Source organism: Ranitomeya variabilis, chromosome 5 (assembly GCF_051348905.1).
Source record: "Ranitomeya variabilis isolate aRanVar5 chromosome 5, aRanVar5.hap1, whole genome shotgun sequence".
NCBI lineage: Eukaryota > Metazoa > Chordata > Amphibia > Anura > Dendrobatidae > Ranitomeya > Ranitomeya variabilis.
Genome location: NC_135236.1, coordinates 520,346,618 through 520,490,796, shown reverse-complemented (window position 1 = coordinate 520,490,796; position 144,179 = coordinate 520,346,618). Strand labels below are relative to the sequence as shown.

At 45.1% G+C, this 144,179-nt stretch overlaps 1 protein-coding gene across 7 annotated transcripts; it reads left to right on the top strand.

The window, feature by feature from the left end:
* The first annotated feature begins 42,287 nt into the window (after window positions 1-42,287).
* LOC143776418 (protein kinase C delta type-like) lies at window positions 42,288-131,959 on the top strand. 7 transcript variants are annotated; one of them, XM_077265800.1, is made up of 43 exons: window positions 42,288-42,453; window positions 63,061-63,268; window positions 63,828-63,976; window positions 64,088-64,153; window positions 64,277-64,342; window positions 64,479-64,666; window positions 76,484-76,579; window positions 100,745-100,791; window positions 101,022-101,128; window positions 101,210-101,358; window positions 101,470-101,535; window positions 101,659-101,724; window positions 101,861-102,048; window positions 103,591-103,798; window positions 104,358-104,506; window positions 104,618-104,683; window positions 104,807-104,872; window positions 105,009-105,196; window positions 106,739-106,946; window positions 107,506-107,654; window positions 107,766-107,831; window positions 107,955-108,020; window positions 108,157-108,344; window positions 109,887-110,094; window positions 110,674-110,822; window positions 110,934-110,999; window positions 111,123-111,188; window positions 111,325-111,512; window positions 113,056-113,263; window positions 113,823-113,971; window positions 114,083-114,148; window positions 114,272-114,337; window positions 114,474-114,661; window positions 123,536-123,743; window positions 124,305-124,453; window positions 124,565-124,630; window positions 124,754-124,819; window positions 124,956-125,143; window positions 128,634-128,725; window positions 129,971-130,033; window positions 130,149-130,431; window positions 130,744-130,872; window positions 131,228-131,959. In XM_077265800.1, exons 41-43 carry the CDS (start codon window positions 130,288-130,290, stop codon window positions 131,387-131,389), a joined length of 435 nt encoding a protein of 144 aa, XP_077121915.1. In that variant the 5' UTR covers window positions 42,288-42,453; window positions 63,061-63,268; window positions 63,828-63,976; window positions 64,088-64,153; window positions 64,277-64,342; window positions 64,479-64,666; window positions 76,484-76,579; window positions 100,745-100,791; window positions 101,022-101,128; window positions 101,210-101,358; window positions 101,470-101,535; window positions 101,659-101,724; window positions 101,861-102,048; window positions 103,591-103,798; window positions 104,358-104,506; window positions 104,618-104,683; window positions 104,807-104,872; window positions 105,009-105,196; window positions 106,739-106,946; window positions 107,506-107,654; window positions 107,766-107,831; window positions 107,955-108,020; window positions 108,157-108,344; window positions 109,887-110,094; window positions 110,674-110,822; window positions 110,934-110,999; window positions 111,123-111,188; window positions 111,325-111,512; window positions 113,056-113,263; window positions 113,823-113,971; window positions 114,083-114,148; window positions 114,272-114,337; window positions 114,474-114,661; window positions 123,536-123,743; window positions 124,305-124,453; window positions 124,565-124,630; window positions 124,754-124,819; window positions 124,956-125,143; window positions 128,634-128,725; window positions 129,971-130,033; window positions 130,149-130,287; the 3' UTR covers window positions 131,390-131,959. The 7 variants fall into 7 exon arrangements, with proteins under 7 accessions (XP_077121915.1, XP_077121914.1, XP_077121916.1 ...); XM_077265799.1 differs by lacking the exon at window positions 101,022-101,128 and having other exon boundaries at window positions 100,745-100,951; XM_077265801.1 differs by lacking the exons at window positions 76,484-76,579; window positions 101,022-101,128 and having other exon boundaries at window positions 100,745-100,951.
* Window positions 131,960-144,179: the final 12,220 nt, after the last annotated feature.

The following is a 144,179-nucleotide window of genomic DNA, read 5'->3' as shown; positions in this document are numbered from 1 at the left end:
AAGGGCTAAATGTTATACGTGTTCCATTCAGCGTGTGCAAGGAGAAAAATTACAAGAGCAACCTTTGACTTGCGCAGCACTGCTGCTGCATAAGCTGTGGCTCTTCTACTTTGTAACCCCTGAGGGGGGGTTAAAGGTGACTTTTGAAATCGGTTCAATTAGGCTTCGGCCTACACTCTGCTCCACCTGCAGAGCCCGGGCTCCAACAACGCTAGTTGCTGTCCGGAAGTGCTGGCTGCACAGAGCCAAACACCTCGCCAATGTGTCAGTGGGGTCCAGCACCGCCAGCTGTTCCCCTGCTGTGTAGCCGGCAACGTGTCCTGCAAAAGCCACGCAGACACAACACACCCAAAGCTGCCGCCTGTGCAGGCTTCGGCCTACACTCCCCTCCCCCTGCTCCTCCTCCTCCTGCTCCTCCTCCTGCTGTCCCTGGGCTCTAACACACCGCCAGTTTTTGCCCAGATGTGCTAGCTGCACAGAGAAAAACACCAGCCAATGTGTCAGTGGGGTCCAGCACCGCCAGCTGTTCCCCTGCTGTGCAGCCGGCAACGTGTCCTGCAAAAGCCACGCAGACACAAGAACTGAAATTGAAGGGAACCTGTCCCCCCTCCCCCAGGCGTTTTTACGTTATCCAGCCACCTTGTACAGCGGTAATGCTGCATGTGTGCAAGGTGGCTCAGAAACGTATTCTCCTCGCACATGTGGAACTGAAAACACGTCTGCAATGTGTCCTCTGTGTGACCATTTAACCGTCCCGGTGGTGTGACTTTCCTTTGTAATGACACGCTGCAACCCCCTTGGTAGCGCTGCCCGTCTTCTGGCATCATTGTTTGGCTGGCTGCGCCTCTGCGGCCGCCCTGACCCACACAACGCCCCTCGGTGTCTTATTTATTGGGACTGCGAGGGTGTGATTGATGGGCAGGATCAGTGCATCAGTTCGCCTGTCCCTCCTCTCCTTCCGCCTTCTTCGGACTGTGCGGCTTCATGGCCGTGGCATGCGATAAGGGATCAGATGACGCCGCACAGTCTGAAGCGGGTGTAAGGACCCGAGTGTGAGAGGCCAACATATGTGCTGCGCCAGGCCCTGAATCCCAGCCCCGCAGTGTTTTAACAATGTTAAGACACTGCGGGGCTGGGATTCATGGTCATCGCGAACCGCACCGGCCGACATTACATGATGCCAGAAGATGGGCAGCGCTAACGGCGCTAGGCCAGGGGATAACACGACAGCGCAGACTCCTGTACAGCAAATAACAACGCTCGGGAGGCTGCACCCAGCACCAAGGTGGGATTCTTGACACCTGTGCTGCGTCTCATTACAAAGGGAACTCTCGCCTCCATTACACAGTTTGACTGTATAAAGGGCTAAATGTTATACGTGTTCCATTCAGCGTGTGCAAGGAGAAAAATTACAAGAGCAACCTTTGACTTGCGCAGCACTGCTGCTGCATAAGCTGTGGCTCTTCTACTTTGTAACCCCTGAGGGGGGGTTAAAGGTGACTTTTGAAATCGGTTCAATTAGGCTTCGGCCTACACTCTGCTCCACCTGCAGAGCCCGGGCTCCAACAACGCTAGTTGCTGTCCGGAAGTGCTGGCTGCACAGAGCCAAACACCTCGCCAATGTGTCAGTGGGGTCCAGCACCGCCAGCTGTTCCCCTGCTGTGTAGCCGGCAACGTGTCCTGCAAAAGCCACGCAGACACAACACACCCAAAGCTGCCGCCTGTGCAGGCTTCGGCCTACACTCCCCTCCCCCTGCTCCTCCTCCTCCTGCTCCTCCTCCTGCTGTCCCTGGGCTCTAACACACCGCCAGTTTTTGCCCAGATGTGCTAGCTGCACAGAGAAAAACACCAGCCAATGTGTCAGTGGGGTCCAGCACCGCCAGCTGTTCCCCTGCTGTGCAGCCGGCAACGTGTCCTGCAAAAGCCACGCAGACACAAGAACTGAAATTGAAGGGAACCTGTCCCCCCTCCCCCAGGCGTTTTTACGTTATCCAGCCACCTTGTACAGCGGTAATGCTGCATGTGTGCAAGGTGGCTCAGAAACGTATTCTCCTCGCACATGTGGAACTGAAAACACGTCTGCAATGTGTCCTCTGTGTGACCATTTAACCGTCCCGGTGGTGTGACTTTCCTTTGTAATGACACGCTGCAACCCCCTTGGTAGCGCTGCCCGTCTTCTGGCATCATTGTTTGGCTGGCTGCGCCTCTGCGGCCGCCCTGACCCACACAACGCCCCTCGGTGTCTTATTTATTGGGACTGCGAGGGTGTGATTGATGGGCAGGATCAGTGCATCAGTTCGCCTGTCCCTCCTCTCCTTCCGCCTTCTTCGGACTGTGCGGCTTCATGGCCGTGGCATGCGATAAGGGATCAGATGACGCCGCACAGTCTGAAGCGGGTGTAAGGACCCGAGTGTGAGAGGCCAACATATGTGCTGCGCCAGGCCCTGAATCCCAGCCCCGCAGTGTTTTAACAATGTTAAGACACTGCGGGGCTGGGATTCATGGTCATCGCGAACCGCACCGGCCGACATTACATGATGCCAGAAGATGGGCAGCGCTAACGGCGCTAGGCCAGGGGATAACACGACAGCGCAGACTCCTGTACAGCAAATAACAACGCTCGGGAGGCTGCACCCAGCACCAAGGTGGGATTCTTGACACCTGTGCTGCGTCTCATTACAAAGGGAACTCTCGCCTCCATTACACAGTTTGACTGTATAAAGGGCTAAATGTTATACGTGTTCCATTCAGCGTGTGCAAGGAGAAAAATTACAAGAGCAACCTTTGACTTGCGCAGCACTGCTGCTGCATAAGCTGTGGCTCTTCTACTTTGTAACCCCTGAGGGGGGGTTAAAGGTGACTTTTGAAATCGGTTCAATTAGGCTTCGGCCTACACTCTGCTCCACCTGCAGAGCCCGGGCTCCAACAACGCTAGTTGCTGTCCGGAAGTGCTGGCTGCACAGAGCCAAACACCTCGCCAATGTGTCAGTGGGGTCCAGCACCGCCAGCTGTTCCCCTGCTGTGTAGCCGGCAACGTGTCCTGCAAAAGCCACGCAGACACAACACACCCAAAGCTGCCGCCTGTGCAGGCTTCGGCCTACACTCCCCTCCCCCTGCTCCTCCTCCTCCTGCTCCTCCTCCTGCTGTCCCTGGGCTCTAACACACCGCCAGTTTTTGCCCAGATGTGCTAGCTGCACAGAGAAAAACACCAGCCAATGTGTCAGTGGGGTCCAGCACCGCCAGCTGTTCCCCTGCTGTGCAGCCGGCAACGTGTCCTGCAAAAGCCACGCAGACACAAGAACTGAAATTGAAGGGAACCTGTCCCCCCTCCCCCAGGCGTTTTTACGTTATCCAGCCACCTTGTACAGCGGTAATGCTGCATGTGTGCAAGGTGGCTCAGAAACGTATTCTCCTCGCACATGTGGAACTGAAAACACGTCTGCAATGTGTCCTCTGTGTGACCATTTAACCGTCCCGGTGGTGTGACTTTCCTTTGTAATGACACGCTGCAACCCCCTTGGTAGCGCTGCCCGTCTTCTGGCATCATTGTTTGGCTGGCTGCGCCTCTGCGGCCGCCCTGTCCCACACAACGCCCCTCGGTGTCTTATTTATTGGGACTGCGAGGGTGTGATTGATGGGCAGGATCAGTGCATCAGTTCGCCTGTCCCTCCTCTCCTTCCGCCTTCTTCGGACTGTGCGGCTTCATGGCCGTGGCATGCGATAAGGGATCAGATGACGCCGCACATTCTGAAGCGGGTGTAAGGACCCGAGTGTGAGAGGCCAACATATGTGCTGCGCCAGGCCCTGAATCCCAGCCCCGCAGTGTTTTAACAATGTTAAGACACTGCGGGGCTGGGATTCATGGTCATCGCGAACCGCACCGGCCGACATTACATGATGCCAGAAGATGGGCAGCGCTAACGGCGCTAGGCCAGGGGATAACACGACAGCGCAGACTCCTGTACAGCAAATAACAACGCTCGGGAGGCTGCACCCAGCACCAAGGTGGGATTCTTGACACCTGTGCTGCGTCTCATTACAAAGGGAACTCTCGCCTCCATTACACAGTTTGACTGTATAAAGGGCTAAATGTTATACGTGTTCCATTCAGCGTGTGCAAGGAGAAAAATTACAAGAGCAACCTTTGACTTGCGCAGCACTGCTGCTGCATAAGCTGTGGCTCTTCTACTTTGTAACCCCTGAGGGGGGGTTAAAGGTGACTTTTGAAATCGGTTCAATTAGGCTTCGGCCTACACTCTGCTCCACCTGCAGAGCCCGGGCTCCAACAACGCTAGTTGCTGTCCGGAAGTGCTGGCTGCACAGAGCCAAACACCTCGCCAATGTGTCAGTGGGGTCCAGCACCGCCAGCTGTTCCCCTGCTGTGTAGCCGGCAACGTGTCCTGCAAAAGCCACGCAGACACAACACACCCAAAGCTGCCGCCTGTGCAGGCTTCGGCCTACACTCCCCTCCCCCTGCTCCTCCTCCTCCTGCTCCTCCTCCTGCTGTCCCTGGGCTCTAACACACCGCCAGTTTTTGCCCAGATGTGCTAGCTGCACAGAGAAAAACACCAGCCAATGTGTCAGTGGGGTCCAGCACCGCCAGCTGTTCCCCTGCTGTGCAGCCGGCAACGTGTCCTGCAAAAGCCACGCAGACACAAGAACTGAAATTGAAGGGAACCTGTCCCCCCTCCCCCAGGCGTTTTTACGTTATCCAGCCACCTTGTACAGCGGTAATGCTGCATGTGTGCAAGGTGGCTCAGAAACGTATTCTCCTCGCACATGTGGAACTGAAAACACGTCTGCAATGTGTCCTCTGTGTGACCATTTAACCGTCCCGGTGGTGTGACTTTCCTTTGTAATGACACGCTGCAACCCCCTTGGTAGCGCTGCCCGTCTTCTGGCATCATTGTTTGGCTGCCTGCGCCTCTGCGGCCGCCCTGACCCACACAACGCCCCTCGGTGTCTTATTTATTGGGACTGCGAGGGTGTGATTGATGGGCAGGATCAGTGCATCAGTTCGCCTGTCCCTCCTCTCCTTCCGCCTTCTTCGGACTGTGCGGCTTCATGGCCGTGGCATGCGATAAGGGATCAGATGACGCCGCATAGTCTGAAGCAGGTGTAAGAACCCAAGCGAGAGGCGAACATATGTACTGCGCCAGGCCATGAATCCCAGCCCCACAGTGTTTAAACTATGTCAATACACTGCGGGGCTGTGATTCATGGGCATCGCGAACCGCACCGGCCAACATTAAATGAGGTCAGAAGATGGGCAGCGCTAACAGCGCTAGGCCAGGGGATAACACGACAGCGCAGACTCCTGTACAGCAAATAACAACGCTCAGGAGGCTGCACCCAGCACCAAGGTGGGATTCTTGACATCTGTGCTGCGTCTCATTACAAAGGGAACTCGCGCCTCCAACACAGTTTGACTGTATAAAGGGCTAAATGTTATACGTGTTTCATTCAGCGTGTGCAAGGAGCGAAATTAAAAGAGCAACCTTTGACTTGTGCAGCACTACTGCTGCATAAGCTGTGGCTCTTCTACTTTCTAACCCCTGAGGGGGGGTTAAAGGTTACCTTTGAAATTGGTTCAAGTAGGCTTCGGCCTACACTCTGCTCCCCCTGCAGAGCCCGGGCTACAACACCGCTCGTTGCTGTCCGGAAGTGCTGGCTGCACAGAGCCAAACACCTCGCCAATGTGTCAGTGGGGTCCAGCACCGCCAGCTGTTCCCCTGCTGTGCAGCCGGCAACGTGTCCTGCAAAAGCCACGCAGACACTTGCTCTTGTACCTTCTGCTCCACATCCTGGTTCCAGTACCGTCAGCTGGTTCCGGGCAGAGCCTTTGGCTTAGGTGCCTCCCTCTGGGTATCCGAGTTCCACCAACGTCAGGTGGTCCTTGGTAGTGCTTTCAGGCACGGGTACCTCCTGCTTAGTAACCGGGTTCCAGTAACGTCAGCTGGTCCTCGGTAGTTCCATTGGCTCTTGGACCTTCGGCTACCCATCCGGGTTCCAGCACCGTCAGCTGGTTCTCGGCAGTGTCTTTTGCTCTTGTACCTTCTGCTCCCCATCCTGGTTCCAGTACCGTCAGCTGGTTCCGGGCAGAGCCTTTGGCTTAGGTGCCTCCCTCTGGGTATCCGAGTTCCACCAACGTCAGGTGGTCCTTGGTAGTGCTTTCAGGCACGGGTACCTCCTGCTTAGTAACCGGGTTCCAGTAACGTCAGCTGGTCCTCGGTAGTTCCATTGGCTCTTGGACCTTCGGGTAGCCATCCGAGTTCCAGTTCCATCAGCTGGTTCTCGGCATTTTCTCAGCCTTCTTGTACCTTCTGCTACATTTCCAAGTTCAAGAGACTAAACACGATGACCCGGAAGAACACCCCTAAGATGACGACGACACCAGAGACGACAACCACCGTGATGACGACGACCCTGGAGACGATGACCCTGAAGACCACCCCGATGACGACGACCCCGGAGACCACCCCGATGACGACGACCCCGGAGACGACGACCCTGGAGACGACGACGACCTGGAAGACCGAGAAGCAGAAGAACAAGAGGCTGCAGAACAAAGAGCAGAAGGACATTAAGCATAACACAAAATATCAGAGCAAAAAAATATTATGTAAATTATAAGCAGAAGAAGACTAAGCAGTGTATGGGGGTGAGTCCGTTCCTCCTCGTGGTGCCCCTGGATAAAGCCTGATGCTGCAGGCCAAACTGAACGCGGACAAATGTAACTGGTTTGTGACAGGCAGAACGGAAGGTGTAATCTTCAAACTTTTATAGATAACAACTACGGGAATGCCTGTCACAAATAAGAATATGATGAAGAAGTTGAATATGATGAAGATAATAGTAAAATAAAAAGAATATGAACAATGTAACCCAAAAAATAATAGGTAGAAGATGAAGAAGAAGATGAATAAGGTGAAGAAGTTGATGTCAAAGAAGCTGATGATGAGGATAATTAAGAAGAAAGCGTGGGAGAAGTAAAAAAGAAGGTGAAGGGCGTGGAAGTAGTGAAACATCAATATCTGACATAAAAAAAAAAAAAAATAACATAGTCAAATTCTTTCTAACGCCGAACTTCATAAAAAAAAATTAAAAATCCTGCTATTCTATTACATTGGGCTAAACCTCTGTCCCTTTAATATCTCCGCCACGTCCCCCAATACATCCTACATTATTCTTAGTTGTTTTCCTTCATGTAGAATGAACCTACAAGTTTATAAAGGGTTTATTTTAATTCCGATATTTTCGTCCCATTGACTTGCATTGGGATCGGGTATCGGTATCGGATTGGATCCGATATTTTGACGGTATCGGCCGATACTTTCCGATACCGATACTTTCCGATATCGGAAAGTATCGCTCAACACTACCCTTGACCCATTTCTATTTATCACAGGACACTGAAACTGCATATGTGTAATGATATAAGTCTCTATAGGTTACATGCCAATTTACAACTCAGAACTGATAATGGTTTTGATTTTACAGGTGCTGAAGTGGTGTGAGGTTTGATAATGGACCCAGACCAGTCATCAAGTTCCTTTACTTGAAAGGCCACACACCAAAGGAGACTTTCCATGAGATGAAAGAGGTTTATGGTGATTATTTCCCATCATACAATATAGTCAAGAACTGGCACTGTCTATTGAATTGTGATCGGACATAAAGTTACAAAGAGGCATATTTACCAGAGCTCCAACCTGCAACAGTGGACCCTCTTTACACGCGTTTCAGCTGTTCTTCCTCAGAATGGGTGCAGTGATTTCCAATTTAACCTCTGCACAGTGTGTTTTTCGTTCTCTGTTCAGTATGTGCTGCCATCTCATTATTTAATCATGTTTTTTTAATCAATAATTTAATAAAAATTAATACTTTTTAGACTTTATTTTGTGTTTGGAGGATCTTTTTCCGTTTTTGGCCTTCAGTCTTTCAAGGTCCTCCATGTTACTGTGTAGGGCACAATAGGCTCTATTGACAATGTGCCATGGAAACCAGGAGGACTTTTTCAACAGACTGATCACACAGGATGAAAAATGGGTCCATCACTATGATCCTGAGACTAAAGTCCAGTCGATGCAATGGAAGAATCATGACTCACCGCCTCCAAAGAAGGCACGTGCTCAAACCTTGGTAGGCAAGGTCATGCTCACAGTATTTTGGGATGAGCACGGAGTAATATTGATGGATTTCCTAGCAAAGGGTACTATGATCACTGGGGCATACTATGCTTCACTGCTGCGGAAATTGCAGGAGGCCATGAAAACCAAGAGACGTGGCATGTTCATCAAAGATGTCTGCCTTCTGCAAGACAATGCATCAATTCAATCAGATGGGTAACCAATTGTATGTAAAACAAATTTGTCAAGCACAATTTATAAAACAAATCATCCCAAGAATTTTGTGCAAAAAGACAATATTGTATAAAATAAATATTTTATTGAAGGAATAGTAATATTATATATTAAAATAATTAATATGACAGCTGATAGAAGCACATATAATAATCAATATGTAGGTATCAGAACATACAAAAATTACATTAGTACAAAAAACCAGGCGATGCAATAATAAAATATAAATAGCAGACACAGAGAGCCCCTAAAAAAATGTATATATCTAATAACAATACCAAATTAATATGTATACATATATCTGTGCATAAACACCTAATCACAGAAATATTAGAACCACACAATGTGTAAAAACCAAAGTGCACTAGTGCTGAACAAAGGAAATATATATGTCCTATTAGGAATCAAATACAACCAAGAAAAATCTAATAAAGTGCCAATTAGCTAAAGTGCAATTAAATGTGCAATATTACAAAACTATATTTACACAAAATGTGGAAGAAACCACAAAAGTGCTATAGTGCAATGATAAAATTGTGTAAAAAAGTTTTTTTAGAGGCAACCTATATCAGACACTCTAGGAACCTGTGTATGTATCCTATAAAGGAATCTCCATATCAGACACTGCTAAAAAACCTGTGAAATGTGCTGCAATCCCTGTGGATATATCCTATAAACAACCTTCTATATAAGGCACTGCTGAAGACCCATAAAGTGTCGTAGTGCTAAATAAAACAAGACTGCAATCACCTGGCAGAAAATGTATGCAAAATTATAAAGAGTACATCATACCTAAATGCTCCTGGATCCCTACGTACGTTTCGGCGTTTAGCCTTCTTCCGGGGGGCGTATACAATCTGTCCCAGGGCGTGCATATTTATGTGGATGGTAACCAATCAGATACCAGACTCTGAGTGCCGGGTGATGTAATGCGGCGCATGCGCGGATGCCCAGCCACCAAACACATCCGCCCAGCGTCACCAAGACAACGCGCACCAGGCCAATCCCCACGCCCACATCACGTGACCGGGGGATCACCAGGAGCGCGCTGCCAAGGAAACAGACGCCGGAACAAATGCGGCCAGCGACAGGGAAAACCGCGCAAGCGCACAATCTCCCGCACGCAAGTCTGGAAAAGGAGGGTGTAGAAAAAACTATCCCGGGTTTGTGCATACCACCATCACTATGGATATTACCAATAGGTGGCGCATACTAATAAAGCCTATGATAACTAAGTATATATATATAAATGTACATGAGAAAATATATAAATATTAAATAATACATCAATGTGGGAAGTGTCACAATAAATAATTATAAAACAAAAAATTATTAATAACCAAAATTAAAAAAATGAAATAAAAAAATATAAAAAATGCATATTTGCATATGTTATGCACACATGTATACATAACCAAAATGTGACATAATATTACGAAATAATTAATAGTCAATAAACATAATTATATAGTAATAAATACAAAAATAATAAATAAATAAGTTGATCAATACCATTACTCATATAGTACAAAAATTATGTATAAATTTTTTTTATATATAATAATAAATATAGATATTTAAATACATATATAACCCCTATGTGTGAATATACAAAAAAAATTTTTTCCTCCATATAAAAAACGTGTACATATATATATCTCCTGATTTATTTGATAGAAGCAGCAGGTTCATACAATCTTCTCACTGCTCATAGGCTGGAAACCAATCCCAGAATAAAAATAGTAGATAAGCAATGCTAAAAGAATATATAAAAAAACATCAGTTAAAATAATATACCATGCATACAGATAAAATATACAATATACAATATACCATAAACATAATTACAAAAGATGATCAGAGAAATGGTGAATAGCTTATATTCTCATTAAGACCCAGAGGTTGAAGAGTACGGAGAGTCCAGATCCACCTGGTTTCTTTCTGAGCGAGTCTACGACTAATGTTACCGCCACGTAAGTCTGAAATGATTCTGTCAATACCAATTACTCGAAGGCCAGTTGGATCACAATTGTGATAAATCTTAAAATGCCTTGGTAAGGTTTTCAAATATTCTAATGTTGTTTCTTTTTCCGCAGCGATAATTTCTCTCACATGTTCCCGTACCCTTAATTTTAGAGATCTGGTTGTAAGCCCAACATAAATTTTTAAACAAGGACACGTGGCATGATATATAACAGCTTTCGTATTGCACGTGATAGCCTGTGTTATCTTGTAAGATTTATTATCAGATCCAACGAACGTAAAGGCATGATCAATATTGGGACAGGCAATACAATTGCCACATGGGGCACACCCCCATTTCTCAATAGGTTTAGGAAATAAAGAGGGAAACAATGTAGATTGGGTATTGACTGGATAAAAACTCTTAGTCAAATGATCTTTTAAATTCCGGGCCCGACGTGCTGTTATACAGGGTCGCTCTGGTAAGTATGCCTTCAAAATAGGGTCACTGGTAAGTATAGTCCAATGCTTAGATAGAATATTATGCATCACATCCCATTGTGAATGATACTCTGTAATTAACCTAACTTTAGTATCCTTCTGTGGTTTATGTTTTGGAAAAATTAAACTCCCACGTTCAGTCTTCATAGCGCGATAGTAAGCCTTCTTTATACTTCTGTGGCTATATCCCCGATCAATAAATCTCTTCTTCATGTCATCAGCTCGCAACTTAAAATCATCAAATGACGAGCATAAGCGCCGAAGTCTCAAAAACTGCCCAGTTGGAATGGCATTGATGACATGTTTGGGATGTGCTGAAGAAGCATGTAACACTGAATTGACTGCTGTTTTTTTACGAAAAATATCGGTTTGTAAGATACCAAAATTATCACGTCGAATTGTGACATCTAGGAAGTCAACATGATTCAAATCAAAATTGCATGTCAATTTAATATTGAGTTGATTACAATTTAAAACATTAATAAAATTTAAAAGATCCTCAGGAGTACCACGCCAAATAAAAAAAAATCATCAATAAAACGAGTCCAAAAAACAACTCGTTCCATGGTATCCGTAGAAAAAAGCTCCCTCTCCCACAGCCCCAGGAACAGATTAGCGTATGAGGGTGCACAAGCTGCACCCATAGCTGTTCCCTGGAGCTGCAGGAAGAAGGAGCCATTAAAAGTAAAAAAAATTGTGAGTTAAAATGAATTTTAAAAGTAGAATAAGAAAATCAATTTCCTCAACATTAAAATTTAACATACTTAAAAAATATCTTGAGGCTTTAAGACCATCCTCATGTTTAATACTTGTGTACAATGCTTCTACGTCACAAGTCACCAATATCATGTCATCATCAATAACCATTGACTCTATTTTACGGAGTAAATCGGCAGTATCACATAGATATGACGGTAACGTCTCAACAAGGGGTTTTCAAATGGGAATCAATATACCGGCAAACATTTTCTGTTAGGCCTTCAACACCAGAAATAATGGGCCTACCTGGTGGACATGTTGGATCTTTGTGAATCTTCGGTAACAAATATATCGTAGGTATTGATGGTTCTTTAACATTAAGCAACTCCTGTATCTCTTTAGTAATAATATTAGAATCACGTGCAGTCTGTAATAGTCCCCCCAGTTGAGCCCTTTATGAAATAAGGGGATTAAATGTTAGTTTCTTGTAGCATTGACGGTCTTTTAACAATCTGTTCATCTCTTGTTCATACATTGAACAAGGCCAGACCACAATATTGCCCCCTTTATCAGCGGCTTTAAATACCACATCTTTCCTTTTCTTAAGAGAATTAAGGGCAGCACGTTCTTCCGTTGTTAAATTATCAGAATATATATTTGATGGAATTTTCCCAAATTCCTCAGAAACAATACAGGTCCTTCTCAAAAAATTAGCATATAGTGTTAAATTTCATTATTTACCATAATGTAATGATTACAATTAAACTTTCATATATTATAGATTCATTATCCACCAACTGAAATTTGTCAGGTCTTTTATTGTTTTAATACTGATGATTTTGGCCTACAACTCCTGATAACCCAAAAAACCTGTCTCAATAAATTAGCATATTTCACCCGTCCAATCAAATAAAAGTGTTTTTTAATAACAAACAAAAAAACCATCAAATAATAATGTTCAGTTATGCACGCAATACTTGGTCGGGAATCCTTTGGCAGAAATGACTGCTTCAATGCGGCGTGGCATGGAGGCAATCAGCCTGTGACACTGCTGAGATGTTATGGAGGCCCAGGATGCTTCAATAGCGGCCTTAAGCTCATCCAGAGTGTTGGGTCTTGCGTCTCTCAACTTTCTCTTCACAATATCCCACAGATTCTCTATGGGGTTCAGGTCAGGAGAGTTGGCAGGCCAATTGAGCACAGTAATACCATGGTCAGTAAACCATTTACCAGTGGTTTTGGCACTGTGAGCAGGTGCCAGGTCGTGCTGAAAAATGAAATCTTCATCTCCATAAAGCATTTCAGCCGATGGAAGCATGAAGTGCTCCAAAATCTCCTGATAGCTAGCTGCATTGACCCTGCCCTTGATGAAACACAGTGGACCAACACCAGCAGCTGACATGGCACCCCACACCATCACTGACTGTGGGTACTTGACACTGGACTTCAGGCATTTTGGCATTTCCTTCTCCCCAGTCTTCCTCCAGACTCTGTCACCTTGATTTCCGAATGACATGCAAAATTTGCTTTCATCAGAAAAAAGTACTTGGGACCACTTAGCAACAGTCCAGTGCTGCTTCTCTGTAGCCCAGGTCAGGCGCTTCTGCCGCTGTTTCTGGTTCAAAAGTGGCTTTACCTGGGGAATGCGGCACCTGTAGCCCATTTCCTGCACACGCCTGTGCACGGTGGCTCTGGATGTTTCCACACCAGACTCAGTCCACTGCTTCCTCAGGTTCCCCAAGGTCTGGAATCGGTCCTTCTCCACAATCTTCCTCAGGGTCCGGTCACCTCTTCTCGTTGTACAGCGTTTTCTGCCACATTGTTTCCTTCCAACAGACTTACCATTGAGGTGCCTTGATACAGCACTCTGGGAACAGCCTATTTGTTGAGAAATTTCTTTCTGGGTCTTACCCTCTTGCTTGAGGGTGTCAATGATGGCCTTCTTGACATCTGTCAGGTCGCTAGTCTTACCCATGATGGGGGTTTTGAGTAATGAACCAGGCAGGGAGTTTTTAAAAGCCTCAGGTATCTTTTGCATGTGTTTAGAGTTAATTAGTTGATTCAGAAGATTAGGGTAATAGGTTGTTTAGAGAACCTTTTCTTGATATGCTAATTTATTGAGACAGGTTTTTTGGGTTATCAGGAGTTGTAGGCCAAAATCATCAGTATTAAAACAATAAAAGATCTGACAAATTTCAGTTGGTGGATAATGAATCTATAATATATGAAAGTTTAATTGTAATCATTACATTATGGTAAATAATGAAATTTAACACTATATGCTAATTTTTTGAGAAGGACCTGTACGTACAAAAATGTCTACACTAGGACAGACTGATAGTGACGGAAATTTCTGGGATTTCTGCTTTAAAGATTGAGGAACCTTACCTAATGGTATAGCTTCATGTTCTTCCTGTAGTTGTTCAAGAATTTCAAGCATTTCCTGTTCATCCAATGTAGAAAGATTTTGTTGCTTTTCTTTATTATGAAACCACTTTTTAAAGATTAATGATCTTGCAAAAATATTGAGATCTTTTATAGCTGTAAAATGATCAAATCGAGAGGCAGGTGAAAATGACAGCCCTTTTTCTAATAAAGATATCTCAGTTTCAGACAAAGGTTCACTTGATAAATTAATCACCTTAGATGTATTCGTATCATCATCCACTGTGGCCTTCCGCTTATTAAAACCAGTTTTCCTATCCCACTTCCTTTTTTGTTTACCAAACCGAGTGGACACCATATTGGTAGAGGAATCAGATAATTCACCAGAAGAAGAAATAGATGAGACCGAAGTTGTTCTTTCACTATGAGTAGGCATATTCGACCGTTTCCATCTATAAACTTTCTTCTGCTTGTAATCATTCATATCTCTTGATAATTTTTTTGAATGAGTATCTCGAATCTGTGCTTCCCATTCATCAAAATGTTTGTTCATTTTCAATGAAAATGCACTAAGATCTTCACCGGAACATATTGATTTCAAATTAGTCTGGGCCATATCAATTTGAGAATCTAGTGTTGCCAATGATTTAGCATTAAGTCCAATCAACAATTCCATAAATTTAGTAGAGCTTTGGGAACAAACATCCTCCCAGTCAGTTATAAATGCCGTATCTTCGACCGGAAAAGATGGAAAGACATTAATCCGTAACCCTCTGGGTATCAATTTGAGTCTAATATAATTTTCTAGAAAAGCCTTATTCCAATAAATTTTCATTCTTTTATATAATAACTGTTTAATATTATTTTGTAATTCAATAGATTTTCTCTGATCATCAAAATCACCATTACCCTGTTTAAAATTGAAAACACCAGTCAGCTGGTTCTGCCAGGATATTTCTCTGGCCTTATAATCCATCATACAAATAGGGTTAGCAAAATCTGTGAAAACACAGAAAACAACAATTCAATCAGATGGGTAACCAATTGTATGTAAAACAAATTTGTCAAGCACAATTTATAAAACAAATCATCCCAAGAATTTTGTGCAAAAAGACAATATTGTATGTTATGGTTACCCCAATGACCATGGGAAAAAAATACGAAACGGACTAGCTCTCGGGTGATGGAAACTAAGGTCGACCGTGACCTGAACCTGACCCAACACTTACAGTAGCCGGGGGATGTACCTACGATGCCCTAGACACCACGCGCCAGCCGGAGATCTAACTACCCCTATAAGAGGAATATACAGGCCTACCTTACCTCCAGTGAGGAACCCCAAAAGATGATAGTAGGCCCCCACAGATATTGACGGTGAGTTCAGAGGAAATGACATACGTAGGATGAACAGCAGATTTAGCACAGTGAGGTCCGCTTACTAGATAGCAGAAGGACAGGAAAGAGTTACTTCACGGTCGACCTAAAAATCACTATTCAAAAACACCATCCAGAAATTACTTTAAACTCCAGTGACAACTCATGCCACTGGAGTAGTAATTTTCTGTCCACAAGAGCTTCCAGCACTGAAGAGTCACATTGCAGATAGCTGGACAAAAATAGCAAAACAAGAAACAAAATTCAACTTAGCTGAACTGGAACTTGAGGCAGGTGACTGCAACAGAATGCTACTAGCACATTGTTGGCCGGCATGTGACTAACAGCCAAGCAGCCTTAAATAGGAAACTCCCCAAGAGGGTGGCGACAGGTAATCAGAGATGGAGGAAGGCACATAAGAGACACTACCATAACAGACCACCGGGGGAGCCCACAAACCGAATTCACAACAGTACCCCCCCCTTAAGGAGGGGGCACCGAACCCTCACCAGAACCACCAGGGCGACCTGGATGAGCACTATGAAATGCACGAACCAAATCGGGAGCATGAACATCGGATGCTGTCACCCAAGAATTATCCTCCTGGCCATAACCTTTCCACTTAACCAGATACTGAAGTTTCCGTCTGGAAACACGGGAGTCCAAGATCTTTTCCACCACATACTCCAATTCACCCTCAACCAACACAGGAGCAGGTGGATCAGCAGAAGGAACAACCGGTACCTCATACCTCCGCAATAATGACCGATGGAAAACATTATGGATATTAAAAGATGCTGGGAGGTCCAAACGAAAGGACACAGGATTAAGAACCTCCAGAATCCTATAAGGGCCGATAAACCGAGGCTTAAACTTAGGAGACGAGACCTTCATAGGAACAAATCGAGAAGACAGCCACACCAGGTCCCCAACACAAAGACGAGGACCAATACGCCGATGACGATTAGTGAACTGTTGAGTCTTCTCCTGGGACAACTTCAGATTGTCCACAACCTGTCCCCAAATCTGATGCATCCTATCAACCACAGCATCCACTCCAGGACAATCCGAAGACTCCAATTGACCGGACGAAAACCGAGGGTGAAACCCTGAATTACAAAAAAATGGAGAAACCAAAGTGGCAGAACTAGCCCGATTGTTAAGGGCAAACTCTGCCAATGGCAAAAAGTCAAGCCAATCATCCTGATCAGCGGACACAAAACACCTCAAGTAAGTCTCCAAGGTCTGATTAGTACGCTCAGTCTGGCCATTAGTCTGAGGATGGAATGCAGACGAAAAAGACAAATCGATACCCATCCTGGCACAGAACGTCCGCCAAAATCTAGACACAAACTGAGTACCCCTGTCAGACACTATATTCTCAGGAATACCATGCAAACGCACCACATTCTGAAAAAATAGAGGAACCAACTCAGAGGAGGAGGGCAATTTGGGTAAAGGTACCAAATGAACCATCTTGGAAAAACGGTCACAAATCACCCAGATGACAGACATCCTACGAGAAACCGGAAGGTCAGAAATAAAGTCCATAGAGATGTGCGTCCAAGGCCTCTTAGGAATAGGCAAGGGCAACAACAACCCACTGGCCCTAGAACAGCAGGGCTTGGCCCGAGCACAAACATCACAAGACTGCACAAACATGCGCACATCTCGAGACAAAGAAGGCCACCAGAAGGACCTAGACACCAAATCCCTGGTGCCAAAAATTCCAGGATGACCTGTCAACGCGGAAGAATGAACCTCCGAGATAACTCTACTGGTCCAATCATCAGGGACAAACAGTCTACCAGGCGGACAGCGATCAGGCCTATCCACCTGAAACTCCTGCAAAGAACGCCGCAGGTCTGGGGAGACAGCTGACAATATCACCCCATCCTTCAGGATGCCGGTAGGTTCGGAATCACCAGGCGAGTCAGGCTCAAAACTCCTAGAGAGGGCATCCGCCTTCACATTCTTGGACCCAGGCAGATATGACACCACAAAGTTAAATCGGGAGAAAAACAACGACCAGCGCGCCTGTCTAGGATTCAGACGCCTGGCCGACTCAAGATAAATTAGATTCTTGTGGTCAGTGAGGACCACCACCTGGTGTCTAGCACCCTCAAGCCAATGACGCCACTCCTCAAACGCCCACTTCATGGCCAGAAGTTCCCGATTTCCCACATCATAATTTCGCTCAGCGGGCGAAAACTTTCGGGAGAAAAACGCACATGGTCTCATTACTGAGCAGTCAGGATCTTTCTGCGACAAAACTGCACCTGCTCCGATCTCCGAAGCATCCACCTCAACCTGGAACGGAAGTAACACATCAGGTTGGCGCAACACAGGAGCGGAAGAAAAGCGGCGCTTAAGCTCTTGAAAGGCCTCCACAGCCGCAGAGGACCAATTAGCAACATCAGCACCCTTTTTGGTCAAATCAGTCAAAGGTTTAGCAATGGCAGAAAAACCCGCTATAAATCGGCGATAGAAATTAGCAAAACCCAAGAACTTTTGCAGACTCTTCAAAGAAGTAGGTTGCATCCAATCACAAATAGCCTGGACCTTGACAGGGTCCATCTCCATAGATGAAGGGGAAAAAATATATCCCAAAAAGGAAATTCTCTGAACTCCAAAACTACACTTTGAGCCCTTTACAAAAAGAGAATTAGCTCGCAAAACCTGAAAAACTCTCCTGACCTGTTGAACGTGAGATTCCCAGTCCTCCGAAAAAACAAGAATATCATCCAAATACACAATCATAAACTTATCCAGATATTCACGGAAAATATCGTGCATAAAGGACTGAAAAACGGAAGGAGCATTTGCGAGACCGAAAGGCATTACCAAATACTCAAAATGGCCTTCAGGCGTATTAAATGCGGTCTTCCACTCATCCCCCTGCTTAATCCGCACCAAATTATACGCACCACGTAGATCGATCTTAGTGAACCACTTAGCCCCCTTTATACGAGCAAACAGATCAGTCAGTAAAGGTAACGGGTACTGGTATTTAACTGTAATCTTATTCAAAAGTCGATAGTCGATACAAGGTCTCAATGAACCATCCTTTTTACCTACAAAGAAAAATCCTGCCCCTAGTGGAGACAACGAGGGGCGAATATGACCCTTTTCCAAGGATTCTCTGATATACTCCCGCATAGCAGTATGTTCAGGTACAGACAAATTAAACAAGCGACCCTTAGGAAACTTACTACCGGGGATCAATTCAATAGCGCAGTCACACTCTCTGTGGGGAGGGAGAGAATCAACTTTAGGCTCTTGAAAGACATCATAAAAATCTGACAGAAATGCTGGGATCTCAGAGGGAGTAGATGAAGAAATAGGAACCAAAGGTGCATCCCCATGAATACCCCGACATCCCCAGCTCAACACAGACATAGATTTCCAGTCCAAGACGGGATTATGAATCTGTAACCATGGTAATCCAAGTACTAAGACATCATGTAGGTTATATAATACAAGGAAACGAATAATCTCCTGATGGTCTGGGGTAAGACGCATAGTCACTTGTGTCCAATATTGTGGTTTATTGCTAGCCAAAGGTGTAGAATCAATACCCTTCAGGGGAATAGAAACTTCCAACGGCTCCAAATCAAACCCACAACGCTTGGCAAAGGACCAATCCATGAGACTCAGAGCGGCGCCAGAATCCACATAAGCATTCACAGTCACAGATGATAAGGTACAAATCAATGTCACGGACAAAAGAAATTTTGACTGCAAGGTACCTGTAGAAAAAGATTTATCAACCTTTTTATCAACCTTATTTATACGTTTAGAGCATGCTGATATAACATGAGCTGGATCTCCACAGTAGAAGCACAATCCATTTTTGCGCCTGTAATTTTGACGTTCGCCTCTAGACAAAACACGATCGCATTGCATATGCTCCAATGCCTTTTCAGAGGTCACCGCCAAATGGTGCACAGGTCTTTGCTCAGAAGACACCGCCATATGGTGCACAGGTTTTTGCTCAGAAGATACCACCATATGGTGCACAGATTCTTCCTCAGAAGACCCCGCCATATGGTGCACAGATTTGCGCTCCCGCAAACGCCGATCAATCTGGATAGCCAATTTCATGGCATCATTCAGACCTGTAGGCACAGGGAACCCCACCATGACATCCTTCACGGCATCAGAGAGACCTTCTCTGAAATTAGCTGCTAAAGCGCACTCATTCCATTTAGTAAGCACCGACCATTTACGGAATTTCTGGCAGTATATCTCAGCTTCATCTTGCCCTTGGGAAAGAGCTATCAAGGCTTTCTCAGCCAAAATCTCCAAATTAGGTTCTTCATAAAGCAACCCCAAAGCCTGAAAAAACGCATCTACATTTAACAACGCAGGATCCCCTGGCGATAATGCAAATGCCCAACTTTGTGGGTCGCCGCGCAGTAGAGAGATAACAATTTTAACTTGTTGAGTCTGATCACCAGCAGAGTGAGATCTCAGAGACAAAAACAATTTGCAATTTTCTCTGAAACTCAAAAACCGGGATCTGTCTCCGGTAAAGTATTCAGGCAGAGGAATCTTAGGTTCAGACATTGGAGCACGTATAACAAAATCTTGTAGGTTCTGTACTTTTGTCGCAAGGTTATTCAAACCCGCAACTAAACTCTGTGGATCCATGTTTCAAATGGGTGTAACCCAAGCATTCAGAGGTTAAGAGGAGAGGAGAAAAAAAAAAAGGCTGAAGACTGCAGTTTAAGCAAGGAATACAAATGATCAAACTAAGGTGCACTTTCAAACACAGAAAAAAAAAAAACCTTTTCTTCTCCTTCCTACTTTAGTGCATATTTTAACACATAGATTTTTTACAGGCCGGCCAAACTGTTATGGTTACCCCAATGACCATGGGAAAAAAATACGAAACGGACTAGCTCTCGGGTGATGGAAACTAAGGTCGACCGTGACCTGAACCTGACCCAACACTTACAGTAGCCGGGGGATGTACCTACGATGCCCTAGACACCACGCGCCAGCCGGAGATCTAACTACCCCTATAAGAGGAATATACAGGCCTACCTTACCTCCAGTGAGGAACCCCAAAAGATGATAGTAGGCCCCCACAGATATTGACGGTGAGTTCAGAGGAAATGACATACGTAGGATGAACAGCAGATTTAGCACAGTGAGGTCCGCTTACTAGATAGCAGAAGGACAGGAAAGAGTTACTTCACGGTCGACCTAAAAATCACTATTCAAAAACACCATCCAGAAATTACTTTAAACTCCAGTGACAACTCATGCCACTGGAGTAGTAATTTTCTGTCCACAAGAGCTTCCAGCACTGAAGAGTCACATTGCAGATAGCTGGACAAAAATAGCAAAACAAGAAACAAAATTCAACTTAGCTGAACTGGAACTTGAGGCAGGTGAATGCAACAGAATGCTACTAGCACATTGTTGGCCGGCATATGACTAACAGCCAAGCAGCCTTAAATAGGAAACTCCCCAAGAGGGTGGCGACAGGTAATCAGAGATGGAGGAAGGCACATAAGAGACACTACCATAACAGACCACCGGGGGAGCCCACAAACCGAATTCACAACAATTGTATAAAATAAATATTTTATTGAAGGAATAGTAATATTATATATTAAAATAATTAATATGACAGCTGATAGAAGCACATATAATAATCAATATGTAGGTATCAGAACATACAAAAATTACATTAGTACAAAAAACCAGGCGATGCAATAATAAAATATAAACAGCAGACACAGAGAGCCCCTAAAAAAATGTATATATATCTAATAACAATAACAAATTAATATGTATACATATATCTGTGCATAAACACCAAATCACAGAAATATTATAACCACACAATGTGTAAAAACCAAAGTGCACTAGTGCTGAACAAAGGAAATATAGGAAATATATATGTCCTATTAGGAATCAAATACAACCAAGAAAAATCTAATAAAGTGCCAATTAACTAAAGTGCAATTAAATGTGCAATATTACAAAACTATATTTACACAAAATGTGGAAGAAACCACAAAAGTGCTATAGTGCAATGATAACAAAATTGTGTAAAAAAGTTTTTTTTAGAGGCAACCTATATCAGACACTCTAGGAACCTGTGTATGTATCCTATAAAGGAATCTCCATATCAGACACTGCTAAAAAAACCTGTGAAATGTGCTGCAATCCCTGATGTTCATCAAAGATGTCTGCCTTCTGCAAGACAATGCATCAGTTCACAATTCACATGTTGCCAAAATGGAAGTATGCTCCTGTGGCTTTGAAATTCTACCACATCCCCCTTATTCACCAGCCTCGCACCATCACACTTCCACCTCTTTCCAACATTAAGTTTTTGAAGTGTAGGCATTTTCCAGATGATGAGGCTCTGATTTCCGAAGTCACAAAGTGGCTTTTGGAGCAACCTGTTGACGTCTACAAGTGAGGTGTTTACAATTGCTTTAAGAGATGGAAGAAGTGTGTGTTCCTAGGTGGCACCTATGTAGGGAAAGACTAATAACTGTGCCATGCTTTATTGCACTCAGTCCACAGGAAGTGGGTTAGGGAAGTCTTTAATGAATGTCCCTTGTACCAACACAAAGTGGTAGGTATGTGTGAAGTGTAAAAGAAATGATACATGGTTTCCTAAATATTAAAAAAAATATATAAATCTGAAAACTGTGAAATGAATTTATATTTATCCCACTGGAATCAATATTTTGTATTACCGACTTTCGATGTGATTCTAGCTAGTAAACTAGCTCTATGTCAGTGAGATTGGATGGAGACGTCTGTGACCAGTAATTTTCAGGTCTTGCCACAGATTCTCAATGGGATTCAGGTCTGGACATATGAATATGCTTTGCGGGGTTCAACATGAGGCTGCGGTACGTGCCTTTCATTACACATCTATTGTCGGGGTACAATGCAAATAAAATGCAAATCTGACATTCTACAGAGTCACAGGTATCCCAAGCTCCAGAACCACAATTATAAGATGATTCCAAAAGTAAGAGTGCATCGCCCCAGAGTCCTGGTCGTTGCAGTACTGGTGCTCCGCCGCTAAGGGGGGCTATGGTACGTCTGATGGCACTGAAGGAGTTCATCTGACCAGGTATCACAGACACCAATACACTTCACAGTCTGGCCTCCAGGGGGAGCTAAGGGTTCTATGTATTAGGCCACTCCTCACAATCTGGTAAAACTGGGGGTTAGGCAGAAAGTTAGACAGAAAGCTGACTGGGTTGGAACCAGGCAACACCTTGTGGCAGAGGGTGTTGTAGGGGAAGATTCAGAGGGGTCCCTGTCAGGGGTGGGATCCTGACAGAGGCCTAGCAACCAGAGAGAACGTTACGGGACCGCGCCTGCACGATATAGCGGCGGTACCCCAAGAAAGGACAAGAAGCGAGGTTTATTGTGCTGAGTGAGAAACGAGATCAACGCAACAAGGAGAATACCAGTAGGAGTCGTGCTGTAAGACGAGGCAACATCCTACTGAGGCGCGTAACCGGTGGCCAGAACGCTGAGGAAGTATAGAGCTCCAGGCCAAACTTCAAACCTATGGCAGGACAGTCAGTTATAGGCGGGCTGTCTCACCCAATTGACCTAGGAAGACTCAGGGGGGTAACAACAGGAGTGGGGCGACGCTAGAGTCCCGGAAGAGCTCCGAGCCTCCCCGTCATACGGGTGCGTCCTAACCATAAGATCTGGGGGACGTAGAAGAACATCAGAATCGAGTTGTGAGGGAACACGAGAAACAGACACAACAGTTGTGGGGACTATCCCGTAAGCACAGCAGGGGAGGACCACAACAAACAAGTGCTAGAAGGTAGGCACAGATTTCCACCTGCAAAGGGAACTCTGGAGGTGCCATCAGACCGGCCAGGCTTGCGCAGCCCGGTTAACCGTATTCCGGATTGAGGATCCTGAAGCCTTCAGTAAAGAGGTAAAGAGACTGCAACCTGGTGTCCTCGTTATTTACTGCAACCTGCACCGCACCATTACATCACCCCCATCAACACCTTCATTGTACGCCCCTCAGCAGGGTCACGGACCGGGTCTAGCCACCGTGACAACCCCAGAGCAGAGACTCAGAGGCCCGGTACTGGGTACCCCTCGGCCCTGCGACAGTGGGGGCGCTACAACCTGGCGTCACGAACAGGATCTACTTAAGCCTGAAGAATCGGGTCATGTGTGCCTTGGAACTGTGATTTATTGTACTTGGACTGTGACTTATTGCAAAGACTGTGGATTATCATTTGCCGCCAAAAACCGCCGCCATTACAGCGCTGAGGAGAGCGCAGGAGAAGAAGAGGGGCGTGGAGTAGGCGTGAACAAGCTGAAGAGCGCGAAAGACAATGGCCGCCCAGTCTAAATATTTCTGCACCGTGAAGACGTGTCCGTCAGCAGCCGAGATCCGCCTTCTGATTCTCAATGGTGGGCGGAGACAGAGAAAACAGAACCGCCCACGAAGGAGAGAGCGGGAAAAGGATCAGGAAGCGACCCACGTGGAGGACGCCATGGCCAGCAGCTCGGGACCCAAATGTGGGGTTGAAGCAGAAGTCTCCCCCAACTACCCGGATGAGCACCGCAGCCAATTCTCCACGGACAGCGCTGATCTCTTGCAGGCTGAGATGGGGGCCTTGATCCACCAGCTCCTTCGGCTGAATGTGAAGGCCCAGGCTCCGCACCAGGTGGCGCCGGAAGGAAGTCCTCTGGCATCGGATCCTGTACCGCTACCGAAGTTGCTGCTGAGACCCTTGCCGACACAGCCAGCAGAACCTGCCGCGGAGGAGGAGCCTGCATCGGCTGGTGAGTCCGCCGACCCCGTCCCGCTGGCAGAGGGCTTGTTAGTAGGCCCCGTTGCAGCACCCCCTCTCCCTGGGACCCTGTTATGATCCTTAGTGGTTGAGGATCACGAATTACTCCAGCTAAGTAACAAACATAGGACAAGCTCTAGGGAGGTGGCAAACTGGACTGACCGCAAATCTGAACCTATCCAAACACACTAGAAGTAGCCGGTGAACGTGCCTAAAAATCCTAGACGTCTCGAGCCAGCCTGAGGAACTAACTACCCCTAGAGAGAAAGAAAGACCTCTCTTGCCTCCAGAGAAATAATCCCCAAAGATATAGAAGCCCCCAACAAATAAGAACGGTGAGGTAAGAGGAAGGCACATACACAGGGGTGAAAACAGATTCAGCAAATGAGGCCCACTAATACTAGATAGCAGAAAATAGTAAAGGGGTCTGTGCGGTCAGTAAAAAACCCTTACAAAATATCCACACTGAGATTTCAAGAACCCCGCACCAATTAACGGTGTGGGGGGAGAAACTCAGTCCCCTAGAGCAACCAGCAAGCGAGGAGATCACATCTTAGCAAGCTGGACAAGAAACATGATGAATGCTGATAATCAAAAAATGAACGGACAAAAACTTAGCTTGTCTTGGAGAGGCTGGGAGCAAGGTAATCACAAGGAATCTGAAGAGCACTGAATACATTGATAGCAGGCAAGGAACTGAGTATCCAGGTGAGCTAAATAGGAAACCAACCAAGGATAATGAACCAGCTGATGCAGCCAACCTGCAGAAAGACAACACTACACAGTACCGCTTGTGACCACTAGAGGGAGCCTAAAAATAAAGTTCACAACAGGACCCATAGACTCCAGCGCCTGTTACCATGGGAGGAGACAACGGGTATGGAACACTTCCTGAAAGCCCTGATTCCGCCAACTATCCTGCTGTGTGAGGCCCATGCGGAGCGCACGGTATGCCGCTGGGTGAACCCAGGATCCGACCTCATGGGATTCCCCGGGGTGAAGACACGGGAAGGGGAGATGGTGCAGGCCCTGAGCTGGGAGGAATACCAGACCCAGCTGGAACAGCAGTGGGAGGAGAAGGAAAAGGCGTACCAGGCCGGGCTGGAGACCCACCATCAAAAAGACCTGGCGGTCAAGGACCGGACCCGCAAGGACCCCACCGCTCACCAGGCCCCACGCAGGCAGGGCACCATTGTCGCCTTCAAGCTCCGCGGAGGCTGGGGCTTTATAAAAGAGCCGGGCCTATACACCAAAGTCTTTGTCAACCGCCGGGATGTGGAGTCGCATCTCAGAGAGGGCCACCCAGACCGGGATCTCTACACGGGGTATGAAGTCACTTACACCCGGCATTTTGGGGAAAAAGGGTGGTTCGCCCTGAATGTCCACAAGAAGCGCAGCCCCGTGACACCCTCGACTAAGGTGTCGGAAAAGCTGTCCCCCATAGCCAAGGTGCTCTCTTGTGATCAGCCCACGGTCATCATCAAGACCACCGTGGCCACTCCAACGTGCACTATGGTCAAGACCACGACCTGCAGCATCGTCACCTCAACCACCCTCGTGGCCAAGGAGGTGCCTCTTCAGGTGGGCGGTGTCCCTGCTGCTCCAGAACTGAAGACAGTGGGTACGCAGACCCCCAGATGGGACAACACTCCCCCTTACGCAGTACCAGGCGGCACACAATATCCTAGGGGGTTGCCTCCGCCGGTGCTGCCTCCTGAGTGGTTCAAGTAAACATCTTAACACTCTGCAAATGTAAATAGTTGACTGTTTGTCCTTCTGATGTTTTGCTGCTACAACCCGATCAGGGTTAACTCTTAAAGGGATCCCTTTGTTTACCCGGGATCCCTTCTTTTGCTTTTTGTTTTTGTTTCCTGTTTATTCATCATTGAAAGAACTGCTGAATCATGAACAATGCATGATTACAAACTTTTTGTACATAGTTTGCACCTTCTTAAAGGTGCTCTCTACTGGTTTTACACAAGGAAAGGACTCTTTGCGAAGACACTGGTCTTGGAACCAGCACCGGAGTCCTTGCTGCGAACAGTCTTGCAGCTTGAGAAGTTGCACAACCTCATAGAGACTTGGTCCCCTCTTAAAAGGAATGTTCACATATTGCACTTATGAACAGTGTTGCCTTAAGATGGTTAAATGGCAATAATGTCTTGAAAGAAGAAGTTAAATGTAGCTAACTAGTTGATTGTGAGAAATGTTTAATGATGTTGATAAAAGAATGAGGACAGAAAGTGAACCCGTTCGGGGTTAGTTAGTGAGTCCTCCTAGGAGCCATACAGAGATGGCTCAGTAATCCTGAACTGAAAGATGGATGATAAGTTCTATACCATGTATAGTAGCAGAAAGGCAGTAGGCCCGGGCAGAAAGGGGCGGTCCTGTAACAAAAAGGAGAGGCAGTAGGCCTGGAGCAGATAGGACAGGCGGTCCTGCAGATGTAAAGAAGGAGAATGCAGAAAAGTTGATTAGCCTTATAATGTTTTATAAGAAGGTCTTTAGTGGATTCAGCGAGTACGTCCTTAAAGGCAATGTTAAATTATTGTTCAAAAATTTTGCACTTAGTAGAATACCCGGTTGGGTAAGAAAAGTTATTTATAGTATGTTATTTAAAGTATTTAACCATGTTTGTAACGTTCAAGTGTCCTCACCTCCCATAAAGGGAAGCTCTGTTAAAAAGTTTACTTGTACTTGCATTTTCAAAATTGTATGTCTTTTTGCTGACATGTATTGTTGTTTTCTTCCCAGTCCAGGAGTACTGGATTTAACCAGGGGGGAGTGCAGCGCCCCAGAGTCCTGGTCATTGCAGTACTGGTGCTCCGCCGCTAAGGGGGGCTATGGTACGTCTGATGGCACTGAAGGAGTTCATCTGACCAGGTATCACAGACACCAATACACTTCACAGTCTGGCCTCCAGGGGGACCTAAGGGTTCTATGTATTAGGCCACTCCTCACAATCTGGTAAAACTGGGGGTTAGGCAGAAAGTTAGACAGAAAACTGACTGGGTTGGAACCAGGCAACACCTTGTGGCAGAGGGTGTTGTAGGGGAAGATTCAGAGGGGTCCCTGTCAGGGGTGGGATCCTGACAGAGGCCTAGCAACCAGAGAGAACGTTACGGGACCGCGCCTGCACGATATAGCGGCGGTACCCCAAGAAAGGACAAGAAGCGAGGTTTATTGTGCTGAGTGAGAAACGAGATCAACGCAACAAGGAGAATACCAGTAGGAGTCGTGCTGTAAGACGAGGCAACATCCTACTGAGGTGCATAACCGGTGGCCGGAACGCCGAGGAAGTATAGAGCTCCAGGCCAAACTTCAAACCTACGGCAGGACAGTCAGTTATAGGCGGGCTGTCTCACCCAATTGACCTAGGAAGACACAGGGGGGTAACAACAGGAGTGGGGCGACGCTAGAGTCCCGGAAGAGCTCTGAGCCTCCCCGTCATACGGGTGCGTCCTAACCATAAGATCTGGGGGACGTAGAACATCAGAATCGAGTTGTCAGGGAACACGAGAAACAGACACAACAGTTGTGGGGACTATCCCGTAAGCACAGCAGGGGAGGACCACAACACACAAGCGCTAGAAGGTAGGCACAGATTTCCACCTGCAAAGGGAACTCTGGAGGTGCCATCGGACCGGCCAGGCTTGCGCAGCCCGGTTAACCGTATTCCGGATTGAGGATCCTGAAGCCTTCAGTAAAGAGGTAAAGAGACTGCAACCTGGTGTCCTCGTTATTTACTGCAACCTGCACCGCACCATTACATCACCCCCATCAACACCTTCATTGTACGCCCCTCAGCAGGGTCACAGACCGGGTCTAGCCACCGTGACAACCCCAGAGCAGAGACTCAGAGGCCCGGTACCGGGTACCCCTCGGCCCTGCGACAGTGGGGGCGCTACAAGAGTATCCAGAATAATAGTGGCACACGGTGGCTACATCATAAGTGGCACACGGTGCCCATGTCAGTGATGTCAGACGCAACCATATGAATAGTTTCACTGCCAATATTATAAACCCAGGTAGGACACTCGCCATAATGGCACATTATACCAGTACAAGTGTAGGGGCCGCATGATGTGGAAGTCAGATGTACAAAGTGCACATTTCTTATAGCTTCTACATTGTACATATGGCAGCTATATGGCACAGCTGGATGGCATCCCTCATATGGGCAGCTTATGGCACTAGGTATAGGCCCAGTATATGGTAATAGATTTCTAGCCACCTGTGTTTTATATCTAAATTGTTGTCTATAACAGAATATTTTTTTATATCAGTCAGAATAATTAAATTATTAAAGGGTTATACTCAAATAAATAACTCGGAAGCATTACAAAGTGATTGTAAAAAGAAACAACTTTGCAATTTACCCTTTTTTTAAAAATCCTCTTCAACCTAGCAAATCTAGCGTTTGCTCCTTGCCTAGGTTACCAGCCATCATTTCCATCTGTCAGAGCTGGCTGATTTCCCAAACTAGGAAGACAGCGCGTACAAGCTGTTTTCTATAGAGCTTGTGAGTGCTGCTGTGCAGCTGTCCAGATAACTGTATTTAGCCACCTTCAGGGCCCTGTGCGCCTCCGATGCTGCAGAGGATACCATGCCTCATATAGCTGCAATGGAGAGAGCACAGTAAGGGCCAGGGAGGCCACCACGCCACATCCAAGCACTGATATCACGATGCACACTGCTTACATTATTATACAAGTCTTTTAGACCAGAGGAGTCTGGTGTACTTGCCAAAATCCACATCAGGATGGCTGGATAATCCTTTGTGACACTTTTCCTTTATGACATTAAAATGAGGATAAAATACTCACCTTAACATCAGGATTATACAGCCATGCTAATGTGAATTATTTTCAGGGTAAGTACATCAGCCCCATCGGGCATGAGATCTACGGTAATTACTAATCTATTTAAACTTTGCTTTGTAAAATCTGGTCATATAGCCACTTGAAAGTGTGAGTGCTGTGCTGTAAGAGACTGAGTCTGAGTTACTGTATTTAACAGTATGGTAATTACGAGGCATGTTGGGGCCTCAGAGACTCTGTAACCAGTAAGCTGGGTGCCTCTAATGAGTAACATTACCCAAAACTGTCTCCAGTACACGCCTGAATGACTTCTGCCATCCTTGGGTGGTGACGCCAGATACCAGTCTGCCATCAATGTCATTGTGTCCTATACAAATGGTAAAAAGGATTACCATATTCACCCGCCTGCAGGCATATAGTCTTCATAGAGAGGGTTCTCTACTCTGGGCCAATGTCTATCATGAAGCTTCATGTGAAGAACATCTGTCCCTTCTGGAAACCCAGTTTCTCTATGCATTACAGCTAATTAGTCAAAAAGAAGACATGTAATTCCACATTGAAAGCTCTGGCCAGAAGTGGAATTCTAGGTCAATTAAAAAGTGACTGTGTTCTTGAAAGAATCGCTAAAAAAATGTTTCTTACAAAACATTAAGATAAAATTTAGCACAATGTTTTTTGCATTAAAATTGTACTTACCGTAATATTTTTTTAACTCAAAGTAAAATGTGTAAAATGTATAATAAAAAAGCATAAATGAAAAGGATATCGGGCTCTCCAATATCGAGATATAGCAGAATTTTTTTAATTATTGGGCCACTGTTCTGGAAGAATGTGACATTTCGGTCAACCTGATCTTTATCAAACATGCAATGTGAAAAATAATAATGTGACATAGCAAAAAAATAGGAAAAAATCCAATATACATACATGCTAAAATGTATGATCTAGGATGAAGTGAATAAGTGAATACTATAGACAATATTATCAAGTATAAGCAAATAATCTCTATTACTGATAATATGCTGAGACATTAATCTTGGTTTCATCATAAAATGTATCCAGTGTGATAGAAATATATATATCATGTAGATCTCACTTGCATGTATACTGCTCTATAATCATATATACTCATATACTCACAGCTAATATATACATTATAATCAATGCCCTAAAATGGCTGACATAAACTGATATAAGCCAGACAGATTGTATGGGGTTTTCCATCTCAAAAGCAGAACAACGCCAGATATATTAAGTGCTGATCAGATGTCTCAACTTTGTCCTAGATGCAGAGCTACATTTTAGTTGCTTAATCAGCAGTCATATGAGCATTAATCACAATATTCCATATATGTTTAGATAACCAATGACAGAGGAGCTAGACAATATGGTAATTAACTAACCACCCCTAACAACCCCTAACCACTCCTTTCTATATGAAAATATAAAACTATGTATGTACAATAAAGGATCAGTATTGATGGAATGTTGTTCTGTCACAACGGTGTACAGTCCATTCTTGATGAGCGCTCAAAATACTCAGTCTTATTGGGAGCGGCCGCAGCACACACAGGGATAAATTTATCCAACCCAAAATTTCCATATCACAGTAAATTTGGACGTAAATTACAAATAACCCCAGTCCATACACTGATAACACAATATATCGCAAGAAAATAGTAATGTTTATATGTGAAAAAAGTACGTAGTATAGAGCAGAAAATATAGGCCATGAATATTATTGCTGAGTTTTGAAGTTAGCCATATAAAATCGTGCTCGTTGCCTTCTCATTTTCTACAGTATTAGAACCAGAAGGAGTAGCCACAGCGGCATCTTAAGTTCAGACTTACATTATTTTTGATGAACTAGAAGCCAAGGGCATGTTCAGATGTTGCATTTTTGCTGCATTTTTCCTTGGTTATTTTCTCACGTTTTTCCATAAAAATGCACTGTTTTTAAGTAGCAGGAAAGTAAATGTGATTTCCTAAATCTCTTCTACATGCTGCTTATTTCTCCCTTGCAGATTTGAAGAAGTTTCAAATGTGCCACATTCAAGTGTTTTTGTTGCATTTTTCACCCAAATAAAAGAAAACCCATCAAAAACGCACATGTTTTATGGATCATTTTACCTGCAAACACTCTATTATTTGCAGAATTTTTCTGCTACAAACAATGAACGTTTCCACATACAATAAAGGCTGCAAAACAGCATCAGAAAGAAAATGGTGGCAAAAGGCATTCCTCAAAACAGCTAACTCATACATGTGGCTTTTCTAAAACTCAATTATAGTAACTAGAAATTATTCTTTAGAAACATATAGTTGTAACATTACATGTAGATATTACTATTGAGATTACTATAAAATACAATCAATTCTTAACCTGCAAATGTGACAAAGATCTGGATATCAGAGAGTTTCTACAAAAAAGGCAGCAGAATAGCCAAAGCAACCTCCTTGTGTGAGATTGGCCTAATTCTATGTGATATGATAAGAAAAAAACAGAACAACACAAATATCTGTATAATTCATATATATGACTGCTTATGGTCAATAACTGGTCACATGACCAGTGGCATGAGGTCATTGGAATGTTGCCTGGTGGCAGTTGGAGAGTGACAGTTGGCGTTGATGCGGATGAGGAGGAGCTGCCTACAGCAGAGCGACATTATGGAGAGAAAAGAGGAGGTCTTTAAGGAGAGAGGGAAGAAAAGGAGAAGAATTGTTTTGGACTCATCGGCTGATGAGAAGCCATCCATCAAGAAGAGCCACCGGAGAGGAGAGAAGAGAAATGGCTCAGATTTGGAGATCGTCTCCCAGAAGATTGATCACCAAGGCCAGAAAGAAGAACAGGAATTTCATCAGGAGGTCCTAGTAAGAAGAATTGGAGCCAAGAGGAGAAGACAAATCTTGGGCTCCCCACAGGAAAACTCTTCAATCAAGAAAGAAGAGCACAAGAACACCAAGGGCGCAGATAAATCATACTATACATCAATTTACAACAGGGAGCACCATGAAGTGTAGCTTCTCATGTCCACACTTACAGATCAGGGCAATGTTGTCACCTTACACAAGTTACTGGCACATCTTTTAAATCTGACAGGTGAGGGGTGTGATACATAAGCATTGACACTAAGCAGTTGAGTGTTTTCTTCATTACTCCTTTACCCTCATTTCAAGCTGAGTGTTATATTGTGATTTCTACATGTTAACCCCCACGCATATCATAGGGGATTCCCACTGAAGTGCTTTAATGTTACTGCCCAAATGATCTATCATGATTGATTTTGTCTATTCTGATGTATGTACTTTAGTTACCTCTTTTAATTTATTATCTTATGTTATAGTACACTGAGGAAGGTCTAAATGACCGAAACGTCTGTATTTTGTACTATGTGTCTGCTGCATAAAACTTTTTTCTGATGATCATCTGTTTTGAGTGCCAAATTCATTCTTCTTATACATAAGCAACATCTGAAGCTGGAGTGTTATATATCTGTTCCCCAGTCCATTTCTTTATATATTCGGACCTTTGTTAAAGACCAGGCAATGTTTCCCCATTCTTGTCAAGGCCCCATTTTGTTAATTTTCATACATATGGTTTAAAAACCTGGAATTAAATTTATTGTTCCGATATTTAAATATTTATTTTGTGAAACATGAAGTCTAAATTTTACATTATTTTAATACTATTTTATTTTATTTTTCTTATAAAATCAGTAGTAAATAAAGGATATATGTGTCTGTTAACATTTTTGTTTTGTGTTTTTTATTTTTTTTATTTTTATTGAGTTTTTTATCATTTATTTTACACAGGGTTTGTCTAACTTTGGAAATATTTGTATTTTTCTTGCTTGAATGGATACAAAAAATGCAATTGGGTTTCACTAAAAAACATGAGCTTTTTAAAGTAAAATTAAGGACAAACTCTTTAAATACTTTTTAAAAATCGTATGTCTCTAGTACTAGTGCTAGTATATTGACACTAGTTACAGGGGAAATTCAACCTATTGCCTGCCATGGTTCTCTCCTAGAACCCAAAACCTCCTGCTCTTCCTACACCCGGCCATCACATGATCACGGTATGTAGGATGAAGTGTTATCTGCGCTTTCTATACTGAATATCCAGCACTTCCAGACGCAAATATATTTTAACACTATTGCCAGGACTGGGGTAGAGCAGCGCTCGACAGTCCCAGCCTCAGCGTGCAGCAGTGTGATGAGGCCAGCATGCTTCTGACACCATCACACTACTACCGACACCGATGTGCCGCACCACAGAGATGGCATGGCCAATAGTAAGCACTCCATCAGGGAGCTGACGATGAAATGAATTATATCATTGTGGATGAAGGAGGAGGTGGTTAATGTTACTATATGGGCACATAATGTGGGTGACAATTGGGAAAGGGGTAGTGTGTGGGGTGGGTATTTTGGAGAAAGGCAGTGTGTGCAAATATTTTGCCGAAGGAAAGTTTGTGGGGGATATTTTGCAGAGATGCCATGTGATGGGGATATATTGCTTGCAAAAGGGCAGTATGCGGGGGACATTTTGCAGAGGTGCCGTGTGGGAGGGATATTTTTCTTGGAGAGTGCAGTGTGCGGGGAACATTTTACAGTATGGCAGTGTGTGGAGATATTTTTCAGAGTGCAATGCAATTATACGTGGGGCTGACCTGACATTGCAAATGATCGCTGTACTAACCTTGGTGATTTATACATGTACTGACAGTGGTTCTGATCTTGTGCACATGTAGTAATCAAAAATGTGCTTTATGGGTATGTTAATAATTAGAAATCCTCAAAACTTACAGTTTTTAGATTATGAGGAGGATTTAACAAGCTTCTGCTCAGTTTCTGCTCAAAAAACTCAGTGTCAGTATATGATCATACTTATTTTTTAGCAGAAACTGAGCAGAATCTCTCTAAATCCTCCTCAAATGCTCAAAACTAAGTTTTGATGATGTATTAATGTACTAATGGACCATTAGTAATGGTGGTTCTAGTGATGTATTTTTCTAAGTACCACTTTACATTTTTTGTGGCTCTTGGGATTGGCTCAGTATGGCATTGTGGCCCTTGGACCAAAACATGTTGTGTATTCCAGTATTAGAATATATTACTGATTCCATATCGATATAGTTTTTTGTCAGAGGAGAAATTTTGAAAAAATTGCAGAATGTGAAATATACTATATCATTATCAGACCACTCTCTAGCAATAACACAAGTTACCGTATATATTTGATTATATGTCGACCCGAGTATAGTTACTTAACCCCTTCACCCCGAAGCCTGTTTTCACCTAAGTGACAGGGCCAATTTTTAGAATTCTGACCACTGTCACTTTATGAGGTCATAACTCTAAAACCCTTCAACGGATCCTGGCGATTCTGACATTGTTTTCTCGTGACATATTGTACTTCATGATAGTGGTAAAACTTCTTCGATATGACTTGCATTTATTTGTGAAAAAAACTAAAATTTGTCGAAAATTATGAAAATTTAGCAAAACTTTTAGTTTTTATGCCCTTAAATTAGAGAGTTATATCTCATAATATAGTTAATAAACAACATTTCCCACATGTCTGCTTTACATCAGCACAATTTTGGCAACATAATTTTTTTGTTAGGGAGTTATAAGGGTTAAAAGTTGACCAGCGATTTCTCATTTTTGCAACAAAATTTGCAAAACCATTTTTTTTACGGACCACCTCACACTTGAAGTGACTTTGAGGGGTCTATATGACAGAAAATGCCCAAAAGTGACACCATTCTAAAAACTGCACCCCTCAAGGTACTCAAAACCACATTCAAAAAGTTTATTAACCCTTCAGGTGCTTCACAGGAATTTTTGGAATGTTTAAAAAAAATTGAACATTTAACTTTTTTTTCACAAAATTTTTACTTCAGATCCAATTTGTTTTATTTTACCAAGGGTAACAGGAGAAATTGGACCAAAAAAGTCGTTGTACAATTTGTCCTGAGTACGCCGATACCCCACATGTTGGGGTAAACCATTGATTGGGCACATGGCAGAGCTCGGAAGGGAAGGAGCGCCATTTGACTTTTCAATGCAAGATTTGCTGGAATTGAGATCGGAACCCATGTCGCGATTGGAGAGCCCCTGATGTGCCTAAACAGTGGAAACCCCCACAAGTGACACCATTTTGGAAAGTAGACCCTCTAAGGAACTAATCTAGATGTGTGGTGAGCACTTTGAACCTCCAAGTGCTTCACAGAAGTTTATAATGTAGAGCCGTAAAAAAAAATTCATATTAATTTTCACAAAAAATTATCTTTTTGCCCCAAATTTTTTATTTTCCCAAGGGTAACAGGATAAATTGGACCCCAAAAGTTGTTGTGCAATTTGTCCTGAGTACGCTGATACTTCATATATGGGGATAAACCACTGTTTGGGCGCATGGCAGAGCTCGGAAGGGAAGGAGCGCCATTTGACTTTTCAATGCAAAATTGGCTGGAATTGAGATCGGAACCCATGTTGTGTTTGGAGAGCCCCTGACGTGCCTAAACAGTGGAAACCCCCACAAGTGACACCATTTTGGAAATAAGACCCCCTAAGGAACTTATCTAGATGTGTGGTGAGCACTTTTAACCCCCAATTGTTTCACTAAAGTTTAGAATGTAGCGCTGTGAAAATTAAAAAATCATTTTTTCTTTCCACAAAATGATGTTTTAGCCCGCAATTTTTTTTTCCCAAGGGTAACAGGAGAAATTGGACCACAAAAGTTATTGTCCAATTTGTCCTGAGTACGCTGATACCCCATACATTGGGGGGAACCACTGTTTGGGCGCACGGCAGAGCTCGGAAGGGAAGGAGCGCAGTTTGAAATGCAGACTTAGATGGATTGGTCTGCAGGTGTCATGTTGCATTTGCAGAGCCTCTGATGTACCTAAACAGTAGAAACCCCACACAAGTGACCCCATATTGGAAACTAGACCCCCCACGGAACTTATCTAGATGTGTTGTGAGAACTTTGAACCAACAAGTGTTTCACTACAGTTTATAACGCAGAGCCGCGAAAATAAAAAATATATTTTTTTCCACGAAACTGATATTTTAGCCCCCACGTTTTTATTTTCCCAAGGGTAACAGGAGAAATTGGACCACAAAAGTTATTGTCCAATTTGTCCTGAGTACGCTGATACTCCATATATGGGGGGGAACCACTGTTTGGGCGCACGGCAGAGCTCGGAAGGGAAGGAGCGCCATTTGAATTGCAGACTTAGATGGATTGGTCTGCAGGTGTCATGTTGCATTTGCAGAGCCCCTGATGTACCTAAACAGTAGAAACCCCCCACAAATGACCCCATATTGGAAACTATACCCCCCAGGGAACTTATCTAGATGTGTTGTGAGAACTTTGAACCAACAAGTGTTTCACTACAGTTTATCACGCAGAGCCGTGAAAATAAAAATATTTTTTTTCCACAAAACTGATATTTTAACCCCCACGTTTTTATTTTCCCAAGGGTAACAGGACAAATTGGACCACAAAAGTTGTTGTCCAACTTGTCCTGAGAACGCTGATACCCCATATGTTGGGGGGAACCACTGTTTGGGCGCACAGGAGAACTCGGAAGGGAAGGAGCACTGTTTTAGTTTTTCAAAGCAGAATTGGCTGGAATTGAGATCGTATGCCATGTCGCATTTGGAGAGCCCCTAATGTGCCTAAACAGTGAAAACTTCCCAATTCTAACTGAAACCCTAACCCCAACCCTAACCCCAGCCCTAACCCTAGCCCTAACCCCAGCCCTAACCCTAGCCCTAACCCCAACCCTAACCCTAGCCCTAACCCTAGTCCTAACCCTAGCGCTACTTTCACACTAGCGTTTTTTGCATACGTCGCAATGCGTCGTTTTGGCAAAAAAACGCATCCTGCAAAGTCATCTGCAGGATGCATTTTTTCCCCATAGACTAACATTAGTGACGCATTGCGACGTATTGACACACGTCGCAACCGTCGTGCGACGGTTGCGTCATGTTGTGGCGGACCGCCGGCAGCAAAAAACGTTACATGTAACTTTTTTTGTGCCGACGGTCCACCATTTCCGATCGCGCTGGAACTCCGCCCCCACCTCCCCGCACCTCACAATGGGGCAGCGAATGCGTGGAAAAACAGCATCCGCTGCCCCCGTTGTGCAGCGCTTGCACAGTATGCGTCGGTACGTCGGCCCCGTACCGACGCTAGTGTGAAAGTAGCCTAACGGGAAAATGGAAATAAATATATTTTTTAAAATTTTATTATTTTTCCCTAACTAAGGGGGTGATGAAGGGGGATTTGATTTACTTTTATAGCGTTTTTTGGGCGGATTTTTATGGTTGGCAGCCATCACACACTAAAAGACGCTTTTTATTGCAAAAAATAGTTTTTGCATCACCACATTTTGAGAGCTATAATTTATCCATATTTTGGCCCACAGAGTCATGTGAGATCGTGTTTTTTGCGGGACGAATTGACGTTTTTATTGGTACCATTTTCGGGTACATGACATTTTTTGATCGCTTTTCATTCCGATTTTTGGGAGGCAGAATGAACAAAAACCAGCAATTCCTGAAATTCTTTTAGGGGGGGCGTTTATACCATTCCACATGTGGTAAAATTGATAAAGCAGTTTTATTCTGCAGGTCAGTACGATTACAGCGATACCTCATTTATGTAATTTTTTTATGTTTTGGCGCATTTACACAATAAAAACTATTTTATATAAAAAAATAATTGTTTTTGCATCGCTTTATTCTGACAGCTATAACTTTTTTATTTTTCTGCTGATGATGCTGTGTGGCGGCTTTTTTTTTGCAGGACAAGATGATGTTTTCAGCGGTACCATGGTTATTTATATCCGTCTTTTTGATCGCGTGTTATTCCACTTTTTGTTTGGCGGTATGAGAATAAAGCGTTGTTTTTTGCCTCTTTTTTTTTTTTTACGGTGTTCACTGAAGGGGTTAACTAGTGATATAGTTTTATAGGTGGGGTCGTTACGGACGCGGCGATACTAAATATGTGTACTTTTATTGTGTGATTTTTTTTTTTATTTAGATAAAGAAATGTATTTATGGGAATATTTTTTTTTTTCTTTATTTAGGATTTTTTTTTTCTTTTTTTTAACACGTGGACATTTTTTTTTTTACTTTTTTACTTTGTCCCAGGAGGGGACATCACAGATCAGTGATCTGACAGTGTGCACAGCACTCTGTCAGATCACCGATGTGACAGGCAAGGGCAGAGGCTTGCCGGCGCCTGCTATTAGGAACTCTCAGCAGGCGCCGGCAACTGGCAAGCTAGGTCATCTCATGACCCGGAAGGAGTCCCGCGGCCATCTTGGATCCGGGGACTCCTTCCAGGTCACCGGAGCAGCGCGATCTCATCACGTTGCTCCGGTGGGAGAGCGCAGGGAGCCCTCGTCCCTGCGCGATCCCCCTCTATGCCGCTGTCACTATTGACAGCGGCATTGGAGGGGTTAAATGCCCGCGATCGGCGATAGCGCCGATCGTGGGTATTGCTGCGGGGTGTCAGCTGTCATATACAGCTGACACCCGCACCCGATCACCGCGGCGCTCAGCGCGAGACCGCGGTGATCGATGCGCCGTACTAGTACTGCTGCTGGCACAAATGCAGTGCCGGCAGCGCAGTACTAGTACGGCGCATGTCGCGAAGGGGTTAAATTGTCAGAAAACATGATGTCCTATGACAAAACGGAGGTCATTTTCGGATTAAGCGCACTTAAAAACATAAAGAATACGTGGAATAACCAAACCAGCTCTTGAAAAAAATTTTTTTGCAGACCTGTGAAATCTACCTGTGTGTTAGCTGAACACCAGACAACTATAGGAATAAGGGTGCACACCAAAAAGATAACTCTAATATAGTCCCAAAAAATTTAAAAAGGTGACACTCACCACCCAATTAAGACAGTCCTTTATTTATTCCATAAAATGGGTACATCGAGAGAGGAGCGGAAACCCTCTGTGGACAATGGCCGTTTTGTGCTGATTGCGCTCCAAGGGGTCCTGTCCTGTGGTGGAAGGGGGTGTGTCCTGGCCTTTCACCCTTTCTGGGGGCACAAGACATGGATTTCCTAATCCACACTGCTCTCTGCCCGACCTATTGACCATATATAAGGGGTTGTAAAGGAATAAGAGGTTTTCAGTTTGGGACTCGGTGGGAAACGTTAGCGATGTACTCAGGTCATGTGTCATCACTTTTAGGCAATGTAAGGGAACATCTAAGGACAGTTATTAAATTGATGAAAGAATTTGGTATTTTCTCTAGATTTAATATTAATTGGGATAAGTCACATATTGTTATTGGACTAGAATTTAGAAGTTATAGAGGGTGTTATACATATTATTCCAGAGTGCAACAGCTTAACACATTTGGCATTAAATATATCATGTGGAACTATATAGAGGTGAATGTGAAATCGTCGTTGAGTCGATTTAGCAGAATAGTAAAAATTTGGAGGGACAAAAAAAAAAAATCAATCTGATTAAAATGTATTTGTTTTTCATATTTATTTAAAAAATTCCACTTTTTGCTACTTATTGACTGATTGTAGTAAGAAATGTATATAAAATAGACCTTCCACCCTGAGACTGAAAAGTAACTACACTTTATAAATGTACAGTCATCCTTCCTGGCGCTCTCCTTTTGTCTCCTGGTACCTCCATTGCTTAGATCTGTGTTCCGCTCATCCTACCTCCAAGATGGTGGTCATATTGGTAAGTCTAAACCACGTCTTCCCTGTCTTTTCTGTGCTGTGAGATAGAAAGGAAAGGCAGGAGAGGTGTGGATTAGATTTACATTGCACAGGACAATATTAGTGTTGAGCTGTCACTGTGTTACCAGGATTATTCTGCACATAGATGAGACTGAGTCTCCATTTTGTAAGAAAATAAATAACCCTTTGTTCTAGAGTGAACAGCAAATATAGTCTGTTTTTCAATTAACAGCATAGATGAATATATGTCTACAAAGATGCATGCTCCAATGCTGACGAAATCTGAGTCCTCTGCTAAGGTCACAAAAGAACCAACACATTATAAATGGAGAGTAAATTGTTTTTCTAATTTCTTATATTATTTCTGTTTCCTTGTTTAGGAGACAGCGGTGTGAGGCCATCCCTCCCAGGCAGCACAATCTCTGATAACATCAACAGATTAGATTTTCATCAGGTGCTTGGCCGCGGAAGTTTTGGAAAGGTAAGCACCTGACTCTTTGAAAAAGCCATTACCAGGCGAAACGTGCGTTGGAGGACACAGGAAATTGTGGACTTTATAATGCTATAGGATATTTCCTTTATCCTATTACTGTTGCCTTATTGATTTTTGAATGCAGGTCTGCAAATATATATTGGCTATATGTTAAAGGGTTCTCTTGATAAATATATTAGTTTATGACTGTGTCCATGTACCCACTCCAATTATTGCACTGGGGGTTTTTCTTATTCTGTTGTTTGGTTGGTTGTCCCCCTTTTTTAAGCTATATATGTATTTTAATAGTATTAATAAAATTTCATATTTTTATTATATTATTTTTGTATTGGTATTTTTTCACCCTATTCTTTGGAGAAGGTTAAGGTAAGAACCTACAACATTAGGAGCGCAGATTGTACACTGTTTGCCGTACAACACTGTAATAACCATATTAGATCCCCAGATTCAGGTGTTTCTGACAGGGCGCTTTCCAAATGTGTTGCTACCTTTATTAATGCTATGGTCACACTTTCAGTATTTGGTCAGTATTTCCCATCAGTGTTTGTAAAAAAAAAACCCAGGAGTGGGTGATTTATACAGAAGTGGTGACGTGTTACTATTATACTTTTATACTGATTGTTCCTCAGCTGGTTTTGGCTTACAAATACTGAGGTAAAATACTGATCAAATACTGACAGTGTGACGGTTATAGTGTTTTCAGGTAGTCCACAGTGGGTTGAAGTGTTTTTCTGGTGCTTCTAACTTCTGCACCAGGCATTTGTAGGCGCTGCTGATGTTGTCCTCACAGGCGCCTACGCCTTGGGAACTTGGATGGGAAAAAGATAACAGCAGGTATTTTTCATTTTAGTTGCTTGATCCGGTTTTCTGTGTAAGTGTGGGCCAGACACATATCTACACAACATCATGCAGAAGTGAGAGCTGCTGTAGAGACTCTAGGCGTAAATATCTGACCAGAGCGCCTTCATACACATTCTAGCTGTGTCCCCTTCATGGAAGGTGGAAGGAGGTGTTCAGGTCGGATGAGACCAATAGCTGAACTTATTGGGCTGAATGCAAAACACTATTTGAGGAGGAAATCTGACACTGCAGATCACCCTCAAAACACCATCCACACTGTCAAACATATTGGTGGCAGCATCATGATGTGGCCATGCTTTTATACAGCTGGGACAGTGAATCTGTTCAGAGTTGATCAGAAGATGAATGGAGCTAAATACAGGGCAATCCTGCAGGATAACCTAGAGACATACCCCAAAAGACTTGCAGCAGTGATTGCAGAGAAAGGTGGTACTACAAAGTATTAACTCAAGGAAGCTGAATACAAAAGCACGTCACAATTTTCAGATTTATGTTTTTTTTAAATACATAGAATATAATGTATAATTTCTTTACACTGCACACATACTTGCTACCTTGCATTGGTATATCACGTAAAATTCCAATAAAATATATTTACATTTGTGGTTGTAACTTAAAAAATTTTGGAAAAGTTCACAGGGTATGAATACTTTTTCAACGCACTGTACATATTTATACATAGGTTATACATCTGCATGTACATAGCTATGTGTAAATATGTGTGTGTACTGAGAATGGTAATTATTGAAGTTATTGCACACAATTAAAAATAATAATAATTCAAAAAATTCTAGCAGGATTAGTTTAAAAATATATGACCAATGTTTAAATTCCTGCATTATCCAATGATCTTTGCTTACCCTGCGGCAGGGGTCTTTTGGTATCAACAAATTCTTGTTTTTCCATACATTTAGCATTCATTGTATTATATTGGTTATTTGGTGCCTTATATGCACCACACTCCTGTTTTGTTCTCATTACAATTTTGGGGTGTATGACACAATATCCTTATTCATTATTGATGTGGCGCCAGTTCCTCTTGGCTCCCCATAACTGCAGGTATACAATTTGCATACATGTGGTCACGTGCTGAAGAGACGTGTACAGCCACGCTCAATACAAGTGAATTGTGCAAGGCTGGATAAATGACCACCCGCTTCTGATACTGGAGAATCCTCACTAGTCTGCAGTCACATAAAGACACTGCAGACTTGTGCCCCAAGGCCGGACAATGAAGCTCACCAACTAATGACCATTGTTTTCTAGGTGGTGCTGGCAGAAGATAAATATACCCGCCAGCAATTTGCTGTAAAAGTCATCACAAAGAGGAACCTGCTAGCTGAAGGAGAGGAGCGCACGATGGTGGAGCGGCGTGTGTTACAACTTGCATCTGGCAGCCCCTTCCTTATTCATGGCACATTCGCCTTTCAGACCAAGGTAAAATTGTGACCGGTTAAACAATAATGGATAAACCATAAAGTGCACTCATCTGTCTGTACAAAACATATCCACATGTACATATGGTGTTTGTTCACATTTCAGCATTGAAAACATTTTAATGTCCTGCTCCTTGTATGTGTAGCGTCACCTACTGTGGGAACACTGGACAAACCCTGGGAGCCAGGCAATGTGCCTAGAAATATGATGCTGACGGGTAACTTGGGTATCTCTATTGAAGTCTATGGAAAATCTTGGAGTGGTCCAACTGGCTCCCAAAATCTGAAGTCATTTGTCCACCCCTATGGATGTCATTCTTAATGAGCACTTCACAATGGTGAGAAATGCAGAAGTCAACATTACAGTGAAAAGTAATGCCGTACATTTAGCCCATCACATTCTACATATATATAGATAGGTAGATATATCTTCTGTATGTGTATGCTTAGAATAACCAATAAACACATGGTAAAATGAATAAAGTATCATTATTAGTGTTGAGCGATACCGTCCGATACTTGAAAGTATCGGTATCGGAAAGTATCGGCCGATACCGGCAAAGTATCGGATCTAATCCGATACCGATACCCGATACCAATACAAGTCAATGGGACTCAAGTATCGGACGGTATCCCTGATGGTTCCCAGGGTCTGAAGGAGAGGAAACTCTCCTTCAGGCCCTGGGATCCATATTAATGTGTAAAATAAAGAATTAAAATAAAAAATATTGCTATACTCACCTCACCGAGGGAACCGGCAGCGTTGTTTGCTTAAAATGCGCGCTTTTCCTTCCTTCCGTGACGTCACGGCTTCTGATTGGTCGCGTGCCGCCCATGTGGCCGCGACGCGACCAATCACAGCAAGCCGTGACGTAATTTTAAAATGCGCGCGTCTCCTGCCTCCCGTGACGTCACGGCTTCTGATTGGTCGCGTGCCGCCCATGTGACCGCGACGCGACCAATCACAAAGCCGGGACGTAATTTTAAAATACTGAATGCCTAGAAGGACCTGAAAATTACGTCACGGCTTGCTGTGATTGGTCGCGTCGCGGCCACATGGGCGGCACGCGACCAATCAGAAGCCGTGACGTCACGGAAGGAAGGAAAAGCGCGCATTTTAAGCAAACAACGCTGCCGGTTCCCTCGGTGAGGTCCAGGCTGCGTTGGAGAAGTGAGTATAGCAATATTTTTTATTTTAATTCTTTCTTTTACACATTAATGTTGTTTCGATACCGATACCCGATACCACAAAAGTATCGGATCTCGGTATCGGAATTCCGATACAGCAAATATCGGCCGATACCCGATACTTGCGGTATCGGAATGCTCAACACTAGGGTTGAGCGAAACGGGTCGATCATTTTCAAAAGTCGCCGACTTTTGGCTAAGTCGGCGTCTCATGAAACCCGATCCGACCCCTGTGCTTGTCGGCCATGCGGTACGCGACTTTCGCGCCAAAGTCGCGTTTCAATGACGCGAAAAGCGCCATTTCTCAGCCAATGAAGGTGAACGCAGAGTGTGGGCAGCGTGATGACATAGGTCCTGGTCCCCACCATCTTAGAGAAGGGCATTGCAGTGATTGGCTTGCTGTCTGCGGCGTCACAGGGGCTATAAAGGGGCGTTCCCGCCGACCGCCATCTCACTGCTGCTGATCTGAGCTTAGGGAGAGGTTGCTGCCGCTTCGTCAGAAGCAGGGAGAGCGTTAGGCAGGGTCCACTAACCACCAAACCGCTTGTGCTGTAGCGATTTCCACTGTCCAACACCACCTTCGGTGTGCAGGAACAGTGGAAGCTATTTTTTATTTTTTTTTCCTCAGCGCTGTAGCTCATTGGGCTGCCCTAGAAGGCTCCGTGATAGCTGTATTGCTGTGTGTACGCCACTGTGGAAACCAACTGCTTTTTTCAAAGCACATATCCTCTTGTTCCTTTCTGCACAGCTATCTTTTTTGTTTGTCCACACTTTTTATTTAATTTGTGCATCAGTCCACTCCTATTGCTGCCTGCCATACCTGGCTTAGATTACTGCAGGGAGATAGTAATTGTAGGACAGTCCCTGTTTTTTTTTTTTTTTGTGGGAGATTAAGATTGGCATTTCTGCTACAGTGCCATCCCTGTGTGTGCCATCTCTCACTGAGTGGGCCATAGAAAGCCTATTTATTTTTTCCGTGATTTGTGTTCTAAATTCTACCTCAACACAAAAACACTACATCAATCAGTGGGAGAAAAATATTGGCCTCAGTCAGGGCTTGTGTGCCACTGCTGTGTGTGCTATCTCTCATTCAGTGGGCTATAGAAAGCCTATTTATTTATTTATTTTTTTTCTTATTATTTGGTTTCTAAAGTCTCCCTGAAAAAAATAAAAAAATAAAAAAACAGTGGGAGAGTAATATTGCCCTTTCAGCTTGTGTGCCAGTCTTGACTCCTGGGTGTGCCACCTCTCTCTCTAATTGTGGGCCATAGAAAGCCTTTTTTTTTTTGGTTTTTTTTTAATATTATTTGGTTTCTAAAGTCTCCCTTAAAAAACAAAAAATACATAAAAAAACAGTGGGAGAGTAATATTGCCCTTTCAGCTTGTGTGCCAGTCTTGACTCCTGGGTGTGCCACCTCTCTCTCTCATTCAGTGGGCCATAGAAAGCCTATTTATTTTTTTGTTTTTTTTAATATTATTTGGTTTCTAAAGTCTCCCTGAAAAAAAAAAAAAACATAAAAAAACAGTGGGAGAGTAATATTGCCCTTTCAGCTTGTGTGCCAGTCTTGACTCCTGGGTGTGCCACCTCTCTCCCTCTCATTCAGTGGGCCATAGAAAGCCTATTTATTTTTTTAAAAAAATATTATTGGGTTTCTAAAGTCTCCCTTAAAAAACAAAAAAATACATAAAAAAACAGTGGGAGAGTAATATTGCCCTTTCAGCTTGTGTGCCAGTCTTGACTCCTGGGTATGCCACCTCTCTCATTCAGTGGGCCATAGAAAGCATTTTTTTTTTCTTCCTTGATTTGTGTTCTAAAATCTACCTCAACACAAAAACACTACATCAATCAGTGGGAGAAAAATATTGGCCTCAGTCAGGGCTTGTGTGCCACTGCTGTGTGTGCTATCTCTCATTCAGTGGGCTATAGAAAGCCTATTTATTTATTTATTTTTTTTCTTATTATTTGGTTTCTAAAGTCTCCCTGAAAAAAAAATAAAAAATAAAAAAACAGTGGGAGAGTAATATTGCCCTTTCAGCTTGTGTGCCAGTCTTGACTCCTGGGTGTGCCACCTCTCTCTCTCATTCAGTGGGCCATAGAAAGCCTATTTATTTTTTTGGTTTTTTTAATATTATTTGGTTTCTAAAGTCTCCCTGAAAAAAAAAAACATAAAAAAACAGTGGGAGAGTAATATTGCCCTTTCAGCTTGTGTGCCAGTCTTGACTCCTGGGTGTGCCACCTCTCTCATTCAGTGGGCCATAGAAAGCCTATTTATTTATTTTTTTAAATATTATTGGGTTTCTAAAGTCTCCCTTAAAAAACAAAAAATACATAAAAAAACAGTGGGAGAGTAATATTGCCCTTTCAGCTTGTGTGCCAGTCTTGACTCCTGGGTGTGCCACCTCTCTCATTCAGTGGGCCATAGAAAGCCTATTTATTTATTTTTTTAAATATTATTGGGTTTCTAAAGTCTCCCTTAAAAAACAAAAAATACATAAAAAAACAGTGGGAGAGTAATATTGCCCTTTCAGCTTGTGTGCCAGTCTTGACTCCTGGGTGTGCCACCTCTCTCTCTCATTCAGTGGGCCATAGAAAGCCTATTTATTTTTTTGGTTTTTTTAATATTATTTGGTTTCTAAAGTCTCCCTTAAAAAACAAAAAAAAACATAAAAAAACAGTGGGAGAGTAATATTGCCCTTTCAGCTTGTGTGCCAGTCTTGACTCCTGGGTGTGCCACCTCTCTCATTCAGTGGGCCATAGAAAGCCTATTTATTTTTTTTTTTAAATATTATTTGGTTTCTAAAGTCTCCCTGAAAAAAAAAAAACATAAAAAAACAGTGGGAGAGTAATATTGCCCTTTCAGCTTGTGTGCCAGTCTTGACTCCTGGGTGTGCCACCTCTCTCTCTCATTCAGTGGGCCATAGAAAGGCTATTTATTTTTTTGGTTTTTTTAATATTATTTGGTTTCTAAAGTCTCCCTGAAAACAAAAAAAACATAAAAAAACAGTGGGAGAGTAATATTGCCCTTTCAGCTTGTGTGCCAGTCTTGACTCCTGGGTGTGCCACCTCTCTCTCTCATTCAGTGGGCCATAGAAAGCATTTTTTTTTTTCCTTGATTTGTGTTCTAAAATCTACCTCAACACAAAAACACTACATCAATCAGTGGGAGAAAAATATTGGCCTCAGTCAGGGCTTGTGTGCCACTGCTGTGTGTGCTATCTCTCATTCAGTGGGCTATAGAAAGCCTATTTATTTATTTATTTTTTTTCTTATTATTTGGTTTCTAAAGTCTCCCTGAAAAAAAAAAAAACATAAAATAACAGTGGGAGAGTAATATTGCCCTTTCAGCTTGTGTGCCAGTCTTGACTCCTGGGTGTGCCACCTCTCTCTCTCATTCAGTGGGCCATAGAAAGGCTATTTATTTTTTTGGTTTTTTTTAATATTATTTGGTTTCTAAAGTCTCCCTTAAAAAACAAAAAATACATAAAAAAAACAGTGGGAGAGTAATATTGCCCTTTCAGCTTGTGTGCCAGTCTTGACTCCTGGGTGTGCCACCTCTCTCTCTCATTCAGTGGGCCATAGAAAGCCTATTTATTTTTTTTGTTTTTTTAATATTATTTGGTTTCTAAAGTCTCCCTGAGAAAAAAAATAAATAAATTAGGTGGGAGATTAATATTGACATTAGTGCTTGAGTGACAGTCCTGCGTGTGTGTCATCTCTGTGATTTTGTGCCACAGAAAACAGAGTGTGTAACATTGTGCCTGATTTTCCTTGTGGTCTCACCAACCTGTTAAGGGATATTGAAATCATACTGAAGTTATAGCTCACCGTGTAAGTTGTTTGACAGCAACAAATAAAGTTACTTTGGTTAAGATTTTAAAACAATGAGGAAGTCTGGTGCAAGAGGTCGTCGTGGGCGTTCATTGTCAGCTGGTAATGATGGTAGTGGTAGTGGAGCATCAGGTGGTCGTGGGGATAAAAATATTCCACCTAAGTCTGGAGCTGTGGAGCCAGTTTCGTCGTCAGGCTACACAAGGCCTCGAATGCTCTCTTTTCTGGGAGTAGGAAAACCGCTTTTAAAGGCGGAGCAGCAACAGCAAGTTTTGGCTTACATTGCAGACTCAGCCTCTAGCTCTTTTGCCTCCTCTTCCGAAACTGGTAAATGTAAAAGCAGCGCGTCGCTTGTGGATGTTCACGGTCAGGGACAAGTCGCTTCCTTGTCCTCCTCAGCAAAAACTACAACAAGAGAGAAGGATGCAGCAGGCGACACAACGGGTCACTCCATGGAGCTCTTTACACATACCGTCCCTGGCTTAGAAAGTGAAACATTTAACAGGCCATGCCCATTACAAGTAGATTCTGACATGGAGTGCACTGATGCACAGCCACAGCCAGAGTACTATGCTGCTCCTTTGACTCAGACCACCACATTGCCCTCTCAGGGTACAGATCCACAATCAGACCCTGATGAGACTATGTTGCCCCGCCACGAACGCTATACCACCGACCGACACAGTGACACAGACGAAGTTGCACACGAGCTCGAAGAGGAGGTAATAGATGACCCAGTTATTGACCCCGATTGGCAGCCATTGGGGGAACAGGGTGCAGGCGGCAGTAGTTCAGAAGCGGAGGTGGAGGAGGGGCCGCAGCAGGCATCAACATCGCAACAGGTTCCATCTGCCGGGCCCGTATCTGGCCCAAAACGCGTGTCAAAGCCAAAACCTGTTGGAGGACAGCGTGGCCATCCGGTTAAAGCTCAGTCTGCAATCCCTGAAAAGGGATCCGAGTCTAGGAATAGTGCAGTCTGGCATTTTTTTAAACAACATCCAACTGATCAGCGCAAAGTCATCTGTCAAAAATGTTCAACTAGCTTAAGCAGAGGTCAGAATCTGAAAAGTCTAAATACTAGTTGCATGCATAGACACTTAACCACCATGCATTTTCAAGCCTGGACTAACTACCAAACGTCCCTTAAGGTTGTAGCACCCTCGGCCAATGAAGCTAGTCAGCAACGCAACATCCCTTCCGTCACTGTAAGGCCACCATTTTCCGCACCACCGGCAGTATCTGTGCAGGTTTCTTTGCCAGCCAAAAGCAGTCAGGGTCAGGGAACCACCAGTTTTGTAGGAGGAAATATTGCATCTAGGGCACCGGCGGAAACAATACCGTCTCCAACCGTCTCTCAGTCTGCCATGTACACCGGCACACCCGAAAGTTCCACGATCTCCAGCTCTCCAGTCCAGCTCACCCTACATGAGACTCTGGTTAGAAAAAGGAAGTACTTATCCTCGCATCCGCGTACACAGGGTTTTAACGCCCACATAGCTAGACTAATCTCGTTAGAGATGATGCCCTACCGGTTAGTTGAAAGCGAAGCTTTCAAAGCCCTGATGGAGTACGCTGAACCACGATACGAGCTACCCAGTCGACACTTTTTTTCCAGAAAAGCCATGCCAGCCCTGCACCAGCATGTTAAACAGCGCATCGTCCATGCACTCAGGCAATCTGTGAGTACAAAGGTGCACCTGACTACAGATGCATGGACCAGTAGGCATGGCCAGGGACGTTATGTGTCCATCACGGCACACTGGGTGAATGTGGTGGATGCAGGGTCCACAGGCGACATCAATTTAGGGACAGTTGTGCCTAGCCCACGGTCTAGGAAACAGTTGGCTGTAGGCGTTCGCACCCCCTCCTCCTCCTCCTCCTCGTCCTCCTGCAGAAGCTACAGCTCTTCCACAGAACGCAGTCTGCCAACCACTCCATCGGCAGATGACACTGTTGCACACCAGTTGTCCCATTATGGGCCAGCTACTGCCAAGCGTCAGCAGGCTGTATTGGCTATGAAGTGTTTGGGCGACAACAGACACACCGCGGAAGTTCTATCCGAGTTCTTGCAACAAGAAACGCAGTCGTGGCTGGGCACAGTAGATCTTGAGGCAGGCAAGGTAGTGAGTGATAACGGAAGGAATTTCATGGCTGCCATCTCCCTTTCCCAACTGAAACACATTCCTTGCCTGGCTCACACCTTTAACCTGGTGGTGCAGTGCTTATTGAAAACTTATCCTGGGTTCTCCGACCTGCTCCTCAAAGTGCGTGCACTTTGCTCACATATCCGACGTTCGCCTGTACACGCCAGCCGTATGCAGACCTATCAGCGGTCTTTGAACCTTCCCCAGCATCGCCTAATCATAGACGTTGCAACAAGGTGGAACTCAACACTGCACATGCTTCAGAGACTGTGCGAACAGAGGCGTGCTGTTATTTATTTGTGGGAGGATACACGGGCAGGCAGTAGGATGGCAGACATGGAGTTGTCAGGTGTGCAGTGGTCTAAGATACAAGACATGTGTCAAGTCCTTCAGTGTTTTGAGGAATGCACACGGCTGGTTAGTGCAGACAACGCCGTAATAAGCATGAGCATCCCCCTAATGCGTCTGCTGATGCAAAGTTTGACGCACATAAAGGAGCAGGCGTCTGCACCAGAGGAAGAGGAAAGCCTTGATGACAGTCAGCCATTGTCTGGTCAGGGCAGTGTACAGGACGAGGTAGCGGGCGAAGAGGAGGTGGAGGACGAGGAGGATGATGGGGATGAGTATATTTTTAATGCCGAACCTTTCCCGGGGGCACAGGAAATTGGTTGCGTGTCACGGCCGGGTTCTGGTTTTTTGAGGGACACAAGTGACGTAGATTTGCCTGCAACTGCCCCTCAACCAATCACAACCGGAGATTTGACAACTGGAACTTTGGCCCACATGGCGGATTATGCCTTACGTATCCTAAAAAGGGACACACGCATTACGAAAATGATGAACGATGACGATTACTGGTTGGCCTGCCTCCTTGATCCACGCTATAAAGGCAAATTGCAAAATATTATGCCACATGAGAACTTGGAACTAATATTAGCAACCAAACAATCAACTCTTGTTGACCGTTTGCTTCAGGCATTCCCAGCACACAGCGCACGTGATCGTTCTCACACGAGCTCCAGGGGGCAGCAGACTAGGAGTGTTAGGGGTGCACACATCAGAAGTGGCGTTGGACAGAGGGGTTTTCTGACCAGGTTGTGGAGTGATTTTGCTATGACCGCAGACAGGACAGGTACTGCTGCATCAATTGAAAGTGACAGGAGACAACATTTGTCCAGTATGGTTACTAACTATTTTTCATCCCTTATCGATGTTCTCCCTCAACCGTCATTCCCATTTGATTACTGGGCCTCCAAATTAGACACCTGGCCAGAATTGGCAGAATATGCATTGTAGGAGCTTGCTTGCCCGGCAGCAAGTGTCCTATCAGAAAGAGTATTCAGTGCTGCAGGTTCAATATTAACCGAAAAAAGGACTCGTCTGGCTACCCAAAATGTTGACGATCTAACATTCATTAAAATGAACCACAACTGGATTTCGAAATCTTTTGCCCCACCTTGCCCGGCCGACACCTAGCTTTCCTATGAAAAGCTCTTGCCTGTGAATTACTTTTCTAATGTCTAATTTGCTGCAGCTGATTGTACAGCATACGACATGTTTACACCTCCCTAAATGGCAAAACTCCCCACACGGGGCCGTGGTATCGCGACTTGGCGCAAGCACCCGTGAGACTGCTGTTTGTCTGAAGAGGTGGGTGTGCTCGCTTTTGGTTGACGGCATTGCTACTGGGTCCCTCATAGTACAATGTAGTGTCTCTGGCGGTGGTGGTGCGCACCCAACGTCAGACACACCGTTGTAACATGAGGGGCCCTGGGGCGGTCCTGCCGGCCTCAAGAGAGTTCCCCCCTACCCCAGCTCAAAATGTGCTCTACCACATGCAAAATTATGTCGCACAGCTCCACCAATCTTTAGTCTATTCGCTGACATCATTCAATGTCTGGCACTGACAATACAAATTTGTAGACATCTATGATGCAACTTAAAGTAGTCTGTGTCTGTGTCCTATATTGGCACCATTAAATAGTTACTGCCAAATTACTATGTCAGAAACTCAGTAGATGAGCCCACCCCTGTACCTAAGTATGCCACCTTTTTTTTTGTTTTGGTTGTTTTGCGAGACATTAACATCTATTTATATTTTGGGAGTACTGGGACAGACACTCCTTGCACTACTCCTCCACTCACCACCAAGCTGCCTGTGTATCCATGTAACCGCTGTAAAGCTGCCATGAGCCTATTGTTTGTTATTTTAGGCCTTTGATAGCCTGTCTGCGGTCCCTACTTTAAATACTCCTCCACTGACCACCAAGCTGCCTGTGTATCCATGTAACTGATGTAAAACTGCCATGAGCCTATTGTTTGTTATTTTAGGCCTTTGATAGCCTGTCTGCGGTCCCTACTTTAAATACTCCTCCACTCACCACCAAGCTGCCTGTGTATCCATGTAACCGCTGTAAAGCTGCCATGAGCCTATTGTTTGTTATTTTAGGCCTTTGATAGCCTGTCTGCGGTCCCTACTTTAAATACTCCTCCACTCATCACCAGCTGCCTGCCCGTGTATCCATGTAACCGCTGTAAAACTGCCATGAGCCTATTGTTTGTTATTTTAGGCCTTTGATAGCCTGTCTGCGGTCCCTACTTTAAATACTCCTCCACTCATCACCAGCTGCCTGCCCGTGTATCCATGTAACCGCTGTAAAACTGCCATGAGCCTATTGTTTGTTGTTTTAGGCCTTTGATAGCCTGTCTGCGGTCCCTACTTTAAATACTCCTCCACTCACCACCAAGCTGCCTGTGTATCCATGTAACCGCTGTAAAGCTGCCATGAGCCTATTGTTTGTTATTTTAGGCCTTTGATAGCCTGTCTGCGGTCCCTACTTTAAATACTCCTCCACTGACCACCAAGCTGCCTGTGTATCCATGTAACCGATGTAAAACTGCCATGAGCCTATTGTTTGTTATTTTAGGCCTTTGATAGCCTGTCTGCGGTCCCTACTTTAAATACTCCTCCACTCACCACCAAGCTGCCTGTGTATCCATGTAACCGCTGTAAAGCTGCCATGAGCCTATTGTTTGTTATTTTAGGCCTTTGATAGCCTGTCTGCGGTCCCTACTTTAAATACTCCTCCACTCATCACCAGCTGCCTGCCCGTGTATCCATGTAACCGCTGTAAAACTGCCATGAGCCTATTGTTTGTTATTTTAGGCCTTTGATAGCCTGTCTGCGGTCCCTACTTTAAATACTCCTCCACTCACCACCAAGCTGCCTGTGTATCCATGTAACCGCTGTAAAGCTGCCATGAGCCTATTGTTTGTTATTTTAGGCCTTTGATAGCCTGTCTGCGGTCCCTACTTTAAATACTCCTCCACTCATCACCAGCTGCCTGCCCGTGTATCCATGTAACCGCTGTAAAACTGCCATGAGCCTATTGTTTGTTATTTTAGGCCTTTGATAGCCTGTCTGCGGTCCCTACTTTAAATACTCCTCCACTCATCACCAAGCTGCCTGTGTATCCATGTAACCGCTGTAAAGCTGCCATGAGCCTATTGTTTGTTATTTTAGGCCTTTGATAGCCTGTCTGCGGTCCCTACTTTAAATACTCCTCCACTCATCACCAGCTGCCTGCCCGTGTATCCATGTAACCGCTGTAAAACTGCCATGAGCCTATTGTTTGTTATTTTAGGCCTTTGATAGCCTGTCTGCGGTCCCTACTTTAAATACTCCTCCACTCACCACCAAGCTGCCTGTGTATCCATGTAACCGCTGTAAAGCTGCCATGAGCCTATTGTTTGTTATTTTAGGCCTTTGATAGCCTGTCTGCGGTCCCTACTTTAAATACTCCTCCACTCACCACCAAGCTGCCTGTGTATCCATGTAACCGATGTAAAACTGCCATGAGCCTATTGTTTGTTATTTTAGGCCTTTGATAGCCTGTCTGCGGTCCCTACTTTAAATACTCCTCCACTCACCACCAAGCTGCCTGTGTATCCATGTAACCGCTGTAAAGCTGCCATGAGCCTATTGTTTGTTATTTTAGGCCTTTGATAGCCTGTCTGCGGTCCCTACTTTAAATACTCCTCCACTCACCACCAAGCTGCCTGTGTATCCATGTAACCGCTGTAAAGCTGCCATGAGCCTATTGTTTGTTATTTTAGGCCTTTGATAGCCTGTCTGCGGTCCCTACTTTAAATACTCCTCCACTCACCACCAAGCTGCCTGTGTATCCATGTAACCGATGTAAAACTGCCATGAGCCTATTGTTTGTTATTTTAGGCCTTTGATAGCCTGTCTGCGGTCCCTACTTTAAATACTCCTCCACTCACCACCAAGCTGCCTGTGTATCCATGTAACCGCTGTAAAGCTGCCATGAGCCTATTGTTTGTTATTTTAGGCCTTTGATAGCCTGTCTGCGGTCCCTACTTTAAATACTCCTCCACTCATCACCAGCTGCCTGCCCGTGTATCCATGTAACCGCTGTAAAACTGCCATGAGCCTATTGTTTGTTATTTTAGGCCTTTGATAGCCTGTCTGCGGTCCCTACTTTAAATACTCCTCCACTCATCACCAGCTGCCTGCCCGTGTATCCATGTAACCGCTGTAAAACTGCCATGAGCCTATTGTTTGTTATTTTAGGCCTTTGATAGCCTGTCTGCGGTCCCTACTTTAAATACTCCTCCACTCATCACCAGCTGCCTGCCCGTGTATCCATGTAACCGCTGTAAAGCTGCCATGAGCCTATTGTTTGTTATTTTAGGCCTTTGATAGCCTGTCTGCGGTCCCTACTTTAAATACTCCTCCACTCATCACCAGCTGCCTGCCCGTGTATCCATGTAACCGCTGTAAAACTGCCATGAGCCTATTGTTTGTTATTTTAGGCCTTTGATAGCCTGTCTGCGGTCCCTACTTTAAATACTCCTCCACTCATCACCAGCTGCCTGCCCGTGTATCCATGTAACCGCTGTAAAACTGCCATGAGCCTATTGTTTGTTATTTTAGGCCTTTGATAGCCTGTCTGCGGTCCCTACTTTAAATACTCCTCCACTCATCACCAGCTGCCTGCCCGTGTATCCATGTAACCGCTGTAAAACTGCCATGAGCCTATTGTTTGTTATTTTAGGCCTTTGATAGCCTGTCTGCGGTCCCTACTTTAAATACTCCTCCACTCACCACCAAGCTGCCTGTGTATCCATGTAACCGCTGTAAAGCTGCCATGAGCCTATTGTTTGTTATTTTAGGCCTTTGATAGCCTGTCTGCGGTCCCTACTTTAAATACTCCTCCACTGACCACCAAGCTGCCTGTGTATCCATGTAACCGATGTAAAACTGCAGTATTTTGCTTATAAAAAAGAAAATACTGGAGAGATATCAAATGCAGACATTTTAACATTAAAAACAAAAACACATACAACAAAAAACTGGTACAGTACAAAAATTGGCCACCAGCTACAAAAACTTGCTCCTGCAAGTAGTTAACTGAAAGGTTTTTTTCCATTGAAAACACAGATATGGCATCCACCGAGTGTTGTCCTGTCGCGTCTTCTTTATATTATTGCCAAGAAGCTGCAACTGAATAAAGCTGAGCTTCTACCTTCTGCCTCTTACTAACTGCTGTTTTTTTTAAAAATTGGCTGTTCCGGCCTACTAAAGGTGTCTGTCTGCCCCTGCCTGGTGTTGTCCTCAACTGAATAAAGCTGAGCTTCAACCTTCAGTTCCAAATTACCATTTTTAAAAATGCAATTGGCTGTTCCGGCCTACTAAAGGTGAATGTCTGCCCCTGCCTGGTGTTGTCCTCAACTGAATAAAGCTGAGCTTCTACCTTCTGTTCCAAATTACCATTTTTAAAAATGCATTTGGCTGTTCCGGCCTACTAAAGGTGAATGTCTGCCCCTGCCTGGTGTTGTCCTCAACTGAATAAAGCTGAGCTTCTACCTTCTGTTCCAAATTACCATTTTTAAAAATGCCATTGGCTGTTCCGGCCTACTAAAGGTGTCTGTCTGACCCTGCCTGGTGTTGTCCTCAACTGAATAAAGCTGAGCTTCTACCTTCTGTTCCAAATTACCATTTTTAAAAATGCAATTGGCTGTTCCGGCCTACTAAAGGTGAATGTCTGCCCCTGCCTGTTGTTGTCCTCAACTGAATAAAGCTGAGCTTCTACCTTCTGTTCCAAATTACCATTTTTAAAAATGCCATTGGCTGTTCCGGCCTACTAAAGGTGTCTGTCTGCCCCTGCCTGGTGTTGTCCTCAACTGAATAAAGCTGAGCTTCAACCTTCAGTTCCAAATTACCATTTTTAAAAATGCAATTGGCTGTTCCGGCCTACTAAAGGTGTCTGTCTGCCCCTGCCTGGTGTTGTCCTCAACTGAATAAAGCTGAGCTTCTACCTTCTGCCTCTTACTAACTGCTGTTTTTTTAAAAAATTGGCTGTTCCGGCCTACTAAAGGTGTCTGTCTGCCCCTGCCTGGTGTTGTCCTCAACTGAACAAAGCTGAGCTTCCACATTCTGGCTTTCGCCCTATACTATCAGATATTAAACTGCATTTGGCCTACTAGTGTGGTTAGGCCCTTGAAACAGTGTCTGCTGCTCTTGGGTTTGCTACTCCACTGAACAAAGCAATGCCGCCTGTTTAGTCCTGTTACCAATTTTGAACTGCATTTAGCCTACTTTATTCTTTGGCCCTATATCTGTTTCCTCCTCATCCTGCCCATTGCCCAGCCACTGCTAGATGAGTCTGCTGGTACATTGACCTAGACCACTACATTCCCCTTATACTCTACACAGCCAGAATCTGACCCTGCTGAAAGTAAGGTTCCCCTTCCCGCATGTTATACCACCTTACACAGGGACAGAGAGGAAGGTGCAGATGAAAGTGCAGGTTCCTTCATCAGGTGGGGGGGCATACTCGTTGGCGACGTCACTGGCACAGGGCCCCTCAGAGTACGCAAAAGTGTCGCTGCTGGTGGGAGGCGCCCCCGCCATGCAAACACACATCGCTGTACTTTGAGGGGCCCTGTGCCAGTGCCAATGCGAACGAGTGGGCCCCCCCTGCTTGCTCAGGATCACAGCACTTGCAACGTTGAAATACTTACCTTTCCCTGCAACACCGCCGTGACGTAGTCCGCATTTCCTGGGCCCACGAAAAACTTGAGCCGGCCCTACTCCCCCCACAACTTTTGCCAAATGACCCCCAATTCCCTATGCCCAACTATTATTATAAAGTTAATTAAGATTGACAAGCTTCAGAAACAAGAATGGATGTTTTTGGCATTAAAATGGGCACTGTAGGTGTTTTCCTGGCCTCCACTCACTGCCGACTATGCTTCCCCATTGACTTGCATTGGGTTTCGTGTTTCGGTCGATCCCCGACTTTTAGCGATAATCGGCCGACTGCACTCGACTCGACTCTGGACAAAATCGGGTTTCACAAAACCCGACTCGATCTTAAAAAAATGAAAGTCGCTCAACTCTACTCAACACTACTTAGAACACAAGATAGGTAGTGTAAGAGAGTTCTGACTGTAGTTAGGCAGTGACTTTAAGGTAAAGTTAATGTTAATGTTTATGATTAGCTCATATTGGGAGAGGCTTAGTGTTTGGGCAAGTGACTGCTTCTTGAAGATAGAGAGTGAGGGCTGAACAGCAAGAGAGATAACACCTTGTTCTGGGCAGTGTGAGACATTACTAGAGCTCCCTGGGTGTTTATACTCCTGTAACATCTGGAGATCAACGCTCGATCCAGGTGCTATGGAAAGGCCCCTTAACCCCTTCCTTATCTAGGAAAATTGATGTGAAGTCATGGGTTGGAGAAGTAAAGGACATTGGACGTAAAGAGAGACTGAGCTGAGTACCCAGGGAGTGCAACACACCCCACACACCACAGCACATGGGATCTAGGACACAAATTTCCTATAGAGTGCCAGGGTGACATGCAACAGCAGCTCACGCACAACTACCGCCCTCTGGCAACCCACAAATCCACACAGTGTGCGAGCTCTCAGTATTCTCTGGTGCCAGCACCAGAAGCGGGTGTTTAAGTGATTGAAAGTATGTGATCTGCATACTTCCAGCCACATTCTTATTAGGCGCATTCGGCCTTGCTCAATTCACTTTTATTGAGAAAATTGGCGGACGTCTAGTCGGCACGTGACCACATGTATCCAAATCACATGGCCGCCTGCTCTTGGCACCTGCACCCAAGAATCCTGACAGTGAACACAATAAGCGCTTTCAGGATTCCACAAGTCTGCAGTCACATAGAGTAACTGCAGTGCAGACTTTAACCCCTTCCCGACCTTTGACGCCACGTAGGCGTCATGAAAGTCGGTGCCAATCCGACCCATGACGCCTATGTGGCATCATGGAATGATTGCGTCCCTGCAGATTGGGTGAAAGGGTTAACTCCTATTTCACCCGATCTGCAGGGAGAGGGGGAGTTGTACTTCAGCCCAGGGGGGTGGCTTTGCCCCCACGTGGCTACGATCGCTCTGATTGGCTGTTGAAAGTGCAACAGCCTATCAGAGCAATTTGCAATATTTCACCTATGAAAATGGTGAAATATTGCAAACCAGCCATGGCTGATGCTGCAATAGCATCTGCCATGGCTGGAAATCATGTTCTGCCCCCCCCACCGCCCCCGATCTCCTCCCCAGTCCTCCGTTCTGTCCGGTACCCCCCTCCGTCCCCCTGTCCGCTCCCCCGTGCTCCTGTCCGCTCCCCCCATCCTCCGATCCCCCCCCCTGTGCTCCGATCCACCCCCCACCACCCCCTCATACTTACCGAGCCTCCCAAAGTCGGTCCGTCTTCTCCCTGGGCGCCGCCATCTTCCAAAATGGCAGGCGCATGCGCAGTGCGCCCGCCGAATCTGCCGGCCGGCAGATGAGTTACAAGTACATTTTGATCGCTGTGGTAGGTTCTATCACAGCGATCAAAATAAAAAAAATAATAAATAATCCCCCCCTTTATCACCCCTATAGGTAGGGACAATAATAAAATAAAGAAAATATTTTTTTTTTCTTTTTCCACTAGGCTTAGGGTTAGAACTAGGGTTAGAACTAGGGGTAGGGTTAGGGTTAGGGTTAGGGGTAGGGGTAGGGTTAGGGGTAGGGTTAGGGTTATGGCATGTGCACACAGTGCGGATTTGGCCGCGGATCCGCAGCGGATTGGCCGCTGCGAATTCGTAGCAGTTTTCCATCAGGTTTACAGTACCATGTACACCTATGGAAAACCAAATCCGCTGTGCCCATGGTGCGGAAAATTCCGTGCAGAAACGCTGCGTTGTATTTTCCGCAGCATGTCAATTCTTTGTGAGGATTCCGCAGCGTTTTACACCTGTTCCTCAATAGGAATCCGCAGGTGAAATCCGCACAAAAGAACACTGGAAATCCGCTGTAAATCCGCAGGTAAAACGCAGTGCCTTTTACCTGCAGATTTTTCAAAAATCGTGCGGAAAAATCTCACACGAATCCGCAACGTGGGCACATAGCCTTAGGGTTAGGGTTGGAATTAGGGCTAGGGTTGGAAATAGGGTTAAGATTAGGCTTGTGGTTAGGGTTACGGATATGGTTAGGGGTGTGTTGGGGTTACAGTTGTGGTTAGGGTTGGGATTAGGGCTAGGGTTGGGATTAGGGTTAGGATTAGGGTTAGGGTTGGAATTAGGGTTACAGGTGTGTTGGGGTTAGGGTTGTGGTTAGGGGTGTGTTGGGGTTAGGGTTGTGATTAGGGTTATGGCTACAGTTGGGATTAGGATTAGGGGTGTGTTGGGGTTAGTGTTGAAGTTAGAATTGAGGGGTTTCCACTGTTTAGGCACATCAGGGGTTTCCAAACGCAACATGGCGCCACCATTGATTCCAGCCAATCTTGCGTTCAAAAAGTCAAATGGTGCTCCCTCCCTTCCAAGCCCCGACATGCGCCCAAACAGTGGTGTACCCCCACATTTGGGGTACCAGTGTACTCAGGACAAACTGGGCAACAACAGTTGCGTCCAATTTCTCCTGTTACCCTTGCAAAAATAAAAAATTACTTGCTAAAACATAATTTTTGAGGAAAGAACAATTATTTTTTATTTTCACGGCTCTGCGTTATTAACTTCTGTGAAGCACTTGGGGGTTGAAAGTGCTCACCACACATCTAGATAAGTTCCTTCGGGGGTCTAGTTTCCAAAATGGGGTCACTTGTGGGGTGTTTCTACTATTTAGGCACATCAGGGGCTCTGCAAATGCAACGTGATGCCCGCAGACCATTCCATCAAAGTCTGCATTTCAAATGTCACTACTTCCCTTCCGAGCCCTGACGTGTGCCCAAACAGTGGTTTACCCCCACATATGGGGTATCAGCGTACTCACAACAAACTGGGCAACAAATATTGGGGTCCAATTTCTCCTGTTACCCTTGTGAATATAAAAAATTGCTTGCTAAAACATCTTTTTGAGGAAAGAAAAATTATTTTTTATTTTCACGGCTCTGCGTTGTAAACTTCTGTGAAGCTCTTGGGGGTTGAACGTGCTCACCACACATCTAGATAAGTTCCTTGGGGGGTCTAGTTTCCAAAATGGGGTCACTTGTGGGGGGTTTCTACTGTTTAGGCATATCAGGGGCTCTGCAAACGTAGCATGATGTCCGCAGACCATTCCATCAAAGTCTGCATTCCAAAACATCACTACTTCCCTTCCGAGCCCTGGCATGTGCCCAAACAGTGGTTTACCCACACATATGGGGTATCAGCGTACTCAGGAGAAACTGGACAACAACTTTTGGGGTCAAATTTCTCCTGTTACCCTTGCAAAAATAAAAAATTCTGGGCTAAAAAAATATTTTTGAGGAAAGGAAACACATTTATTATTTTCACGGCTCTGCGTTATAAACTTCTGTGAAGCACTTGGGGGCTCAAAGTGCTCACCACACATCTAGATAAGTTCCCTTGGGGGTCTAGTTTCCAAAACGGGGTTACTTGTGGGGAGTGTCTACTGTTTAGGCACATCAGGGGCTCTGCAAACGCAACGTGACGCCCGCAGAGCATTCCATCAAAGTCTGCATTTCAAAACGTCACTACTTCCATTCCGAACCCCGACGTGTGCCCAAACAGTGGTTTACCCCCACATATGGGGTATCAGCGTACTCAGGAGAAACTGGACAACAACTTTTGGGGTCAAATTTCTCCTGTTACCCTTGGGAAAATAAAAAATTGTGGGCTAAAAAATCATTTTTGAGAAAAGAAAAATTATTTTTTATTTTCATGGCTCTGCGTTATAAACTTCTGTGAAGCACTTGGGGGTTCAAAGTGCTCACCACACATCTAGATTAGTTCTTTGGGAGGTCTAGTTTCCAAAATGGGGTCACTTGTGCGGGAGCTCCAATGTTTAGGCACACAGGGGCTCTCCAAACGCGACATGGTGTCCGCTAATGATTGGAGCTAATTTTCCATTCAAAAAGCCAAATGGCGTGCCTTCCCTTCCGAGCCCTGCGCTGCGCCCAAACAGTGGTTTACCCCCACATATGGGGTATCATCATACTCAGGACAAACTGGACAACAACATTTGGGGTCCAATTTCTCCTATTACCCTTGGGAAAATAAAAAATTCTGGGCTAAAAATCATTTTTGAGGAAAGAAAAATTATTTTTTATTTTGACGGCTCTGCGTTATAAACTTCTGTGAAGCACCTGGGGGTTATAAGTGCTCACTATGCATCTAGATAAGTTCCTTGGGGGGTCTAGTTTCCAAAATGGGGTCACTTGTGGGGGAGCTCCAATGTTTAGGCACACGGGGGCTCTCCAAACGTGACATGGTGTCTGCTAGCGATGGAGATAATTTTTAATTCAAAAAGTCAAATGGCGCTCCTTCCCTTCCAAGCCTTACCATGTGCCCAAACAGTGGTTTACCCCCACATGTGAGGTATCGGTGTACTCAGGAGAAATTGTCCAACAAATTTTAGGATACATTTTATCCTGTTGCCCATGTGAAAATGAAAAAACTGAGGCTAAAATAATTTTTTTGTGAAAAAAAAGTACTGTTTCATTTTTACGGATCAATTTGTGAAGCACTTAGGGGTTTAAAGTGCTCACTATGCTTCTAGATAAGTTCCTTGGGGGGTCTAGTTTCCAAAATGGGGTCATTGTGGGGGAGCTCCAATGTTTAGGCACACGGGGGCTCTCCAAACGCGACATGGTGTCCGCTAAAGATTGGAGCCAATTTTTCATTGAAAAAGTCAAATGGCGCTCCTTCCCTTCCGAGCCCTGCCTTGCGCCCAAACAGTGGTTTACCCCCACATATGAGGTATCAGCGTACTCAGAACAAATTGGACAACAACGTTCATGGTCCAGTTTCTCCTTTTACCCTTGGGAAAATAAAAATTTTTTCGCTAAAAGATCATTTTTGTGACTAAAAAGTTAAATGTTCATTTTTTACTTCCATGTTGCTTCTGCTGCTGTGAAACACCTGAAAGGTTAATAAACTTCTTGAATGTGGTTTTGAGCACCTTGAGGGGTGCAGTTTTTAGAATGGTGTCACTTTTGGGTATTTTCAGCCATATAGAACCCTCAAACTGACTTCAAATGTGAGGTGATCCCTAAAAAAATGGTTTTGTAAATTTTGTTGTAAAAATGAGAAATCACTGGTCAAATTTTAACCCTTATAACTTCCTAGCAAAAAAAAATGTGTTTCCAAAACTGTGCTGATGTAAAGTAGACATGTGGGAAATGTTACTTATTAACTATTTTGTGTCACATAACTCTCTGGTTTAACAGAATAAAAATTCAAAATGTGAAAATTGCGAAATTTTCAAAATTTTTGCCAAATTTCCGTTTTTTTCACAAATAAACTCAGAATTTATCGACCCAAATTTACCACTATCATGAAGCCCAATATGTCACGAAAAAAGAATCTCAGAATCGCTAGGATCCGTTGAAGCGTTCCTGAGTTATTACCTCATAAAGGGACACTGGTCAGAATTGCAAAAAACGGCAAGGTCATTAAGGCCAAAATAGGCTGGGTCATGAAGGGGTTAACCTCAAGCCTTGAGCGAGGTAATGCACGTCTAGTCCTCTCATGATCATTTGTGCAAAAAACACAAGCTTTTGGTCTCATTCCCACCTGCTCTTGGCGCCGGCACTCGCCAATCCTGACAGCACGCACAGTGATTTATTTCAGGATTCACAAGTCTGCAGTCACATAGAGTAACTGCAGACTACCCTCAAGCCTGGACAACTCCTTTATAGTGTGGTAATTATTTTGCTTGTATCAGATGTGACAGAATACTATGTTACCCTGAGTAAGGACGGTACAATATAGGTAGAGGACGCTGGGGCATTATTATACAGAAAGAGGCTCCAGCATTGTTATGTTATAGGGAACGCATCTATTTACTAAACCAGAACTATTAGGAGAGCGGATAGGTCCTCTTTAATGTTAGCACTATGGACGCTGTGTGCACAGCACTTTCTTCTACGTAATATATGGAAGGATCTGAATTAATTTCTTCTCTATTATCTTTTCAGGCAACTACAACATTTTCATCATTTTATCCTGTCTTATCATCGGTGGCGTGAGTATCTTTCCAATTATTCTGCTCTTTTATTCTTCTTACTAATATTTCTTTCTTTTGTCCCAGTTCTCTCATTAATAGTTTTAGGGGCCTGAGATACCAGATCTGATCTGGAGGCCGATTCTGAATCCATTGATCACTGGTTCACCATAAACCCTGAGGTATCTTTTTATCCATCTTGTGATTTACACATTTTTTCATTTCACATATCCTTATGGTCTTCTAATTAGGACGATGGCAGCAAGAAAATGGTTCCTGACTAGTGATGAGTGAGTGTACTCGTTGCTCGGGTTTTCCTGAGCACGCTCGGGTGGTCGCCGAGTATTTGTAATGGCTCGGAGATTTAGTTTTCATTGCCGCAGTTGTATTATTTACAGCTGCTACACAGCTTGATTACATGTGGGGATTCCCTAACAACCAGGCAACCCTCACATGTACTCAGCCTGGCTAATAGCTGTAAATCATTCAGCTGCGGCAATAAAAACTAAATCTCCGAACACTAACAAATACTTGGAGACCGCCCGAGCAACGAGTCCACTCGCTCATCACTACTCCAGACGTTCTTATAAAGGAATTATTAGTGTCAGTTTAGGGTTTCTCTGCTGTATGATCACAATGGAGAAAAAGAAGAGTCTGTGTAGGACATATGTAATAATGTAATTGTTATAGAGAGCTGAATGTCATATATATAATAATCTGTGAGTCTTTACTTTTACACAGAAATATATAGGCAGGCTGGAGCTCGATACCCTGCAATGTAAACATAATGTTATTATGGATCTTTATAAATGGACTTTCAAAGGATAAGGAGAACCCTCCACCTCATCACCAACTGGACCAAACCAAGACCTTCAGTAGGAGAGTCCGAGGTCAGTGCAGGACATGGTTTACTCCTCCGCTCACACACAGAGATCACAGAGTCACTTGGCAGATATTTGGTATTTGATGTGTATATATTGAAGTATTTCTGTATTTTACAGACATATAAAGATGTGAATGTGCAGCCCCAGTGACAGCCGACATGCGGGACCCTCCTCATTATATATGTAAGTATTATAATAAATGCCAATCTCTATAATTCTCCCATCTCCTGTCCCGAATGCTCCTATAGACACCGATGTGACGTACAAGGAGGCTGATTATATAATACTAATATCCTCTTCTTCCAGAAAACCTTACGTTCAGCTGCCTGCTGCCAGGGGGACTCTCTGAAGCGATCCGTCACTTATATACAGGTATGTCATCATCAGTTACTATATACAGGACCCGCCAGTCGCTCTCCATACAATGCTGAGCTCGGGTCTCTGTTCTACATGAAAATGTTTCTGATGATTGAGGTTTATACTATTTTGTTGCTTTTCTTAATCCTAGAATGAATTCTTCATAAGAGTAGATGACAACCACATGTGCACGGATGAGGCACCACTTCAGTCACATGACGACTACAGCCAATCACAAGCCTCAAAATGTCCGATAACCAAAAAACAGGACATCATCACTTCTGGTCCCAATAGAGAGCACTGTAGCGGAATGCACTGGAGTGATGGGGATCAGAGCAGGTGACTATGTCTGATTTATTATTTTACACCATTACCTGCCTTCAATGTACATTTTATTAGGGTCAGACAATCACTTGACACTTGAGAGGGGTTGTCCAGGCTTGGCATTCCTACGCACAATTGCATTGTATTGAAGTGTAAACTATGTCCTGTGTCTTTTGGTATACTGTATATTGTGTATTCTGCTCTGGTAATGTATAGTGTTGGTAGTGTGTACAATGTAGGATAGCGTAGGGTAATGTAGCGCCCCCACTGCCGCAGGGCCGAGGGGTACCCAGTACCGGGCCTCTGAGTCTCTGCTCTGGGGTTGTCACGGTGGCTAGACCCGGTCCGTGACCCTGCTGAGGGGCGTACAATAATAGATGTGGATGGTGGTGGAGGTGCGGTGCAGTAAATAACGAAGACACCAGGTTGCAGTCTCTTTACCTCTTTACTGAAGGCTTCTGAGTCCTCAATCCGGAATACGGTTAACAGGGCTGCGCAAGTCCGGACGGTCCGATGGCACCTCCAGAGTTCCCTTTGCAGGTGGAAATCTGTGCCTACCTTCCTGCGCTTGTGTTGTGATCCTCCCCTGCTGTGCTTACGGGATAGTACCCCACAACTGTTGTGTCTGTTTCTCGTGTTCCCTCACAACTCGATTCTGATGTTCTCCCTCTACGTCCCCCTGATCTTATGGTTAGGACGCACCCGCATGACGGGAGGCTCGGAGCTCTTCCGGGACTCTTGCGTCGCCCCACTCCTGTTGTTACCCCCCTGTGTCTTCCTGGGTCTGGGTGAGACAGCCCGCCTGTAACTGACTGTCCTGCCGTGGGTTTGAAGTTTGGCTTGGAGCTCTATACTTCCTCGCCGTTCCGGCCACCGGTTATGCGCCTCAATAGGATGTTGCCTCGTCTTACAGCACGACTCCTACTGGTATTCTCCTTGTTGCATTGATCTCGTTTCTCACTCAGCACAATAAATCTCGCTTCTTATCCTTTCTTGGGGTACCGCCGCTATATCGTGCAGGCGCGGTCCCGTAACGTTCTCTCTGTTCGCTAGGCCTCTGTCAGGATCCCACCCCTGACAGGGACCCCTCTGAATCTTCCCCTACAACACCCTCTGCCACAAGGTGTTGCCTGGTTCCAACCCAGTCAGCTTTCTGTCTAACTTCCTGCCTAACCCCCAGTTTTACCAGACTGTGAGGAGTGGCCTAATAAATAGAACCCTTAGCTCCCCCTGGAGGCCAGACTGTGAAATGTATTGGTGTCTGTGATACCTGGTCAGATGAACTCCTTCAGTGCCATCAGACGTACCATAGCCCCCCTTAGCGGCGGAGGAGCCACAGTACTGCAACGACCAGGACTCTGGGGCGCTGCACTCCCCCCCGGTTAAATCCAGTACTCCTGGACTGGGAAGAAAACAACAATACATGTCAGCAAAAAGACATACAATTTTGAAAATGCAAGTACAAGTAAACTTTTAACAGAGCTTCCCTTTATGGGAGGTGAGGACACTTGAACGTTACAAACATAGTTAAATACTTTAAATAACTTTTCTTACCCAACCGGGTATTCTATTAAGTGCAAAATCTTTGAACAATAATTTAACATTGCCTTTAAGGACGTACTCGCTAAATCCACTAAAGACCTTCTTATATCACATATAAGGCTAATTAACTTTTATGCATTCTCCTTCTTTACATCTGCAGGACCGCCTGTCCTAACTGCTCCAGACCTACTGCCTCTCCTTTCTGTACAGGACCGCCCCTTTCCGCCCGGGCCTACTGTCCTTCCACTACTATACACAGTATAGAACATATCATTTTTCTTTCAGTTCAAGATCACTGAGCCATCTCTATATGGCTCCTAAGAGGACTCACCACTAACCCCTATGGGTTCACTTCCTGTCCTCATTCTTCTATTAACATTATTAAACATTTCTTACAATCAACCAGTTAGCTACATATAACTTTTACATATCAGCATTATCAGTACTTTCTTTCAAAACATCATCATTCTTTAAGTGCTTTTGATGAACATCCCCTTTAAGAGGGGACCAAGTCTCTATGAGGTAGTGCAACTTCTCAAGCTGCAAGTCTATTTGCAGTAAGGACTCCGATGCTGGTTCTGCGACCAGTGTCTTCGCAAAGAGTCCTTTCGCTTATAAAACCAGTAGAGAGCACCTTTAAGAAGGTGTAAACTATTTACAAGATCAGTTTTTGAATCATTCACCGTCCATGATTCGGCAGTCCTTTGATAACGGATCAAAAATAGAAAACAAACAAAAAGCAATAGGGATCCCGGGTCAACAAAGGGATCCCTTTAAGAGTTAACCCTGGACGGGTTTTAGCAGCAAAACAGTGAAAACAATTAACTATGTACATTTGCAGAGGGTTAGAATATTTACTGGAACCACTCAGGAGGCAGCACCGGCGGAGGCAACCCCCTAGGGTATTGCGCACCGCCTGGTACTGCATAAGGGGACGTGTTGTCCCATCTGGGGGTCTGCGTACCCACTGTCTTCAGTTCTGGAGCAGCGCGGGCACCACCCACCTGTAGAGGTGCCTCCTTGGCCACGAGGGTGGTGGAGGTGACAATGCTGCAGGTCGTGGTCTTGACCATAGTGCATGTTGGGGTGACCTCGGTGGTCCTGGTAATGACCATAGGCTGACCACAAGGGGGCACCTTTGCTACAGGGGTCAGCTTCACTGGCACCTTAATCGGGGGTACCACAGGGTTCTGCCTCTTGTGGACATTCAGGGCAAACCACCCCTTTTCCCCAAATTGCCTGGTGTAACTGACTTCGTCCCCCGGGTAGAGATCCCGGTCTGGGTGGCCCTCTCTGAGATGCGACTCCACGTCCCGCCGGTTAATGAAGACTTCGGCGTATAGGCCCAGCTCCTTAATAAAGCCCCAGCCCCCGCGGAGCTTGAAGGTGGTGATGGTGCCCTGCCTGCGCGGGGCCTGGTGAGCGGCGGGGTCCTTGCGGGCCCGGTCCTTGACCGCCAGGTCTTTTTGATGGTGGGCCTCCAGCCCGGCCTGGTACGCCTCCTCCTTCTCCTCCCACTACTGTTCCAGCTGGGCCTGGTATTCCTCCCAGCTCAGGGCTTGCACCATCTCCCCTTCCTGTGTCTTCACCCCGGGGAACCCCATGAGGTTGGATCCTGGGTTCACCCAGCGGCATACTGTGCGCTCTGCATGGGCTTCACACAGCAGGGTAGTGGGCAGAATCGGGGCCTTCAGGAGGTGCTCCATACCTGTCCTCTCCTCCCATGGTAACAGACACTGGCGTCTATGGGTCCCAGGGAGAGGGGGTGCTGCAACGGGGCCTACTAACAAGCCCTCTGCCAGCGGGACGGGGTCGGCGGACTCACCGGTCAATGCAGGCTCTTCCTCTGCGGCGGGTTCCGCTGGCGGTGTCGGTGAGGGCCTCAGCAGCAACTCCGTTAGTGGTACAAGATCCGATACCAGAGATCTTCCTTCCGGCGCCACCTAGTGCGGAGCCTGGGCCTTCACGTTCAGCTGAAGGAGCTGGTGGATCAAGTCTCCCATCTCAGCCTGCAAGAAATCAGCGCTGTCCGTGCAGATATGGACATTCAAGGTCTGTCCTCTTGTGTGGATCAGCTTGCTACAAGGATACAAAGCATTCAGGATTATGTAGTTCGCAGTCCTATGTCAGAACCTAAAATACCAATTCCTGAGCTGTTCTCTGGAGATAGATCTAGGTTTTTGAATTTCAAAAATAATTGCAAATTGTTTCTTTCTCTGAGACCTCGTTCCTCTGGTGACCCTGCTCAGCAAGTTAAAATTATTATTTCTTTGTTACGTGGTGACCCTCAAGATTGGGCATTCTCCCTGGCGCCAGGAGATCCTGCATTGCTAAATGTGGATGCGTTTTTTCTGGCGCTTGGATTGCTTTATGAGGAACCTAATCTAGTAGACCAGGCAGAAAAGATTTTGCTGGCTCTCTCTCAGGGTCAGGATGAAGCAGAGGTTTACTGTCAGAAGTTTAGGAAGTGGTCTGTGCTCACTCAATGGAATGAGTGTGCCCTGGCAGCGATTTTCAGAAAGGGTCTTTCTGAAGCTCTTAAGGATGTTATGGTGGGGTTCCCCACGCCTGCGGGTCTGAATGAGTCAATGTCTTTGGCCATTCAAATTGATCGGCGTTTGCGGGAGCGCAAACCTGTGCACCATCTGGCGGTGTTTTCTGAACAGAAGCCTGAGTCTATGCAATGTGACAGGATTCTGACCAGAATTGAACGGCAAAATCACAGACGTCAGAATGGGTTGTGCTTTTACTGTGGTGACTCCACTCATGTTATCTCTGATTGTTCTAAGCGCACAAAGAGGTTCGCTAAGTCTGTCACCATTGGTACTGTACAGCCTAAATTCATTTTGTCTGTTACTTTGATTTGCTCTCTGTCATCCTACTCTGTTATGGCTTTTGTGGATTCAGGCGCTGCCCTGAATTTGATGGATTTGTCATTTGCCAGGCGCTGTGGTTTTATCTTGGAGCCATTGCAATTCCCTATTCCACTAAAGGGAATTGATGCTACGCCATTGGCCAAGAATAAGCCTCAGTACTGGACTCAAGTGACTATGTGCATGACTCCTGCACATCAGGAGGTTATTCGCTTTCTGGTGTTACATAATTTGCATGATGTTGTCGTGTTGGGTCTGCCATGGCTGCAGGTTCATAATCCAGTCCTGGATTGGAAAGCAATGTCTGTGTCAAGTTGGGGTTGTCAAGGGGTACATGGCGATGTTCCTTTGGTGTCAATTGCTTCTTCTACTCCTTCTGAAGTCCCTGAATTTTTGTCGGATTACCAGGATGTATTTGATGAGCCCAAATCCAGTGCCCTACCTCCTCATAGGGATTGTGATTGTGCCATAAATTTGATTCCTGGTAGTAAGTTCCCTAAGGGTCGACTTTTTAATTTATCTGTACCAGAACATACCGCTATGCGGAGCTATATAAAGGAGTCTTTGGAGAAAGGGGATATTCGTCCGTCCTCGTCACCTTTGGGTGCAGGGTTCTTTTTTGTGGCCAAGAAGGATGGTTCTCTGAGACCCTGTAGAGAATATCGCCTTCTAAATAAAATCACGGTCAAATTTCAGTACCCTTTGCCTCTGCTGTCCGATCTGTTTGCTCGGATTAGGGGGGGCTAGTTGGTTCACCAAGATAGATCTTCGAGGAGCTTATAATCTTGTGCGTATAAAGCAGGGCGATGAATGGAAGACAGCATTTAATATGCCTGAAGGTCATTTTGAGTACTTGGTGATGCCTTTTGGGCTTTCTAATGCCCCTTCCGTGTTTCAGTCCTTCATGCACGACATCTTCCGAGAGTATCTGGATAGATTCATGATTGTGTACCTGGATGATATTTTGGTCTTTTCTGATGATTGGGAGTCTCATGTGAAGCAGGTCAGGATGTTGTTTCAGGTCCTGCGTGCCAATGCCTTGTTTGTGAAGTGCTCTAAATGTCTCTTTGGAGTCCAGAAGGTTTCCTTTTTGGGCTTTATTTTTTCCCCTTCTACTATCGAGATGGATCCAGTTAAAGTCCAGGCCATCTATGACTGGACTCAACCTACATCGGTGAAGAGCCTTCAGAAGTTCTTGGGCTTTGCTAATTTTTACCGGCGCTTCATCACTAATTTTTCTAGTGTGGTTAAGCCTTTGACGGATTTGACTAGAAAGGGTGCTGATGTGACTAATTGGTCTTCTGCGGCCGTTGAGGCCTTTCAGGAGCTGAAACGTCGGTTTTCTTCGGCTCCTGTCTTGCGTCAGCCTGATGTCTCTCTTCCCTTTCAGGTCGAGGTTGATGCTTCTGAGATTGGAGCAGGGGCTGTCTTGTCACAGAGAAGCTCTGATGGCTCGGTGATGAGACCATGTGCTTTCTTTTCTAGAAAGTTTTCGCCTGCCGAGCGGAATTATGATGTTGGTAATCGGGAGTTGTTGGCAATGAAGTGGGCATTCGAGGAGTGGCGACATTGGCTTGAGGGAGTCAAGCATCGCGTGGTGGTCTTGACGGATCACAAGAATTTGATTTATCTCGAGTCTGCCAAGCGGTTAAATCCTAGACAAGCTCGATGGTCGCTGTTTTTCTCCCATTTTGATTTTGTGGTTTCATACCTTCCGGGCTCAAAGAATGTGAAGGCTGATGCCCTTTCTAGGAGTTTTGTGCCTGACTCTCCGGGAGTTTCTGAGCCGGCTGGTATCCTCAGAGAGGGGGTGATCTTGTCTGCCATCTCCCCTGATTTGCGGCGGGTGCTGCAGGAGTTTCAGGCCGATAGACCTGACCGTTGTCCACCGGAGAGACTGTTTGTCCCGGATAGATGGACCAGTAGAGTTATTTCCGAGGTTCATTCTTCAGTGTTAGCGGGTCATTCTGGGATCTTTGGTACCAGGGATTTGGTGGCTAGGTCCTTTTGGTGGCTTTCTTTGTCACGGGATGTGCGTTCCTTTGTGCAGTCCTGTGGGATCTGTGCTCGGGCCAAGCCTTGCTGTTCTCGTGCCAGTGGATTGCTTTCGCCTTTGCCTGTCCCGAAGAGGCCTTGGACGCATATTTCCATGGATTTTATTTCGGATCTTCCAGTCTCTCAGAGGATGTCTGTCATCTGGGTGGTTTGTGATCAATTTTCTAAAATGGTCCATTTGGTGCCTTTGCCTAAGTTGCCCTCCTCCTCTCATTTGGTTCCGCTGTTTATTCAGAATGTGGTCCGTTTGCATGGTATTCCGGAGAACATTGTGTCTGATAGAGGGTCCCAGTTTGTGTCCAGATTTTGGCGGTCCTTTTGTGCTAAGATGGGCATTGATTTGTCTTTTTCTTCGACCTTCCATCCTCAGACGAATGGCCAAGCCGAACGTACGAATCAGACCTTGGAAACTTATCTGAGATGTTTTGTTTCTGCTGATCAGGATGATTGGGTGACTTTTTTGCCATTGGCTGAGTTCGCCCTCAATAATCGGGCTAGTTCCGCTACTTTGGTTTCGCCTTTTTTTTGTAATTCTGGTTTTCATCCTCGTTTTTCCTCAGGTCAGGTTGAACCTTCTGACTGTCCTGGGGTGGATTCTGTGTTGGATAGGTTACAGCAGATTTGGAACCACGTAGTGGACAATTTGACGTTGTCACAGGAGAAGGCTCAGTGCTTTGCTAATCGCCGTCGCTGTGTGGGTCCCCGACTTCGTGTGGGGGATTTGGTATGGTTGTCATCTCGTTATGTTCCTATGAAGGTTTCCTCTCCTAAGTTCAAACCTCGTTTCATCGGTCCTTATAAGATTTTGGAAATCCTCAATCCGGTGTCATTTCGTTTGGACCTCCCAGCATCTTTTGCCATTCATAATGTGTTCCATAGGTCATTGTTGCGGAGGTATGTGGTGCCTGTGGTTCCGTCTGTTGACCCTCCTGCTCCGGTGTTGGTCGAGGGAGAATTGGAGTATGTGGTGGAGAAGATCTTGGATTCTCGTATTTCGAGATGGAAGCTTCAGTACTTGGTTAAATGGAAGGGCTATGGTCAGGAGGATAATTCCTGGGATGTTGCCTCTGATGTCCATGCTGCCGATTTGGTTCGTGCCTTTCATTTGGCTCATCCTGATCGGCCTGGGAGCTCTGGGGAGGGTTCGGTGACCCCTCCTCAAGGGGGGGGATACTGTTGTGAATTCCGTTCTCGGGCTCCCTCCTGTGGTCATGAGTGGTACTTTGTGAGTTCTGTTCATGGGCTCCCTCTGGTGGTTTTTAGTGTTACGGCTGGTCTGTAGCTGGACTCCAGCTGCCTCGTTTCCTGCTAGGCCTGCTGCCTATTTAACTCCATCTGGACCTTTACTTGTTGCCTTCTGTCGTTGTATTCAGTACTAGTTCAGATCTCTCTGGGACTTCCCTTGTGACCTGTCTCCTCGTGGTGAAGCTAAGTTCATGCTAGTCCATTTTTGCTCATTTCTATTTGAAAATGTTTCTCAGTATGTTATGAGTTCAGTCCAGCTTCTTATATGCTATTTGATTGCTAGCTGGAAGCTCTGGGGTGCGGAGTTGCGCCCCTCACACCGTGAGTCGGTGTGGGGGTCTTTTTGTATTCTCTGCGTGGATACTTTTGTAGTATTTTATACTGACTGCACAGATTCCTTGCTATCTTCTGACTATTTAGTTATTAGCAGGCCTTATTTGCTAAAACCTATTTTCATTTCTATGTTTGTGTTTTCCCCTTAAACTCACCGTTATTATTTGTGGGGGGCTGCTTACACTTTGGGGAAAATTTCTCTGAGGCAAGTGAGGCTTTGTTTCTCTCTAGGGGTAGCTAGTTTCTCAGGCTGTGAACGAGGCGTCTAGGCCGAGTTAGGAACTCTCCACGGCTGCCTATAGTGTGGTTTGATAGGATCAGAATTGCGGTCAGTAAAGTTCCCACATTCCCAGAGCTTGTCCTTATTTTTGGGTTTACTTATCAGGTCAGTTCATGTGTTCTAACCACCAGGATCATAACACCTTGCTACCTGTGGTTTGCTGGCAAATTACTCCTTTCTTTCTCCTGTCCTGGGACAGAACCTGCATGGCAGGCAGCTTGAGGTGTACTCTTAGGGGTCTCTGACACGGTGACTCCTGGCTCTATTTGCTGCTGTGCCTCAGGTATGGTAAGGGCAGTATACTTATATTCCTATGCCCTCCGGCTCTGCTGTGGACCTTACAGCTATCCACAACCTTGGGCTCCCGGTGCCCGGTTTCTGCACTCTGGCTCTTAGAGGCCTAATCGTGGCCTCCTAGAGCCCTCAATCTCTCCTCTGCTCCTTTCCTGTCTGCTCCAGACGTCTGCTCTTACTCAGTGTCTCCCTCAGACTGGCTGACTCATCCTCATTAGGATGGATATAGGGAAGCTGCCCTAAAACAGGGTTTTGAGCTCCCCCTCCTGGCCTGGATTCAGAAGGTGTTGTGTGTGGGATTTACTTGCCAAAAGAATTCCTCTTGTTTTCAGGCATAGCACTACCTTCCCCGTGAGAAAGGCAGCACTACTGTGGTACTCGATCTCCTGGGGTGCCACACATGCACTTTTAGCACTTTTAGCACTGGTCCAATACTTTTATCACCTAGCTGCATGATAAATTCTTGATCACGGGCAGGGCGTAATGACCCCGGTTGCAGTGGTCATGACTGCAACTGGGCCTATGCGGGTGGGTGCCTGCCATTGACAGCAGGAACTTCAACTGGATGTGTGTCCTTAGATGGGTCTGTGCGTGACAATACATGCTGCTGGCCAATCAGAGGCCAGCCGCTGACGTCGTCGTGCATGTGACTAGCGGTGCATGGAAGTGACGTCTTGCACTCCAATTGCTTGCACACTGAAGTCAGCTGCCAGCTTCAGAAGGGAACGGAGGGAAGATGAGTATTTTTTTTAACTAATGAGTACATGGTGGAAACATTACTACATGGATGATTATGGGCTGTGCATTATACTTTATGAAAGACTATAAGGTGCATTATACTTTATGGGTGGCTATGAGGTGCATTCAACTTTATGGATGGCTATGGGCTGCGCATTATACTTTAGAGATGGCTATGGGCTGTGAATTATAATTTATGGATGACTATGGGATGTGCATTATACTTAATGGATGACTATGGGCTGTGCATTGTACTTTAGTGATAACTATAGGCTGTGCAGTATACTGTGTGGATGATTATGGGCAGTACATTATACTTTATGATTATGGGCAGTGCATTATACTGTATGAATGACTATGGGCTATGCATTTTAATTTATGGTGGACTATGGGCTGTGCATTACAATTTATAGATGATTATGGGCTGTACATTATACTTTATGGATGACTAAGGGCTGTGCATTATACTTTATAGATGATTATGGGCTGTGCATTATACTGTATGGATGATTATAGGCTGTTCATTATACTTTATGGATGACTATGGGCTGTGCATTATACTTTATGATTATGGGCTGTGCATTATACTGTATGAATGACTATGGGCTATGCGTTTTAATTTATGGTGGACTATGGGCTGTACATTTTACTTTATGGAGGACTATGGGTTGTGAATTATACTATAAGAAGGATATGAGCTATGCATTATACTAGCATTGAGGTGCATTATACCATATGGAGGACTATGGGCTGTGTATTATACTAATATGGAGATGCATTATACTATATGGAGGACTATGGACAGTTCATTATACTATGTGTAGGACTATGGGCTGTGCAGTATATTATATGGAGGACTTTGGGATGCATTATACCATATGGAGGACTATGGAGGTGCATAATACTATAGAAAGGATTATGGGCTGTGCGTTATACTATATGGAGGACTATGGAGAGTGCATTATACTTCTGCTATGGTGCCACATGACCTCTATGTACATCCCTAGTGAGTATAATGGTTAATTTTTTATACATTAAATAATAGTGGCAGAGCGGGGGATATATATACCAGGATGGAGGGCGCATATATAAATACATAGAGGATAGAGGGCCCTAGTCTAAATCTTGCACTGCGGCCCATCATACTCTAGTTATGCCACTTACATGTAGTGAGATGCATTTATCAAAATGGCATCTTATACTTCTTCACAGTAGTAATAAGCCACACATAACCCAGAAGTCAGACATGTGCGATCACTGGGCCAGTGTAATACCAGACAATGGTGGTCATGATAAGATAACTGCATTCACAACAGTAGTGACAGTTTTACACAGTGATCTGATGACACTACTGATATAACAGTGCCCCAATATGTCTGCTGCTATATAATCACACATGTAACAGTCTTATAGAACAGCTTCCCCATGTAACATGCCTATATCTGGTGTATGTACAGCCAGCATATACAGGCAATGAACGGAAGAACTAGAAGGTGACTGATGATAGAACTATAGAACTGATGATGTCATAATAGAACTGATGATGTCACAGACAGAACTAGCTGACACACACGCAGCTGATTTCTGCTCACTTTGCTCTTGATGTTAGATCGGTGTGAATCGTATAGTTTGCTCTGTAGAATATTTCTATAATTTTTGGCTACAACTTCTGGACCAGGACTGGAATTGACTACTTGGCTGACGGGTAAGATGCCACATTTATCATTTGTCAGGTATGATAACGGTATTACTAATTTTGTACGGTATTACATTATATATATGTGATCTAAAATTCTCACATTAGGTCGGATTCACCCTGGACATTAATGTAGCAATTTCAGACCATAATGTACCGACACTTCAGCACAACTATATTTTTATAACATATTTTTTTCTCCTGATTATCCACTGAACCTGTGGATTTAATGATTACATTACAAGGCATTACATTACAAGGCATTGTTACCAATCACTATGAATCTGTCAGGCAAAGTATAAGGCCTTGTCTCTTCCTTCTGTCAGACTTCCAGATGCCATGATCACTATTGACTGTGGCATCTAAGTAGATATCCCCATCAATCCGGACCCCCAATTCTGTGCTGCAGCTGGAGTGGGCTAGGTGAGAGAGGGGAGCTCGTAGCACCACCATCTTGGCGTGAAAGCCTTTTCATGTCGTGAAACAAAGTAGTACCTTCCATTAGTGAATGAAAAAGCAGAGAGATGACAGGAAAGGGTTAACATTGTGTCTTTCAAAACAATATACTGAATATACTGTATAGGATGAATCATTTCTACAGCTGCTGACGTTGTGGGCAGCAATGCAGCTGATGATGTCACAGACAAATAGAATTGATGATGTCATAATAGAACTGATGATGTCACAGACAAATAGAACTGATGATGTCCCAGACAGTACTAGCCTAGATAACTGCACGCGCAGCTGATTTCCGCTCACTTTACTCTTGACGTTAGATCGGTGTGAATACTACAGTCTGCTGTGAAGAATATTTCGACAATTTCTGCCTGTCACATCTGGACCAGGACTGGAAATGACTACTTAGCTGACAGGTGAGATGCCGCATTTATCATTTGTCAGATATGATAACAGTATTAAAAATTCTGTACGGTATTACATTATATATATATCTATACACACATACAGTGGCATGTAAACGTTTAGGCACCGCTGGTCAACATTACTAAAGTTAAAGATGACACATTCCCTTTATATTTTAAGCAAAAAATAATTATATTTTCATCTTTTACATTGTAAAAATTACAAAAAGGAAAATGAGTTGATACAAAAGTTTTGGCGCCCTGCATGGCTAGTACCTATATGATCAAACAAGGAGTGTCCTTTCATATAGTGTCACAAGCAGTAATATAAATCACACGGTCCCCATATGTACCCTACATTTAGGGCAACAGGCAAACAGAAGTTAACACTTAGTGGGATTTTTAAAACCGAATATAATTTATTGTCAAAATTATTTTAAAAGAAAAAACAACATATAATTTCATAAAACAACTAGTGCGTCTTGTGTGAGGGATCGCACAGTAAATGACCTCTACACATAGTACCAATAATATTATGCATCCATTTGTTCAAAACACTATATTGGATCTAAAAGAACCGTATCATGATTACCTCCATATAGAGGGGTATCATTCCCTGAATTAATATGTCTGCTTATTGTAAGGATCTGGCCAAAGAGAGAAACCAACAAGCAATCATACCATGGTACATATTTATAGGATTATAGCATTAGCCAGTCTAAGACTGAATGTATTTAAAGTGCAATTCCATATATTATTATTATTATTACTTATTTATATAGCACCATTAATTCCATGGTGCTGTACATGGGATGGGGTTACATCAGAATACAAATATCACTTACAGTAAACAAAACTAACAATGACAGACTGATACAGAGGGGCGAGGACCCTGCCCTTGCACTCTTACATTCTACAGGATTGTGGGGAAGGAGACAGTAGGTCGGGGGTTGCAGTAGCTCCGATGGTGTTGAGGTGGCCGTGTGGTCATTACAGGCTGTAAGCTTCTTTGAAGAGATGGGTTTTCAGGTTCCGTTTGAAGGATCCAAATGTGGTGGACAACCGGACGTGTTGGGGCACAGAATTCCAGAGGATAGGGGATAGGGGGAAGTCTTGGAGGCAATTGGGTGAGGAGCGAATAAGTGTGGAGGAGAGAAGGAGGTCTTGGGAGGACCGGAGATTACGTGAGGGAAGATATTAAGAGATTAGTTCGGAAATATACGGAGGAGAAAGGTTATGGATGGCTTTGTAGGTCAATGTTAGTAGTTTAAACTGGATACGCTGGGAAATTGGGAGCCAGTGAAGGGATTTGCAAAGAGGGGAAGCAGGAGTGTAGCGAGGAGAGAGTTTAATTAGTCGGGCAGCAGAGTTAAGGACGGACTGGAGGGGTGCGAGAGTGTTAGAGGGTAGGCCACAAAGGAGGATGTTGCAGTAGTCAAGGCGAGAGATGATTAGGGCATGCCCAAGCATTTTGGTAGAGTGAGGGTTGAGGAAAGGACAGATTCTGGAAATATTTTTGAGCTGGAGGCGACAGGAGGTGGCGAGAGCTTGGATGTGTGGTTTAAAGGACAGGGCAGAGACAAGGGTTACTCCGAGGCAGCGGATTACCGGGACGGGGGAAAGTGTGAATTCATTTATTGTGATAGATAGATCAGGTAGGGAAGATGTGCGAGATGGAGGAAAGATAATTAGTTTGATTTTGTCCACACTGAGTTTGAGGAAGCAAGAGGAGAAGAAGGAGGACATGGCTGATAGACACTCTGGGATCCTGGAAAGCAGAGAGGTAACATCTGGGCCAGAGAGGTAGATCTGAGTGTCATCGGCATATAGATGGTACTGGAAGCCATATGACCTTATGAGCTGTCCCAGGCCAAGGGTATAGATTGAAAAGATAAGAGGTCCTAGGACAGAGCCTTGAGGGACACCAACAGAGAGGGGGCGAGATGAAGAGGTAGTATGGGAGTAGGAAACATTAAATGTTCGGTTGGTGAGGTATTAGGAGATCCAGGATAGGGCGAGGTCTTTGACACCAAAGGAAGAGAGGATCTGTAGTAGGAGGCAGTGGTCAACTGTGTCGAAGGCAGAGCACAGGTCTAGAAGGAGGAGTATAGAGAATTGTCTGTTAACTTTGGCTGTAAGTAAGTCGTTTGTAAGTTTGGTCAGGGCAGTCTCAGTGGAATGGTGGGGAGTGGGACGGAAGCCAGATTGTAGGCTGTTGAAGAGAGAGTTAGATGCAAGGTGAGAGGAAAGTTCAGCGTGGACATGCTGCTCAAGTAGTTTGGAAGCAAATGGGAGCAAAGATGGGGCGTTAAGCTGGACATAGGTGTGATTGTGGCATGTTTGAAAGCAGAGGGGAAGGTACCAGAAGTTAGTGATAGGTTGAAGAGATGGGTTAGGGATGGGATTAGTGTAGTGGTGAGGTTGGGGAGGAGGTGGGATGGGATGGTGTCGACTGCACAAGTGGTGAGTAGGGTTGAGCGAAACGGGTCGATCATTTTCAAAAGTCGCCGACTTTTGGCTAAGTCGGCGTCTCATGAAACCCGATCCGACCCCTGTGCTTGTCGGCCATGCGGTACGCGACTTTCGCGCCAAAGTCGCGTTTCAATGACGCGAAAAGCGCCATTTCTCAGCCAATGAAGGTGAACGCAGAGTGTGGGCAGCGTGATGACATAGATCCTGGTCCCCACCATCTTAGAGAAGGGCATTGCAGTGATTGGCTTGCTGTCTGCGGCGTCACAGGGGCTATAAAGGGGCGTTCCCGCCGACCGCCATCTTACTGCTGCTGATCTGAGCTTAGGGACAGGTTGCTGCCGCTTCATCAGAAGCAGGGAGAGCGTTAGGCAGGGTCCACTAACCACCAAACCGCTTGTGCTGCAGCGATTTCCACTGTCCAACACCACCTTCGGTGTGCAGGAACAGTGGAAGCTATTTTTTTTTTTTTTTCCCCTCAGCGCTGTAGCTCATTGGGCTGCCCTAGAAGGCTCCGTGATAGCTGTATTGCTGTGTGTACGCCACTGTGGAAACCAACTGCTTTTTTCAAAGCACATATCCTCTTGTTCCTTCCTTTCTGCACAGCTATCTTTTTTGTTTGTCCACACTTTTTATTTAATTTGTGCATCAGTCCACTCCTATTGCTGCCTGCCATACCTGGCTTACATTACTGCAGGGAGATAGTAATTGTAGGACAGTTTTTTTTTTTTTTTTGATTTTTTTTTGGGGGAGATTAAGATTGGCATTTCTGCTACAGTGCCATCCCTGTGTGTGCCATCTCTCACTGAGTGGGCCATAGAAAGCCTATTTATTTTTTCCGTGATTTGTGTTCTAAAATCTACCTCAACACAGAAACACTACATCAATCAGTGGGAGAAAAATATTGGCCTCAGTCAGGGCTTGTGTGCCACTGCTGTGTGTGCGCTATCTCTCATTCAGTGGGCTATAGCAAGCCTATATTTTTTTTTTTTTTTTTTTTTTTAATATTATTTGGTTTCAAAAGTCTCCCTGAAAAAAAAAAAAAACCTAAAAAAACAGTGGGAGAGTAATATTGCCCTTTCAGCTTGTGTGCCAGTCTTGACTCCTGGGTGTGCCACCTCTCTCCCTCTCATTCAGTGGGCCATAGAAAGCCTATTTATTTTTTTTTTAAAATATTATTGGGTTTCTAAAGTCTCCCTGAAAAAAACAAAAAATACATAAAAAAACAGTGGGAGAGTAATATTGCCCTTTCAGCTTGTGTGCCAGTCTTGACTCCTGGGTGTGCCACCTCTCTCCCTCTCATTCAGTGGGCCATAGAAAGCCTTTTTTTTTTTTGGTTTTTTTAATATTATTTGGTTTCTAAAGTCTCCCTGAAAAAAACAAAAAAAAACATAAAAAACAGTGGGAGAGTAATATTGCCCTTTCAGCTTGTGCGCCAGTCTTGACTCCTGGTTGTGCCACCTCTCTCTCTCTAATTGTGGGCCATAGAAAGCCTTTTTTTTTTTTTAAAATATTATTGGGTTTCTAAAGTCTCCCTGAAAAAACAAAAAATACATAAAAAAACAGTGGGAGAGTAATATTGCCCTTTCAGCTTGTGTGCCAGTCTTGACTCCTGGGTGTGCCACCTCTCTCCCTTTCATTCAGTGGGCCATAGAAAGCCTATTTATTTTTTCCGTGATTTGTGTTCTAAATTCTACCTCAACACAAAAACACTACATCAATCAGTGGGAGAAAAATATTGGCCTCAGTCAGGGCTTGTGTGCCACTGCTGTGTGTGCTATCTCTCATTCAGTGGGCTATAGCAAGCCTATTTTTTTTTTTTTTTTTTTTTTTTTAATATTATTTGGTTTCTAAAGTCTCCCTGAAAAAAAAAAAAAACCTAAAAAAACAGTGGGAGAGTAATATTGCCCTTTCAGCTTGTGTGCCAGTCTTGACTCCTGGGTGTGCCACCTCTCTCCCTCTCATTCAGTGGGCCATAGAAAGCCTATTTATTTTTTTTTAAAAATATTATTGGGTTTCTAAAGTCTCCCTGAAAAAACAAAAAATACATAAAAAAACAGTGGGAGAGTAATATTGCCCTTTCAGCTTGTGTGCCAGTCTTGACTCCTGGGTGTGCCACCTCTCTCCCTCTCATTCAGTGGGCCATAGAAAGCCTATTTATTTTTTTTTAAAAATATTATTGGGTTTCTAAAGTCTCCCTGAAAAAACAAAAAATACATAAAAAAACAGTGGGAGAGTAATATTGCCCTTTCAGCTTGTGTGCCAGTCTTGACTCCTGGGTGTGCCACCTCTCTCCCTCTCATTCAGTGGGCCATAGAAAGCCTATTTATTTTTTTTTTTAAATATTATTGGGTTTCTAAAGTCTCCCTGAAAAAACAAAAAATACATAAAAAAACAGTGGGAGAGTAATATTGCCCTTTCAGCTTGTGTGCCAGTCTTGACTCCTGGGTGTGCCACCTCTCTCCCTTTCATTCAGTGGGCCATAGAAAGCCTATTTTTTTTTTTTTTAATATTATTTGGTTTCTAATTCTCCCTGAAAAAAAAAAAAAAACCTAAAAAAACAGTGGGAGAGTAATATTGCCCTTTCAGCTTGTGTGCCAGTCTTGACTCCTGGGTGTGCCACCTCTCTCCCTCTCATTCAGTGGGCCATAGAAAGCCTATTTATTTTTTTTTTAAAATATTATTGGGTTTCTAAAGTCTCCCTGAAAAAACAAAAAATACATAAAAAAACAGTGGGAGAGTAATATTGCCCTTTCAGCTTGTGTGCCAGTCTTGACTCCTGGGTGTGCCACCTCTCTCCCTTTCATTCAGTGGGCCATAGAAAGCCTATTTTTTTTTTTTTTAATATTATTTGGTTTCTAATTCTCCCTGAAAAAAAAAAAAAAACCTAAAAAAACAGTGGGAGAGTAATATTGCCCTTTCAGCTTGTGTGCCAGTCTTGACTCCTGGGTGTGCCACCTCTCTCCCTCTCATTCAGTGGGCCATAGAAAGCCTATTTATTTTTTTTTTAAAATATTATTGGGTTTCTAAAGTCTCCCTGAAAAAACAAAAAATACATAAAAAAACAGTGGGAGAGTAATATTGCCCTTTCAGCTTGTGTGCCAGTCTTGACTCCTGGGTGTGCCACCTCTCTCCCTTTCATTCAGTGGGCCATAGAAAGCCTATTTTTTTTTTTTTTAATATTATTTGGTTTCTAATTCTCCCTGAAAAAAAAAAAAAAACCTAAAAAAACAGTGGGAGAGTAATATTGCCCTTTCAGCTTGTGTGCCAGTCTTGACTCCTGGGTGTGCCACCTCTCTCCCTCTCATTCAGTGGGCCATAGAAAGCCTATTTATTTTTTTTTTTAAATATTATTGGGTTTCTAAAGTCTCCCTGAAAAAACAAAAAATACATAAAAAAACAGTGGGAGAGTAATATTGCCCTTTCAGCTTGTGTGCCAGTCTTGACTCCTGGGTGTGCCACCTCTCTCCCTTTCATTCAGTGGGCCATAGAAAGCCTATTTTTTTTTTTTTTTTAATATTATTTGGTTTCTAATTCTCCCTGAAAAAAAAAAAAAAACCTAAAAAAACAGTGGGAGAGTAATATTGCCCTTTCAGCTTGTGTGCCAGTCTTGACTCCTGGGTGTGCCACCTCTCTCCCTCTCATTCAGTGGGCCATAGAAAGCCTATTTATTTTTTTTTTTAAATATTATTGGGTTTCTAAAGTCTCCCTGAAAAAACAAAAAATACATAAAAAAACAGTGGGAGAGTAATATTGCCCTTTCAGCTTGTGTGCCAGTCTTGACTCCTGGGTGTGCCACCTCTCTCCCTCTCATTCAGTGGGCCATAGAAAGCCTTTTTTTTTTTTGGTTTTTTTAATATTATTTGGTTTCTAAAGTCTCCCTGAAAAAAACAAAAAAAACATAAAAAACAGTGGGAGAGTAATATTGCCCTTTCAGCTTGTGCGCCAGTCTTGACTCCTGGTTGTGCCACCTCTCTCTCTCTAATTGTGGGCCATAGAAAGCCTTTTTTTTTTTTTTTTTTAATATTATTTGGTTTCTAAAGTCTCCCTGAGAAAAAAAAATAAATAAATTAGGTGGGAGATTAATATTGACATTAGTGCTTGAGTGACAGTCCTGCGTGTGTGTCATCTCTGTGATTTTGTGCCACAGAAAACAGAGTGTGTAACATTGTGCCTGATTTTCCTTGTGGTCTCACCAACCTGTTAAGGGATATTGAAATCATACTGAAGTTATAGCTCACCGTGTAAGTTGTTTGATAGCAACAAATAAAGTTACTTTGGTTAAGATTTTAAAACAATGAGGAAGTCTGGTGCAAGAGGTCGTCGTGGGCGTTCATTGTCAGCTGGTAATGATGGTAGTGGTAGTGGAGCATCAGGTGGTCGTGGGGATAAAAATATTCCACCTAAGTCTGGAGCTGTGGAGCCAGTTTCGTCGTCAGGCTACACAAGGCCTCGAACGCTCTCTTTTCTGGGAGTAGGAAAACCGCTTTTAAAGGCGGAGCAGCAACAGCAAGTTTTGGCTTACATTGCAGACTCAGCCTCTAGCTCTTTTGCCTCCTCTTCCGAAACTGGTAAATGTAAAAGCAGCGCGTCGCTTGTGGATGTTCACGGTCAGGGACAAGTCGCTTCCTTGTCCTCCTCAGCAAAAACTACAACAAGAGAGAAGGATGCAGCAGGCGACACAACGGGTCACTCCATGGAGCTCTTTACACATACCGTCCCTGGCTTAGAAAGTGAAACATTTAACAGGCCATGCCCATTACAAGTATATTCTGACATGGAGTGCACTGATGCACAGCCACAGCCAGAGTACTATGCTGCTCCTTTGACTCAGACCACCACATTGCCCTCTCAGGGTACAGATCCACAATCAGACCCTGATGAGACTATGTTGCCCCGCCACGAACGCTATACCACCGACCGACACAGTGACACAGACGAAGTTGCACACGAGCTCGAAGAGGAGGTAATAGATGACCCAGTTATTGACCCCGATTGGCAGCCATTGGGGGAACAGGGTGCAGGCGGCAGTAGTTCAGAAGCGGAGGTGGAGGAGGGGCCGCAGCAGGCATCAACATCGCAACAGGTTCCATCTGCCGGGCCCGTATCTGGACCAAAACGCGTGTCAAAGCCAAAACCTGTTGGAGCACAGCGTTGCCATCCGGTTAAAGCTCAGTCTGCAATCCCTGAAAAGGGATCAGAGTCTAGGAAGAGTGCAGTCTGGCATTTTTTTAAACAACATCCAACTGATCAGCGCAAAGTCATCTGTCAAAAATGTTCAACTAGCTTAAGCAGAGGTCAGAATCTGAAAAGTCTAAATACTAGTTGCATGCATAGACACTTAACCACCATGCATTCTCAAGCCTGGACTAACTACCAAACGTCCCTCAAGGTTGTAGCACCCTCGGCCAATGAAGCTAGTCAGCAACGCAACATCCCTTCCGTCACTGTAAGGCCACCATTTTCCGCACCACCGGCAGTATCTGTGCAGGTTTCTTTGCCAGCCAAAAGCAGTCAGGGTCAGGGAATCACCAGTTTTGTAGGAGGAAATATTGCATGTAGGGCACCGGCGGAAACAATACCGTCTCCAACCGTCTCTCAGTCTGCCATGTCCACCGGCACACCCGAAAGTTCCACGATCTACAGCTCTCCAGTCCAGCTCACCCTACATGAGACTCTGGTTAGAAAAAGGAAGTACTTATCCTCGCATCCGCGTACACAGGGTTTTAACGCCCACATAGCTAGACTAATCTCGTTAGAGATGATGCCCTACCGGTTAGTTGAAAGCGAAGCTTTCAAAGCCCTGATGGAGTACGCTGAACCACGATACGAGCTACCCAGTCGACACTTTTTTTCCAGAAAAGCCATCCCAGCCCTGCACCAGCATGTTAAACAGCGCATCGTCCATGCACTCAGGCAATCTGTGAGTACAAAGGTGCACCTGACTACAGATGCATGGACCAGTAGGCATGGCCAGGGACGTTATGTGTCCATCACGGCACACTGGGTGAATGTGGTGGATGCAGGGTCCACAGGCGACATCAATTTAGGGACAGTTGTGCCTAGCCCACGGTCTAGGAAACAGTTGGCTGTAGGCGTTCGCACCCCCTCCTCCTCCTCCTCGTCCTCCTGCAGAAGCTACAGCTCTTCCACAGAACGCAGTCGGCCAACCACTCCATCGGCAGATGACACTGTTGCACACCAGTTGTCCCATTATGGGCCAGCTACTGCCAAGCGTCAGCAGGCTGTATTGGCTATGAAGTGTTTGGGCGACAACAGACACACCGCGGAAGTTCTGTCCGAGTTCTTGCAACAAGAAACGCAGTCGTGGCTGGGCACAGTAGATCTTGAGGCAGGCAAGGTAGTGAGTGATAACGGAAGGAATTTCATGGCTGCCATCTCCCTTTCCCAACTGAAACACATTCCTTGCCTGGCTCACACCTTAAACCTGGTGGTGCAGTGCTTATTGAAAACTTATCCTGGGTTCTCCGACCTGCTCCTCAAAGTGCGTGCACTTTGCTCACATATCCGACGTTCGCCTGTACACGCCAGCCGTATGCAGACCTATCAGCGGTCTTTGAACCTTCCCCAGCATCGCCTAATCATAGACGTTGCAACAAGGTGGAACTCAACACTGCACATGCTTCAGAGACTGTGCGAACAGAGGCGTGCTGTTATTTATTTGTGGGAGGATACACGGGCAGGCAGTAGGATGGCAGACATGGAGTTGTCAGGTGTGCAGTGGTCGAAGATACAAGACATGTGTCAAGTCCTTCAGTGTTTTGAGGAATGCACACGGCTGGTTAGTGCAGACAACGCCGTAATAAGCATGAGCATCCCCCTAATGCGTCTGCTGATGCAAAGTTTGACGCACATAAAGGAGCAGGCGTCTGCACCAGAGGAAGAGGGAAGCCTTGATGACAGTCAGCCATTGTCTGGTCAGGGCAGTGTACAGGACGAGGTAGCGGGCGAAGAGGAGGTGGAGGACGAGGAGGATGATGGGGATGAGTATATTTTTAATGCGGAAACTTTCACGGGGGCACAGGAAATTGGTTGCGTGTCACGGCCGGGTTCTGGTTTTTTGAGGGACACAAGTGACGTAGATTTGCCTGCAACTGCCCCTCAACCAATCACAACCGGAGATTTGACAAGTGGAACTTTGGCCCACATGGCGGATTATGCCTTACGTATCCTACAAAGGGACACACGCATTACGAAAATGATGAACGATGACGATTACTGGTTGGCCTGCCTCCTTGATCCACGCTATAAAGGCAAATTGCAAAATATTATGCCACATGAGAACTTGGAACTAATATTAGCAACCAAACAATCAACTCTTGTTGACCGTTTGCTTCAGGCATTCCCAGCACACAGCGCACGTGATCGTTCTCACACGAGCTCCAGGGGGCAGCAGACTAGGAGTGTTAGGGGTGCACACATCAGAAGTGGCGTTGGACAGAGGGGTTTTCTGACCAGGTTGTGGAGTGATTTTGCTATGACCGCAGACAGGACAGGTACTGCTGCATCAATTGAAAGTGACAGGAGACAACATTTGTCCAGTATGGTTACTAACTATTTTTCATCCCTTATCGATGTTCTCCCTCAACCGTCATTCCCATTTGATTACTGGGCCTCCAAATTAGACACCTGGCCAGAATTGGCAGAATATGCATTGCAGGAGCTTGCTTGCCCGGCAGCAAGTGTCCTATCAGAAAGAGTATTCAGTGCTGCAGGGTCAATATTAACCGAAAAAAGGACTCGTCTGGCTACCCAAAATGTTGACGATCTAACATTCATTAAAATGAACCACAACTGGATTTCAAAATCTTTTGCCCCACCTTGCCCGGCCGACACCTAGCTTTCCTATGAAAAGCTCTTGCCTGTGAATTACTTTTCTAATGTCTAATTTGCTGCTGCAGATTGTACAGCATACGACATGTTTACACCTCCCTAAATGGCCAAACTCCCCACACGGGGCCGTGGTATCGCGACTTGGCGCAAGCACCCGTGAGACTGCTGTTTGTCTGAAGAGGTGGGTGTGCTCGCTTTTGGTTGACGGCATTGCTACTGGGTCCCTCATAGTACAATGTAGTGTCTCTGGCGGTGGTGGTGCGCACCCAACGTCAGACACACCGTTGTAACATGAGTGGCCCTGGGGCGGTCCCGCCGGCCTCAAGAGAGTTCCCCCCTACCCCAGCTCAAACTGGGCTCTACTACGTGCAAAATTATGTCGCACAGCTCCACCAATCTTTAGTCTATTCGCTGACATCATTCAATGTCTGGCACTGACAATACAAATTTGTAGACATCTATGATGCAACTTAAAGTAGTCTGTGTCTGTGTCCTATATTGGCACCATTAAATAGTTACTGCCAAATTACTATGTCAGAAACACAGCAGATGAGCCCACCCCTGTACCTAAGTATGCCATCTTTTTTTTTGTTTTGGTTGTTTTGCGAGACATTAACATCTATTTATATTTTGGGAGTACTGGGACAGACACTCCTTGCACTACTCCTCCACTCAGCACCAAGCTGCCTGCCCGTGTATCCATGTAACCGCTGTAAAACTGCCATGAGCCTATTGTTTGTTATTTTAGGCCTTTGATAGCCTGTCTGCGGTCCCTACTCCTCCACTGACCACCAAGCTGCCTGCCCGTGTATCCATGTAACCGCTGTAAAACTGCCATGAGCCTATTGTTTGTTATTTTAGGCCTTCGAAGCCTGTCTGCGGTCCATACTTTAAATACTCCTCCACTCAGCACCAAGCTGCCTGCCCGTGTATCCATGCAACCGCTGTAAAACTGCCATGAGCCTATTGTTTGTTATGTTAGGCCTTTGATAGCCTGTCTGCGGTCCCTACTTTAAATACTCCTCCACTCACCACCACCAAGCTGCCTGCCCGTGTATCCATGTAACCGCTGTGAAACTGCCATGAGCCTATTGTTTTTTTATGTTAGGCCTTTGATAGCCTGTCTGCGGTCCCTACTTTAAATACTCCTCCACTCACCACCACCAAGCTGCCTGCCCGTGTATCCATGTAACCGCTGTAAAACTGCCATGAGCCTATTGTTTGTTATGTTAGGCCTTTGAAGCCTTTCTGCGCTCCCTCCTTCCACTAGTCCTCCACTGACCAGACCACTGCTGCCCGTGTACCCCTGGAACCAATTTTAAAGTGCCTACAGCCAGCCCATTTTATTGTGTTAGGCCTTCGAAGCCTGTCTGCGGTCCCTCCTTCCACTAGTCCTCCACTGACCAGACCACTGCTGCCCGTGTACCCCTGGAACCAATTTTAAAGTGCCTACAGCCAGCCCATTTTATTGTGTTAGGCCTTCGAAGCCTGTCTGCGGTCCATACTTCCACTAGGCCTCCACTGACCAGACCACTGCTGCCCGTGTACCCCTGGAACCAATTTTAAAGTGCCTACAGCCAGCCCATTTTATTGTGTTAGGCCTTCGAAGCCTGTCTGCGGTCCATACTTCCACTAGTCCTCCACTGACCAGACCACTGCTGCCCGTGTACCCCTGGAACCAATTTTAAAGTGCCTACAGTCAGCCCATTTTATTGTGTTAGGCCTTCGAAGCCTGTCTGCGGTCCCTCCTTCCACTAGGCCTCCACTGACCAGACCACTGCTGCCCGTGTACCCCTGGAACCAATTTTAAAGTGCCTACAGCCAGCCCATTTTATTGTGTTAGGCCTTCGAAGCCTGTCTGCGGTCCATACTTCCACTAGGCCTCCACTGACCAGACCACTGCTGCCCGTGTACCCCTGGAACCAATTTTAAAGTGCCTACAGCCAGCCCATTTTATTGTGTTAGGCCTTCGAAGCCTGTCTGCGGTCCATACTTCCACTAGTCCTCCACTGACCAGACCACTGCTGCCCGTGTACCCCTGGAACCAATTTTAAAGTGCCTACAGTCAGCCCATTTTATTGTGTTAGGCCTTCGAAGCCTGTCTGCGGTCCATACTTCCACTAGGCCTCCACTGACCAGACCACTGCTGCCCGTGTACCCCTGGAACCAATTTTAAAGTGCCTACAGCCAGCCCATTTTATTGTGTTAGGCCTTCGAAGCCTGTCTGCGGTCCATACTTTAAATACTCCTCCACTCAGCACCAAGCTGCCTGCCCGTGTATCCATGTAACCGCTGTAAAACTGCCATGAGCCTATTGTTTGTTATGTTAGGCCTTTGATAGCCTGTCTGCGGTCCCTACTTTAAATACTCCTCCACTCACCACCACCAAGCTGCCTGCCCGTGTATCCATGTAACCGCTGTGAAACTGCCATGAGCCTATTGTTTTTTTATGTTAGGCCTTTGATAGCCTGTCTGCGGTCCCTACTTTAAATACTCCTCCACTCACCACCACCAAGCTGCCTGCCCGTGTATCCATGTAACCGCTGTAAAACTGCCATGAGCCTATTGTTTGTTATGTTAGGCCTTTGAAGCCTTTCTGCGCTCCCTCCTTCCACTAGTCCTCCACTGACCAGACCACTGCTGCCCGTGTACCCCTGGAACCAATTTTAAAGTGCCTACAGCCAGCCCATTTTATTGTGTTAGGCCTTCGAAGCCTGTCTGCGGTCCCTCCTTCCACTAGGCCTCCACTGACCAGACCACTGCTGCCCGTGTACCCCTGGAACCAATTTTAAAGTGCCTACAGCCAGCCCATTTTATTGTGTTAGGCCTTCGAAGCCTGTCTGCGGTCCATACTTCCACTAGGCCTCCACTGACCAGACCACTGCTGCCCGTGTACCCCTGGAACCAATTTTAAAGTGCCTACAGCCAGCCCATTTTATTGTGTTAGGCCTTCGAAGCCTGTCTGCGGTCCATACTTCCACTAGTCCTCCACTGACCAGACCACTGCTGCCCGTGTACCCCTGGAACCAATTTTAAAGTGCCTACAGTCAGCCCATTTTATTGTGTTAGGCCTTCGAAGCCTGTCTGCGGTCCATACTTCCACTAGGCCTCCACTGACCAGACCACTGCTGCCCGTGTACCCCTGGAACCAATTTTAAAGTGCCTACAGCCAGCCCATTTTATTGTGTTAGGCCTTCGAAGCCTGTCTGCGGTCCATACTTTAAATACTCCTCCACTCAGCACCAAGCTGCCTGCCCGTGTATCCATGTAACCGCTGTAAAACTGCCATGAGCCTATTGTTTGTTATGTTAGGCCTTTGATAGCCTGTCTGCGGTCCCTACTTTAAATACTCCTCCACTCACCACCACCAAGCTGCCTGCCCGTGTATCCATGTAACCGCTGTGAAACTGCCATGAGCCTATTGTTTTTTTATGTTAGGCATTTGATAGCCTGTCTGCGGTCCCTACTTTAAATACTCCTCCACTCACCACCACCAAGCTGCCTGCCCGTGTATCCATGTAACCGCTGTAAAACTGCCATGAGCCTATTGTTTGTTATGTTAGGCCTTTGAAGCCTTTCTGCGCTCCCTCCTTCCACTAGTCCTCCACTGACCAGACCACTGCTGCCCGTGTACCCCTGGAACCAATTTTAAAGTGCCTACAGCCAGCCCATTTTATTGTGTTAGGCCTTCGAAGCCTGTCTGCGGTCCATACTTCCACTAGTCCTCCACTGACCAGACCACTGCTGCCCGTGTACCCCTGGAACCAATTTTAAAGTGCCTACAGTCAGCCCATTTTATTGTGTTAGGCCTTCGAAGCCTGTCTGCGGTCCATACTTCCACTAGGCCTCCACTGACCAGACCACTGCTGCCCGTGTACCCCTGGAACCAATTTTAAAGTGCCTACAGCCAGCCCATTTTATTGTGTTAGGCCTTCGAAGCCTGTCTGCGGTCCATACTTTAAATACTCCTCCACTCACCACCAAGCTGCCTGCCCGTGTATCCATGTAACCGCTGTAAAACTGCCATGAGCCTATTGTTTGTTATGTTAGGCCTTTGATAGCCTGTCTGCGGTCCTTACTTTAAATACTCCTCCACTCACCACCTAGCTGCCTGTGTATCCATGTAACCGATGTAAAACTGCCATGACTGCCTACTGTTTGTTATTTTAGGCCTTTGATAGCCTGTCTGCGGCCCCTACTTGCAATACTCCTCCACTGACCACAATGCTGCCTGGAGTGCCTGCCTGTGTATCCATGTAACCGATGTAAAACTGCCATGACTGCCTACTGTTTGTTATTTTAGGCCTTTGATAGCCTGTCTGCGGCCCCTACTTGCAATACTCCTCCACTGACCACAATGCTGCCTGGAGTGCCTGCCTGTGTATCCATGTAACCGATGTAAAACTGCCATGACTGCCTACTGTTTGTTATTTTAGGCCTTTGATAGCCTGTCTGCGGTCCCTACTTTAAATACTCCTCCACTGACCACCAAGCTGCCTGCCCGTGTATCCATGTAACCGCTGTAAAACTGCCATGAGCCTATTGTTTGTTATTTTAGGCCTTTGATAGCCTGTCTGCGGCCCCTACTTGCAATACTCCTCCACTGACCACAATGCTGCCTGGAGTGCCTGCCTGTGTATCCATGTAACCGATGTAAAACTGCCATGACTGCCTACTGTTTGTTATTTTAGGCCTTTGATAGCCTGTCTGCAGCCCCTACTTGCAATACTCCTCCACTGACCACACCAATGCTGCCCGTGTACCCCTGGAACCTATTTAAAAGTTCATAGAGCCTAGTTATATATTTTATTTACTATTAATAAGGCCATGATGGACTACGCTGTACCACGCTACAAGCTAACCAGTCGACACTTCTTTTGCGAGAAAAGCCATCCCAACCCTCCACCAGCATGTAGAAGACCGCATTGTCCATGCACTCTGGCAATCTGTGAGTACAAAGGTGCACCTGACAACAGACGCATGGACCTGTAGGCATGGCCACGGAAGATTACGTGTCCATTACGGCGCAATGGGTTAATGTGGTGGATGCATGGTCCACAGGGGACAGCCTACTAAGTCTGTCTGCAGTCCCTAATTCAAATTGTCCTCCACTGTCTAAATCGGAACTTCCACCTTCTGGCTTTCGGCCTATAGTATCAGAAATTAAACTGCATTTGGCCTTCAACTTTGGTTAGGGCCTACTAACGGCTTCTGCCCCTCCCTGGTGTTGCCCTCAACTAAATAAAGCTGAGCTTCAACCTTCCGGCTCTCATTATGTGGTTTTAAAAAACAAAATGGTGGTTAGGGCCTACTAACGGCTTCTGCCCCTCCCTGGTGTTGTCCTCAACTAAATAAAGCTGAGCTTCAACCTTCCGGCTCTCATTATGTGGTTTTAAAAAAAAAAAAAATGGTGGTTAGGGCCTACTAACGGCTTCTGCCCCTCCCTGGTGTTGCCCTCAACTAAATAAAGCTGAGCTTCAACCTTCTGCTCCAAATTACCATTTTAAAAAATGCAATAGGCTTTTCCGGCCTACTAAAGGTGTCTGTCTGTGTGCCCCTGCCTGGTGTTGTCCTCAACTGAATAAAGCTGAGCTTCAACCTTCCGGCTCTCATTAAGTGGTTTTAAAAAAAAAAAAATTGGTGGTTAGGGCCTACTAACGGCTTCTGCCCCTCCCTGGTGTTGTCCTCAACTAAATAAAGCTGAGCTTCAACCTTCCGGCTCTCATTAAGTGGTTTTTAAAAAAAAATGGTGGTTAGGGCCTACTAACGGCTTCTGCCCCTCCCTGGTGTTGTCCTCAACTAAATAAAGCTGAGCTTCAACCTTCCGGCTCTCATTAAGTGGTTTTTAAAAAAAAATGGTGGTTAGGGCCTACTAACGGCTTCTGCCCCTCCCTGGTGTTGTCCTCAACTAAATAAAGCTGAGCTTCAACCTTCCGGCTCTCATTAAGTGGTTTTAAAAAAAAAAAAATTGGTGGTTAGGGCCTACTAACGGCTTCTGCCCCTCCCTGGTGTTGTCCTCAACTAAATAAAGCTGAGCTTCAACCTTCCGGCTCTCATTAAGTGGTTTTAAAAAAAAAAAAAATGGTGGTTAGGGCCTACTAACGGCTTCTGCCCCTCCCTGGTGTTGTCCTCAACTAAATAAAGCTGAGCTTCAACCTTCCGGCTCTCATTAAGTGGTTTTAAAAAAAAAAAAATTGGTGGTTAGGGCCTACTAACGGCTTCTGCCCCTCCCTGGTGTTGTCCTCAACTAAATAAAGCTGAGCTTCAACCTTCCGGCTCTCATTAAGTGGTTTTAAAAAAAAAAAAAATGGTGGTTAGGGCCTACTAACGGCTTCTGCCCCTCCCTGGTGTTGTCCTCAACTAAATAAAGCTGAGCTTCAACCTTCCGGCTCTCATTAAGTGGTTTTAAAAAAAAAAAAATTGGTGGTTAGGGCCTACTAACGGCTTCTGCCCCTCCCTGGTGTTGCCCTCAACTAAATAAAGCTGAGCTTCAACCTTCTGCTCCAAATTACCATTTTAAAAAATGCAATAGGCTTTTCCGGCCTACTAAAGGTGTCTGCCCCTCCCTGGTGTTGTCCTCAACTGAACAAAGCTGAGCTTCCACATTCTGGCTTTCGCCCTATACTATCAGATATTAAACTGCATTTGGCCTACTAGTGTGGTTAGGCCCTTGAAACAGTGTCTGCTGCTCTTGGGTTTGCTACTCCACTGAACAAAGCAATGCCGCCTGTTTAGTCCTGTTACCAATTTTGAACTGCATGTAGCCTACTTTATTCTTTGGCCCTATATCTGTTTCCTCCTCATCCTGCCCATTGCCCAGCCACTGCTAAATGAGTCTGCTGGTACATTGACCTAGACCACTACATTCCCCTTGTACTCTACACAGCCAGAATCTGTCCCTGCTGAAAGTAAGGTTCCCCTTCCCGCATGTTATACCACCTTACACAGGGACAAAGAGGAAGGTGCAGATGAAAGTGCAGGTTCCTTCATCAGGTGGGGGGGCATACTCGTTGGCGACGTCACTGGCACAGGGCCCCTCAGAGTACGCAAAAGTGTCGCTGCTGGTGGGAGGCGCCCCCGCCATGCAAACACACCGCCGTACTTTGAGGGGCCCTGTGCCAGTGGCAATGCGAACGAGTGGGCCCCCCCCTGCTTGCTCAGGATCACAGCACTTGCAACTTTTAAATACTTACCTTTCCCTGCAACACCGCCGTGACGTAGTCCGCATTTCCTGGGCCCACGAAAAACTTGAGCCAGCCCTACTCCCCCCACAACTTTCCCCCAATTCCCTATGCCCAACTATTATTATACAGTTAATTAAGATTGGCAAGCTTCAGAAACAAGAATGGATGTTTTTGGCATTAAAATGGGCACTGTAGGTGTTTTCCTGGCCTCCACTCACTGCCGACTATGCTTCCCCATTGACTTGCATTGGGTTTCGTGTTTCGGTCGATCCCCGACTTTTAGCGATAATCGGCCGACTGCACTCGACTCGACTCTGGACAAAATCGGGTTTCCCAAAACCCTACTCGATCTTAAAAAAATGAAAGTCGCTCAACCCTAGTGGTGAGGTGTGATTTGGAGAGAAGATGAGCAAGCTGTCCTTCAGTGATTTTGGAGAGGGAAGTTAGGGGTTAGGGCATTGTTCTGGCATACAAATGGTTGTGGTGGTGGTCGGACAACAGAGACTTGCCTTGTTTGGTCTATCTTATTTTTGAAGTGTGTGGCAAAGTCCTCAGCAGAGATTAAGGAAGTCAGAGGGGGCAGTGGTGGGCGGAGGAGGGAGTTAAAGGTGTTGAACAACTGTTTGGGGTTGTGGGATAAAGAATATATAGGGCCAGTGCATATTGGCAAGGATTTAGGTTTCTCCCCAGTACAAGCCCAGTGGCTGTTATGAGATCAATATGGAGACTGACACAATGGTATATAAAATATTTTTACATTACCTATGGATGATAGAGAGAAATGAACATGCAGTGGACTGCAGCAGGGTATGTGCGGTATGTGCGTGCTTCCCTCAGCCCCGACACATGTTTCATGAACACTTCCTCAGAGGGTGCCTCGTCTCTTCCCTATGTCAAACTTCCAGATGCCATGATCGTTATTGACTGTGATATCTAAGTGGGCTAGGTGAGAGGGGAGCTCCTAACATCACCACCAAAGCCTTTTCATGTCCTAAAGCAAAGTATTACTTTCCATTTAGTACATGAAAAAGCAGAGAGATGACAGGAAAGGGTTAATATTGTGTCTTTCAATACAGAAAACCAAAGAACTAGAAAACCAAGCTTAAAAATAACTTTTATTTGTATTATTAAAATACCATTAAGGACCCAATAATAATAATCAGGATATCTAAGGTCAGGGCCGGTTTTAGGCAAAGTGGGGCCCTAGGCAAAAGTTCAAAGCGGGGCCCCAAATGCTAACATATTGCACAGACATCACACAGAAGCAATTCTGTTCTATTTACATGTGCTGAGTTCAGGCCGCTAAACGAGTGTGATCAACAATATTGATATCATTTGACGCTTGTTTCCCGGCCTCTTTTTGTTCTGCCATAAACAATCCAATCACTTGATGAATATGCAGCATTTTGCTTGTTTAGTATAATACTCCCCATAGTCCTCTATATATTATAATGTGCCCCATAGTCCTCCATATATTATAATACACTCCCCATAGTCTTCAGTATAGTATAATACACTCCTTATAGTCCTCCATAAATTAAAATACACTCCTCAGTCCTCCATATAATATAATACACTTCCCATAATCCTCCATATAGTATAATACACTCCTCATAGTCCTCCATATATTAAAATATGCTGCTCAGTCCTCCATATAGTATAATACACTCCTCATAGTGCTCAATATATAGAGTATAATGCACCGCCAGTCATCCATGTAGTACAATTCACTTCCCAGATTATAATGCACCCCATAGTTCTTCATATAGTATAATGTATTCTCCATAGTCCTCGATACAGTATAATGCAGCCCACATATAGTATAATGCAGCCACCCCACCAGAGTATAATGCAGCCACCCCACCAGAGTATAATGCAGCCAGCCCACAGAGTATAATGCATCCACCCCAGAGTATAATGTAGCCCCCTCAGAGTATAATGCAGCCCCTCCATAGAATATAATACAGCCCACCTCACCATAGAATATAATGTAGCCCCCATAGACTATAATACAGCCCACCTCGTTATAGAATATAATGTACCCCCACAGAAAATAATACAGCCCACCTCCCCATAGAATATAATGTAGCCCCCCAAAGAATATAATACAGCCCACCTCCCCATAGAATACAATGTACCCCCATAGAATATAATACAGCCCACCTTCCCATAGAATATAATGTACCCTCCATAGAATATAATATAGCCCACCTCGCCATAGAATACAATGTACCTCCCATAGAATATAATACAGCCCAACTCCCCATAGAATATAATGTACCCCATAGAATAAAATAAAGCCCACCTCCCTATAGAATATAATGTAGCCTTCCCACAGAATTTAATACAGCCCACCTCCCCATAGAATACAATGTACCCCCATAGAATATAGTACAGCCGACCTCCCCATAGAATATAATGTACCCCCCATAGAATATAATAAAGCCCACCTCCCCATAGAATATAATGTAACCCCATAGATTATAATATAGCTTACCTCCCCATAGAATATAATGTAGCCCCCATAGAATATAATACAGCCCACCTCCCCATAGATTACAATGTACCCCCCATAGAATATAATACAGCCCACCTCCCCATAGAATATAATGTACCCCCATACAATATAGTAAAGCCCATCTCCCCATAGAATATAATGTCCCCCCATAGACTATAATACAGCCCACCTCCCCATAGAATATAATGTGCCCCTATAGACTATAATACAGCCCACCTCCCCATAGAATATAACGTAACCCCATAGAATATAATAAAGCCCACCTGCCCATAGAATATAATGTAAACCCCCCATTCCCATAGAATACAATGTACCCCCATAGAATATAATACAGCCCACCTCCAGATAGAATATAATGTATTTCCTATAGAATATAATACAACCAACCTCCCCATAGAATATAATGTATCCCCCATAGAATATAATAAAGCCCACCTCCCCATAGAATGTAATGTACCCCTCAAGGAAAATAATAAAGCCCACCTCTCCATAGAATATAATGTAGAGCCCACCTTCCCATAGAATACAATATACCCCCCATAGAATATAGTACAGCCCACCTCCCCATAGAATATAATGTACCCCCATAGAATATAATAAAGCCTACCTCCCCATATAATATAATGTACCCCCATAGAATATAATACAGCCTACCTCCCCGTAGAATATAATGTACCCCCATAGAATATAATACAGCCCACCTCCTCATAGAATATAATGTAGTCCCCATAGAATATAATACACAGGTGATAATTGCATCAGCTGCACAGGCAATAATTCCATCACCTGTGCAATACTAAGGAAATCCTGAAAACATGATCTGTTGGTGGCTCTTGAGGACTGGACTTGGGGAACACTGTCCTATAGAATATAATAATGCCCACCTCCCCATAGAATATAATGTACCCCCCATAGAATATAATACAGCCCACCTCCCCATAGAATATAATGTACCTTCCATAGAATATAATACAGCCCACCTCCCTGTAGAATATAATGTTCCCCCATAGATTATAATACAGCCCACCTCCCCATAGAATATAATGTACCCCCATAGAATATAATACAGCCCACCTCCCCATAGAATATAATGTACCCCCGATAGAATATAATACAGCCCACCTCCCCATAGAATATAATGTACCCCCCATAGAATATAACGCAGCCCACCTCCTGATAGAATATAATGTACTTCCTATAGAATATCATAATGCCCACCTCCCCATAAAATATAATGTCCCCCCCACAGAATATAATACACTTACCCCCCCCCCCCCCCCGAGAATGGCCCCACAGTCCAGTACTCTAGGCTCGGCTCCAGTCTCAGATGCTGCACTGCCCGGGCCCAGCACACAGCGGGTGCGCGATGAAGTGACGTCATCGCACACCCACAGTGTCCGAGGCAATGATGGGAGAGGGAGCGTCATCTGACGCTCTCTCCTCCATGATTGCTTTGAGCTGTAACAGCGTCATAGAAGCAGGTATAGTCCAATGTGGCGGTGGCAGGGGGAGTCGGCGCTGGCGGCAGGTGGGCCCCCTGACCCACGGGCCCCATAGTGTCTGTGTGATGTGCCACTATTAGCAGTACGCCACTGACTGGAGGCCCCTGGGGCAGCGGCGGCCCTAGGCAGCTGCCTGGTCTGCCTGCCGCTAATGCCCGCCCTCACCATCTATATATATATATATATATATATATATATATATATACAATACTCACCATCCGTCGGCCCCTCGGATCCAGAACCGGCCTTTCCCGCTCTTCGCGACGCTCCGGTGACCACTCCATGCATTGCGGTCTCGCGAGATGATGGATGTAGCGGTCTCACGAGACCGCTACGTCATCATCTCGCGAGACCGCAATGCACACTTGGGACCGGAGCACGCGGGGAGCGTCAGTAACCACTTCGCCTGGATTCGGGGCCAACGGAAGGTGAGTATATAACTATTTTTATTTTTATTTTTTTTTTAACAGGGATATGATGCCCACATTTCTATATACTGCGTGGGCTGTGCAATATACTACGTGGGCTGTGCAATATACTACGTGGCCTGTGCTATATACTGCATGGCCTGTGCTATATACTACGTCGCCTGTGCCTGTGTTAGGCTATGTTCACGTTTGCGTTGTGCGCCGCTGCGTCGGCGACGCAACGCACAACGCAAACAAAAACGCAACAAAACGCACGCTAAAACGCTGCGTTTTGCGACGCATGCGTCCTTTTTCGCCGAAAGCTGGACGCAAAAAAAATGCAACTTGCTGCATTCTCTGCGCCCAACGCTTGTGGTCAAAAAAACGCATGTGTCGCAAAACGCAGCACAACGCATGTCCATGCGCCCCCATGTTAAATATAGGGGCGCATGACGCATGCGGCGACGCTGCGGCGCCGAACGCTAATGTGAACGTAGACTAATATACTGCGTGGCCTGTGCTATATACTACGTTGCCTGTGTGCCTGTGTTATATACTGCGTAGGTTGTGTTATATAGTATGTGGGCTGTGTTATATACTGCGTGGCCTGTATTAACGCATCGGCTATTCTACTATATGTATGTATATAGCAGCCACATAGTATAGCACAGGCCACATACTATTTGTCTGCTGTATACTACATGGCTCCTATATACTACGTGGCCTGTGCTATATACTATGTGGCTGCTACATACTGTACATACATATTCTAGAATACCTGATGCGTTAGAATCAGGCCACCATCTAGTATATATATATATATATATATATATGTAGCGCCCCCACTGCCGCAGGGCCGAGGGGTACCCGGTACCGGGCCTATGAGTCTCTGCTCTGGGGTTGTCACGGTGGCTAGACCCGGTCCGTGACCCTGCTGAGGGGCGTACAATAATAGATGTGGTATAAGATGATGTTATGGTGCAGTGTAATGCCGGTCGCAGTTAATAACGAGGACACCAGGTTGCAGTCTCTTTACCTCTTTACTGAAGGCTTCAGGTGTCCAATCCAGGGCACTGTTAACCGGGCTGTCTGAGACCGGCCGGTCCGAAGGTACATCAGGAGTCCCCTTCACAGGTGGGAATCAGCACCTACCTGCTAGCGCCTATGTGTTGTAGTCCTTCCCTGCTGAGCACCCCGGGATAGTCCTCACAACAGCTTCTGTCTGTCTCTGATGCTCGTTCTCTCCGTCCCCCAGATGATATGGCTAGGACGCACCCGTATGACGGGGTAGGCCTGGAGTTCTTCCGGCACTCTAGAGTCGCCCCTTTCCCACAGCTGCCTCCGTTGTCTGCTTAGGTGTTTTAGTGAGACAGCCAACCTATAATTGGCTGTCCTGCCGTGGTTTGAAGTAATGCTTGTAGTCCCTTACTTGCTCGGCGTTCCGGCCACCGACTGTTTCCCCTCAGAAGGATGTTGCCTCGATCTTACAGCACGACTCCTTCTGGTTCTATCACTTCTTTGCTGTATCCCCGTTGCTCACTGGTTTGTGCTATTCTTAGAAGTCTGCCAGGATCCCATCCCTGACAGGTCCTCTCACTAGCTCTCCCCAGTTACTTCTCCCTGTCTTCCTGTCCAACCCCCAGTTTTACCAGAGTGTGAGGAGTGGCCTACTAGATAGAACCACCCCCCCTGGTGGCCGGAGTGTGAAGTGTAGTGTGAGTGTTACCTGATCAGGTGAACTCCTTTAGTGCAGTCAGACATAACATCACTCCCCTTAGCGGCAGAGCGACATTACTGCAACGACCAGGACCCTGGGGCGCTGCATATATATATATATATATATATATATATATATATATATATATATATATATAATATTCATTATGAAAACTCGGGGGGGGGGGAGGTAAGTGAGGGATCAGTTACCTGTCAGAAGACATACAGATGAATATCTAATCAGAGCACCATATAAAGACCCCCACAGGCCGCCCCGGGGCACGAGCATATCATTAACTCAAAACTGAAAATAAAGATTAAACAACAACCACAAGACGGATTTCATCAACCAGGTATAACTGTAATCAGTATAACGGCACCGACCTGACAGTGTATGTAGGTTACTGTGCACAATCCTGCTGACAGGTTCCCTTTAATTTTTAGCACTATGGACGCCGTGTGCACAGCACTTTCTTCTATCTAATATATAAGGATTTGAACTAATTTCTTCTCTATTATCTTTTCAGGCAGCTACAACATTTTCAGCATTTTAACCTGTTTTATCATCGGTGCCGTGAGTATCTTTCCAATTATTCTGCTCTTTTCTAATACTACTAATATTTCTTTCTTTTGTCCCAGTTCTCTTATTAATAGTTTTAGGGGCCTGAGATACCAGATCTGATCTGGAGGCCGATTCTGAATCCATTGATCGCTGGTTCACCATAAACCCTGAGGTATCTATTTATCCATCTTGTGATTTACACATTTTTTACATTTCACATATCCTTATGCTCATCTAATTAGGACGACGGCAGCAAGAAAATGGTTCCTGACGTTCTTGTAAAGGAATTCTTAGTATCAGTTTAGAGTTTCTCTGCTGTATGATCACAATGGAGAAAAGAAGAGTCTGTGTAGGACATATGTAATAATGCAATTGTTATAGAGAGCTGAATGTCATATATAATAATCTCTGAATCTTTCCTTTTACACAGAAATATATAGGCAGGCTGGAGCTCGATACCCTGCAATGTAAACCTAATATTATTATGGATCTTTATAAATGGACTTTCAAAGGATAAGGAGAACCCTCCACCTCATCACCAACTGGACCAAACCAAGACCTTCAGTAGGAGAGTGCGAGGTCAGTGCAGGACATGGTTTACTCCTCCGCTCACACACAGAGATCACAGAGTCACTTGGCAGATATTTGGTGTTTGATGTGTATATATTGAAGTCTTTCTGTATTTTACAGACATATAAAGATGTGAATGTGCAGCCCCAGTGACAGCCGACATGCGGGACCCTCCTCATTAGATATGTAAGTATTATAATAAATGCTAATCTCTATAATTCTCCCATCTCCTGTCCTGAATGCTCCTATAGACACCGATGTGACGTACAAGGAGGCTGATTATATAATACTAATATCCTCTTCTTCCAGAAAACCTTACATTCGGCTGCCTGCTGCCAGGGGGACTCTCTGAAGCGATCCGTCACTTATATACAGGTATGTCATCATCAGTTACTATATACAGGACCCGCCAGTCGCTCTCCATACAATGCTGAGCTCGGGTCTCTGTTCTACATGAAAATGTTTCTGATGATTGAAGTTTATATTATTTTGTTGTTTTTCTTAATCCTAGAATTAATTCTTCATAATAGTAGATGACAACCACATGTGCACGGATGATGCACCACTTCAGTCACATGACGACTACAGCCAATCACAAGCCTCAAAATGTCCGATAACCAAAAAACAGGACATCATCACTTCTGGTCCCAATAGAGAGCACTGGAGCGGAATGCACTGGAGTGATGGGGATCAGAGCAGGTGACTATGTCTGATTTATTATTTTACACCATTACCTGCCTTCAATGTAAATTTTATTAGGGTCAGACAATCACTTGACACTTGAGAGGGGTTGTCCAGGCTTGGCGTTCCTACGCACAATTGCATTGTATTGAAGTGTAAACTATGTCCTGTGTCTTTTGGTATACTGTATATTGTGTATTCTGCTCTGGTAATGTATAGTGTTGGTAGTGTGTACAATGTAGGATAGCGTAGGGTAAGACATAGCTTAGGACTTAGAACACAAGATAGGTAGTGTAAGAGAGTTCTGACTGTAGTTAGGCAGTGACTTTAAGGTAAAGTTAATGTTAATGTTTATGATTAGCTCATATTGGGAGAGGCTTAGTGTTTGGGCAAGTGACTGCTTCTTGAAGATAGAGAGTGAGGGCTGAACAGCAAGAGAGAGAACACCTTGTTCTGGGCAGTGTGAGACATTACTAGAGCTCCCTGGGTGTTTATACTCCTGTAACATCTGGAGATCAACGCTCGATCCAGGTGCTATGGAAAGGCCCCTTAACCCCTTCCTCATCTAGGAAAATTGATGTGAAGTCATGGGTTGGAGAAGTAAAGGCCATTGGACGTAAAGAGAGACTGAGCTGAGTACCCAGGGAGTGCAACACACCCCACACACCACAGCACATGGGATCTAGGACACAAATTTCCTATAGAGTACCAGGGTGACATGCAACAGCAGCTCACGCACAACTACTGCCCTCTGGCAACCCACAAATCCACACAGTGTGCGAGCTGTCAGTATTCTCTGCTGCCAGCACCAGAAGCGGGTGTTTAAGTGATTGAAAGTATGTGATCTGCATACTTCCAGCCACATTCCTATTAGGCGCATTCGGCCTTGCTCAATTCACTTTTATTGAGAAAATTGGCGGACGTCTAGTCGGCACGTGACCACATGTATCCAAATCACATGGCTGCCTGCTCTTCACACCTGCACCCAAGAATCCTGACAGTGAACACAATAAGGCTTTCAGGATTCCACAAGTCTGCAGTCACATAGAGTAACTGCAGTGCAGACTTTAACCTCAAGCCTTGAGCGAGGTAATGCACGTCTAGTCCTCTCATGATCATTTGTGCAAAAAACACAAGCTTTTGGTCGCATTCCCACCTGCTCTTGGCGCCGGCACTCGCCAATCCTGACAGCACGCACAGTGATTTATTTCAGGATTCACAAGTCTGCAGTCACATAGAGTAACTGCAGACTACCCTCAAGCCTGGACAACTCCTTTCTAGTGTGGTAATTATTTTGCTTGTATCAGATGTGACAGAATACTATGTTACCCTGAGTAAGGACGGTACAATATAGGTAGAGGACGCTGGGGCATTATTATACAGAAAGAGGCTCCAGCATTGTTATGTTATAGGGAACGCATCTATTTGCTAAACCAGAACTATTAGGAGAGTGGATAGGTCCTCTTTAATGTTAGCACTATGGACGCTGTGTGCACAGCACTTTCTTCTACGTAATATATAGAAGGATCTGAATTAATTTCTTCTCTATTATCTTTTCAGGCAACTACAACATTTTCATCATTTTATCCTGTCTTATCATCGGTGGCGTGAGTATCTTTCCAATTATTCTGCGCTTTTATTCTTCTTACTAATATTTCTTTCTTTTGTCCCAGTTCTCTCATTAATAGTTTTAGGGGCCTGAGATACCAGATCTGATCTGGAGGCCGATTCTGAATCCATTGATCACTGGTTCACCATAAACCCTGAGGTATCTATTTATCCATCTTGTGATTTACACATTTTTTCATTTCACATATCCTTATGGTCTTCTAATTAGGACGATGGCAGCAAGAAAATGGTTCCTGACTAGTGATGAGTGAGTGTACTCATTTCTCGGGTTTTCCTGAGCACGCTCGGGTGGTCGCCGAGTATTTGTAATGGCTCGGAGATTTAGTTTTCATTGCCGCAGTTGTATTATTTACAGCTGCTACACAGCTTGATTACATGTGGGGATTCCCTAACAACCAGGCAACCCCCACATGTACTCAGCCTGGCTAGTAGCTGTAAATCATTCAGCTGCGGCGATGAAAACTAAATCTCCGAACACTAACAAATACTTGGAGACCGCCCGAGCAACGAGTCCACTCGCTCATCACTACTCCAGACGTTCTTATAAAGGAATTATTAGTGTCAGTTTAGGGTTTCTCTGCTGTATGATCACCATGGAGAAAAAGAAGAGTCTGTGTAGGACATATGTAACAATGTAATTGTTATAGAGAGCTGAATGTCATATATATAATAATCTGTGAGTCTTTCCTTTTACACAGAAATATATAGGCAGGCCGGAGCTCGATACCCTGCAATGTAAACATAATGTTATTATGGATCTTTATAAATGGACTTTCAAAGGATAAGGAGAACCCTCCACCTCATCACCAACTGGACCAAACCAAGACCTTCAGTAGGAGAGTCCGAGGTCAGTGCAGGACATGGTTTACTCCTCCGCTCACACACAGAGATCACAGAGTCACTTGGCAGATATTTGGTGTTTGATGTGTATATATTGAAGTCTTTCTGTATTTTACAGACATATAAAGATGTGAATGTGCAGCCCCAGTGACAGCCGACATGCGGGACCCTCCTCATTATATATGTAAGTATTATAATAAATGTCAATCTCTATAATTCTCCCATCTCCTGTCCCGAATGCTCCTATAGACACCGATGTGACGTACAAGGAGGCTGATTATATAATACTAATATCCTCTTCTTCCAGAAAACCTTACGTTCGGCTGCCTGCTGCCAGGGGGACTCTCTGAAGCGATCCGTCACTTATATACAGGTATGTCATCATCAGTTACTATATACAGGACCCGCCAGTCGCTCTCCATACAATGCTGAGCTCGGGTCTCTGTTCTACATGAAAATGTTTCTGATGATTGAAGTTTATATTATTTTGTTGTTTTTCTTAATCCTAGAATTAATTCTTCATAATAGTAGATGACAACCACATGTGCACGGATGATGCACCACTTCAGTCACATGACGACTACAGCCAATCACAAGCCTCAAAATGTCCGATAACCAAAAAACAGGACATCATCACTTCTGGTCCCAATAGAGAGCACTGTAGCGGAATGCACTGGAGTGATGGGGATCAGAGCAGGTGACTATGTCTGATTTATTATTTTACACCATTACCTGCCTTCAATGTAAATTTTATTAGGGTCAGACAATCACTTGACACTTGAGAGGGGTTGTCCAGGCTTGGCGTTCCTACGCACAATTGCATTGTATTGAAGTGTAAACTATGTCCTGTGTCTTTTGGTATACTGTATATTGTGTATTCTGCTCTGGTAATGTATAGTGTTGGTAGTGTGTACAATGTAGGATAGCGTAGGGTAAGACATAGCTTAGGACTTAGAACACAAGATAGGTAGTGTAAGAGAGTTCTGACTGTAGTTAGGCAGTGACTTTAAGGTAAAGTTAATGTTAATGTTTATGATTAGCTCATATTGGGAGAGGCTTAGTGTTTGGGCAAGTGACTGCTTCTTGAAGATAGAGAGTGAGGGCTGAACAGCAAGAGAGATAACACCTTGTTCTGGGCAGTGTGAGACATTACTAGAGCTCCCTGGGTGTTTATACTCCTGTAACATCTGGAGATCAACGCTCGATCCAGGTGCTATGGAAAGGCCCCTTAACCCCTTCCTTATCTAGGAAAATTGATGTGAAGTCATGGGTTGGAGAAGTAAAGGACATTGGACGTAAAGAGAGACTGAGCTGAGTACCCAGGGAGTGCAACACACCTCACACACCACAGCACATGGGATCTAGGACACAAATTTCCTATAGAGTACCAGGGTGACATGCAACAGCAGCTCACGCACAACTACCGCCCTCTGGCAACCCACAAATCCACACAGTGTGCGAGCTGTCAGTATTCTCTGCTGCCAGCACCAGAAGCGGGTGTTTAAGTGATTGAAAGTATGTGATCTGCATACTTCCAGCCACATTCCTATTAGGCGCATTCGGCCTTGCTCAATTCACTTTTATTGAGAAAATTGGCGGACGTCTAGTCGGCACGTGACCACATGTATCCAAATCACATGGCTGCCTGCTCTTCACACCTGCACCCAAGAATCCTGACAGTGAACACAATAAGGCTTTCAGGATTCCACAAGTCTGCAGTCACATAGAGTAACTGCAGTGCAGACTTTAACCTCAAGCCTTGAGCGAGGTAATGCACGTCTAGTCCTCTCATGATCATTTGTGCAAAAAACACAAGCTTTTGGTCGCATTCCCACCTGCTCTTGGCGCCGGCACTCGCCAATCCTGACAGCACGCACAGTGATTTATTTCAGGATTCACAAGTCTGCAGTCACATAGAGTAACTGCAGACTACCCTCAAGCCTGGACAACTCCTTTATAGTGTGGTAATTATTTTGCTTGTATCAGATGTGACAGAATACTATGTTACCCTGAGTAAGGACGGTACAATATAGGTAGAGGACGCTGGGGCATTATTATACAGAAAGAGGCTCCAGCATTGTTATGTTATAGGGAACGCATCTATTTGCTAAACCAGAACTATTAGGAGAGCGGATAGGTCCTCTTTAATGTTAGCACTATGGACGCTGTGTGCACAGCACTTTCTTCTACGTAATATATAGAAGGATCTGAATTAATTTCTTCTCTATTATCTTTTCAGGCAACTACAACATTTTCATCATTTTATCCTGTCTTATCATCGGTGGCGTGAGTATCTTTCCAATTATTCTGCGCTTTTATTCTTCTTACTAATATTTCTTTCTTTTGTCCCAGTTCTCTCATTAATAGTTTTAGGGGCCTGAGATACCAGATCTGATCTGGAGGCCGATTCTGAATCCATTGATCACTGGTTCACCATAAACCCTGAGGTATCTATTTATCCATCTTGTGATTTACACATTTTTTCATTTCACATATCCTTATGGTCTTCTAATTAGGACGATGGCAGCAAGAAAATGGTTCCTGACTAGTGATGAGTGAGTGTACTCATTTCTCGGGTTTTCCTGAGCACGCTCGGGTGGTCGCCGAGTATTTGTAATGGCTCGGAGATTTAGTTTTCATTGCCGCAGTTGTATTATTTACAGCTGCTACACAGCTTGATTACATGTGGGGATTCCCTAACAACCAGGCAACCCCCACATGTACTCAGCCTGGCTAGTAGCTGTAAATCATTCAGCTGCGGCGATGAAAACTAAATCTCCGAACACTAACAAATACTTGGAGACCGCCCGAGCAACGAGTCCACTCGCTCATCACTACTCCAGACGTTCTTATAAAGGAATTATTAGTGTCAGTTTAGGGTTTCTCTGCTGTATGATCACCATGGAGAAAAAGAAGAGTCTGTGTAGGACATATGTAACAATGTAATTGTTATAGAGAGCTGAATGTCATATATATAATAATCTGTGAGTCTTTCCTTTTACACAGAAATATATAGGCAGGCCGGAGCTCGATACCCTGCAATGTAAACATAATGTTATTATGGATCTTTATAAATGGACTTTCAAAGGATAAGGAGAACCCTCCACCTCATCACCAACTGGACCAAACCAAGACCTTCAGTAGGAGAGTCCGAGGTCAGTGCAGGACATGGTTTACTCCTCCGCTCACACACAGAGATCACAGAGTCACTTGGCAGATATTTGGTGTTTGATGTGTATATATTGAAGTCTTTCTGTATTTTACAGACATATAAAGATGTGAATGTGCAGCCCCAGTGACAGCCGACATGCGGGACCCTCCTCATTATATATGTAAGTATTATAATAAATGTCAATCTCTATAATTCTCCCATCTCCTGTCCCAAATGCTCCTATAGACACCGATGTGACGTACAAGGAGGCTGATTATATAATACTAATATCCTCTTCTTCCAGAAAACCTTACGTTCGGCTGCCTGCTGCCAGGGGGACTCTCTGAAGCGATCCGTCACTTATATACAGGTATGTCATCATCAGTTACTATATACAGGACCCGCCAGTCGCTCTCCATACAATGCTGAGCTCGGGTCTCTGTTCTACATGAAAATGTTTCTGATGATTGAAGTTTATATTATTTTGTTGTTTTTCTTAATCCTAGAATTAATTCTTCATAATAGTAGATGACAACCACATGTGCACGGATGATGCACCACTTCAGTCACATGACGACTACAGCCAATCACAAGCCTCAAAATGTCCGATAACCAAAAAACAGGACATCATCACTTCTGGTCCCAATAGAGAGCACTGTAGCGGAATGCACTGGAGTGATGGGGATCAGAGCAGGTGACTATGTCTGATTTATTATTTTACACCATTACCTGCCTTCAATGTAAATTTTATTAGGGTCAGACAATCACTTGACACTTGAGAGGGGTTGTCCAGGCTTGGCGTTCCTACGCACAATTGCATTGTATTGAAGTGTAAACTATGTCCTGTGTCTTTTGGTATACTGTATATTGTGTATTCTGCTCTGGTAATGTATAGTGTTGGTAGTGTGTACAATGTAGGATAGCGTAGGGTAAGACATAGCTTAGGACTTAGAACACAAGATAGGTAGTGTAAGAGAGTTCTGACTGTAGTTAGGCAGTGACTTTAAGGTAAAGTTAATGTTAATGTTTATGATTAGCTCATATTGGGAGAGGCTTAGTGTTTGGGCAAGTGACTGCTTCTTGAAGATAGAGAGTGAGGGCTGAACAGCAAGAGAGATAACACCTTGTTCTGGGCAGTGTGAGACATTACTAGAGCTCCCTGGGTGTTTATACTCCTGTAACATCTGGAGATCAACGCTCGATCCAGGTGCTATGGAAAGGCCCCTTAACCCCTTCCTTATCTAGGAAAATTGATGTGAAGTCATGGGTTGGAGAAGTAAAGGACATTGGACGTAAAGAGAGACTGAGCTGAGTACCCAGGGAGTGCAACACACCTCACACACCACAGCACATGGGATCTAGGACACAAATTTCCTATAGAGTACCAGGGTGACATGCAACAGCAGCTCACGCACAACTACCGCCCTCTGGCAACCCACAAATCCACACAGTGTGCGAGCTGTCAGTATTCTCTGCTGCCAGCACCAGAAGCGGGTGTTTAAGTGATTGAAAGTATGTGATCTGCATACTTCCAGCCACATTCCTATTAGGCGCATTCGGCCTTGCTCAATTCACTTTTATTGAGAAAATTGGCGGACGTCTAGTCGGCACGTGACCACATGTATCCAAATCACATGGCTGCCTGCTCTTCACACCTGCACCCAAGAATCCTGACAGTGAACACAATAAGGCTTTCAGGATTCCACAAGTCTGCAGTCACATAGAGTAACTGCAGTGCAGACTTTAACCTCAAGCCTTGAGCGAGGTAATGCACGTCTAGTCCTCTCATGATCATTTGTGCAAAAAACACAAGCTTTTGGTCGCATTCCCACCTGCTCTTGGCGCCGGCACTCGCCAATCCTGACAGCACGCACAGTGATTTATTTCAGGATTCACAAGTCTGCAGTCACATAGAGTAACTGCAGACTACCCTCAAGCCTGGACAACTCCTTTATAGTGTGGTAATTATTTTGCTTGTATCAGATGTGACAGAATACTATGTTACCCTGAGTAAGGACGGTACAATATAGGTAGAGGACGCTGGGGCATTATTATACAGAAAGAGGCTCCAGCATTGTTATGTTATAGGGAACGCATCTATTTGCTAAACCAGAACTATTAGGAGAGCGGATAGGTCCTCTTTAATGTTAGCACTATGGACGCTGTGTGCACAGCACTTTCTTCTACGTAATATATAGAAGGATCTGAATTAATTTCTTCTCTATTATCTTTTCAGGCAACTACAACATTTTCATCATTTTATCCTGTCTTATCATCGGTGGCGTGAGTATCTTTCCAATTATTCTGCGCTTTTATTCTTCTTACTAATATTTCTTTCTTTTGTCCCAGTTCTCTCATTAATAGTTTTAGGGGCCTGAGATACCAGATCTGATCTGGAGGCCGATTCTGAATCCATTGATCACTGGTTCACCATAAACCCTGAGGTATCTATTTATCCATCTTGTGATTTACACATTTTTTCATTTCACATATCCTTATGGTCTTCTAATTAGGACGATGGCAGCAAGAAAATGGTTCCTGACTAGTGATGAGTGAGTGTACTCATTTCTCGGGTTTTCCTGAGCACGCTCGGGTGGTCGCCGAGTATTTGTAATGGCTCGGAGATTTAGTTTTCATTGCCGCAGTTGTATTATTTACAGCTGCTACACAGCTTGATTACATGTGGGGATTCCCTAACAACCAGGCAACCCCCACATGTACTCAGCCTGGCTAGTAGCTGTAAATCATTCAGCTGCGGCGATGAAAACTAAATCTCCGAACACTAACAAATACTTGGAGACCGCCCGAACGTGCTTGGGAAAACCCGAGCAACGAGTCCACTCGCTCATCACTACTCCAGACGTTCTTATAAAGGAATTATTAGTGTCAGTTTAGGGTTTCTCTGCTGTATGATCACCATGGAGAAAAAGAAGAGTCTGTGTAGGACATATGTAATAATGTAATTGTTATAGAGAGCTGAATGTCATATATATAATAATCTGTGAGTCTTTCCTTTTACACAGAAATATATAGGCAGGCCGGAGCTCGATACCCTGCAATGTAAACATAATGTTATTATGGATCTTTATAAATGGACTTTCAAAGGATAAGGAGAACCCTCCACCTCATCACCAACTGGACCAAACCAAGACCTTCAGTAGGAGAGTCCGAGGTCAGTGCAGGACATGGTTTACTCCTCCGCTCACACACAGAGATCACAGAGTCACTTGGCAGATATTTGGTGTTTGATGTGTATATATTGAAGTCTTTCTGTATTTTACAGACATATAAAGATGTGAATGTGCAGCCCCAGTGACAGCCGACATGCGGGACCCTTCTCATTATATATGTAAGTATTATAATAAATGTCAATCTCTATAATTCTCCCATCTCCTGTCCCGAATGCTCCTATAGACACCGATGTGACGTACAAGGAGGCTGATTATATAATACTAATATCCTCTTCTTCCAGAAAACCTTACGTTCGGCTGCCTGCTGCCAGGGGGACTCTCTGAAGCGATCCGTCACTTATATACAGGTATGTCATCATCAGTTACTATATACAGGACCCGCCAGTCGCTCTCCATACAATGCTGAGCTCGGGTCTCTGTTCTACATGAAAATGTTTCTGATGATTGAAGTTTATATTATTTTGTTGTTTTTCTTAATCCTAGAATTAATTCTTCATAATAGTAGATGACAACCACATGTGCACGGATGATGCACCACTTCAGTCACATGACGACTACAGCCAATCACAAGCCTCAAAATGTCCGATAACCAAAAAACAGGACATCATCACTTCTGGTCCCAATAGAGAGCACTGGAGCGGAATGCACTGGAGTGATGGGGATCAGAGCAGGTGACTATGTCTGATTTATTATTTTACACCATTACCTGCCTTCAATGTACATTTTATTAGGGTCAGACAATCACTTGACACTTGAGAGCGGTTGTCCAGGCTTGGCGTTCCTACGCACAATTGCATTGTATTGAAGTGTAAACTATGTCCTGTGTCTTTTGGTATACTGTATATTGTGTATTCTGCTCTGGTAATGTATAGTGTTGGTAGTGTGTACAATGTAGGATAGCGTAGGGTAAGACATAGCTTAGGACTTAGAACACAAGATAGGTAGTGTAAGAGAGTTCTGACTGTAGTTAGGCAGTGACTTTAAGGTAAAGTTAATGTTAATGTTTATGATTAGCTCATATTGGGAGAGGCTTAGTGTTTGGGCAAGTGACTGCTTCTTGAAGATAGAGAGTGAGGGCTGAACAGCAAGAGAGATAACACCTTGTTCTGGGCAGTGTGAGACATTACTAGAGCTCCCTGGGTGTTTATACTCCTGTAACATCTGGAGATCAACGCTCGATCCAGGTGCTATGGAAAGGCCCCTTAACCCCTTCCTTATCTAGGAAAATTGATGTGAAGTCATGGGTTGGAGAAGTAAAGGACATTGGACGTAAAGAGAGACTGAGCTGAGTACCCAGGGAGTGCAACACACCTCACACACCACAGCACATGGGATCTAGGACACAAATTTCCTATAGAGTACCAGGGTGACATGCAACAGCAGCTCACGCACAACTACCGCCCTCTGGCAACCCACAAATCCACACAGTGTGCGAGCTGTCAGTATTCTCTGGTGCCAGCACCAGAAGCGGGTGTTTAAGTGATTGAAAGTATGTGATCTGCATACTTCCAGCCACATTCCTATTAGGCGCATTCGGCCTTGCTCAATTCACTTTTATTGAGAAAATTGGCGGACGTCTAGTCGGCACGTGACCACATGTATCCAAATCACATGGCTGCCTGCTCTTCACACCTGCACCCAAGAATCCTGACAGTGAACACAATAAGCGCTTTCAGGATTCCACAAGTCTGCAGTCACATAGAGTAACTGCAGTGCAGACTTTAACCTCAAGCCTTGAGCGAGGTAATGCACGTCTAGTCTTCTCATGATCATTTGTGCAAAAAACACAAGCTTTTGGTCGCATTCCCACCTGCTCTTGGCGCCGGCACTCGCCAATCCTGACAGCACGCACAGTGATTTATTTCAGGATTCACAAGTCTGCAGTCACATAGAGTAACTGCAGACTACCCTCAAGCCTGGACAACTCCTTTCTAGTGTGGTAATTATTTTGCTTGTATCAGATGTGACAGAATACTATGTTACCCTGAGTAAGGACGGTACAATATAGGTAGAGGACGCTGGGGCATTATTATACAGAAAGAGGCTCCAGCATTGTTATGTTATAGGGAACGCATCTATTTGCTAAACCAGAACTATTAGGAGAGTGGATAGGTCCTCTTTAATGTTAGCACTATGGACGCCGTGTGCACAGCACTTTCTTCTACGTAATATATAGAAGGATCTGAATTAATTTCTTCTCTATTATCTTTTCAGGCAACTACAACATTTTCATCATTTTATCCTGTCTTATCATCGGTGGCGTGAGTATCTTTCCAATTATTCTGCTCTTTTATTCTTCTTACTAATATTTCTTTCTTTTGTCCCAGTTCTCTCATTAATAGTTTTAGGGGCCTGAGATACCAGATCTGATCTGGAGGCCGATTCTGAATCCATTGATCACTGGTTCACCATAAACCCTGAGGTATCTATTTATCCATCTTGTGATTTACACATTTTTTCATTTCACATATCCTTATGGTCTTCTAATTAGGACGATGGCAGCAAGAAAATGGTTCCTGACTAGTGATGAGTGAGTGTACTCATTTCTCGGGTTTTCCTGAGCACGCTCGGGTGGTCGCCGAGTATTTGTAATGGCTCGGAGATTTAGTTTTCATTGCCGCAGTTGTATTATTTACAGCTGCTACACAGCTTGATTACATGTGGGGATTCCCTAACAACCAGGCAACCCCCACATGTACTCAGCCTGGCTAGTAGCTGTAAATCATTCAGCTGCGGCGATGAAAACTAAATCTCCGAACACTAACAAATACTTGGAGACCGCCCGAGCAACGAGTCCACTCGCTCATCACTACTCCAGACGTTCTTATAAAGGAATTATTAGTGTCAGTTTAGGGTTTCTCTGCTGTATGATCACCATGGAGAAAAAGAAGAGTCTGTGTAGGACATATGTAATAATGTAATTGTTATAGAGAGCTGAATGTCATATATATAATAATCTGTGAGTTTTTCCTTTTACACAGAAATATATAGGCAGGCTGGAGCTCGATACCCTGCAATGTAAACATAATGTTATTATGGATCTTTATAAATGGACTTTCAAAGGATAAGGAGAACCCTCCACCTCATCACCAACTGGACCAAACCAAGACCTTCAGTAGGAGAGTCCGAGGTCAGTGCAGGACATGGTTTACTCCTCCGCTCACACACAGAGATCACAGAGTCACTTGGCAGATATTTGGTGTTTGATGTGTATATATTGAAGTCTTTCTGTATTTTACAGACATATAAAGATGTGAATGTGCAGCCCCAGTGACAGCCGACATGCGGGACCCTCCTCATTATATATGTAAGTATTATAATAAATGCCAATCTCTATAATTCTCCCATCTCCTGTCCCGAATGCTCCTATAGACACCGATGTGATGTACAAGGAGGCTGATTATATAATACTAATATCCTCTTCTTCCAGAAAACCTTACGTTTGGCTGCCTGCTGCCAGGGGGACTCTCTGAAGCGATCCGTCACTTATATACAGGTATGTCATCATCAGTTACTATATACAGGACCCGCCAGTCGCTCTCCATACAATGCTGAGCTCGGGTCTCTGTTCTACATGAAAATGTTTCTGATGATTGAGGTTTATATTATTTTGTTGTTTTTCTTAATCCTAGAATTAATTCTTCATAATAGTAGATGACAACCACATGTGCACGGATGATGCACCACTTCAGTCACATGACGACTACAGCCAATCACAAGCCTCAAAATGTCCGATAACCAAAAAACAGGACATCATCACTTCTGGTCCCAATAGAGAGCACTGGAGTGGAATGCACTGGAGTGATGGGGATCAGAGCAGGTGACTATGTCTGATTTATTATTTTACACCATTACCTGCCTTCAATGTACATTTTATTAGGGTCAGACAATCACTTGACACTTGAGAGGGGTTGTCCAGGCTTGGCGTTCCTACGCACAATTGCATTGTATTGAAGTGTAAACTATGTCCTGTGTCTTTTGGTATACTGTATATTGTGTATTCTGCTCTGGTAATGTATAGTGTTGGTAGTGTAATGACCAGAGGTCCGAATAAGATCCAGTGAGTCACAAACCAAGACTAAGGCAGAAATCTCCAAACGGTATTTACTCAAAGGCAAAATAATAAAGGTAATATGGAGAATATTAAAGTAGATGCACCCCAAAGATACACCAGCTCAGCAGCAGCTGAAATCACTGTGCCACTCCAAGGTCTCCTGAGAACTGTATGCTACAAAAGACTAGTAAGAAATTTACCTAACAAGGAAACTAAAACAGGAACAAGTGTAAATTGATTGTAATGTTATAAAGGGAGTCCCTGGAACGGCACACTGAGTATAACTTCACAACTCTAATATTAGATACACCTCTAAAGTAACAATTAAACACTCTGCGCAGGGATACCCGGGTATCTATGACTATTGGTACCGTATCCTGAGATAGATCTCCTCTCAGGTAGAATCCGCACAGGCTGCAGCCCAGTCTATATCTTCAGCGCCAATAAGCTACAGCAAGCTCCTCTTGTCTGATCGGCGGATGCCGAGCCCAAACGCCGGGGACTTAGTTAGTGGCCTCACGATATTGTCTCTTCTTCTGTAACTCCTAGGAATGCTTCCACGACAACCCGTCAGTCTCTGTATCAGCAATCGGTCAGGCTTGTTTCTCCAATCAATGCACAGGGAATCACAGACTCTCAAACACGTAGTGGGTCTTTAGTCAAGTCTCAGTCTTTTTAGATAATGGATTAGCTCTTCTTCAGAATACGCTGGCAACGAAGTCTCTCAAAGGTTAACAAAAGATTGGCTCTTCTCCAGGGGAACGTTAGCATGACTAAGTCTCTCCACAGCTTCTTTTCTCTACACACTCGCAGTAAGTCCACACACTGACTCCTTGCAATATCACCGCAGCTTCTGTCTTCTCTTCCCGCACTTTTTCTCTCACTTCCTTGTTTCATTTTTACACACAAGACACCAGACCCCACCCACCAGCCCAGATTGTCTCCGGGATTCTGGCAGTATCAGAATTTGTCCCTTGCTGCAGCAGGCAGAAACCACAGGGTCCTAGTGCTCTCTCAGTGTGACTACAGTTCACCCTCTTACATGCCACCCCACTAGAGGTTGGCGTCCTCGACACACCTTCCCACTCAAATTCATCCTGAGCATAACGCTGAGGCGGTATTCCTGCCGTAGATCGTGTAGTTCTCCTGAGTCCTACATCAACAGGTGCAACCCTAGAGGGAGCTAAAGTCTCTTCCGTGATCGTGTTAGTGGGCGCAAGTGGAGTTGCCTCCTTCCGCGGCTCGATGTTCCGCGATACAGCGTCAGGACCAAGCAGTTGACCTGATGCGCTCTCCTCAACAGCACCCGCCACATTCTCAACATTCTCATCACACGAGGCAAGATTGGTCACAGGGGGCAAATAAGCAGGCGCAGGAATAAGCACACCATCAAACTCAAGATCATTCAGAGTTCCCGCCCCTTGGGACATGGCCTCTGGCTCTGGGGGAATAGGCGCTGAATCTTCAAACCAGCACCGTTGTAGCATGTTACGGTGCAAATTACGGGTTGGCCCCCCTGTCCCCACCGGTTCAACTTCGTACACTGGAATCTCAGGATTCACTTGTTTTTTTATCAGATACGGTATCGCCTCCCATCGGTCACTCAGCTTTCCTGACCGTCGCTTTGTCCTCACCAACACTCTGTCTCCCGGAGAGAACAATTCTGTTTGCACGGGTCGCGTGTCCCTATGAACCACCTGGCGAAGACGGTCGCCCACCACCTGATGCACCACCCTTAACCGTCGCCGATGTTCTCGTACCCACTCGGATGCAGTCCGGGGGGGGACGGAGGAGAGATCTGGCATGTTCAAATCCTCAATGTCTCGGCCAGGTCTACCAAACATTAACATGTGTGGCGAGTAACCAGTAGTACTGTGCACCCTGTTATTGTAAGCCCACATCAATTCGGGGAGATACTCAGGCCAGCATGTCTGTTGCTGACTCTCTAAGGACCGCAACATTTGCAACAAGGTCCGATTAAAACGCTCACATGCCCCGTTACCCTGAGGGTGGTAAGGCGTTGTTCTCGACTGCTCGATACCATAGAGCTGGTGCAACTCTTTCATCAGCGTCCCCTGAAAGCAGGCCCCTTGATCTGAATGTATTCTCTGCGGACACCCGAACACTTGGAAGAAATGTCGGCACACTGCCTCAGCCGCCGACTTGGCCGTCTGATCTCTTGTCGGCACCGCTACAGCATACTTGGTAAAGTGATCTGTCATCACCAGGCAATAGGAGTACCCTGACGTAGAGTACCCTATCAACACGTAGTCAATCATGAGTAGCTCCAGCGGAGCTGAAGTTTTAATAGATTGTGTGGGAGCCCGCTGCTCAGGGCTTTTGTTGAGCCCACAAATTCGGCACTGCCGACACGCGTCGGCCATCATCCCTCCCAACTCAGGGCAGTAGAGGACTCGCTGCAACCACTGGAGTGTCTTTTCACTTCCAAAATGGGCCCCCTTCTCATGCGCCTCACGAGCGACCACTGGACCCATCCCCACAGGGATTATCAGTTGGTACCGATGCTGCAGCTCCGATGGCAGGTACACCTTACGATACAAAAGACCTTGTTCCACACACAATTTATCCCATTGTCGAAGGAGTTTCATTCCTTCCATGGACAACTGAGCCTTGTCCTCTGCACTGGGCCAGGCCTTGTTTTGTACCCAACGGCGCACAAGTGCAACATCCGGACACTCATCCTGGACTCTTATCCAATCTGAGGATGTTTTACCCAGGACACAGGGCATCCCGGTGGCCACCCCACTTGAGTGTACCACACTTTGGAAGATAGGTATCTGCCCCAAAACTGGAGTTTCAGTGTCCTCCAGTTGTTCGTCAACATCTTCCCCTGATGACCCAAGGGGCACTCTTGACAATGCATCTGCATTGCCGTTTTCTCGACCAGAACGAAATTTAATGCGGTAATTGAACTTGGCTAGTCTGGCGACCCACCGCTGCTCCAACGCCCCAAGTTTTGCATTCTCTAAGTGAGCTAGCGGGTTGTTATCTGTCATGACTAGCACCTCCGCTCCTGTTAGATACTCGGCGAAGCGTTCTGTCATTGCCCACACCAGGGCCAGCAATTCCAGCCGGAATGAGCTGTAGTTAGCCGGATTTCGCTCGGAGTCTCTTAAAGATCTGCTACCATAAGAAATCACTCGCTCTCGGCCGTCCTGCACCTGTGCTAGCACTGCCCCCAACCCATGAAGACTACCATCGGTATACAACAAAAAAGGGGTGTCAAACCGGGCGTAGGCCAGCAATGGGGCACTCGTTAGAGCGGTTTTCACTTCATCAAATGCCTTTTTCTGTAGGGGCCCCCATGGGATGGGGCGATTTCGAGGACCCAGCGCTGTCCCTCTCAAAAGTTCATTCAAGGGACTCACCACTTGTGAGAATTTAGGCACAAACCGCCGATAGTATCCTGCTAGACCCAGGAAGGCCCGCACTTCTCGCAAGTCACAAGGAGGTGGCCACTCTTGTACCGCCTTGATCTTACTGTCTAAAGGTAGTACCCCGTCCGGGGTCACCAGATGCCCCAAATATTCAATCTGGTTTCGTAACAGTTGACATTTTTTTGGCTTTATTTTCAGGCCGTAGCTCTTGAGCCGCCGGAGAACTTGACGCAGCTTCTCCAGATGATCTTCAAATGAGGTTCCGAACACCACAATGTCGTCTAGATATATCAAGACTGATTCAAAATTTAGATCGCCCAAGCAATGTTCCATCAGGCGTTGGAAGGTTCCCGGGGCGGTAGCGAGGCCAAAGGGCATCCGGTTGAACTCGAAGAGCCCCATTGGCAAGACAAACGCCGTCTTGGCCCGATCTTTTTCAGCCATTGGGACCTGCCAGTACCCGCTTGCCAAATCCAACGTTGAGAAATACTTGGCCCGACCCAGGGCCGACAGGGATTCTTCAATACGGGGTAAAGGATATGCGTCCCGTACGGTGTGGGCGTTCAATTTTCGATAGTCCACACAAAATCGGAGTGTCCCATCCTTCTTGCGGACCAAGACTACAGGAGCCGCCCAGGGACTCCGGCTCTCTCGGATCACTTGGTTGTCCAGCATACTGGCCACCATGCTCTTCACCTCTTGATAAAGCGCTGGAGGAATTTGCCGATATCTTTCTCTAATGGGTGGAGTATCCCCCGTTGGAATCTCATGCTCAATCATCTGGGTACACCCGAAATCCTCTCCATGTCAGGAAAAGGTCTCTTGATGTTCCCACAAAACTCTCTCCAACTGCTCCAACTGCGCGGGAGTCAGCTTCTCCCGATCCACTCCCATCTGTTCCATGATCACATGACCATTCCATTCCTCCGTAGGAGGCTCAGCCCGGCCTACCTCGACCGCAAAGGTCCAGGATGACTGTTGGTCTGGTCGCAGTTCGAATCCGGCATTTTCCGGCACCTTTTCTGCCGGCACGAACAGTTCAGCCAGTATGGTTCCAGCAGGAATTGCAACAGCTTCATCTAAAACATTGATGCATCGGACCGGCACTCGTCCATTCTTCACAATCGCCAGAGACCGGGCCACATGTACCTTGGCGAATGAGGAACCCTCTCGGACGGGCTCAAGTAGCACTTCAAGCCCATTCAATCTCTGTGCAGCTCCCACAGGCAGCATTAAGAGTTCCTCTTGTCTTGGTCCCAGCAGGATCGGGGCCCTCGATGGCACTCGGACTCGGCCCACCCGGCCGCCTGGGACCGCACTTTTCAGCAAGTCGCAACTCAGCACTAGACGGTGTAGAATTCTCTGTGTGGGTCGGTGTCTTGTCGCACGGGCCCAGTATCGGGGTCCTTCACTGGCATACATCTGGTGATTCAAGTCTCGCAGCACGTTCATTCCGAGCGTCACTTCCATCCCTCTTCTAGGGGGGTGATCCACCAGCACTACCCCTTTCTGCCCCAGCTCTTGACCAAACATTTTTAGTTGCATCCACACGATTCCCTTGACTGACAGTTGACCATTATTTGCGGCGGTCAGTCGTATCACTCGGCCATCCTCTGGAATCACTAGTCGACTGAAGTATCTCTCATATATTTCTAGTGGCATTATAGTACATTCGGATCCCGTGTCAACCAAGCACCTCATCTTCCGCCCTTCAAATTCTGCTTCTATCACTGGACTACATGCAAACAAATCTTGCTCATTCCGTCGAGGGCTTTGTGTGAGTGGGGCCGCTGCTGCTTGCCCTCTCATGGCAGCGGCCGGAAGTTTAAAGCCGGCGACGGAGTTTCTGGGGCTGCAAGCGTCCGGCAGTAATGAGAGATGTGTCCCTGGCGTCCACACTTCCAGCAGGTGATTGCTCCTCGTGGACGAGGGCTTGACTCATTCTGATAGGACGACCTGGCCGTCCGTGGGGTCACCGTTCCAGGGGGTGGGGCAGGAGGCCCCCGTGAGGGGGTAGAGGCGGGATCAACTGTCAGTTGAGACAATTTCAGCCTCAACTCCTTCACCTCAGCACGCAAGGCTTGTACCACGCTCACCAGCCCCTCTCCCCCTGACCCTGATGACCCACCTTCTTCCAGCTGGGCACTGTTCACTGACCCCTCGGGCACATGGGCAGATTTCTCTTCCCTTTCCACTGCAGCTCGGTAAATCTGCCAGAAGGATAATTCTGGTGCAGCCCGGGCCATTTCCAACAGTTTGTCCCGGAGAAGTCTATTAGCTAAACCGGTGATGAATTGATCCCGGAGCAAGCGGTCTACCTCCCGGAACGCTCCCATGGCCCCCTGGTCTAGTCGCTGCATCTCATTCAGCGTCTCTTGCAAGATATTAGAGTACTGCATCAGGGACTCACACTCTCTCTGGGGGCGATTAAAGAATAGGGACCGAAGCTGGGCCACACGCGCTCGGCCCCCCAAGCTCCCCTCTAACAGTTCCAAAATCTTTTCTAACGTATCCCTCTCTGATTCTGGGCGCACCATCACCATACGTCTAATATCGCCCTCCAGTGCATTTAATGCCAGCTCAGCGCGTAACGCGGGGGTCAAATTACACATGCGCAGAATACTCCGGATTCTCTCAGCCCAATCTTGCAACGCCATATTGCGCCCGTCGTATTTCGGCATGTGCTGAAGTAAAGCTCCTACAGGCACATACCCTCCCGAAATCGCTGCGGCTGCCAGGGGAACCCCAACCCCCGAGGAGGATGCGGATACAGCGGGGTCATTTCTACCCTCGCCCTCGTCCATGACAAACACTGGATCCTGCCGACTACGCCAAAAATGTAATGACCAGAGGTCCGAATAAGATCCAGTGAGTCACAAACCAAGACTAAGGCAGAAATCTCCAAACGGTATTTACTCAAAGGCAAAATAATAAAGGTAATATGGAGAATATTAAAGTAGATGCACCCCAAAGATACACCAGCTCAGCAGCAGCTGAAATCACTGTGCCACTCCAAGGTCTCCTGAGAACTGTATGCTACAAAAGACTAGTAAGAAATTTACCTAACAAGGAAACTAAAACAGGAACAAGTGTAAATTGATTGTAATGTTATAAAGGGAGTCCCTGGAACGGCACACTGAGTATAACTTACACAACTCTAATATTAGATACACCTCTAAAGTAACAATTAAACACTCTGCGCAGGGATACCCGGGTATCTATGACTATTGGTACCGTATCCTGAGATAGATCTCCTCTCAGGTAGAATCCGCACAGGCTGCAGCCCAGTCTATATCTTCAGCGCCAATAAGCTACAGCAAGCTCCTCTTGTCTGATCGGCGGATGCCGAGCCCAAACGCCGGGGACTTAGTTAGTGGCCTCACGATATTGTCTCTTCTTCTGTAACTCCTAGGAATGCTTCCACGACAACCCGTCAGTCTCTGTATCAGCAATCGGTCAGGCTTGTTTCTCCAATCAATGCACAGGGAATCACAGACTCTCAAACACGTAGTGGGTCTTTAGTCAAGTCTCAGTCTTTTTAGATAATGGATTAGCTCTTCTTCAGAATACGCTGGCAACGAAGTCTCTCAAAGGTTAACAAAAGATTGGCTCTTCTCCAGGGGAACGTTAGCATGACTAAGTCTCTCCACAGCTTCTTTTCTCTACACACTCGCAGTAAGTCCACACACTGACTCCTTGCAATATCACCGCAGCTTCTGTCTTCTCTTCCCGCACTTTTTCTCTCACTTCCTTGTTTCATTTTTACACACAAGACACCAGACCCCACCCACCAGCCCAGATTGTCTCCGGGATTCTGGCAGTATCAGAATTTGTCCCTTGCTGCAGCAGGCAGAAACCACAGGGTCCTAGTGCTCTCTCAGTGTGACTACAGTTCACCCTCTTACAGTAGTGTGTACAATGTAGGATAGCGTAGGGTAAGACATAGCTTAGGACTTAGAACACAAGATAGGTAGTGTAAGAGAGTTCTGACTGTAGTTAGGCAGTGACTTTAAGGTAAAGTTAATGTTAATGTTTATGATTAGCTCATATTGGGAGAGGCTTAGTGTTTGGGCAAGTGACTGCTTCTTGAAGATAGAGAGTGAGGGCTGAACAGCAAGAGAGAGAACACCTTGTTCTGGGCAGTGTGAGACATTACTAGAGCTCCCTGGGTGTTTATACTCCTGTAACATCTGGAGATCAACGCTCGATCCAGGTGCTATGGAAAGGCCCCTTAACCCCTTCCTTATCTAGGAAAATTGATGTGAAGTCATGGGTTGGAGAAGTAAAGGACATTGGACGTAAAGAGAGACTGAGCTGAGTACCCAGGGAGTGCAACACACCCCACACACCACAGCACATGGGATCTAGGACACAAATTTCCTATAGAGTACCAGGGTGACATGCAACAGCAGCTCACGCACAACTACCGCCCTCTGGCAACCCACAAATCCACACAGTGTGCGAGCTGTCAGTATTCTCTGGTGCCAGCACCAGAAGCGGGTGTTTAAGTGATTGAAAGTATGTGATCTGCATACTTCCAGCCACATTCCTATTAGGCGCATTCGGCCTTGCTCAATTCACTTTTATTGAGAAAATTGGCGGACGTCTAGTCGGCACGTGACCACATGTATACAAATCACATGGCCGCCTGCTCTTGGCACCTGCACCCAAGAATCCTGACAGTGAACACAATAAGGCTTTCAGGATTCCACAAGTCTGCAGTCACATAGAGTAACTGCAGTGCAGACTTTAACCTCAAGCCTTGAGCGAGGTAATGCACGTCTAGTCCTCTCATGATCATTTGTGCAAAAAACACAAGCTTTTGGTCGCATTCCCACCTGCTCTTGGCGCCGGCACTCGCCAATCCTGACAGCACGCACAGTGATTTATTTCAGGATTCACAAGTCTGCAGTCACATAGAGTAACTGCAGACTACCCTCAAGCCTGGACAACTCCTTTATAGTGTGGTAATTATTTTGCTTGTATCAGATGTGACAGAATACTATGTTACCCTGAGTAAGGACGGTACAATATAGGTAGAGGACGCTGGGGCATTATTATACAGAAAGAGGCTCCAGCATTGTTATGTTATAGGGAACGCATCTATTTGCTAAACCAGAACTATTAGGAGAGCGGATAGGTCCTCTTTAATGTTAGCACTATGGACGCTGTGTGCACAGCACTTTCTTCTACGTAATATATAGAAGGATCTGAATTAATTTCTTCTCTATTATCTTTTCAGGCAACTACAACATTTTCATCATTTTATCCTGTGTTATCATCGGTGGCGTGAGTATCTTTCCAATTATTCTGCGCTTTTATTCTTCTTACTAATATTTCTTTCTTTTGTCCCAGTTCTCTCATTAATAGTTTTAGGGGCCTGAGATACCAGATCTGATCTGGAGGCCGATTCTGAATCCATTGATCACTGGTTCACCATAAACCCTGAGGTATCTATTTATCCATCTTGTGATTTACACATTTTTTCATTTCACATATCCTTATGGTCTTCTAATTAGGACAAAGGCAGCAAGAAAATGGTTCCTGACTAGTGATGAGTGAGTGTACTCATTTCTCGGGTTTTCCTGAGCACGCTCGGGTGGTCGCCGAGTATTTGTAATGGCTCGGAGATTTAGTTTTCATTGCCGCAGTTGTATTATTTACAGCTGCTACACAGCTTGATTACATGTGGGGATTCCCTAACAACCAGGCAACCCTCACATGTACTCAGCCTGGCTAGTAGCTGTAAATCATTCAGCTGCGGCAATGAAAACTAAATCTCCGAACACTAACAAATACTTGGAGACCGCCCGAGCAACGAGTCCACTCGCTCATCACTACTCCAGACGTTCTTATAAAGGAATTATTAGTGTCAGTTTAGGGTTTCTCTGCTGTATGATCACAATGGAGAAAAAGAAGAGTCTGTGTAGGACATATGTAATAATGTAATTGTTATAGAGAGCTGAATGTCATATATATATAATAATCTGTGAGTCTTTCCTTTTACACAGAAATATATAGGCAGGCTGGAGCTCGATACCCTGCAATGTAAACATAATGTTATTATGGATCTTTATAAATGGACTTTCAAAGGATAAGGAGAACCCTCCACCTCATCACCAACTGGACCAAACCAAGACCTTCAGTAGGAGAGTCCGAGGTCAGTGCAGGACATGGTTTACTCCTCCGCTCACACACAGAGATCACAGAGTCACTTGGCAGATATTTGGTGTTTGATGTGTATATATTGAAGTCTTTCTGTATTTTACAGACATATAAAGATGTGAATGTGCAGCCCCAGTGACAGCCGACATGCGGGACCCTCCTCATTATATATGTAAGTATTATAATAAATGCCAATCTCTATAATTCTCCCATCTCCTGTCCTGAATGCTCCCATAGACACCGATGTGACGTACAAGGAGGCTGATTATATAATACTAATATCCTCTTCTTCCAGAAAACCTTACGTTCGGCTGCCTGCTGCCAGGGGGACTCTCTGAAGCGATCCATCACTTATATACAGGTATGTCATCATCAGTTACTATATACAGGACCCGCCAGTCGCTCTCCATACAATGCTGAGCTCGGGTCTCTGTTCTACATGAAAATGTTTCTGATGATTGAGGTTTATATTATTTTGTTGTTTTTCTTAATCCTAGAATGAATTCTTCATAAGAGTAGATGACAACCACATGTGCACGGATGAGGCACCACTTCAGTCACATGATGGCTACAGCCAATCACAAGCCCCAAAAGGTCCGATATCCAAAAAACAGGACATCATCACTTCTGGCCCCAACGGAGAGCACTGGAGCGGCCTGCACTGGAGTGATGGGGATCAGAGCAGGTGACTATGTCTGATTTATTATTTTACACCATTACCTGCCTTCAATGTACATTTTTTTAGGATCAAACAAACACTTTAAAAGTGTTGCCAAGGCTTGGGGATCGAGTCTCCAGTCACTCTATGTGACTCCTGACTTGTGAATCCTCTCTGGTGCTGGCGCCCGCAGCCGTTGGTCATGTGATTACAAGTATGTGATTTGCATACTTCCGGCCACATTCCGACTAGAGGCATCTGGCCTGTCTCAATTAATTTCTATTGAGCGAGGTAATGAACGTCTAGTCCTCTCATGACCACATGTACAAAACTCAAAAACTTTTGGTCACACGCTCGCCTGCCCTTGGCAGGGGCACCCGCGAATCCTGGCAGTGCGCACAATGAGAGCTTTCAGGATTTACAAGTCTGCAGTCACATAGACTGACTACAGACTTTAACCTCAAGCTTGGACAGCTCCTTTATGATGTGGTAATTGTTTTGTTTATGGCAGATGTGACAGAATACTGTGTTACCCTATGTAAGGATGGTACAATATATACTGACGAGCAAAAGGGTAACAATGTTTTGAACTTTTGACTTACAGGCTCCATATCTCACCATCCACTACTGCTTCAAATGTGAGACTACCATCATTTTATAGACAATCATCTTGGCTATCTCATACATAAATTTGATTGGCAAATATTTAGCATATGATTAGTTACGCAGATTCTTGTTGTGTCACTTCATTGTTACTGTTTTGCTCCTAAAAAATCTAAATTTCAACTTTTATTATTTTGTTAGTATTTTGTAAAACCAACTTTGACTTTCATCACTGAGTACATAGAGGACACTGGGGCATTATTATATAGAAAAAAGGCTCCACCATTGTTATATCATAGGAAATGCAATTATTTACTAAACCCGACCTATTAGGAGAGCGGATAGGTCCTCTTTAGAGAGAACCTGTCAGCAGGATTGTGCAAAGTAATCTACATACACTGTTGAGTAGGTACCGATATAGTAATTAAAATTACACTTTGATTGATGAAATCCGTCTTGTGGTTGTTATTTAATCAATATTTTCAGTTTAGAGATAACAATATGCTCGTGCCCCGGGGCGGCCTGTGGGGGTCTTCATGTGATGCTCTGATTAGATATTCATCTGTATGGCTTCTGACAGGTCACTGATCCCTCAATGACCTGCCCCCGAGTTTACATAATGAATATTGTATATATATCTTGAAAAAAAAAATCCCCTTTTGCAGGCAGGCACCGGTGGTGGCGCCTGCGCTGCAGCATGATCGCATCTATAATGTGTATGTAATCCTTTTCTTTCTTCTTACCCATAAATTCCTTTAAAAAAAAATCTGTTTGAAAATGGCGGTGTCTGCGCCTAAGCATTAGCAGCTATCGACGATCCGATAGCTGTTACCGGGAAGGCGATGGCGGCTCCATCTTGCTTGAAAGAAATAAAAAAATTGTCTCCACTACGATGGCGCAGCTGACACCTGAGCTGTAGCAGCTATTGGCCATCCGGTAGCTGCTACTGCGCAGGCGCCATCTTACTAGAGAAGAAAAAAACTGCCTCCTCCAAGATGGCGCCGTCTGCACAGTAGCTGCTATCAAATCGCCAATAGCTGTTACTGCACATCCACAGCCGATGCCACTTTCAAACAGATTTCTTTTTAATGAATTTATGGATAACAAGAAAGAAAAGGATTACATACACATTCTAAATGCAATCATGCCAGCGCCCATCTGCAGAAGGGGATTTTTTTAAAAGATATATACCGTATTTTTTGTACTATAAGACGCACCAGACCATAAGACGCACCCCAAATTTTGAGGAGAGAAAAAGATATTTATAAGATGGGGGTCCGTCTTATTGTCCAAATTTAAGGTATCTTACCTGAGGGCTGGCGGTAGTACAGCAGGGTCACGGGAGGCATGGTCGCTTCCTCAGGATAAGTCTGGTCCGGTGTCGGCTGTGCTGATGTACTGTGTGAGCTTTGGGAGTGCACCTTAGCGGGGTCCCTCCATGCCAAGGTGGGCGACACCGCGGCCTGGTGTCCACAGGGGGTTGCGGCAGTGATGTGGTGGTGACTAGTGTTGAGCGATACCGTCCAATACTTGAAAGTATCGGTATCGGAAAGTATCGGCCGATACCGGCAAAGTATCGGATCTAATCCGATACCGATACCCGATACCAATACAAGTCAATGGGACTCAAGTATCGGACGGTATCCCTGATGGTTCCCAGGGTCTGAAGGAGAGGAAACTCTCCTTCAGGCCCTGGGAACCATATTAATGTGTAAAATAAAGAATTAAAATAAAAAATATTGCTATACTCACCTCACCAAGGGAACCGGTAGCGTTGTTTGCTTAAAATGCGCGCTTTTCCTTCCTTCCGTGACGTCACGGCTTCTGATTGGTCGCGTGCCGCCCATGTGGCCGCGACGCGACCAATCACAGCAAGCCGTGACGTAATTTTCAGGTCTTTCTAGGCATTCAGTATTTTAAAATTACGTTCCGGCTTTGTGATTGGTCGCGTCGCGGTCACATGGGCGACGCGACCAATCACAAGCCGTGACGTCACGGGAGGCAGGAGACGCACGCATTTTAAAATGCGCGCGTGTCCAGCCTCCCGTGACGTCACGGCTTGTGATTGGTCGCGTCGCCCATGTGGCCGCGACGCAACCAATCACAGCAAGCCGTGACGTAATTTCAGGTCCTTCAGGATTTTAAAATTACGTTCTGGCTTGTGATTGGTCGCGTCGCGGTCACATGGGCGACGCGACCAATCACAAGCCGTGACGTCACGGGAGGCTGGACACGCGCGCATTTTAAAATGCGCGCGTCTCCTGCCTCCCGTGACGTCACGGCTTGTGATTGGTCGCGTCGCCCATGTGACCGCGACGCGACCAATCACAAAGCCGGGACGTAATTTTAAAATACTGAATGCCTAGAAGGACCTGAAAATTACGTCACGGCTTGCTGTGATTGGTCGCGTCGTGGCCACATGGGCGGCACGCGACCAATCAGAAGCCGTGACGTCACGGAAGGAAGGAAAAGCGCGCATTTTAAGCAAACAACGCTGCCGGTTCCCTCGGTAAGGTCCAGGCTGCGTCGGAGAGGTGAGTATAGCAATATTTTTTATTTTAATTCTTTCTTTTACACATTAATGTTGTTTCGATACCGATACCCGATACCACAAAAGTATCGGATCTCGGTATCGGAATTCCGATACCCGCAAGTATCGGCCGATACCCGATACTTGCGGTATCGGAATGCTCAACACTAATCATTATTGCTATTATTATGTAACTATATCTTCATGAGTAAGTGGAATAGAGATCGCTCACAAAAGCTATGGGATCTAAGGAAAATCCACATTTCACTCTCATCAGAATGTCCATCACTATGGAGAAGAAATATCTGATTATTGAGAGTTAGTAAATGTATAGATGCTACAATGACTTTATCACACGACTGACTTCTATGTCTTGTCTGACAGGAGCTTGTTCTTCTTGGGATGGAGCATGTCACCTGTGGAGAATTCCACCATCTCCTGATGAGGAAAGGGTGTTTGGACGTCCCCAGTGCATGGTACAGTAGTCATAGTCTAAGCCATACAGCTATGCATTGTATAAATGAGACTGACTAGATTGATTAGATTGTTGGCCCTAAGGTCCCAATAACTTCATATCTTCCATTCACAGGGATGTCACTAGTGAAACACTTAGAAAAATATGGCTCTTTTTTTCCACCATAACTAGCACCACACCTGTCCACAGATTGTGTATGGTATCGCAGCGCATCCTCAATCACTATAGTGATGTGACGCGTTATTTTTTAGAAAAATTTACACTGTAATAGTAACAGTTGTGTAACCCTAAAGGCAAGAGGAACTTACTGAGGTTGTCCACTACTTTAACTTTGAAATCCTCCTTAGGATAGGTCATCAATGTCTGATAGGTGTCCGTGCAACACCCGGCACCCCCGACAGTCGAGGAGAGAGGGTCAGGGAGCTTCAAACGTAGCAGCAATTCTGTCCAAATGAGGCTGGGTATGATGAAAACCACAGGTGGGCACCAATCCCGCTGGTGAGAGCAGCCGTAGTAGAGAGAAGGAAGGATTGTATCTGGTTGGTGTGCCGTATACAATCCTTCCTTCTCTCTCCACCCCCGACTGTCAGCTCTTTACTGTGTCGGCAGTGACTGGATCTGACCAGTTACGGAACTGCACAGCACAGTTTCATCTACTGTATAGTGGCCGCGGTCGGGGGCTGCACATCTGACCCTCATTCAGTCAATAGTGGGTAGATGTGCAGTACCCAACTGCGGACACTATACATATGCCAGGCCGCTGTCCATAAAAGAAAACTAAAAATAAACAAGATAAATCGAGTTACAAATAAAAAGCTATATACTTGAAGGAGAAGAGAAAAAAAGTGATTGGTGGATATGTTGCACTTTTAAGAGTAATTGTTTTTTCTTTAATATTGAGATTGTCCATTAATACCTGTGTTCCTAGTATTCAGATGAGCAGGTCCAGGTACAATATGTACGATATGTGCGACTGCCCTACTGGACCATAATAATAATAATAATAATAATAATAATAGTAGTAATAATAATAATAATAGTAATAATAATATAAATATATGCATATATAGTAAACATATTCCAAAAGTATTATTATTATTATTATTATTTAATTTTATAATATTTTTACAATTTATAATAAGCATAAAATCCTGAAAAGTTCTGCCTGTCTAGTCTTACTGAGCAGTATATATTTCTGAGATTCTCATTCACTTATTACTATTTTCTCTTCTTTTCTTTGTGCCAGATTCTACGCCGCAGAACTTGTGTGCGGAATCCAATACCTGCAGTCTAAGGGCATCATCCACCGGTAACTAGAAATCCATGTAATCCTCCAACCCCAGTGGTGCCTATAACTGTGCACAGCATTACTGATAATTATAGAGCGCACACTGATAAGAATCCATTTGCGTTCTTCCTCACAGAGATCTCAAACCATCTAAGATCTTGGTGGCGGCGACGGGCCATTTAAAGATCGCCGACTTCGGACTGGCACTTGAGAACATCTATGGCGACCGGACAGCCACCGAATACGCTGGGACACCAGGCTTCATTGCTCCTGAGATGCTGGCTGCAGAGGAGTACAATGCTGGGGTAGACTGGTATGCATTTGGCATCATTCTGAACATTATGATTACCAGCAGGTCCAAATACCATCGGGGACTCTTCAGTGCTTCCAGGAAAGAGGTGAAGGACATCATTAAAAAGGTCAGTACATGATATAAGTTGTATTACTGTTATGTTATGTGTGATTAACTGTGATGTTATCTGTTATTTACTATTTTATTTTGCTCCGTTGGTGGAAGAGAGCAGGTCTTCCTCATTGTAGGTCAAATGTTTACGTGTTCAATGTATTGTAGGGATGTAGTAATGGAATATATTACCTCTCATGTGGTAGTCTAGACTTCAGAAGAAAAACACTAATATATAGGGGGTTTTTATCATTAAGTATTTTTTTATTTTATTTTATTTAGGAATCTGTTATATACTGTAAATGTAATTTTTTTTCTTCTTTTGCAGCTCCTCCGAGAAGATCCTGCCAGGCGCCTAGGAGTCAACGGTAACATCAGAGCCCATAGGTTTTTCCAGCGTATTGACTGGGACTCGGTGGAATCCCTTAGAATGTGTCCGCCACACGTTCCTGTGCCAGTAAGTATCAGAAGAGATGTTTTATATACAAGGATAGATTTATAGTTTCACACAGCTTTAGTCTCTTTTTCCAAATTCATAATGTTACTAATTAGAGTGATTAGGGCTGGCCTGAGCCTTCCTACTATGCTGGGATGAGGCTTATGCCACTTATATTTCCTTTACAAGTCTAATGAATCTGGGGTCAAATTTGTTTGTGGAGAGACTGGAAGCCCCCATACATGTTAAAAGATTGGCAGACAGTGACAAAATCTGCCGATCATTGGATGACATAGGTAGAGGGCCTCTAGCTTTCCTGAACTTTACTATATACTGCTCTGTATTCACCTTCTTGTGCTTTCTTTTTATCTTACAGCCAAGCAACATCCAGCGCGGCTCCAGACCATTCAATCTTCACATTCTGGAAGCAGCAGAGGCTACCAACTCAGCCCTCTCAGCAGACCACCAGGCCTTATTCACGGGGTTCTCATTTACCAACATCAGCTGGAAAACCCCAAACCATCCACCAGCTCTTTAATACCATCAGAGCAAGCTGTCTTCCTGAGACCCAAGAAGAACATGAAAATTAAGAAGATCTGGATGGAGAAGCAGGACCTCGGCAATCAGGAATGAAAATTGTCAGGACCCAAGCAAGGACCAGGACTCCAGAAGAACACCAAAGATATCCCTGTTCAAAAGGATGGCCACAAAGATGGATGAGGTAAGGAGGTAAGTGCCCAGTGGGGGCTTTCATGTGTGGCATTATGATGTGCCTGGGAATACCATGCGCACTACATGCCCCTGACAATCAGAGCCTTATGATACTATATGTATAGTGTTACACTGTATATATACTACATAAGAGATAAGAAACCTTCTAGTTATATTTACCGGTGACTACCGGTGACAATAACTACACTTTTACCCCTCCTCCATAGCAACTGATAGAGATGTTGTGGGTGACGGGGAAATAAGGTGTGTGATGGCTGGCTATTTAGGGGTGGAGGAGGCCAGTTTTTTTTTTTTTTTTAATCATAGCCTTTAAAGCTATTTTGCTTTGCTATGTAAAATAATTATATTTACCGGTGACTATAGTTACACTTTTCCCCCTCCTTCATAGCAACTCATTGAGCTGTCTTGGGCGACGGGGAAATAAGGTGTGTGATGGCTGGCTATTTAGGGGTGGAGGAGGCCAGTTTTTTTTTTTTTTTTTTTTTTTTTTTTTTTAATTCATAGCATTTAAAGCTATATTGCTTTGCTGTGCAAAATAATTATATTTACCGGTGACTATAGTTACACTTTTCCCCTTCCTCCATAACAACTCATTGAGCTGTCTTGGGCGACGGGGAAATAAGGTGTGTGATGGCTGGCTATTTAGGGGTGGAGGAGGCCAGTTTTTTTTTTTAGTTTTTTTTTTTAAATCATAGCATTTAAAGCTATATTGCTTTGCTATGTAAAATAATTATATTTACCGGTGACTACCAGTGACTATAGTTACACTTTTCCCCTTCCTTCATAGCAACTCATTGAGCCGTCTTGGGCGATGGGGAAATAAGGTGTGCATCGGCTGGCTATTTAGGGGTGGAGGAGGCCAGTTTTTTTTTTTAAATAATAGCATTTACAGCTATATTGCTTTGCTATGTAAAATAATTATATTTACCGGTGACTAACGTTGACTATAGTTACACTTTTCCCCCTCCTTCATAACAACTCATTGAGCTGTTTTGGGCGGCAGGGAAATAAGGTGTGCGATGGCTGGCTATTTAGGGGTGGAGGAGGCCAGTTTTTTTTTTTTTTTATCATAGAATTTAAAGCTATATTGCTTTGCTATGTAAAATAATTATATTTACCGGTGACTACCGGTGACTATAGTTACACTTTTCCCCCTCCTTCATAACAATTCATTGAGCTGTCTTGGGCGACGGGGAAATAAGGTGTGTGATGGCTGGCTATTTAGGGGTGGAGGAGGCCAGTTTTTTTTGCTGTTTTTTTACATTCATAGCATTTAAAGCTTTATTGCTTTGCTGTGTTAAATAATTATATTTACCGGTGACTACCGGTGACTATAATTACACTTTTCCCCTTCCTTCATAACAACTTATTGAGCTGTCTAGGGCGACAGGGAAATAAGGTGTGCGATGGCTGGCTATTTAGGGGTGGAGGAGGCCAGTTTTTTTTGCTGTTTTTTTACATTTATAGCATTTAAAGCTATATTGCTTTGCTGTGTTATATAATTATATTTACCGGTGATTACCGGTGACTAGGGTTGAGCGAAACGGGTCGATCATTTTCAAAAGTCGCCGACTTTTGGCTAAGTCGGCGTCTCATGAAACCCGATCCGACCCCTGTGCTTGTCGGCCATGCGGTACGCGACTTTCGCGCCAAAGTCGCGTTTCAATGACGCGAAAAGCGCCATTTCTCAGCCAATGAAGGTGAACGCAGAGTGTGGGCAGCGTGATGACATAGATCCTGGTCCCCACCATCTTAGAGAAGGGCATTGCAGTGATTGGCTTGCTGTCTGCGGCGTCACAGGGGCTATAAAGGGGCGTTCCCGCCGACCGCCATCTTACTGCTGCTGATCTGAGCTTAGGGAGAGGTTGCTGCCGCTTCGTCAGAAGCAGGGAGAGCGTTAGGCAGGGTCCACTAACCACCAAACCGCTTGTGCTGCAGCGATTTCCACTGTCCAACACCACCTTCGGTGTGCAGGGACTGTGGAAGCTATTTTTTTTTTTTTTTTCCTCAGCGCTGTAGCTCATTGGGCTGCCCTAGAAGGCTCCGTGATAGCTGTATTGCTGTGTGTACGCCACTGTGGAAACCAACTGCTTTTTTCAAAGCACATATCCTCTTGTTCCTTTCTGCACAGCTATCTTTTTTGCTTGTCCACACTTTTTATTTAATTTGTGCATCAGTCCACTCCTATTGCTGCCTGCCATACCTGGCTTACATTACTGCAGGGAGATAGTAATTGTAGGACAGTCCCTGTTTTTTTTTTTTTTTTTTTTTTTTTTTTTGTGGGAGATTAAGATTGGCATTTCTGCTACAGTGCCATCCCTGTGTGTGCCATCTCTCACTGAGTGGGCCATAGAAAGCCTATTTATTTTTTCCGTGATTTGTGTTCTAAATTCTACCTCAACACAAAAACACTACATCAATCAGTGGTAGAAAAATATTGGCCTCAGTCAGGGCTTGTGTGCCACTGCTGTGTGTGCTATCTCTCATTCAGTGGGCTATAGAAAGCCTATTTATTTATTTATTTTTTTTCTTATTATTTGGTTTCTAAAGTCTCCCTGAAAAAAAAATAAATAAATAAAAAAACAGTGGGAGAGTAATATTGCCCTTTCAGCTTGTGTGCCAGTCTTGACTCCTGGGTGTGCCACCTCTCTCTCTAATTGTGGGCCATAGAAAGCCTTTTTTTTTTTTTTTTTTTAAATATTATTGGGTTTCTAAAGTCTCCCTTAAAAAACAAAAAATACATAAAAAAACAGTGGGAGAGTAATATTGCCCTTTCAGCTTGTGTGCCAGTCTTGACTCCTGGGTGTGCCACCTCTCTCTCTCATTCAGTGGGCCATAGAAAGGCTATTTATTTTTTTGGTTTTTTTAATATTATTTGGTTTCTAAAGTCTCCCTGAAAAATAAAAAAACATAAAAAAACAGTGGGAGAGTAATATTGCCCTTTCAGCTTGTGTGCCAGTCTTGACTCCTGGGTGTGCCACCTCTCTCTCTCTCATTCAGTGGGCCATAGAAAGGCTATTTATTTTTTTGGTTTTTTTAATATTATTTGGTTTCTAAAGTCTCCCTGAAAATAAAAAAAAAAAAACTTAAAAAAACAGTGGGAGAGTAATATTGCCCTTTCAGCTTGTGCGCCAGTCTTGACTCCTGGGTGTGCCACCTCTCTCTCTCATTCAGTGGGCCATAGAAAGGCTATTTATTTTTTTGGTTTTTTTAATATTATTTGGTTTCTAAAGTCTCCCTTAAAAAACAAAAAATACATAAAAAAACAGTGGGAGAGTAATATTGCCCTTTCAGCTTGTGTGCCAGTCTTGACTCCTGGGTGTGCCACCTCTCTCTCTCTAATTGTGGGCCATAGAAAGCCTTTTTTTTTTTGTTTTTTTTTTAATATTATTTGGTTTCTAAAGTCTCCCTTAAAAAACAAAAAATACATAAAAAAACAGTGGGAGAGTAATATTGCCCTTTCAGCTTGTGTGCCAGTCTTGACTCCTGGGTGTGCCACCTCTCTCTCTCATTCAGTGGGCCATAGAAAGCCTTTTTTTTTTTTTTTTTTTAAATATTATTGGGTTTCTAAAGTCTCCCTTAAAAAACAAAAAATACATAAAAAAACAGTGGGAGAGTAATATTGCCCTTTCAGCTTGTGTGCCAGTCTTGACTCCTGGGTGTGCCACCTCTCTCTCTCATTCAGTGGGCCATAGAAAGCCTTTTTTTTTTTTTTTTTTTAATATTATTGGGTTTCTAAAGTCTCCCTTAAAAAACAAAAAATACATAAAAAAACAGTGGGAGAGTAATATTGCCCTTTCAGCTTGTGTGCCAGTCTTGACTCCTGGGTGTGCCACCTCTCTCTCTCATTCAGTGGGCCATAGAAAGGCTATTTATTTTTTTGGTTTTTTTAATATTATTTGGTTTCTAAAGTCTCCCTGAAAATAATTAAAAAAAAACTTAAAAAAACAGTGGGAGAGTAATATTGCCCTTTCAGCTTGTGTGCCAGTCTTGACTCCTGGGTGTGCCACCTCTCTCTCTCATTCAGTGGGCCATAGAAAGGCTATTTATTTTTTTGGTTTTTTTAATATTATTTGGTTTCTAAAGTCTCCCTGAAAATAATAAAAAAAAAACTTAAAAAAACAGTGGGAGAGTAATATTGCCCTTTCAGCTTGTGTGCCAGTCTTGACTCCTGGGTGTGCCACGTCTCTCTCTCATTCAGTGGGCCATAGAAAGGCTATTTATTTTTTTGGTTTTTTTAATATTATTTGGTTTCTAAAGTCTCCCTGAAAATAATAAAAAAAAAACTTAAAAAAACAGTGGGAGAGTAATATTGCCCTTTCAGCTTGTGCGCCAGTCTTGACTCCTGGGTGTGCCACCTCTCTCTCTCTAATTGTGGGCCATAGAAAGCCTTTTTTTTGTTGGTTTTTTTTTTGTTTTTTTTTTAATATTATTTGGTTTCTAAAGTCTCCCTGAGAAAAAAAATAAATAAATTAGGTGGGAGATTAATATTGACATTAGTGCTTGAGTGACAGTCCTGCGTGTGTGTCATCTCTGTGATTTTGTGCCACAGAAAACAGAGTGTGTAACATTGTGCCTGATTTTCCTTGTGGTCTCACCAACCTGTTAAGGGATATTGAAATCATACTGAAGTTATAGCTCACCGTGTAAGTTGTTTGACAGCAACAAATAAAGTTACTTTGGTTAAGATTTTAAAACAATGAGGAAGTCTGGTGCAAGAGGTCGTCGTGGGCGTTCATTGTCAGCTGGTAATGATGGTAGTGGTAGTGGAGCATCAGGTGGTCGTGGGGATAAAAATATTCCACCTAAGTCTGGAGCTGTGGAGCCAGTTTCGTCGTCAGGCTACACAAGGCCTCGAACGCTCTCTTTTCTGGGAGTAGGAAAACCGCTTTTAAAGGCGGAGCAGCAACAGCAAGTTTTGGCTTACATTGCAGACTCAGCCTCTAGCTCTTTTGCCTCCTCTTCCGAAACTGGTAAATGTAAAAGCAGCGCGTCGCTTGTGGATGTTCACGGTCAGGGACAAGTCGCTTCCTTGTCCTCCTCAGCAAAAACTACAACAAGAGAGAAGGATGCAGCAGGCGACACAACGGGTCACTCCATGGAGCTCTTTACACATACCGTCCCTGGCTTAGAAAGTGAAACATTTAACAGGCCATGCCCATTACAAGTATATTCTGACATGGAGTGCACTGATGCACAGCCACAGCCAGAGTACTATGCTGCTCCTTTGACTCAGACCACCACATTGCCCTCTCAGGGTACAGATCCACAATCAGACCCTGATGAGACTATGTTGCCCTGCCACGAACGCTATACCACCGACCGACACAGTGACACAGACGAAGTTGCACACGAGCTCGAAGAGGAGGTAATAGATGACCCAGTTATTGACCCCGATTGGCAGCCATTGGGGGAACAGGGTGCAGGCGGCAGTAGTTCAGAAGCGGAGGTGGAGGAGGGGCCGCAGCAGGCATCAACATCGCAACAGGTTCCATCTGCCGGGCCCGTATCTGGCCCAAAACGCGTGTCAAAGCCAAAACCTGTTGGAGGACAGCGTGGCCATCCGGTTAAAGCTCAGTCTGCAATCCCTGAAAAGGGATCCGAGTCTAGGAAGAGTGCAGTCTGGCATTTTTTTAAACAACATCCAACTGATCAGCGCAAAGTCATCTGTCAAAAATGTTCAACTAGCTTAAGCAGAGGTCAGAATCTGAAAAGTCTAAATACTAGTTGCATGCATAGACACTTAACCACCATGCATTTTCAAGCCTGGACTAACTACCAAACGTCCCTTAAGGTTGTAGCACCCTCGGCCAATGAAGCTAGTCAGCAACGCAACATCCCTTCCGTCACTGTAAGGCCACCATTTTCCGCACCACCGGCAGTATCTGTGCAGGTTTCTTTGCCAGCCAAAAGCAGTCAGGGTCAGGGAACCACCAGTTTTGTAGGAGGAAATATTGCATCTAGGGCACCGGCGGAAACAATACCGTCTCCAACCGTCTCTCCGTCTGCCATGTACACCGGCACACCCGAAAGTTCCACGATCTCCAGCTCTCCAGTCCAGCTCACCCTACATGAGACTCTGGTTAGAAAAAGGAAGTACTTATCCTCGCATCCGCGTACACAGGGTTTTAACGCCCACATAGCTAGACTAATCTCGTTAGAGATGATGCCCTACCGGTTAGTTGAAAGCGAAGCTTTCAAAGCCCTGATGGAGTACGCTGAACCACGATACGAGCTACCCAGTCGACACTTTTTTTCCAGAAAAGCCATCCCAGCCCTGCACCAGCATGTTAAACAGCGCATCGTCCATGCACTCAGGCAATCTGTGAGTACAAAGGTGCACCTGACTACAGATGCATGGACCAGTAGGCATGGCCAGGGACGTTATGTGTCCATCACGGCACACTGGGTGAATGTGGTGGATGCAGGGTCCACAGGCGACATCAATTTAGGGACAGTTGTGCCTAGCCCACGGTCTAGGAAACAGTTGGCTGTAGGCGTTCGCACCCCCTCCTCCTCCTCCTCCTCGTCCTCCTGCAGAAGCTACAGCTCTTCCACAGAACGCAGTCTGCCAACCACTCCATCGGCAGATGACACTGTTGCACACCAGTTGTCCCATTATGGGCCAGCTACTGCCAAGCGTCAGCAGGCTGTATTGGCTATGAAGTGTTTGGGCGACAACAGACACACCGCGGAAGTTCTGTCCGAGTTCTTGCAACAAGAAACGCAGTCGTGGCTGGGCACAGTAGATCTTGAGGCAGGCAAGGTAGTGAGTGATAACGGAAGGAATTTCATGGCTGCCATCTCCCTTTCCCAACTGAAACACATTCCTTGCCTGGCTCACACCTTAAACCTGGTGGTGCAGTGCTTATTGAAAACTTATCCTGGGTTCTCCGACCTGCTCCTCAAAGTGCGTGCACTTTGCTCACATATCCGACGTTCGCCTGTACACGCCAGCCGTATGCAGACCTATCAGCGGTCTTTGAACCTTCCCCAGCATCGCCTCATCATAGACGTTGCAACAAGGTGGAACTCAACACTGCACATGCTTCAGAGACTGTGCGAACAGAGGCGTGCTGTTATTTATTTGTGGGAGGATACACGGGCAGGCAGTAGGATGGCAGACATGGAGTTGTCAGGTGTGCAGTGGTCTAAGATACAAGACATGTGTCAAGTCCTTCAGTGTTTTGAGGAATGCACATGGCTGGTTAGTGCAGACAACGCCGTAATAAGCATGAGCATCCCCCTAATGCGTCTGCTGATGCAAAGTTTGACGCACATAAAGGAGCAGGCGTCTGCACCAGAGGAAGAGGAAAGCCTTGATGACAGTCAGCCATTGTCTGGTCAGGGCAGTGTACAGGACGAGGTAGCGGGCGAAGAGGAGGTGGAGGACGAGGAGGATGATGGGGATGAGTATATTTTTAATGCCGAACCTTTCCCGGGGGCACAGGAAATTGGTTGCGTGTCACGGCCGGGTTCTGGTTTTTTGAGGGACACAAGTGACGTAGATTTGCCTGCAACTGCCCCTCAACCAATCACAACCGGAGATTTGACAACTGGAACTTTGGCCCACATGGCGGATTATGCCTTACGTATCCTAAAAAGGGACACACGCATTACGAAAATGATGAACGATGACGATTACTGGTTGGCCTGCCTCCTTGATCCACGCTATAAAGGCAAATTGCAAAATATTATGCCACATGAGAACTTGGAACTAATATTAGCAACCAAACAATCAACTCTTGTTGACCGTTTGCTTCAGGCATTCCCAGCACACAGCGCACGTGATCGTTCTCACACGAGCTCCAGGGGGCAGCAGACTAGGAGTGTTAGGGGTGCACACATCAGAAGTGGCGTTGGACAGAGGGGTTTTCTGACCAGGTTGTGGAGTGATTTTGCTATGACCGCAGACAGGACAGGTACTGCTGCATCAATTGAAAGTGACAGGAGACAACATTTGTCCAGTATGGTTACTAACTATTTTTCATCCCTTATCGATGTTCTCCCTCAACCGTCATTCCCATTTGATTACTGGGCCTCCAAATTAGACACCTGGCCAGAATTGGCAGAATATGCATTGCAGGAGCTTGCTTGCCCGGCAGCAAGTGTCCTATCAGAAAGAGTATTCAGTGCTGCAGGTTCAATATTAACCGAAAAAAGGACTCGTCTGGCTACCCAAAATGTTGACGATCTAACATTCATTAAAATGAACCACAACTGGATTTCGAAATCTTTTGCCCCACCTTGCCCGGCCGACACCTAGCTTTCCTATGAAAAGCTCTTGCCTGTGAATTACTTTTCTAATGTCTAATTTGCTGCAGCTGATTGTACAGCATACGACATGTTTACACCTCCCTAAATGGCCAAACTCCCCACACGGGGCCGTGGTATCGCGACTTGGCGCAAGCACCCGTGAGACTGATGTTTGTCTGAAGAGGTGGGTGTGCTCGCTTTTGGTTGACGGCATTGCTACTGGGTACCTCATAGTACAATGTAGTGTCTCTGGCGGTGGCGGTGCGCACCCAACGTCAGACACACCGTTGTAACATGAGGGGCCCTGGGGCGGTCCCGCCGGCCTCAAGAGAGTTCCCCCCTACCCCAGCTCAAAATGTGCTCTACCACGTGCAAAATTATGTCGCACAGCTCCACCAATCTTTAGTCTATTCGCTGACATCATTCAATGTCTGGCACTGACAATACAAATTTGTAGACATCTATGATGCAACTTAAAGTAGTCTGTGTCTGTGTCCTATATTGGCACCATTAAATAGTTACTGCCAAATTACTATGTCAGAAACTCAGTAGATGAGCCCACCCCTGTACCTAAGTATGCCACCTTTTTTTTTGTTTTGGTTGTTTTGCGAGACATTAACATCTATTTATATTTTGGGAGTACTGGGACAGACACTCCTTGCACTACTCCTCCACTCACCACCAAGCTGCCTGTGTATCCATGTAACCGCTGTAAAGCTGCCATGAGCCTATTGTTTGTTATTTTAGGCCTTTGATAGCCTGTCTGCGGTCCCTACTTTAAATACTCCTCCACTCATCACCAGCTGCCTGTGTATCCATGTAACCGCTGTAAAACTGCCATGAGCCTATTGTTTGTTATTTTAGGCCTTTGATAGCCTGTCTGCGGTCCCTACTTTAAATACTCCTCCACTCATCACCAGCTGCCTGCCCGTGTATCCATGTAACCGCTGTAAAACTGCCATGAGCCTATTGTTTGTTATTTTAGGCCTTTGATAGCCTGTCTGCGGTCCCTACTTTAAATACTCCTCCACTCACCACCAAGCTGCCTGTGTATCCATGTAACCGCTGTAAAACTGCCATGAGCCTATTGTTTGTTATTTTAGGCCTTTGATAGCCTGTCTGCGGTCCCTACTTTAAATACTCCTCCACTCATCACCAGCTGCCTGTGTATCCATGTAACCGCTGTAAAACTGCCATGAGCCTATTGTTTGTTATTTTAGGCCTTTGATAGCCTGTCTGCGGTCCCTACTTTAAATACTCCTCCACTCATCACCAGCTGCCTGCCCGTGTATCCATGTAACCGCTGTAAAACTGCCATGAGCCTATTGTTTGTTATTTTAGGCCTTTGATAGCCTGTCTGCGGTCCCTACTTTAAATACTCCTCCACTCACCACCAAGCTGCCTGTGTATCCATGTAACCGCTGTAAAGCTGCCATGAGCCTATTGTTTGTTATTTTAGGCCTTTGATAGCCTGTCTGCGGTCCCTACTTTAAATACTCCTCCACTCATCACCAGCTGCCTGCCCGTGTATCCATGTAACCGCTGTAAAACTGCCATGAGCCTATTGTTTGTTATTTTAGGCCTTTGATAGCCTGTCTGCGGTCCCTACTTTAAATACTCCTCCACTCACCACCAAGCTGCCTGTGTATCCATGTAACCGCTGTAAAACTGCCATGAGCCTATTGTTTGTTATTTTAGGCCTTTGATAGCCTGTCTGCGGTCCCTACTTTAAATACTCCTCCACTCATCACCAGCTGCCTGTGTATCCATGTAACCGCTGTAAAACTGCCATGAGCCTATTGTTTGTTATTTTAGGCCTTTGATAGCCTGTCTGCGGTCCCTACTTTAAATACTCCTCCACTCATCACCAGCTGCCTGCCCGTGTATCCATGTAACCGCTGTAAAACTGCCATGAGCCTATTGTTTGTTATTTTAGGCCTTTGATAGCCTGTCTGCGGTCCCTACTTTAAATACTCCTCCACTCACCACCAAGCTGCCTGCCCGTGTATCCATGTAACCGCTGTAAAACTGCCATGAGCCTATTGTTTGTTATTTTAGGCCTTTGATAGCCTGTCTGCGGTCCCTATGAAGCGATGGCCCGAGGGACCACCACGGTGCAGGAGACTACTGTACACAAGACGAGGTGCAATCAACAAAGGATAGATTTATTGGGAGACAGGGAATGGAGGGGACATGGAAGATGCAAACAGGAATTTACAATAGCAAAAGATAATGCACATGAATCAACTTGTCTGTAAAACAGCACGGTACTTCAACAATTACAAACTCAAAATCTATCTCACCAGCCACTGTACACAATGAAACATATATCGATGCTACTCTGTACATAGCCTCCCTGGCCTTTACTACTCAGGCCACACGGCTACCGTGCTCTAGCTACTGAAGTCTGCACTAGACCCTAGCTGGTGCACCAGGCAGGAACAGACTCACGGTGATGTTGGGGACACAGGTCCAGTCCCAGGGGGCCCCAAAAGTCCACAACGGTGGTGCGCACGGATTCCTATCAGCTCTGCTAAGCGTGGTCTTCTCCTTGCTCCTGGAGACCGTAAGTCCCCTTCCAAGTATCTTCGTGGCTTCACAAACCAGCGCAGAACAGCCACCCTTTGCTGTATCCGGGAAAGTCTCTCTACCAAACGCAGTTCGTCTCAAGCTGTGAAATCTTCCTTGCAGCCTACGGCTCTTCCTTGCAGACAGGCCAGAAGACAGGCCAGCACACAGTTCACACAGTTCCCTCTAGAAACTTCTCTCTCTTCTCCCTGGAGACTTCCTATTTCACACGCAGTCCAGGCTCAACTCCTCCCCTCAAGCTAGGGCAGTTCATCTTACAGCCTAAAGCAGGGGAAAAAGCAGAACAATCCATCTCACACCAGACAAGGGGGTGCAGTCTCTTAAAGTGACAGGGTGTTCCTTACTGTGCATAACAGCACCACCCTCTTACATGCCTCCCTTCTTAATGATGGTCGTCCTCGGCCATCACAGCTTCAGGATAAAAGTATAATTGAGGAGACAACAAGGGTATACAGACAGACAGAGCACACTGTTCTGCATATCGGACTGGTGGAACCCCTGCATTAGACCTCTGGGATCTCCGAAGCTCTTGGCTGTCAGGCAAGGCTTGACTATCTTCCAGAGGAACACTTGTTGCAGGGGACATTGTGAGCTCCTGTCTGGTCTCATCCTCACATGGCGGTACTGGTACATCCATGGGATTACCGTTTCTGGGCGGCTGAGGACCCCCTACTGTGTCAGGGACGGTCCACCACTCCTCATCGATTTGGCCATCAGGCATGACAGATTCAGGAGGTGGAGTGGCGCCTTCAGGCGACAATGGCGTAGAACAGACCTCAGACCGGCAAGGCCGCAGCATATTTCTGTGAAGTATTCTAGGGGCGGATGCCCCATTCTCAATCTGTACCTTGTAGACAGGGCCGTTAGCATACACTTTCTCGATAACCTTGTACGGCTGTACTTCCCATCCCTCACTTAGTTTTCCCTTGGGGCGTTTCTCTCTGACCAACACTCGGTCTCCAGGTTGGAGCGGTAACTCTTGAGTCGGTTTGCGGGCCGCATGTTCCTTTTCTTGCAGTTGCTGACCCGCCAACCGCTGTATCGTTTGCAAACGTTGCCGACGCTCTTTCACCCATGAGGTGACATTTCGCTCCATCAGCTCCGTAGTTTGTATGGTCTGGAAGGGTGCCCTCTGTTCAGTACTTTTAATGAGGTCACATACTCGACACTGCCGGCAAACCTCTTCCACCACAAGCTCCAACCGGGGGCAATACACATACCGCTGCAACCATTGGTAGGTCTTTGTGGGGCCGAAGTGCGCTCCGAATTCATGGACTTCTTTAGCTACTTCTTGAGCCATTCTTCCTGGGATGACCACTTGCCACCTTACTTCCATATCCTTTGGCTGTTGCCTCTTACGATATAGTACTGACTCTCGCACTTCCAGTCTTTCCCACTGGTGCAACACACTCCTCGTTTCAGAGTCCAGATTTTCTCTCTCTTGTTTGCCAGGCTTCCGTTTTTGCGTTACCCACCACTTCATCAGTCTCAGCCCTTCGTCTTCATCCTGAACGTGCCCCCATTCTTCATTGGTTCTCCCCAGGGACCGAGGTAATGTGCAGGCCTCCCTTCTTGACTGGGCCGCAACCATTGGAGTCTTGAACTTATTGAAGTCTGGGGTTTCCTCCTCTTCGAGTTGCTCATCAAGATCCCCCACTGGGGTCTCCACTGGCACTCTTGACAGCCCATCCGCATTTGCGTTTTGAGTAGCAGAGCGATAGCGGATGGTAAAGTCGAACTTGGACAGGCGA

What these genes read in the sequence shown, in the direction of transcription:
- LOC143776418 (XM_077265801.1), top strand. Translation starts at nt 130,288, where the DNA reads ATGCTGGCTGCAGAGGAGTACAATGCTGGGGTAGACTGGTATGCATTT. An exon ending in TGAAGGACATCATTAAAAAG is followed by an intron (nt 130,432 to 130,743) that starts GTCAGTACATGA and finishes CTTCTTTTGCAG; the next exon opens with CTCCTCCGAGAAGATCCTGC. An exon ending in CGCCACACGTTCCTGTGCCA is followed by an intron (nt 130,873 to 131,227) that starts GTAAGTATCAGA and finishes TTTATCTTACAG; the next exon opens with CCAAGCAACATCCAGCGCGG.